The sequence below is a fragment of the Hypomesus nipponensis genome, chromosome 2 (assembly GCF_054491055.1).
Source record: "Hypomesus nipponensis isolate SF chromosome 2, ASM5449105v1, whole genome shotgun sequence".
Lineage (NCBI taxonomy): Eukaryota > Metazoa > Chordata > Actinopteri > Osmeriformes > Osmeridae > Hypomesus > Hypomesus nipponensis.
In genome coordinates, this window is record NC_140362.1 from 1,686,857 (window position 1) to 1,826,886 (window position 140,030).

General features: G+C 52.2%; 6 protein-coding genes across 12 annotated transcripts in view; 1 reads left to right on the forward strand and 5 right to left on the reverse strand.

Annotated features, from left to right (window-relative positions):
* thrap3a (thyroid hormone receptor associated protein 3a) overlaps positions 1-2,703 on the reverse strand; it is a 17,365-nt gene extending 14,662 nt beyond the window's left edge. For all 3 annotated transcript variants that reach the window (XM_084702219.1, XM_084702218.1, XM_084702221.1), the window contains exon 1: positions 2,087-2,703. The gene's annotated coding sequence lies outside the window, so the exon portion shown is untranslated. The remainder of the gene's footprint in view (positions 1-2,086) is intronic.
* A 40,501-nt stretch (positions 2,704-43,204) lies between these two features.
* On the reverse strand, positions 43,205-90,226 carry map7d1a (MAP7 domain containing 1a). 3 transcript variants are annotated; one of them, XM_084702223.1, is made up of 19 exons: positions 89,769-90,226; positions 69,217-69,408; positions 65,252-65,320; positions 64,757-64,777; positions 62,715-62,878; positions 62,359-62,467; positions 59,528-59,632; positions 58,203-58,325; positions 57,975-58,114; positions 57,270-57,400; positions 55,722-56,131; positions 54,573-54,855; positions 53,312-53,492; positions 50,728-50,832; positions 49,777-49,830; positions 49,379-49,433; positions 47,651-47,729; positions 47,062-47,294; positions 43,205-44,738 (listed from the first exon to the last, which is right to left on the reverse strand). In XM_084702223.1, exons 1-19 carry the CDS (start codon positions 89,827-89,829, stop codon positions 44,728-44,730), a joined length of 2,526 nt encoding a protein of 841 aa, XP_084558349.1. In that variant the 5' UTR covers positions 89,830-90,226; the 3' UTR covers positions 43,205-44,727. The 3 variants fall into 3 exon arrangements, with proteins under 3 accessions (XP_084558349.1, XP_084558350.1, XP_084558351.1); XM_084702224.1 differs by lacking the exon at positions 59,528-59,632 and having other exon boundaries at positions 89,769-90,225; XM_084702225.1 differs by lacking the exons at positions 59,528-59,632; positions 64,757-64,777 and having other exon boundaries at positions 89,769-90,225.
* An 11,898-nt stretch (positions 90,227-102,124) lies between these two features.
* LOC146300345 (mitogen-activated protein kinase kinase kinase 5) lies at positions 102,125-122,750 on the reverse strand. 3 transcript variants are annotated; one of them, XM_084702227.1, is made up of 28 exons: positions 122,280-122,750; positions 122,012-122,151; positions 121,403-121,590; positions 121,027-121,195; positions 120,024-120,130; positions 119,584-119,754; positions 118,992-119,104; positions 118,211-118,370; positions 117,892-118,042; positions 117,187-117,291; positions 116,193-116,242; positions 114,992-115,087; positions 114,729-114,813; positions 114,247-114,380; positions 112,682-112,809; positions 110,633-110,769; positions 110,344-110,449; positions 109,971-110,128; positions 108,523-108,724; positions 107,372-107,531; positions 106,695-106,860; positions 106,388-106,573; positions 106,183-106,288; positions 105,868-106,093; positions 104,546-104,658; positions 104,202-104,299; positions 102,629-102,705; positions 102,125-102,428 (listed from the first exon to the last, which is right to left on the reverse strand). In XM_084702227.1, exons 1-28 carry the CDS (start codon positions 122,605-122,607, stop codon positions 102,335-102,337), a joined length of 3,954 nt encoding a protein of 1,317 aa, XP_084558353.1. In that variant the 5' UTR covers positions 122,608-122,750; the 3' UTR covers positions 102,125-102,334. The 3 variants fall into 3 exon arrangements, with proteins under 3 accessions (XP_084558353.1, XP_084558352.1, XP_084558354.1); XM_084702226.1 differs by having other exon boundaries at positions 102,125-102,445; XM_084702228.1 differs by lacking the exons at positions 102,125-102,428; positions 102,629-102,705; positions 104,202-104,299; positions 104,546-104,658 and having other exon boundaries at positions 105,958-106,093; positions 106,384-106,573.
* A 212-nt stretch (positions 122,751-122,962) lies between these two features.
* snip1 (Smad nuclear interacting protein) lies at positions 122,963-125,935 on the reverse strand. Its single transcript, XM_084702230.1, has 4 exons — positions 125,629-125,935; positions 125,159-125,294; positions 124,397-124,962; positions 122,963-123,915 (listed from the first exon to the last, which is right to left on the reverse strand). The coding sequence occupies exons 1-4, from the start codon at positions 125,796-125,798 to the stop codon at positions 123,663-123,665; spliced, it is 1,125 nt and encodes a 374-aa protein (XP_084558356.1). The 5' UTR covers positions 125,799-125,935; the 3' UTR covers positions 122,963-123,662.
* A 180-nt stretch (positions 125,936-126,115) lies between these two features.
* On the forward strand, positions 126,116-129,338 carry dnali1 (dynein, axonemal, light intermediate chain 1). Its single transcript, XM_084702232.1, has 6 exons — positions 126,116-126,351; positions 126,534-126,670; positions 127,688-127,857; positions 128,076-128,254; positions 128,409-128,573; positions 129,255-129,338. The coding sequence occupies exons 1-6, from the start codon at positions 126,271-126,273 to the stop codon at positions 129,288-129,290; spliced, it is 768 nt and encodes a 255-aa protein (XP_084558358.1). The 5' UTR covers positions 126,116-126,270; the 3' UTR covers positions 129,291-129,338.
* Positions 129,339-129,406: 68 nt separating this feature from the next.
* The window catches only part of gnl2 (G protein nucleolar 2), a 15,460-nt gene continuing 4,836 nt past the window's right edge, over positions 129,407-140,030 (reverse strand). The window contains exons 5-16 of the mRNA XM_084702229.1: positions 138,635-138,819; positions 138,413-138,479; positions 137,281-137,439; positions 136,547-136,660; positions 135,065-135,193; positions 132,287-132,391; positions 131,998-132,156; positions 131,808-131,915; positions 130,869-131,404; positions 130,381-130,460; positions 130,068-130,156; positions 129,407-129,921 (exon numbers count right to left, since the gene is read on the reverse strand). Of these exons, the coding sequence (XP_084558355.1) occupies positions 129,778-129,921; positions 130,068-130,156; positions 130,381-130,460; positions 130,869-131,404; positions 131,808-131,915; positions 131,998-132,156; positions 132,287-132,391; positions 135,065-135,193; positions 136,547-136,660; positions 137,281-137,439; positions 138,413-138,479; positions 138,635-138,819 (1,875 nt within the window). The 3' untranslated portion in view covers positions 129,407-129,777. The remainder of the gene's footprint in view (positions 129,922-130,067; positions 130,157-130,380; positions 130,461-130,868; positions 131,405-131,807; positions 131,916-131,997; positions 132,157-132,286; positions 132,392-135,064; positions 135,194-136,546; positions 136,661-137,280; positions 137,440-138,412; positions 138,480-138,634; positions 138,820-140,030) is intronic.

Sequence of the window (140,030 nt, forward strand, 5' to 3'; positions counted from 1 at the left end):
TGGGAAAAATAAAGAAAGGAACTGAAATCCTTTTGGAGAAATGGGATTACAACACTGTAAACTGACTGCCTGAAGCCTTCCAAGTCTGTTCCCCTGACTGGATTACACCAAGAATTGGTCACTTTTAGGACTTCACCTACCATCACCACATCTGCTCAGGGTTTGTTTCCCCAAATTGGTTTCATGAGTCAGAATAATTCTTTCAGAGGCTCTGAAACCAACCTGACAGAAACCAAACATGAGATCAGTTTATACCAGTGAGCAACAGACACAATATGCTGTTCAGACTGGAGATCAACAACCTGTGATGGTTGTTCTTTTCAAGACAAACAGGCATATGGGCATTGTTAACATGGTAGAAATGTTGGTGAATGGTTGTGTGTGTGTGTGTGTGTGCGTGTGTGTGTGTGAGAGTGTTTGTGAGAGTGTTTGTGTGAGTGTGTGAGAGTGTGTGTGAGTGTGTGTGAGTGTGTGTGTGTGTGTGTGTGTGTGTGTGGACTGGGGTCCTGTTCAATGACTCTGAAGTCCAGATTGATAACCATTGCAGCTGTCCCTGGGTCAGTATACTAATCAGAGGGATTTAACATCTAAAACAGGCTGTGAAAAACATGTTGTCTAATCACTCAACTCCCCTGACACATACATGCACTCTTCACTGACACAAGCAGACACACTTCACAGAAACATGCATAAACTTCATACACGCCCTTCACACACACACTCTTCAAAGACACACACACACACACACACACACACACACGCATGATGCCCCTGGGGGAGGTGGCACAGCTGATCTCTTCACCTGCTTGCTTCCCTTTAGGTCAACAGTGATGAGAAACAATGACAGGGGAAACAGGATCCACTGAGCCTGAGTTTACACACACACACACACACACACACACTCACACACGCCACTCAATCAACTGCTCTATCAGTGAGTCTGCAGAGGCAGCTGCTTCGAGACCCACTCAGAACCCCCCCCCCCCCCCCCCCACACACACACACACACACACACACACACACACCACAGGAAAAGCCAGTGCAACTGCCATAGTATCGTCTGTGGTCACCAAAATGGAATCAAACATGTCAGAGTTGTCCTTGGAGACAGTACTTTATGGCTGGCAGAGCCAATGACAAGCAACTGCTGAACTAAGGAGGAATGATGACTGCTTCAGTACAAGACCTGCTTAAGGACAGGTCCTAGAGATTGAAGGATGACTGGTTCAGTACTGGTCCTAGAGAATTACTGGATGACTGGTTCAGTACAGGTCCTAGAGAATGAATGGATGACTGGTTCAGTACTGTTCAGTAACGCCCCCCCCCCCCCCCCCTCCCCCCTCCCCTCGCCCTGGTGACCTGTGGTCCTAGAGAGAATCTCGCGGTGGCATCCTCAAATCGTGCGGACACACTTCTCAACTTTCTGTCAACGCTGCGTTTGTGGGAACTCCACAAGCATCGACGGCTCCTCATCAGTTAAAGGTCCTTTCTATTTTAGTCTGTTGTGAACAGCAAAGCTCTTCTTCTTCCCTTTAGCTCACAGGCAGCATAGCATGCTAGCAGCGACATCTGTGTGACCTGCTCTATGGAGACAGTTACTTCTTACAGTAATGCAATTCTCACATTCTCCTTTTCCTGCCCTTAAAAATTACCACTATCGTAACATTCTCAAATATGCTGCTGCAAACAAATCGAAAGTGGAAGTCCATCGTCATTGCTATACCTTTTATTGGAAGCTCTACCGCGCGCCCAGAGTGCACCCTTCTAATTACCTGCGGGATTCTGTGAGGACAGTTGGTTTACCAGGATGTATCATTAAGTACCAGGATGTTACACTGGCAGTGTGGTTCACCTTAAAGGTGTTTTGTGGCTCGTTTAACTGTCTACATGACTTGCAAAGGTTAAGTGGGGAGTGCCCCCCCCCCCCCCCCCCCTATTCGTACATCCTGTCACTGGCCTGCCTGCGCTGTCTGTCGTGCTCCACGACAATTTTGACAAAACAGTTTATCGACTTGCATATTGTGAGACATAATCGATGCAGGCATTTCATGATGCAAAGCTAAGTGTGGCAGATATATGATCTTACCTCGTTCCAGATTATTGTCGCAATTCTCCTGCGGCTGAGGACGGATCACAGCTTTGGTGACCGCGAGCTCAGTTGCTGGCAGTGTTGCTGACAAAATGCTTTCGGAGAATTGGGAGCAATCCAGGCAAAAAAACAAAATAAAATAACTGTAAGCGATCCCGTCTTTCACTTTTGTTTCGCTGTTTTGTCACAGTGCTAAAGGACACTGCGTACAAGAACAGTGAATTCAATGTGGTTTCATTCGACCAGGTTCTCAAATGCAGCGCGCTACTGTATCCTTCAGCTGTGTGGGTCGCTCTCTCTGATGGGAAGGCTTCACTTTGAACCGAGGGGGTGTGACAAACAGAGCACGTACTGTCCAATTCCGTTCCTCGTTCCTCCCTGGCCCAAACACACCAGCTTTGATCACTGTTTATCAAGGCAATTAACACATGTAGCTAACCCGTTTAGGTTTCGAATGTTTAATTTCTGTCTAATTAGAGGAGTAGGCTTTCGTTACAGGATATCTTAGCCCGGAGACAGTTCAGCCACAACTTCACTGGGGCATGGTGGTCCGCTGGTAAATGTGATGCGGAAAGCAGGCAGAAATACCAATAGCTCTAAGTATGATAAATCGAGTGATACAGTGACACTGGGTCATGGACTGTGGACAAGACCGATCATTTATCAACTGGCAAGCTGCCTGTGAACCAACGTGAACCGACAGCCAACGCGGAATTACGTTGACAGTACCTTGAGCTTTGTATTTGCAAAGCAAATGTTTGTACATCTGCAAGGTTGTATCAGTCAGTAGGAAGAAATAACATCATGACAGAAGACATCCTACAGGCTTAGTCACTGTGGCTGAGATTTATAATCCATTTCGTGAGTCTTAACAGTCGATAATACATTTATAAAATACATTCCCCATGCGAAAGAAGACATGATGAACACGACCAGTAGTGTAGGCCTATACTACTCACGATAAACATCTTAACCTCCAGTCAGAGATAAACATACTTTTGTCTTAAATCATTAATCGTGCAGGTATACAGTTCAGGGTTGACTCAGTGATAACAGCCTGTCAGACATTACCGATTTCCATACAGGTCATCATGTCCATAATTGCAAGGCCGTAGCCATGAAGTAAACATTGGGGGGGAATCTTCTGGGGAGATTTCCTTCTTTTTTACGTTTAGGTATTACATTTTTAAATGATAATTTCGGACAGCGTGCGTGGTTGCCTGTCGTAGCGTAGCACATTTACATTGTATTACTATTTTCATATCAATATATATTTGGGGGGACATTTTGACCAGATTTGAATATTGGATTTGAATATTGAATATATCATGATTACGGCCCTGCAGGATGGTGTGCGAATACCAAATGTTTTGATTAAACGTAACCACATCAAAGGCATTAGGGTTAGGGTTAATCGCTACAGTGAAGGCCAAATATGCGGAAATTAGTTGGCCTATAGCTTTTTTCTGGACCCCTCCAAACTGTCAATAAGAGTATGAAAATGTAAAATATAACATCATTATTCATAGCTTACGTTAAAAGGTTCTCAAAACGCTCATGGCGTAGAGGCAATGTTCGGAACTCAACACAAGAAAGTGTCATACTTTAATGTAAGTCCAGTATTTAGCACTCACAAACGATCTTTCAATCCCAGATGATAAAAAACAGAAAATGCGGGTGAGGTTTTCTCCATGAGTGAAGAAGCACAAGTCACACTAAGCAAAGTTTGTGAGCTGAATGTCCAGTCACTCTACAGAGAAGGCATTGTGCAGTGTGCACTGACATTGTCAAGTATTGGGCAATCTTTACACTTTAATAACATTTACATTTATTCATTTAGCAGACACTTTTATCCAAAGCGACTTCCAAGAGATTTCTTCTTTTGATGGTTGTCAGAAGAAGACCATAGGTGGCGGGTGGGGGTGTAAGGCTGGAGGAGAGACTTGATGTAGCCAACTGCAGTCTGGTTTACCGCTCGGAAGGTCAGTACCAGGGTCTTGAATCTGATACGGGCCGTGATGGGTAGCCAGTGGAGGGAAATGAGGAGCGGAGTAACGTGGGAGCGTCTGGGTAGGTTGTAGACCAGGCAAGCCGCTGTGTTCTGAATCCTCTGAAGAGGGCGGGTTGCGTATGCTGGGAGACCGGTGAGCAGCCAGTTGCAGTAGTCCAACTTGGCGAGGACCAGTGCTTGGACTAGCAGCTGGGTGGAGTGCTCAGACAGGTATCTCCTGATCTTCCAGATGTTGTAGAGGGTGAATCTACACGACCGGGAGACCGCAGCAATGTGGGCTGTGAGGGAGAGCTCGTCATCCATGGTAACCCCAAGGTTCCTGGCAGAGGATGAAGGGGTCACCGTCGCAGATCCCAGGGTGATTGAGAGATAGTGGGAAATGGAGCCGGGGTGATGAGGAGTTCTGTTTTGATGAGGTTCAGCTGGAGGTGGTGCTCGGTCATCCAGGCGGAGATGTCTGCGAGGCAGGCCTCAATCCTAGCTGAGATCCCCGGATTGGTCGGGGGGAACGACAGGTACAGCTGGGTGTCGTCAGCGTAGCAGTGGTAGAAGAAAGCCTACCACTTAACATAATGCAAATAACACTTTGCATTGTGTCGAAAAATATATGAATATAATCCAAATGTATTAAGCTTTTTATTTAATGCAGTTGAATTAGAATTAAGTAAACTATTTTTCCTTTTGGGATACCACCCCATCAACTCATCCTAAGCCGTCAATCAAAGGGTTTTAAACTGACTCCAAATAATCAAATTCAAGGCACCACAATCAGATACCTTCCAACTTTTGTACCTTCTTTCTCCTGTTATGTTAAACTGATACCCTGAAACTATCCCAAACACTCGGTCACCAGCCGCATGTTGGATTGTGTAAACTAGACAGTGTCTTTGCAGCAGTAACCTGGCAGTATATTTGCCCCAGTCCCAACCCCTCTTGACCTTTGCCCCCTGCCCCCTGCCCCCCTGCCCCCCTGCCCCCTATCCAGAACCTCAACTGTCACCTATGGGGGAGTGTGACCCACCGAGGGTTGAGACAGCAGGAGGGGATATTTTGGGCGACCCACTGACACCACTTTCTCCATCTGTGCCTCTCAGCCCCCCGCCTCTCTCCACAGCCCCCCACCCCCCCACAAACACAGCTCCCCACATGCTGCCCCCCACATGCTGCCCCCCCACATGCTTTCCACCTGTTGTGTCTGTCTGGTGGGTGAGTGACAGGTCAGGACAGTCAGGTCTACCAGGGCTCTCTGGCTTCTGTCAGCATCACACTGGGGCCCACTAGCAACATTAGCATCCCATGCTAACTCAGCTCAACTGGTCTCATACAGTTTATTTTTGAGTAACACCCATTGACAAGGAATAGGGACATGGAGAGGTTTCTCATTTTTGAATATTTTTTTTATTTTTTATTATTGCACCTTCTAGAATGAGTTCTGGGTCGGTGGAGATTAATGATTGGCCAAATTGTCTATTGTGCAACCAAAGTCAATGTTTAGATGGAAAAGAGTGTTTGCCTTGCAGAAGCAGTGTTACTGAGCAGGACATGACCACACTTCAGACTGTCTTCTTTGAGGACGTTTGAACTTTTTCGATTTACATATGTATAAAGGTAACAACCCAGTTTGAATTCAAGCAAAAGGTTCTCTGTAAAGCACAGGGATGACAACTTAGACACTATTCACATGTTACAGGTGTTGTGTTGTTCAGTGAGATCCTGTTACATGAACATCTCACACTGTTTTTTCAAGTCAAAATCCTGTTTAAAAGCGACACATTGGCCAGTTTGTGCCCGGTAACTGCTGTGTGTGCATATAGGATGTGAGCTAGCGCCCAGTCCCACGCCAAGTCCCAAATGCAGCCTCTTCTCACTTTCCCTCCACAAGCACCTGTTCGTCCCCACAAAGCCCTCAGGTTCAGTTACAGGCCTTTTTATGTGTGCTAGCTCGGCAGCTAACCAGGAAAAGGTCAGATTTAAACGAGAGCCAGGATCCTTGATTGGATCGTTGGGATTTAAACCTTTGCTTTTAAAGACGTATCGTTTCACCTGGGAGGGTGAATCTTTGACCTTCTCATCGCAGGTCACAGAAACACCTTGAGTCTGGATCTGTCACCCTCAAGAGTGACACTGATCATAAACATGCTTTCAGGGGCTTTATTGGCATTGTGATACGCATATTTGTTTGTCAAGTGTAGATAGTCGTAATTCAAATTCCGGGCTTAGCATTGCTAACTCTATGAGAAATTATTCTGAGAATATAAATGCCAGTTGTTAATCCTTCAAATCTGATACGAACATCAGATACTGTCGGTGTTTATGCTATTCAAATCTCTTGGTGGAACTACAAAATTGCTGCTTTTAATTTGATCCTTTTAAAGACAACAGTATGTGGTGTGTAAATAGAAACCTCACCGACCGTCAGGGTTCTAGGTACGAACACCTGACGCTGGTCCGAGCCAAACACGACATCTTCCTTGTGTTCGAGAGAGCCGTGTCACAGGCCGGCGAAGATGGCAGCGCTGGCAGCTGCCCTGACGGTCTGCAGGGGCCTTCCTCAGCTGTCCCAAACCTATTATCACCTTCTAGAAGTTTCCACCGGACCCGGACCTCCTCACGTCCCTCAGAGCCAGACCTGGACTCAGCAGTCACTGAGAGCAGGGCGGGAACCCAAGAAGGCCTCGCTGGACCGAGGTGTTTCGGGGGTAATTACACAGCGCCTGTCCAAAGTTTGGAAACACCTGGTCTTCAAGTGTTTTTCAGAAACACATGCATGTTTCTACGGTTTGTATGACAACAAACCAGGTAATACAACAGTATATTATATTTCTTTGACTGAAATATACAGATATTGGTACAATATCATATAATTTTCCTCAAACTGTAACCATAGGCATATTTGGAGAACATGCCATCTCATTATATACATGTAGGTTAAATGACCTACAGTCTGTGACTCAGTGACTGATTGAGTGATTACATTCATGCATTAAAAACAATGAAAAACAGGTGGCGCATGTGTCTCTCAAAAATGCTAAATGCTAGGTGTTTCCAAATTGGTGACAGGCCCTGTAATCCCCAGTCCTGCTTGATGAATCAGGAGGTGGAGAAAACAAACACAAACAGGGTGTGTGCCGTCCCACACAGCAGCAGAGAGAGAAGGCCGTTTAGAGCAAAGTCCTTGAGCTGGGCAGTGGGTGGTGTCAGGGTTGGGTGACGTTCAGGAGCTGGCTGCTGGAGACCAGACTCCCATGACTGAACTGTTTCGTTTTCCCATTTGGAGCATCTGGGTTTAGTTAAGCAGCGTTCCAGCAGAGCGGTGAGACCCTGTGGTTGGTCTTCTCTCTCAAACAGGCTCAGATGAGAGTGCTGACTCATCACAATGTCATTCAGGTGGCTGCTTGTGTACTGCTGTGGTAAACTATTCTATACTCCTTTTACTGACTTGAAGCCATGACATTGAAACACAATAATTTTATCAACAATAACACCATAAAGTGCTTGTGACAATCTACAGATAAATTGATCACCCAATTATTGTAAAATGAACAGGGAGACTGGAGTGAGGTCTAACCTGCCATCAACCACCTAGTCCTAGATGAAGACTTAGTGCGTGGCTGTTGAACTGGTGAACATACTGTGGCGTATGTGCGGCCAGGGTCTCGGTAAGGGTCGGGCGCTATGCCACATCAGCGTTGTGTCCAGGGATACTGCAGGACAAACAAAAGATTTGCCCCAGGTGAGAGAAGTTGTGCAGCTGAAAAAGGAAGTTATTGTAGTTTTGACAATATTAACATTCAACATTTTTACTATTGCTACAATAAGCCAGGGCTACAAAAACAAGTGTGGCCCACCTAAAGAGAAAAATATTTGTACTAGTTTTGACACTAGCCTGTTTTGAGGAAAAATTAATGGGACAAGACCCAGCTTGTTGACAGAGATGGGAAGTTATGTAATTTGGTGTTGTGCTTAAGTCGATTTTTCTGGTATCATACTTTTACTTTATTGTCTATTTTTCCAACAACATTTTACTTTCATTCTTTAAAATATTGACACAAATACTTTCAACTTCTTACATTTTCAAAACAGGCTCGTTACTTTAGTTTTAATCTGAATTTGGTGGCATGATCAATAGTCATCGCGCACCTTTTTTCATTTCCTGGCTATCATCCACAGAAAACGTAAGCTAGTCTATGAAGCTACCATGGAGCAAGGCAGAAGGCAACAAGAAGAATGGCTAACTTTATGGATGAGACAGAGGGAGTTAGCGATGTGCACATGACTGAGAATAGTGACACTCCTGATCACCCATGACTCATGACGGAGATGTTTGAAATTGTTGGTGTCAAAAAGGATTCCTGGCAAATGCGCTGCATGTCTATAGTGTCATTTTGTATTCATGTGTTAATATGATGTGAGGTCCGGTCCCAGTGTGACACTAAAACAGGTAGTAGTGAGGGCTACTTTTTACTGAAGTATGTCAGAGCCCACACTTCTTTACTTAAATGAAAAAGTGTAGTCAGTACTTCAACCTTTACCAGAGTGTTTTTAAACATGAGTATCTGTACTTCTACTTGAGTGAAGGATGTGTGTACTTTTGCCATCTCTGCTTGTTGAGTAGGCTGGTTCTGGAAAACTATAATTTAGAAAATGACTTCATGTTATTAGCATGAGCTTGGTGTATAATGACTGGTGCTTCTGTTGTGTGTTATGAATGGATGAGGGTGTTTAGAAGGCTGTGGCGGGTTGAGCAGACAGTAAACAGGGAGGAATAAATGTTTTCTGAACCTTTCCTTTCACGCTGGAAGCACGTGTTGGAGCAAAAACACAGGAGAGAAAAAGAAAAGAACTCAGAGAAATGTTGGCCCAAACATTTGGATGCGATGGTGCGTTTCACACTTGCTTGTCAAATCAAATATGAGACACACACACATACACGCCAGGATAGAGTTATCACCATAACAACCACAGGACAGATATGATAGTTATCTTGACAACGTGAATTGTTCTTATAATTACAGCAGCTTCTGTCTGCATATAGTTCCTCACCCCTCTTGACAGAGCAGACACTATCCCAGCATGTTGGTGTAACATCTCAGGGTTGTTGTGTTTGTCACAACTCCAAGAGATACTTTAGAGATCAAGCTGCTTACTGTGGTACTCTCTCTCTGTCTCTGTCTCTGTCTCTCTCTCTCTCTCTCTCTCTCTCTCTCTCTCTCTCTCTGTCTCTCTCTCTCTGTCTCTCTCTCTCTCTCTCTCTCTCTCTCTCTCTCTCTCTCTCTCTCTCTCTGTCTCTCTCTCTCTCTCTCTCTCTCTGTCTCTCTCTCTCTCTCTCTCTCTCTCTCTCTCTCTCTCTCTCTCTCTCTCTCTCTCTCTCTCTCTCTCTCTGTCTCTCTCTCTCTCTCTCTCTGTCTCTCTCTCTCTCTCTCTCTCTCTCTCTCTCTCTCTCTCTCTCTCTCTCTCTCTCTCTCTGTCTCTCTCTCTCTCTCTCTCTCTCTGTCTCTCTCTCTCTCTCTCTCTCTCTCTCTCTCTCTCTCTGTCTCTCTCTCTCTCTCTCTCTGTCTCTCTCTCTCTCTCTCTCTCTCTCTCTCTCTCTCTCTCTCTGTCTCTCTCTCTCTCTCTCTCTCTCTGTCTCTCTCTCTCTCTCTCTCTCTCTCTCTCTCTCTCTGTCTCTCTCTCTCTCTCTCTCTGTCTCTCTCTCTCTCTCTCTCTCTCTGTCTCTCTCTCTCTCTCTCTCTCTCTCTCTCTCTCTCTCTCTCTCTCTCTCTCTCTCTGTCTCTCTCTCTCTCTCTCTCTCTCTCTCTCTCTCTCTCTCTCTCTCTCTCTCTCTCTCTCTCTGTCTCTCTCTCTCTGTCTCTCTCTGTCTCTCTCTGTCTCTCTCTCTGTCTCTCTCTCTCTCTCTCTCTCTCTCTCTCTCTCTCTCTCTCTCTCTCTGTATCTCTCTGTCTCTCTCTCTCTCTCTCTGTCTCTCTCTCTCTCTCTGTATCTCTCTCTCTCTCTCTCTTTCTCTGCACCTGGTCTATCCACCAGTGCAGGCCTTGTCCTCATCTAAGTTTGGTTCTTTCTGTAATCCTCTACTTAGTGGTCCCTGCCAGCTCCCCAGACCTAAATAGACCCTCCCCCCTTACTGACCCCTCTACTACACCCCCCCTTCTCCCCTAAGACGCACCCCTTCCCTCTTCCCCCTCCATGATCCCCCTCAAACACACCTTGCCAGTCTCGTAAAAGAGGAGCCGGGCTTGTGTGCTGCTCACTGGCATGGCAACTGGCTGGAGGGACTCAAGAGCAGTCTGCTCGTCAAGGATGGAGGGAGAGGTGGGTTGAGGAGGTGGGGGAGGGGGGAGGGGAGGAGGGGGGGAGGGGAGGAGGGGAGGAGGGGAGGAGGGGAAGGGGGTGAGGAGGGGAGGAGGAGGGGGGAGGTGGGGTGAGGAGGGGGAGGGAGAGGTGGGGTGAGGTGGGGAGGAGGAGGGGGGAGGGGAAGGTGGGGTGAGGTGAGGAGGGGGGGGGAGGTGGAAAGGGGTGAGGAGGGGAGGGCAGGTCTGGAGAGGAGCCCAAGGTTACCAGGGATGGGGTCTGATGAATCGGTACCTAGAGGGATGGCCTGAGTCTAAATGTGTTTGGACATAACATCTACATGAACCCCACTCTGTGAGTGTGTGTGTGTGTGTGTGTGGAGGTCAGCTGGGGGCCTTGACTTGATTAGATTTATGTCGCTTGAGGCTTTGTTTGAATCGTAATTCATTTCAACAGGAAGAAGAAACAGCTGGCAGAAGCATTCACTCCAACGATCAGGAAACGATCCCTAACCCAGACGATCCCTAACCCAGACGATCCCTAACCCAGACCATCTTTAACCCAGACCATCCCTAACCTAGACCATCCCTAACCCAGACCATCCCTAACCCAGACCATCCCTAACCCAGACCATCCTTAACCCAGACCATCCCTAACCCAGACCATCCCTAACCCAGACCATCCCTAACCCAGACGATCCCTAACCCAGACCATCCCTAACCCAGACCATCCCTAACCCAGACCATCCCTAACCCAGACCATCCCTAACCCAGACCATCCTTAACCCAGACCATCCCTAACCCAGACCATCCCTAACCCAGACCATCCCTAACCCAGACCATCCCTAACCCAGACCATCCCTAACCCAGACGATCCCTAACCCAGACGATCCCTAACCCAGACCATCCCTAACCCAGACCATCCCTAACCCAGACGATCCCTAACCCAGACCATCCCTAACCCAGACCATCCCTAACCCAGACGATCCCTAACCCAGACCATCCCTAACCCAGACCATCCCTAACCCAGACGATCCCTAACCCAGACCATCCTTAACCCAGACCATCCCTAACCCAGACCATCCCTAACCCAGACCATCCCTAACCCAGACCATCCCTAACCCAGACCATCCCTAACCCAGACCATCCCTAACCCAGACCATCCCTAACCCAGACGATCCCTAACCCAGACCATCCTTAACCCAGACCATCCCTAACCCAGACCATCCCTAACCCAGACGATCCCTAACCCAGACCATCCCTAACCCAGACCATCCCTAACCCAGACCATCCCTAACCCAGACCATCCCTAACCCAGACGATCCCTAACCCAGACCATCCCTAACCCAGACGATCCCTAACCCAGACGATCCCTAACCCAGACCATCCCTAACCCAGACCATCCCTAACCCAGACGATCCCTAACCCAGACCATCCTTAACCCAGACCATCCCTAACCCAGACCATCCCTAACCCAGACCATCCCTAACCCAGACCATCCCTAACCCAGACCATCCCTAACCCAGACCATCCCTAACCCAGACGATCCCTAACCCAGACCATCCCTAACCCAGACCATCCCTAACCCAGACCATCCCTAACCCAGACGATCCTTAACCCAGACGATCCCTAACCCAGACCATCCCTAACCCAGACCATCCCTAACCCAGACCATCCCTAACCCAGACCATCCCTAACCCAGACCATCCCTAACCCAGACCATCCCTAACCCAGACCATCCCTAACCCAGACCATCCCTAACCCAGACCATCCCTAACCCAGACCATCCTTAACCCAGACGATCCCTAACCCAGACGATCCTTAACCCAGACCATCCCTAACCCAGACCATCCCTAACCCAGACCATCCCTAACCCAGACCATCCCTAACCTAGACCATCCCTAACCCTGCTCCGCAGGGTTCCCAGAGCGCCTGGACACTCTGCACCTCTCCCCCAGCACTTGACAAGATGAAGAGTAAATGTAAAACAAGAAAAGATTTTGGTCGTCTGCCGTTGCTATGGCGTTGTTACACCCAGACAGGGTGGAGGGGGACTGAGGGTCAGACAGAGAATGGAATGTACATCTTCAGGTTCCCTAGGCGACCATACAGGAAATGAGTACATGTGTACGGCTCTACAACCTGAGCTCTATAACCAGGCCTGCACAGATTACATAGATATCTACATCTCTATAACCAGGCCTGCAGAGATTACACAGATATCTACATCTCTATAACCTGGCCTGCATAGATTACACAGATATCTAGATCTCTATAACCAGGCCTGCAGAGATTACACAGATATCTACATCTCTATAACCTGGCCTGCATAGATTACACAGATGTCTACATCTCTATAACCTGGCACATACAGATTACACTTATATCTACAGCAGAGGAGAAGGAAGGAAGAACAAGTGAAGCCCAGCCACTCTGTATGAAACTGGGACAGCAGCAAGTGGAATGGGAGAGGTGGACTGTTCCACTGGGAGGACTGCTCCTTCAGCAGCACACTGGTCACACTGCAGCTGCACAGCCAGCACTCTCCCCTGGGAGAGGGGGTGTGTGTGTCTGTCTGTCTGTCTGTCTGTCTGTGTCTCTGTCTGTCTGTGTGTGTCTGTCTGTGTGTGTGTGTGTGTCTGTCTGTCTGTCTGTCTGTGTCTGTCTGTCTGTGTGTGTGTGTCTGTCTGTCTGTGTGTGTGTGTCTGTCTGTGTGTGTCTGTCTGTCTGTCTGTGTCTCTGTCTGTCTGTGTGTGTCTGTCTGTGTGTGTCTGTCTGTCTGTGTGTGTCTGTCTGTGTGTGTCTGTGTGTGTGTGCCAGGGCTGGTCTTCTGGGGAGAGGAGCACTAAAAGAGGCACGTTCCTGTCATGGAGCTGTGGAGAGGCTGGGAGAGAATCTGGTGGAGAGAGGCTGGGAAAGAGGCTGGTGGAGAGAGGCTGGTGGAGAGAGGCTGGTGGAGAGAGGCTGGTGGAGAGGCTGGTGGAGAGAGGCTGGTGGAGAGAGGCAGGTGGAGAGAGGCTGGTGGAGAGGCTGGTGGAGAGAGGCTGGTGGAGAGAGGCTGGTGGAGAGGCTGGTGGAGAGAGGCTGGTGGAGAGAGGCTGGTGGAGAGAGGCTGGTGGAGAGGCTGGTGGAGAGGCTGATGGAGAGGCTGGTGGAGAGAGGCTGGTGGAGAGAGGCTGGTGGAGAGGCTGGTGGAGAGGCTGATGGAGAGGCTGGGATAGAGGCTACTTGCTCGGTTCCTCAACCGTGCAGGTGAGGCCAGAGTAAACTCTCAGTGCCTCAGCTGTGTGTGTGTTATTGAGTGTGTGTTTTGTGTGTGTATGGGGGGGTGTTAATGTGTGTGTGTGTGTGTTACGGTGGAGAACATTGTAAAGTGCAGCTGTACTTGAGATCCCAGGAGAAGAATCAGGAGAGAGAGAGGAGGAGGAGAGAGCGACGAGGAGGAGAGAGAGAGAGCGAGAGCGACAGAGAGAGAGAGAGAGAGAGAGAGAGAGAGAGAGAGAGAGAGAGAGAGAGAGAGAGAGAGAGAGAGACAGAGAGAGAGAGAGAGAGAGAGAGAGAGAGAGAGAGAGAGAGAGAGAGAGAAAGAAAGAGAGAGAGAGAGAGAGAGGAGGAGCTAGAAAGATGCCCAGAGATGCTCTGAGAGGGACCAGCTGAGAGCAGGACTGGACCAGCTGAACACCCTGCCTGGATATGAGAGCAGGGCTGGACCAGCTGAACACCCTGCCTGGATATGAGAGCAGGGTGACAGTTTGCGATCTGTTACCTCAATAAAGAAACATCCAAGCCGCATCTTTGGCCTGACACAGTTAACACGTCTCTCTCTCTGGAGGTGAAATGAAACTAACACGTTTCCAGTGCCCCCCCCCCCCCCACACACACACACATAAACACACTCAGACTAATAGGCACACACACACACAGTAATAGACACATACACACTCATACATGCACACACTAACAGGCACACACACAAGGACCCCAACACAGGTGCACGCCAACATGCCTTCAACCTCTCCCCCCTCACCCCCTCCCCTCGCCTGCGAGCCCCTCTCCCCCTCACCCCCTCCCCTGCCAGCCCCTCTCCCCCCTCACCCCCTCCCCTGCCAGCCCCTCTCCCCCCTCACCCCCTCCCCTCCCCTGCCAGCCCCTCTCCCCCCTCACCCCCTCCCCTCCCCTGCCAGCCCCTCTCCCCCCTCACCCCCTCCCCTCCCCTGCCAGCCCCTCTCCCCCCTCACCCCCTCCCCTGCCAGCCCGTCTCCCCCCTCACCCCCTCCCCTGCCAGCCCCTCTCCCCCCTCACCCCCTCCCCTGCCAGCTCCTCTCCCCCCTCACCCCCTCCCCTACCAGCCCCTCTCCCCCCTCACCCCCTCCCCTGCCAGCCCCTCTCCTCCGCTCTGTCAGTCAACATTACAGGCTGTTAACAGCCTCCATGCAGCCAGTGTTCCAGGAGCTGACTTTAGAGCACAGCCCCAGGAGTCATCCGCCTTGAAACCTGCTAGCGCTGGTATCATAAACCTGCTAGCGCTGGTATCATAAACCTGCTTAAAATCATTAACCTGCTAGCATTAACATCAAAACTTGCTAGCGTTAGTAACATAAACCTGCTAGCGTTAGTACCATAAAACTGCTAGTGTTAAGTACCATAAACCTGCTGGCGTTAGTATCACAAACTTGCTAGCATTGGTATCATAAGCCTAGCCTTAGCATTGTGAACCTGCTAGCTTTAGCATCATAAACTGTGCAGGTGGCCTCCCCAGTCACACGGCCTAGGAGCCAATCAGCTTCGCCTGACACGTCTTCCCCCAGAGAATCTTCCAGAAGAACAATTGGGCGGGAAACGAGAAGCTTGAGGATGTTATGCAATCGCACAGGGGACGTGTGTCTTCAAATAGCTTTGAGGTTTCCTCTGGTCCCTGTGTGGTGTGCTGCCTCTGGGAGCACCTCGGACCTGACTGACATACGGCTCCTTACACAGAACCATCTGGGAAGTCGTCCTAGGAAACTGTTTGGAAAAGGGCTGGGACTTTCCAAAAAATGCTTGAAAGATATTTGGTTGAACCATCTGTCTATCACGGTCTATCACAGGCTAACTTCAGCTACCCCCGTAGCTGCCAGTAGCTCCTCAGAGGACGCTGGGTCCCACTGTGGGTCAGACGGATGAGTTGGACCATGGCAGGATGGATTCTCGTGCCGTCCCGATCTCGCTGATCCAGCTGTATTGCAAGGTGTTCTGGGACTGTTGAACAACCGACATCATCTGGCGTCCCGGTAGCTCACAGGACAAGCCCAGGCCCTCTGCTGCACGTCTTCCCCTCTCTACCTGTCACGCATCACTAAAAACCTGTCCAGTCACAAATGAAAGACACGTTGCCAAAATATCTCAAACTAAAAACACAGCATCATGATCACATGCAGACACACTGGGCTTTTCCCCTCGTATAAACAGTGGAGGGGGGAGGGGGGAGGGGGGAGGGGGGAGGGGGGAGGGGGGAGGGGGGAGGGGGGAGGATAAATCATGTGTATTTGTTGGTCTTTCCCCTCTCCTTATTACAGGGTTGTGTTTTTAAGGCAGTCTCCTCTGCTGTAACTTGATCTGAACCATCTATGGCCGTCGTGGTTTGAGGGGGCCCAGGGTCAGGGCCCCCAGCCAGAGGTCTGTCCTCGACCCAGGCCCTGTTCCAGTATCCTGAGCCCTGTCCTCGACCCAGGCCCTGTTCCAGTACCCTAAACCCTGTCTTAGAATCTAACCCTGTCCTGTGTAATCCTACCCTACAGTCTGCCCAGTCAGCTCTCTGTCCTCCATCCTGGAGTTTAGGAAGATGAAGAGTTTAGAGGGGTTTAAGGAGCTTTCCTTCGCTAGTCTGGAGTGGATCAGAGAACTGAAGGTGACAACAAAGCCAAGCGGTCGACTTTTTGACTTTCTCCGGTTTCATTATTTACAACATTGTTTTTGTTTGAGTTTCACTCAGACACCCTTTTGGTGGACGTGCAGATCGAAAATCCTACTTACTTACTTGCAATTTTAACAGTTGAACTCGACCTTTCGACAAGACTACAACGCTGGACTGCAAAACACAACAACAAGTTCTTGTTGTGGGGAATCTTTGTCTGATTAAAATTATAGATCCCTTCTGGTAGCTCTCATCGGTCCTCTGCTGCTCTAACTACACCAACACACTAGACCTTTCACATCAAAGCTCACAAACAAACTAAAAAAGGAAACATATGCCAAATAACAAAAAAACAAAAAAACATCACTAGCACACATGTTTTTTACAACCAAGGGCACAAGATGGCACAGAATCATCTATGTGCCAACAAGAATGAAAACTCGCTTTTAAGATGGCAAAAACATTTCCTGAGTGTCTGTCCTCTTGCTGAAGTCCGTAGTGTTTTGGTGAAATGAAAACCTCCCTCTCTTCAGGATCAGAGAGGAATGCATCCTGGGACCACAGAGTGAGTCATGTTTGGTTGGCACCAACCCCCCAGAGCCATTTTCGACAGAAAGGCGGAGCTACGTCTTGGATTAGGGGGTGGTGGCATGCTTCAAGCCTGGTCTCACCACTTACGGTTGTGCGGAGAAATGCTGGAACTCTGGCTTCGGTCCATCAGGCCATATTCCTGAGCTCCAGGGTGTGGCTCAGACCATTCCTAGGACGGCTGTCAAGCAGTGAGGATCCGTTTGGGTTGTGGTCTGGTCACATGCTTGTGGCCAGAACATTATGGGTTTGAGGGCCCTGTGGCGTCTGGGATTTGTAGTTTCCTGGACCTTTAGAATGTGGAGAGTGGACCATCAACTGACTGTAGCTAAACTCCAATCAGGACTGAGTAGCTCAGAACAACAGAGTGTACAGTATGTTGCTTGTCTTCCCAGGATGGAAGATTGGTGAATGTGACCACAACCTCAATGATGGGGCTGGAGGGCTGGAGGGCTGGAGAGGTGGAGGGGGGGCAGGCTGGAGAGGTGGAGAGGTGGAGAGGTGGAAGGGTGGAGAGGTGGAAGGCTGGAGGGGGGGCAGGCTGGAGAGGTGGAAGGCTGGAGGGGGGGCAGGCTGGAGAGGTGGAAGGCTGGAGGGGGGGGCAGGCTGGAGAGGGGGCAGGCTGGAGAGGTGGAGAGGTGGAAGGGTGGAGAGGTGGAAGGCTGGAGGGGGGGCAGGCTGGAGAGGTGGAAGGCTGGAGGGGGGGCAGGCTGGAGAGGTGGAAGGCTGGAGGGGGGCAGGCTGGAGAGGTGGAGAGGTGGAAGGGTGGAGAGGTGGAAGGCTGGAGGGGGGCAGGCTGGAGAGGTGGAGAGGTGGAGAGGTGGAGGGGTGGAGAGGTGGAGGGGTGGAAGGCTGGAGGGGTGGAGAGGTGGAGATGCGGAAGGGTGGAGAGGTGGAGAGGTGGAGGGGTGGAAGGGTGGAGAGGTGGAAGGGTGGAGAGGTGGAGGGGTGGAAGGCTGGAGGGGTGGCAGGCTGGAGAGATGGAGAGGTGGAAGGCTGGAGGGGTGGAGGGGTGGAGAGGTGGAGGGGTGGAGAGGTGGAGGGCTGGAGGGGTGGAGGGGTGGAGAGGTGGAGGGGTGGAGAGGTGGAGGGGTGGAGGGGTGGAAGGCTGGAGGGCTGGAGGGGTGGAGGGCTGGAGGGGTGGAGGGCTGGAGGGGTGGAGAGGTGATAGGGTGGTTGCGTTTCTGGTGCTTCTCTAGTACAGGAACGGTGAGAAAGGAAAGGTCGTTCCAGGCTGCAGCTCTCAGGGAAACATTTTCATGGCTGCTAATTATCCTCGGCCCATTGCACCCAACTCATTAGTATGCTTTGGAGTGGCTGTTCCGTTTGGCTTGGCCAGGGTCTGTGTTGAACATGGCTGGGAGGCTGGGACAAACTGAGACCTGGAGATAGAGCACACACTTTCCACCCCCAGACACCTCAGAGCCCACCACTCGCTGGGACAAAGTAGGCATTTCAAAACACGCGTCAACTTGGAAGCCACGCAAGAGCAGTCTCTGACCCTTTGTGTTACTGCCGTGTGAGCCGCTGCGGCAGGGAAAACACGGGCTCCGGCAGGAAGCTCTTCTTTGGAGGTGTGTGCAGCTCACGGAAATGTGTAAATAAACATCTTGACGCCTCCATGTCAGCAACAGCTAGTTGATGGTTGACTGTGCGGTCCTCCTAAAGTCCTGATGTCAGCAATAGAAGCGTCACCATGGAGACGTTAGATTCGGCTGACTGCTGCTGTTGTTGTTGTTTTTGTCGCCGTGTTGAGTGTTTTGCTCCAGGAGTGAGACATGCTCCACAGAAACAACGTGACAACTGCCATCATTCTCTCTCTCTCTCCCCCTCTCGCTCTCTCTCTTTCCCTCCCTCCCTCTCTCCCTTTATCTCTCTCTTTCCTTCACTCTCTCCCTCTCTCTCTCTGTCTCCCTCTCTCTCTCTCCAAGATGGGGCTTACCTCTCTCAGCAGAAAAAGCAATCTGTTTTTGATCTGGGTCAACAAACCTGATGAATGTGCATTGTTGTGAGGCGCTGGTGTGATCTGGTTTGACTGAGGAAGCAGAAGAATGCAGCCAGACTGATCCTATTTCATTTCGGAGGCATTAGACGTAAACCGGGATGTCCATCTGCACCACATGAAGGCCAAGCTAACTGATCATCTTCATTTCATTTAGCAGAGGCTCTTATCCAAAGGGATGAGGGGGGCTGGGGATTCGAACCTGTGACCTGTTGAACTGCAGTCAAATCACCACTGTGTTATCCACCCCCCCTTCTTCTAAATTCCAAGGTGTGGGTTAGAATCGTCCAAGTATGGATCTGAATGTAATCTGGAAATACACCATTTTGAAAATGAAAGACGTAAGTCGAAGGTTCAGTACAGTTTCATCGACCTTCAACCTCAGATCACGTTGTAACTCTGGTTTTAAGATTTCAGGATTCTGTGTTTACAACACTGTCATGGACATGCATCAGCCCGGTTCAGCGGAGATGACAGGAAAGCTGCGGTTAGCAGAGACAAGAAGACCAACAACAGCATTAATTAATCCCACATGAAGAAGCGTGTCAGAGAGGAATCTCTGGAGTCATGCCCAGGTTGACACGCTAATCAAAAAACAGCCAATCAGAGAAGTGTTTGATTGTTTTGATTTTGTCAATTGTTTATGGATCAGGATTTTGATTGATTTGAACTTGTTGCATGAATTAATAATCTTCATTTGTATTATTAGTAAAGTATTAAGTAGTAGAGCTTTAGATCTGCAGTCTTCTACTGCAGGAACAGAAGCAACCATTCATCAGTCTGGAGGTTCTCCACTATTCTGGTGTTGAATACTGTAACGGCTTTGGTCTGTCAGTGTTCTGGTGTTGAATACTGTAACGGCTTTGGTCTGTCAGTGTTCTGGTGTTGAATACTGTAACGGCTTTGGTCTGTCAGTGTTCTGGTGTTGAATACTGTAACGGCTTTGGTCTGTCAGTGTTCTGGTGTTGAATACTGTAACGGCTTTGGTCTGTCAGTGTTCTGGTGTTGAATACTGTAACGGCTTTGGTCTGTCAGTGTTCTGGTGTTGAATACTGTAACGGCTTTGGTCTGTCAGTGTTCTGGTGTTGAATACTGTAACGGCTTTGGTCTGTCAGTGTTCTGGTGTTGAATACTGTAACGGCTTTGGTCTGTCAGTGTTCTGGTGTTGAATACTGTAACGACTTTGGTCTGTCAGTGTCCAGCCCTCCTAGCGTCAGATCCACTTCCCTCCCAGGTGACTGCAGCTGGTCTCTCCCTGGAGAACAGCAGAACAGCAGACTGCCCACGTCTCTCTCACTTGGCAACAGTCTCCCAGGCCTCAGAGCAGCTGTTCTATAGCTGGCATGTCCTGCCAGGAGCCCAGTACTGCTGAAGACCATCAGATTCAGGTCTGCTTCACCCTGCATGACCACCCTCTGCAGGGTCATGTCAATCACATGACTACCCTCTGCAGGGTCATATCAATCACATGACCACCCTCTGCAGGGTCATATCAATCACATGACCACCCTCTGCAGGGTCATGTCAATCACATGACCACCCTCTGCAGGGTCATGTCAATCACATGACTACCCTCTGCAGGGTCATATCAATCACATGACCACCCTCTGCAGGGTCATATCAATCACATGACCACCCTCTGCAGGGTCATATCAATCACATGACCACCCTCTGCAGGGTCATATCAATCACATGACTACCCTCTGCAGGGTCATATCAATCACATGACCACCCTCTGCAGGGTCATATCAATCACATGACTACCCTCTGCAGGGTCATATCAATCACATGACCACCCTCTGCAGGGTCATATCAATCACATGACCACCCTCTGCAGGGTCATGTCAATCACACGGCCTAGCCCCGCCCCCCCCAAAACACTCCTGAAAACAACCTCCCCCGTCTCCTCACACACACACACACACACACACACACAGTGTTCCAGTATGTTCCAGTATGTTCCAGTATGTTCCAGTATGTTCCAGTTCCTCGCCCTGTAGGAACCTGCATCGCTCTCTGCTTTGGTGATCTATTCTCCCCTTCCTGGAGAACGTCCCAGAACGTCCTGGAGAACGTCCCAGAACGTCCCAGAACGTCCTAGAAGCCAGGGATCATCATCTGTCTTCCATTCACACACACATTTGGTTACTTAACTGAAGATAATCATTTCCCACAGGCATGGACTTTGAGAATTGAGCCCATACTAAAAGACTAATACTGTGCCTATTCTCATCAAGCTCTCTGTTATTACACAAATACTGGACATACACACATGTACACACAGGTACACACACAATATTGCTCACTCACACACGTGTACACACACACACAGTCTCTCTTACGCAAATACACACATTTACACACACATTTACACACACATACACACACACACACTCTCTCTCTCTCTCTCTCTCTCTCTCTCTCTCTCTTTCACACACACACAGTAAAGACAGTCCTCCTTCATCATGAGGGTTCGAGGCGATTAGCACCTCGTTTGGCAGTGGGAGGGAGGGGGAGAGAAGGAAGGAGGAGAGGAGGCAGGGGGAGAGAAGAAAGGAGGAGAGGAGGCAGGGGGAGAGAAGAAAGGAGAGGAGAGAGGGAGGGAGAGTGATTTAAAGGTGAGGACTATAGATTTTTCCCTCTCTCCTCTCCCCTCCCCCTCTCTCCCCCTCTCTCATCCTCCTCCATTAAAGAACTGTGTCGCCTCCGTTTCCAAAAAGCAACAAGCAGTGAGGCCCTGTCGGGCGGCTGCTTCTGTGAGACTAAAACATAACATAGACCACCCCTCTCCCCCTCTCCCGCTCTCCTCTTCTCCCCCTCTCCCGCTCTCCCCCTCTCCTCTTCTCCCCCTCTCCCGCTCTCCCCCTCTCCTGCTCTCCTCTTCTCCCCCTCTCCTGCTCTCCTCTTCTCCCCCTCTCCTGCTCTCCCGCTCTCCCCCTCTCCCCCTCTCCTGCTCTCCCCCTCTCCCGCTCTCCCCCTCTCCTGCTCTCCCCCTCTCCCCCTCTCCTGCTCTCCCCCTCTCCCCCTCTCCTGCTCTCCTGCTCTCCCCCTCTCCCCCTCTCCCCCTCTCCCGCTCTCCCCCTCTCCCCCTCTCCTGCTCTCCTCTTCTCCCCCTCTCCTGCTCTCCCGCTCTCCCCCTCTCCCCCTCTCCTGCTCTCCCCCTCTCCCGCTCTCCCCCTCTCCTGCTCTCCCCCTCTCCCCCTCTCCTCTTCTCCCCCTCTCCTGCTCTCCTCTTCTCCCCCTCTCCCCCTCTCCTGCTCTCCCCCTCTCCCGCTCTCCCCCTCTCCTGCTCTCCCCCTCTCCCCCTCTCCCCCTCTCCTCTTCTCCCCCTCTCCTGCTCTCCTCTTCTCCCCCTCTCCCCCTCTCCTGCTCTCCTGCTCTCCTCTTTTCCCCCTCTCCTGCTCTCCCTCTCTCCCCCTCTCCCCCTCTCCTGCTCTCCTGCTCTCCCGCTCTCCTCTTCTCCCCCTCTCCTCTTCTCCCCCTCTCCCCCTCTCCTGCTCTCCCCCTCTCCTCTTCTCCCCCTCTCCTGCTCTCCCCCTCTCCCCCTCTCCTGCTCTCCCCCTCTCCCGCTCTCCCCCTCTCCCGCTCTCCCCCTCTCCCCCTCTCCTCTTCTCCCCCTCTCCTGCTCTCCCCCTCTCCCGCTCTCCCCCTCTCCCGCTCTCCCCCTCTCCCCCTCTCCTCTTCTCCCCCTCTCCTGCTCTCCCCCTCTCCTGCTCTCCCCCTCTCCCGCTCTCCCCCTCTCCCGCTCTCCCCCTCTCCTGCTCTCCCGCTCTCCCCCTCTCCCCCTCTCCTGCTCTCCTGCTCTCCTGCTCTCCCGCTCTCCTCTTCTCCCCCTCTCTTCTCCCCCTCTCCCCCTCTCCTGCTCTCCCCCTCTCCTCTTCTCCCCCTCTCCTGCTCTCCCCCTCTCCCCCTCTCCTGCTCTCCCCCTCTCCCGCTCTCCCCCTCTCCCGCTCTCCCCCTCTCCCCCTCTCCTCTTCTCCCCCTCTCCTGCTCTCCCCCTCTCCCGCTCTCCCCCTCTCCCGCTCTCCCCCTCTCCCCCTCTCCTCTTCTCCCCCTCTCCTGCTCTCCCCCTCTCCTGCTCTCCCCCTCTCCCGCTCTCCCCCTCTCCCGCTCTCCCCCTCTCCCGCTCTCCCGCTCTCCCCCTCTCCCCCTCTCCTGCTCTCCCCCCCTCCTCTTCTCCCCCTCTCCTGCTCTCCCCCTCTCCTGCTCTCCTCTTCTCCCCCTCTCCTCTTCTCCCCCTCTCCTCTTCTCCCCCTCTCCTCTTTCCCCCTCTCCTGCTCTCCCTCTCTCCCTCTCTCCTGCTCTCCCCCTCTCCCGCTCTCCCCCTCTCCCGCTCTCCCCCTCTCCCCCTCTCCTCTTCTCCCCCTCTCCTCTTCTCCCCCTCTCCTCTTCTCCCTCTCTCCTGCTCTCCCGCTCTCCCCCTCTCCTGCTCTCCTGCTCTCCCCCTCTCCTGCTCTCCCCCTCTCCTCTTCTCCCCCTCTCCTCTTCTCCCTCTCTCCTGCTCTCCCGCTCTCCTCTTCTCCCCCTCTCCTCTTCTCCCCCTCTCCTGCTCTCCCCCTCTCCTGCTCTCCCCCTCTCCCGCTCTCCCCCTCTCCCGCTCTCCCCCTCTCCCCCTCTCCTCTTCTCCCCCTCTCCTGCTCTCCCCCTCTCCCGCTCTCCCCCTCTCCCGCTCTCCCCCTCTCCCGCTCTCCCCCTCTCCCCCTCTCCTCTTCTCCCCCTCTCCTGCTCTCCCCCTCTCCCGCTCTCCCCCTCTCCCGCTCTCCCCCTCTCCCCCTCTCCTCTTCTCCCCCTCTCCTGCTCTCCCCCTCTCCTGCTCTCCCTCTCTCCCCCTCTCCTGCTCTCCCCCTCTCCTCTTCTCCCCCTCTCCTGCTCTCCCCCTCTCCTGCTCTCCCTCTCTCCCTCTCTCCTGCTCTCCCCCTCTCCCCCTCTCCTCTTCTCCCCCTCTCCTGCTCTCCCCCTCTCCCGCTCTCCCCCTCTCCCGCTCTCCCCCTCTCCCGCTCTCCCCCTCTCCCGCTCTCCCCCTCTCCCCCTCTCCTCTTCTCCCCCTCTCCTGCTCTCCCCCTCTCCTGCTCTCCCCCTCTCCCGCTCTCCCCCTCTCCCGCTCTCCCCCTCTCCTGCTCTCCCGCTCTCCCCCTCTCCTGCTCTCCCCCCCTCCTCTTCTCCCCCTCTCCTGCTCTCCCCCTCTCCTGCTCTCCTCTTCTCCCCCTCTCCTCTTCTCCCCCTCTCCTCTTCTCCCCCTCTCCTCTTTTCCCCCTCTCCTGCTCTCCCTCTCTCCCTCTCTCCTGCTCTCCCCCTCTCCCGCTCTCCCCCTCTCCCGCTCTCCCCCTCTCCCCCTCTCCTCTTCTCCCCCTCTCCTCTTCTCCCCCTCTCCTCTTCTCCCTCTCTCCTGCTCTCCCGCTCTCCCCCTCTCCTGCTCTCCTGCTCTCCCCCTCTCCTGCTCTCCCCCTCTCCTCTTCTCCCCCTCTCCTCTTCTCCCTCTCTCCTGCTCTCCCGCTCTCCTCTTCTCCCCCTCTCCTCTTCTCCCCCTCTCCTGCTCTCCCCCTCTCCTGCTCTCCCCCTCTCCCGCTCTCCCCCTCTCCCGCTCTCCCCCTCTCCCCCTCTCCTCTTCTCCCCCTCTCCTGCTCTCCCCCTCTCCCGCTCTCCCCCTCTCCCGCTCTCCCCCTCTCCCGCTCTCCCCCTCTCCCCCTCTCCTCTTCTCCTCCTCTCCTGCTCTCCCCCTCTCCCGCTCTCCCCCTCTCCCGCTCTCCCCCTCTCCCCCTCTCCTCTTCTCCCCCTCTCCTGCTCTCCCCCTCTCCTGCTCTCCCTCTCTCCCCCTCTCCTGCTCTCCCCCTCTCCTCTTCTCCCCCTCTCCTGCTCTCCCTCTCTCCCCCTCTCCTGCTCTCCCCCTCTCCTGCTCTCCCTCTCTCCCTCTCTCCTGCTCTCCCCCTCTCCCCCTCTCCCGCTCTCCCCCTCTCCTGCTCTCCCCCTCTCCCCCTCTCCTGCTCTCCCCCTCTCCCCCTCTCCTGCTCTCCCCCTCTCCCCCTCTCCCGCTCTCCCCCTCTCCCCCTCTCCTGATCTCCCCCTCTCCTGCTCTCCCCCTCTCCCGCTCTCCCCCTCTCCCCCTCTCCTCTTCTCCTCCTCTCCTGCTCTCCCCCTCTCCCGCTCTCCCCCTCTCCCGCTCTCCCCCTCTCCTCTTCTCCCCCTCTCCTGCTCTCCCCCTCTCCTGCTCTCCCTCTCTCCCCCTCTCCTGCTCTCCCCCTCTCCTCTTCTCCCCCTCTCCTGCTCTCCCTCTCTCCCCCTCTCCTGCTCTCCCCCTCTCCTGCTCTCCCTCTCTCCCTCTCTCCTGCTCTCCCCCTCTCCCCCTCTCCCGCTCTCCCCCTCTCCTGCTCTCCCCCTCTCCCCCTCTCCTGCTCTCCCCCTCTCCCCCTCTCCTGCTCTCCCCCTCTCCCCCTCTCCCGCTCTCCCCCTCTCCCCCTCTCCTGATCTCCCCCTCTCCTGCTCTCCCCCTCTCCTGCTCTCCCCCTCTCCTCTTCTCCCCCTCTCCTGCTCTCCCCCTCTCCTCTTCTCCCTCTCTCCTGCTCTCCCGCTCTCCTCTTCTCCCCCTCTCCTCTTCTCCCCCTCTCCTGCTCTCCCCCTCTCCCCCTCTCCTGCTCTCCCCCTCTCCTGCTCTCCCCCTCTCCCGCTCTCCCCCTCTCCCGCTCTCCCCCTCTCCTCTTCTCCCCCTCTCCTGCTCTCCCCCTCTCCCGCTCTCCCCCTCTCCCCCTCTCCCCTTCTCCCCCTCTCCTGCTCTCCCCCTCTCCTGCTCTCCCCCTCTCCCGCTCTCCCCCTCTCCCCCTCTCCTCTTCTCCCCCTCTCCTCTTCTCCCCATCTCCCCCTCTCCCCCTCTCCCGCTCTCCCCCTCTCCCCCTCTCCCCCTCTCCCCCTCTCCCCCTCTCCTGCTCTCCCCCTCTCCTGCTCTCCCCCTCTCCCCCTCTCCCGCTCTCCTCTTCTCCCCCTCTCCTGCTCTCCCCCTCTCCTGCTCTCCCCCTCTCCTGCTCTCCCCCTCTCCTCTTCTCCCCCTCTCCTCTTCTCCCTCTCTCCTGCTCTCCCGCTCTCCACTTCTCCCCCTCTCCTCTTCTCCCCCTCTCCTGCTCTCCCCCTCTCCTGCTCTCCCCCTCTCCCGCTCTCCCCCTCTCCCCCTCTCCTCTTCTCCCCCTCTCCTGCTCTCCCCCTCTCCCGCTCTCCCCCTCTCCCGCTCTCCCCCTCTCCCCCTCTCCTCTTCTCCCCCTCTCCTGCTCTCCCCCTCTCCTGCTCTCCCCCTCTCCACTTCTCCCCCTCTCCTCTTCTCCCCCTCTCCTGCTCTCCCCCTCTCCTGCTCTCCCCCTCTCCCGCTCTCCCCCTCTCCCCCTCTCCTCTTCTCCCCCTCTCCTGCTCTCCCCCTCTCCCGCTCTCCCCCTCTCCCGCTCTCCCCCTCTCCCCCTCTCCTCTTCTCCCCCTCTCCTGCTCTCCCCCTCTCCTGCTCTCCCCCTCTCCTGCTCTCCCCCTCTCCCCCTCTCCTGCTCTCCCCCTCTCCCCCTCTCCCGCTCTCCCCCTCTCCCGCTCTCCCGCTCTCCCCCTCTCCTGCTCTCCCCCTCTCCTGCTCTCCCCCTCTCCTCTTCTCCCCCTCTCCCCCTCTCCTGCTCTCCTGCTCTCCTGCTCTCCCCCTCTCCTGCTCTCCTGCTCTCCCCCTCTCCCCCTCTCCCCCTCTCCCGCTCTCCCCCTCTCCTGCTCTCCCCCTCTCCCCCTCTCCTGATCTCCCCCTCTCCTGCTCTCCCCCTCTCCTGCTCTCCCCCTCTCCTCTTCTCCCCCTCTCCTGCTCTCCCCCTCTCCTCTTCTCCCCCTCTCCTGCTCTCCCGCTCTCCCCCTCTCCTGCTCTCCCCCTCTCCTGCTCTCCCCCTCTCCCGCTCTCCCCCTCTCCCGCTCTCCCCCTCTCCTCTTCTCCCCCTCTCCTGCTCTCCCCCTCTCCCGCTCTCCCCCTCTCCCCCTCTCCTCTTCTCCCCCTCTCCTGCTCTCCCCCTCTCCTGCTCTCCCCCTCTCCCGCTCTCCCCCTCTCCCCCTCTCCTCTTCTCCCCCTCTCCTCTTCTCCCCCTCTCCCCCTCTCCCCCTCTCCCGCTCTCCCCCTCTCCCCCTCTCCCCCTCTCCCCCTCTCCTGCTCTCCCCCTCTCCTGCTCTCCCCCTCTCCCCCTCTCCCGCTCTCCTCTTCTCCCCCTCTCCTGCTCTCCCCCTCTCCTGCTCTCCCCCTCTCCTGCTCTCCCCCTCTCCTGCTCTCCCCCTCTCCTCTTCTCCCTCTCTCCTGCTCTACCGCTCTCCACTTCTCCCCCTCTCCTCTTCTCCCCCTCTCCTGCTCTCCCCCTCTCCTGCTCTCCCCCTCTCCCGCTCTCCCCCTCTCCCCCTCTCCTCTTCTCCCCCTCTCCTGCTCTCCCCCTCTCCCGCTCTCCCCCTCTCCCGCTCTCCCCCTCTCCCCCTCTCCTCTTCTCCCCCTCTCCTGCTCTCCCCCTCTCCTGCTCTCCCCCTCTCCTGCTCTCCCCCTCTCCCCCTCTCCTGCTCTCCCCCTCTCCCCCTCTCCCGCTCTCCCCCTCTCCCGCTCTCCCGCTCTCCCCCTCTCCTGCTCTCCCCCTCTCCTGCTCTCCCCCTCTCCTCTTCTCCCCCTCTCCCCCTCTCCTGCTCTCCTGCTCTCCCCCTCTCCTGCTCTCCTGCTCTCCCCCTCTCCCCCTCTCCCCCTCTCCCGCTCTCCCCCTCTCCTGCTCTCCCCCTCTCCTGCTCTCCCCCTCTCCCGCTCTCCCCCTCTCCTGCTCTCCCCCTCTCCTCTTCTCCCCGTCTCCCCCTCTCCTGCTCTCCCCCTCTCCCCCTCTCCCCCTCTCCTGCTCTCCCCCTCTCCCCCTCTCCTGCTCTCCTGCTCTCCCCCTCTCCCCCTCTCCCCCTCTCCTGCTCTCCCCCTCTCCTCTTCTCCCCCTCTCCCCCTCTCCTGCTCTCCCCCTCTCCTCTCCTCCCCCTCTCCCGCTCTCCCCCTCTCCCCCTCTCCTCTTCTCCCCCTCTCCTGCTCTCCCCCTCTCCTGCTCTCCCCCTCTCCCCCTCTCCTGCTCTCCCCCTCTCCTGCTCTCCCCCTCTCCCCCTCTCCCCCTCTCCTCCTCCTCCCCCTCTCCTGCTCTCCCCCTCTCCCTCTCTCCCCCTCTCCTGCTCTCCCCCTCTCCCCCTCTCCTGCTCTCCCCCTCTCCTGCTCTCCCCCTCTCCTCTTCTCCCCCTCTCCCCCTCTCCTGCTCTCCCCCTCTCCCCCTCTCCTGCTCTCCCCCTCTCCTGCTCTCCCCCTCTCCTCTCCTCCCCCTCTCCTGCTCTCCCCCTCTCCCCCTCTCCCCCTCTCCCCCTCTCCTGCTCTCCCCCTCTCCTGCTCTCCCCCTCTCCTGCTCTCCCCCTCTCCTCTCCTCCCCCTCTCCTGCTCTCCCCCTCTCCTCTCCTCCCCCTCTCCTGCTCTCCTCCTCTCCTGCTCTCCCCCTCTCCTGCTCTCCCCCTCTCCTGATCTCCCCCTCTCCTCTCCTCCCCCTCTCCTGCTCTCCCCCTCTCCTGCTCTCCCCCTCTCCTCTCCTCCCCCTCTCCTCTCCTCCCCCTCTCCTGCTCTCCCCCTCTCCTGCTCTCCCCCTCTCCTCTCCTCCCCCTCTCCTGCTCTCCCCCTCTCCTCTCCTCCCCCTCTCCTGCTCTCCCCCTCTCCTCTTCTCCCCCTCTCCCCCTCTCCTCTCCTCCCCCTCTCCCCCTCTCCCCCTCTCCCCTCTCTGTCTGTTTCTCTCTCTCCGTACGACACCATCTCCCAGCTGCTGTGTTGGAACGGGGGAAAGAAATAGTTTCCATCATTTCCCCCCGTCTGTCTTGACGTTTGCAAAATGTGAACAAATAGTGATCTCATGTTCATACCCTGTTCTACCCACAGAGTGGTGCCAGGGAAACTCACAGCTCCGAATGGAGGCAGTGTCCTGCTACTGTCCTGCCCTGCAGGAGGCAGGAGGCAGGGTGCAAGAGGCAGGAGGCAGGGTGCAAGAGGCAGGAGGCAGGAGGCAAGAGGCAGGAGGCAGGAGGCAGGAGGCAGGAGGAAGGAGGCAGGAGGCAGGGTGCAAGAGGCAGGAGGCAGGGTGCAAGAGGCAGGAGGCAGGAGGCAAGAGGCAGGAGGCAGGAGGCAGGAGGCAGGAGGAAGGAGGCAGGAGGCAGGGTGCAAGAGGCAGGAGGCAGGGTGCAAGAGGCAGGAGGCAGGAGGCAAGAGGCAGGAGGCAGGAGGCAGGAGGCAGGAGGAAGGAGGCAGGAGGCAGGAGGAAGGAGGCAAGAGGCAGGGTGCAAGAGGCAGGGTTCAGGATGCAGAACCCCCCCCCCCTGTCTGCTGTGGGTGTGGACCCATTGGAATGCTCTCCCCTGCATGCGTATGCACTCCAGACGGACCTTGTATAGCCCTGCACCCGTACACCCACCAGTACACACACCAGTACACACCAGTACACACCAGTACACACACCAGTACACGGCGCATTAACACATTATCAAATCAGGAATCAACGTTTAAAGCAGCAGACAGTAAGCCAGAGCATCTCTCCTCAGAGCGTCTCTCCTCAGAGCCCAGAGCGTCTCTCCTCAGAGCGTCTCTCCTCAGAGCGTCTCTCCTCAGAGCGTCTCTCCTCAGAGCCCAGAGCGTCTCTCCCCAGAGCGTCTCTCCTCAGAGTGTCTCTCCTCAGAGCCCAGAGCGTCTCTCCCCAGAGCGTCTCTCCTCAGAGCGTCTCTCCTCAGAGCGTCTCTCCCTAGAGCGTCTCTCCTCAGAGCGTCTCTCCCCAGAGCGTCTCTCCTCAGAGCCCAGAGCGTCTCTCCTCAGAGCGTCTCTCCCCAGAGCGTCTCTCCTCAGAGCGTCTCTCCTCAGAGCGTCTCTCCCCAGAGCGTCTCTCCTCAGAGCGTCTCTCCTCAGAGCGTCTCTCCTCAGAGCGTCTCTCCCCAGAGCGTCTCTCCCCAGAGCGTCTCTCCTCAGAGCGTCTCTCCCCAGAGCGTCTCTCCTCAGAGCGTCTCTCCTCAGAGTGTCTCTCCCCAGAGCGTCTCTCCTCAAAGGCCCAGAGCGTCTCTCCTCAGAGGCCACGTACCCTGTTTGCTGAGTCATGTTCTCAGACCATTGGAAGCCATCACCTCGGCAACCTGAAAGCCATGACAACAGGCAACGCAGCGAGACTCTAGGCTCCATCTGGTCTTGACTTCTCTCCCTGGGTCCTTGTGAAAGACAGCTTTCTCAAGCTTCACATCCCCGGTCCTACAAACTTGCCTCTTTTGGAATATTCTTTTGCGCAAGATGACTGGCCTGCAGTTTAACGGTCTTTGTGTGTGGAGCCACTTGGCAGGACGCTGTCCTCTTGTGTTCTGGAGCTAGAGCTGCCCTCTCATTCTCAAGCCTTCACACTGGTCTACTCAGGAGTGTGTGTGTGTGTGTGTGTGTGTGTGTGTGTGTGTGTGTGTGTGTTAATGCGTGCAGGGTTGTGTGTGCGTCTGTGTATGCATGTATGGAGGTTGTGTGGGTGTATGTGTGTGTGTGCAGATGTGTCTGTGAATGTGTGTGTGCAGATGTATATGTTAATGTGTGTGTGTGTGTGTGTGTGTGTGTGGAGTCATGAGTAAGGAGTCCTGGGAACTGCCACTCCCCACAGAAGCAGGCTTGTTGTTGCTCTGTCTCCAGATGAGGACCACATGTCACCCAGTTTCAATTCCGGTTTTTCCTTTTCCACTTTTAGAATCCTTTTTTCTTCTTCATTTGTGCAGGAAAGACAGAACCGGAGAACAGTTGTCCTTTGTGCTGAGGTGGCCACGCCCACTCATGTAAACACAGTCTCATTAGGCTCACACTTGGAGGCTGGCTTGTGCTGCAGGGTTACTGGGGTCAGGTAGGAGGAAGCCGGGGGAGGTAGAGGGAGGTAGGGGAGGTAGGGGGAGGTAAAAGGAGGCCGGGGGAGGTAGAGAGAGGTATGAGGAGGCCGGACTCCTCCAGTCTGACTCCTCCAGCCTGACTCCTCCAGTCTGACTCCTCCAGCCTGACTCCTCCAGTCTGACTCCTCCAGCCTGACTCCTCCAGTCTGACTCCTCCAGCCTGACTCCTCCAGTCTGACTCCTCCAGCCTGACTCCTCCAGTCTGACTCTTCCAGCCTGACTCCTCCAGTCTGACTCCTCCAGTCTGACTCCTCCAGTATGACTCCTCCAGTATGACTCTTCCAGTCTGACTCCTCCTGTCTGACTCCTCCAGTATGACTCTTCCAGTCTGACTCCTCCAGTCTGACTCCTCCTGGCTCTTGTCTGCTCTCCAGCCCCCCCTGACAAACACCCCCTTTAATCACACAACAGGCACAGGCCAAGGGCCACAAGTAAAAGTGTGTGAGTATGTGTGTTTGTGTGTGTGTAAGCATGTGTGCATTTGCGCATGTGTGTGTGCAGTATGTGTGTATATTTCTGTGCCTGTGCACATATCTGTGCATGTGTGAGTGTGTGTGTAAATGTGTGCAGATGTATAAGTGTGTGGATGTGTAATTTTGTGTGTGTGTAAGTGTGCGTATGTGTGTAAGTGTGTGTGTGTGTTCTCTGTGGTTCAGTGCTGAGGACTGGATCTTGCGAGCTTGGCAGAGGGCAGGCTGCTGGAGGGAACGTGACTTTTCCTGATTCCCTCCAAACCCAGAACGTTCCTGCCAGCAGTACCAGCAGCCTGTCCAAAGCCAGCCACACAGCCCCAGCCCTGCCTCATCCCTGCCCCAGACCTGCCTCATCCCTGCCCTGCCTCAGCCCTGCCTCATCCCTGCCTCAGCCCTGCCTCAGCCCTGCCTCATCCCTGCCTCAGTCCTGCCTCATCCCTGCCCTGCCTCAGCCTTGCCTCATCCCTGCCTCAGTCCTGCCTCAGCCCTGCCTCAGTCCTGCCTCATCCCTGCCCTGCCTCAGCCCTGCCTCAGTCCTGCCTCATCCCTGCCTCATCCCTGCCTCAGTCCTGCCTCATCCCTGCCTCAGTCCTGCCTCAGCCCTGCCTCAGTCCTGCCTCAGCCCTGCCTCAGTCCTGCCTCATCCCTGCCCTGCCTCAGCCCTGCCTCAGTCCTGCCTCATCCCTGCCCTGCCTCAGTCCTGCCTCAGCCCTGCCTCATCCCTGCCTCAGTCCTGCCTCAGTCCTGCCTCAGCCCTGCCTCAGCCCTGCCTCATCCCTGCCTCAGTCCTGCCTCAGCCCTGCCTCATCCCTGCCTCAGTCCTGCCTCAGTCCTGCCTCAGCCCTGCCTCAGCCCTGCCTCATCCCTGCCTCAGTCCTGCCTCAGCCCTGCCTCAGTCCTGCCTCATCCCTGCCCTGCCTCAGCCCTGCCTCGGTCCTACCTCAGCCCTGCCTCAGTCCTGCCTCGGTCCTGCCTCAGCCCTGCCTCAGCCCTGCCTCATCCCTGCCTCAGTCCTGCCTCAGCCCTGCCTCAGTCCTGCCTCATCCCTGCCCTGCCTCAGCCCTGCCTCGGTCCTACCTCAGCCCTGCCTCAGTCCTGCCTCAGCCCTGCCTCAGTCCTGCCTCAGCCCTGCCCTGCCTCAGCCACATGGCCCCAGCCCTGCCAGTTAGCAGGTATTTACTGGACTGGCAGCTGAAATTCAGCTGACACACAAGACGGTGCCTCCAAACCCACACTGCTGCTGCAGAGCTGTGAGGAAGCCTTCCTCTGGGGGGGGGGTGCTGCTGCAGAGCTGTGAGGAAGCCTTCCTCTGGGGGGGGGTGGGGGGGGGGGGTGTGCTGCTGCAGAGGCAGAGCTGTGAGGAAGCCTTCCTCTGGGGGTGATGTGTGTGTGTGTGGTGTGTGTGTGTGGTGTGGTGTGTGTGGTGTGTGTGTGTGTGTGTGAGTGTGAGTTTGTGAGTGGTGTGTGTGTGTGGTGTGTGAGATGTATGTATGATGTGTGTGATGTATGTGTGTAGTCATCCACATGTGATATATGTTGTCCATCTGTGTTAATATAAAGCAAAGGTCCTAACTTATCATCATTACGATCGTTTATAAAAGAAGTTCACTCACACAGACAAGGTGGGCCCAGCTTCGCTGCAGTGGTCCCAGGTTCAAATCCCCCTGTACATCAGGGTAAAAGCATGCACTGCTTGAGCACTATACATTGAACAGATGATTTAAACCTTGCCCAGTGGCAGAGACAGCGGTTTGAGATGTGGATTTGGTTACAGACTGACTCACCATGAGAAAGACTCTTTGGAACATTTTTCATGGTAGTGTGTGGTGGAGACAGACTGAGGTGAGGAGACAGAGACCTCTCTCCTCCTCCTCTCTCCTCCTCTCTCCTCTCTCTTCTCTCCTCTCTCATCCTCCTCTCTCCTCCTCCTCTCTCCTCTCTCCTCTCTCCTCTCTCATCCTCTCTCCTCCTCCTCTTTCCTCTCCTCCCCTCCTATCAAGCAGTGCACAGTCAGTCAGTGAACAAGTTTAAGAAAGCTTTATTGTTTGCGACCGCAAGGAGACAAAACAGCCATTGTGCTACAAAGTTTGTCTGCTGGCATGTTGTGCTAGCAACCTATTTAAACAGAACCGCTCTTGACAGTCATTGGCTTAAACAAAGGCATGCAAATGGACCATGGCTCTTCTTTCATTGGCTCCCTTGCATAGACCTTGTGTGTCTGCGTGCGTGCATGTTCGAGGGTGTGCGTGTTTACAACATCAACCCTGGTTGAAACACAACAGCAGAATCTCCGGTCCTGATGTCATAAAAACTTCTCCACATAGGCTAGGTGTCAAGCTAACCAGACCTTGTGTTTCCATCTAGCCCTTGTCAAACTGTATCTCTTTGAAACAAACAAACCCCCAACATCTTGGAGTCTTAGTCAGTAACAAATGCTCATCCATCCCACAGGCTAATAATAAAAGCCTAGAGTTTGTTTAGGGGGGTTCTCTTATCTACTGGCAAAGAATGCTAAGCACCAGTATTATTCAGTATAAAACATTACATTCTTAAATATCTCCGACACCCCTCCCCTCTTTCCTCTCCTCTCCTCTCTCCTCTCTCCCCTCTCTCTCAGCTCGGTGTCTCTCTCCCCTCTCTTTCCTCTCCTCCAGGGACAGCTCTGTGTCTCTCTCCCCTCTCTCTCCCCTCTCTCTCAGCTCGGTGTCTCTCTCCCCTCTCTTTCCTCTCCTCCAGGGACAGCTCTGTGTCTCTCTCCCCTCTCTCTCCCCTCTCTCTCAGCTCGGTGTCTCTCTCCCCTCTCTTTCCTCTCCTCCAGGGACAGCTCTGTGTCTCTCTCCCTCTCTCTCCCCTCTCTCTCAGCTCGGTGTCTCTCTCCCCTCTCTTTCCTCTCCTCCAGGGACAGCTCTGTGTCTCTCTCCCTCTCTCTCCCCTCTCTCTCAGCTCGGTGTCTCTCTCCCCTCTCTTTCCTCTCCTCCAAGGACAGCTCTGTGACTCTCTCCCTCTCTCTCCCTCTCTCTCAGCTCTGTGTCTCTCTCCTCTCTCTTTCCTCTCCTCCAGGGACAGCTCTGTGACTCTCTACCCTCTCTCTGCCCTCTCTCTCAGCTCTGTGTCGGCTTGCAGATGTGCGGCGGTACGGGCCACGTCTCAGCATCTCCACGGAGACCAGACGTGCAGCCTCGCCCGGCGAGCCAGACAGGAAGGAGAGAAAAGAGACGAGGACAGGAAGGACTGAAAAGAGATGGATGTCTGTCTCATGCTCGGGCTCCAACCATCTGGGCCTGACCCAGAGAAAGAGAGGAGAGAGAGACAGGGAGAGAGAGATAAGAGGTAGAGCGAGAGGAGAGAGAGAGATAAGAGGTAGACAGAGAGGAGAGAGAGATAAGAGGTAGAGCGAGAGGAGAGAGAGAGATAAGAGGTAGAGAGAGAGGAGAGAGAGAGATAAGAGGTAGACAGAGAGGAGAGAGAGATAAGAGGTAGAGCGAGATAAGAGGTAGAGCGAGATAAGAGGTAGACAGAGAGGAGAGAGAGAGATAAGAGGTAGAGCGAGATAAGAGGTAGAGAGAGAGGAGAGAGAGATAAGAGGTAGACAGAGAGGAGAGAGAGATAAGTTGTTCTTGAATGGTGTTGTTGATGTATGGTTGTCTGTTGTTCTGCCTCTTGCTTTGGCAATACGGTTGTAATGACTGTAATGCTAATAAAGCTAAATTGAATTGAATTGATAAGAGGTAGAGAGAGAGGAAAGAGAGAGACAAGAGGTAGAGAGAGGAGAGAGAGGAGGTAACTGAGACTGACGTCGCTCAAGGAACTGTTACTCGGCGCTCCGGTTGTTCGCTGGTCAACAGCTCATATCACGCAAACTGAGGCCTAACAGCAGGAACAGGGGTTCCACTCCCTCTCTGACCATGTCCTGCCAGTCCTCCCCTCTCTGACCATGTCCTGCCAGTCCTCCCCTCTCTGACCATGTCCTGCCAGTCCTCCCCTCTCTGACCATGTCCTGCCAGTCCTCCCCTCTCTGACCATGTCCTGCCAGTCCTCCCCTCTCTGACCATGTCCTGCCAGTCCTCCCCTCTCTGACCATGTCCTGCCAGTCCTCCCCTCTCTGACCATGTCCTGCCAGTCCTCCCCTCTCTGACCATGTCCTGCCAGTCCTCCCCTCTCTGACCATGTCCTGCCAGTCCTCCCCTCTCTCTCCTCCATTTCTTGTCATTCTTCTTTCCCTGTTCCAACACACCTGATTCAAATGCATGTTCGTTACCAGGCTTCTACAGAGCTAGATAACGACCCTTTTATTGAAATCAGGTGTGTTGGAGCAGGGAAACATCTAAAACAAGCAGGACAGGGGGTCCCTGAGGACAGGGTTGAGAACCACTGGTCTATCTCAATAAAGAAGAAGGGTTGCACAGAAATAACCGTCTCTATTCTGCCGGTCCCTGCAGACTGCAGTTCCCTCCTCAGGGCCCTTGGCAGACAGAGAGAGCAGTGCTTGACAGAAGAGGTGCAGCAGAATGTTTGCAGGGAGAAAGGAAGTGTATTTATCCTGCACAGATTTTGTTTTAAATACATGTCATCAGGTAAATCACTTACCCTCCTCTTCCTCCCCCAACCTCGCCCTCGCCCTCGCCCTCACCCCCCCTTCTCCTCACCCCCCTCACCCTCACCCCTTCTTCAGAGTCTCTCTTCCTGACGCAGGAGACTGGAAAGTCACGGGTGGAATCAGACATGAGAGGAATGCTGGAGGTGGCCCTCCAGGAGCTGGGAAGCTGATAGCAGACACAGCATGGCTGATAGCAGACACAGCATGGTGGATAGCAGACACAGCATGGTGGATAGCAGACACAGCATGGTTGATAGCAGACACAGCATGGTGGATAGCAGACACAGCATGGCTGATAGCAGACACAGCATGGTGGATAGCAGACACAGCATGGTTGATAGCAGACACAGCATGGTGGATATCAGACACAGCATGGCTGATAGCAGACACAGCATGGTGGATAGCAGACACAGCATGGTGGATAGCAGACACAGCATGGTTGATAGCAGACACAGCATGGTGGATATCAGACACAGCATGGCTGATAGCAGACACAGCATGGTGGATAGCAGACACAGCATGGTGGATAGCAGACACAGCATGGCTGATAGCAGACACAGCATGGTGGATATCAGACACAGCATGGTGGATAGCAGACACAGCATGGTGGATAGCAGACACAGCATGGTTTATAGCCTCCAGGGTCACTGGGTCTGATAGGGATTCTTCAAAGATGTGCCGAAGTCCTTTCAAGTCATACAAACACACACTCACATAAACAGACACACACTTGCACATACACAGAGAGGGAGGGAGAGGGAGAGGGAGAGGGAGAGGGAGAGGGAGAGGAGAGGGAGAGGGAGAGGGAGAGGGAGAGGGGGAGGGGGAGGGGGAGGGGGAGAGAGATAGAGAGAGGGAGAGGGAGAGGGAGAGGGAGAGGGAGAGGGAGAGGGAGAGGGAGAGGGAGAGGGAGAGGGAGAGGGAGAGGGAGAGGGAGGGTGTGTAGGAGGACCACCCAGGGAGTGGTCGACCACCCAGCACACACCAGGACATCCTCAGTAACAGTCATTTCAATTCATCTTCATGATCCAGTTCGTCCCCCCTCCTCTGGCTGGTTCTGCCTGGGCTCCACCAGGCTGTGGACCAGAGGTGTCTGTGTCTGTGTGTGTGTCTGTGTGGACCATATGTGTGTGTGTGTGTGTGTGTGTGTGTGTGCGTGTGTGTGTGGACCAGAGGTATGTGTGTCTGTGTGTTATGCAAGGGGTTTACTCCTTCGTACCCTGAAAGGGTTTCACTTTCAGGTCTGCCTCTGCTACTTCCACCCTCTCCCTTCTCCCTCCCCCCTCCTCTCCCCCTCCCCCCTGCTCTCCAGGGTCCCATAGCGGCTGTTCTCATGTGTCACACACAAACACTCACTCACTTCTAGACAGCTCTCCCCCTCTTACACACTCAGTAGCCTACCTCCTCACTCTTAAACACACACACACACACACACACAGCAGTAATAACACGCTGTGTGTGTGAGAAGAGAGAGGGGGCGTGGAGGAGGTTCCTGTATTTTCTGGGTAAATACAGAAGGATTTAGTGTTCCAGAAACCTGAACTAGACCACGGCAGCCACACAAGGTCTCATGAAGATTCTGTCATGATGCAGTTGTGAGGAGCTGTACATATTCTGATGATGGTGATGCCCTCACGGGTGAACACGCACAGACACAAACAGCCTTACCATAGAAACCAGTACCATGGAAACCAGTACCATGGAAACCAGTACCATTGAGACCAGCACCATTGAGACCAGTACCATGGAGACCAGTACCATGGAAACCAGTACCATTGAGACCAGCACCATTGAGACCAGTACCATGGAGACCAGTACCATGGAAACCAGTACCATTGAGACCAGCACCATTGAGACCATCACCAGACATCCCGAGTCTCCAGGAAGTTCCGGGAGTCTCGCGCATTTAAATAGCGGCTCCCTGACGCCCGCAAATGCTATACAATCTCCCGATAAATCGGGGATTTTGTATTTCAAGCGAGCGAGACACTGTGAGATGATAATTTCTGTTAGAGACAGGTGCATATCGCGCGTCATGAGAGCGTTTCGGGGGGAGGGGGAGGGGTGTACGTACTGGTTGAGGGGGACTTCATGCGTCCCGGGAGGGAGGGAGGGGGGAGGAGCGGCCTCCCGGAAATGAGTCTCTGCAGGTTGGGATGTCTGCACACCCAGACATCTCTGTAGGCCTGCAGGTTGGGATGTCTGCACACCCAGACATCTCTGTAGGCCTGCAGGTTGGGATGTCTGCACACCCAGACATCTCTGTAGGCCTGCAGGTTGGGATGTCTGCACACCCAGACATCTCTGTAGGCCTGCAGGTTGGGATGTCTGCACACCCAGACATCTCTGTAGGCCTGCAGGTTGGGATGTCTGCACACCCAGACATCTCTGTAGGCCTGCAGGTTGGGATGTCTGCACACCCAGACATCTCTGTAGGCCTGCAGGTTGGGATGTCTGCACACCCAGACATCTCTGTAGGCCTGCAGGTTGGGATGTCTGCACACCCAGACATCTCTGTAGGCCTGCAGGTTGGGATGTCTGCACACCCAGACATCTCTGTAGGCCTGCAGGTTGGGATGTCTGCACACCCAGACATCTCTGTAGGCCTGCAGGTTGGGATGTCTGCACACCCAGACATCTCTGTAGGCCTGCAGGTTGGGATGTCTGCACACCCAGACATCTCTGTGTGTGGACGGCCAGCGATGTGGTCAAACATGCTGTCTGACCCTGATGAAGACGCAGTCTGAGGCAGCTCTGGACTCTCATTGAGCCGTTTTCTGTTTGATTTGTAATAAACTGTCTAACTTGACACCATCATGCGTGTGTGTATATATAGAGCTTGTGAGGGCCAGAGACGTTGCCATAATGACCCTTCGTTTAACCCTCTCTCTTGGTGTTCAGCCATGCGACGAGCGATGCTTTCATCCCCCAAAGACACCTGGTCCCACTCGACCCCAGACGGCTTCTCTCCACCCAGGCACCTTCAGCCTGCTCCCCCACCAGCCGCCAGCCCATCGCCATGCCGACCCGGGTGGCCAGGGATGGGGGAGGAGGAGGAGGAGGGGGGGGGGGGGGCCTGATCAAAAGGTGGCCCACACAAAGGCCCGCATGAAATTCAAGCGGAAAGCTTGTGGTGATGATGTGGCTTCTGCCCACGTCAGGACCAGCTGCTGTCCCAGGACACCAGCCCCCCCAGGGGATCCGAGGAGACCTGAACACCACTTCACAGGCCAGCTCTGTGGGGGTGGGGGGCCCCGGGGGGTCCAGGGGGGTGTGGAGGGGTCCGGGTGCCTGTCAGAAGCCCCCCCTCTCTCTGATGGGAGCCGTGCGAGGCAGCTCTGCCTGGACAGCACAACCAGGGATCAAGGAAGGGACTTATTTCGAGAGGCAGCCATCCCCCTGCATGAGACCCAGCTGCTGCCCTACAGATAACAGGCTGTGTGTGTGAGTCTGTGTGTGTGTTGTGTTTATGTTGTGTGTGTGTCTCTCGCTCTCTGATGGTGTGTGAGAAATGAGCGTGGGCTGCTGGTGTTGTCTCTGTAGCCTGAGTGCCTGACCCCTCAGCGACCCCGGCGCCTCATTAAGACAAGCTGGCAGACCATACCTCAGCTTTCCTGCAGCGTTTACAAGCTCCGCAGGGTCCCACTGCAAGGTCACACCACAGGGTCACGCCGCAACAACAGCCCAGGCTAGAGGCCCTGTGGCTGGCTGGGCGAGTGGAGGAGAGGCCCTCAGGCCTGGACCCCAACCACAACATCAGGGTGCTAACCCTGGTCTCACCAGAACAACACACACACACAGATACAGGACAGTCCTCTCTTACACAAACACACACACACACAAGATGGCCGGCGGGGTCCCACAGTGTGTGTGTGTGTGTGTGTGTGTGTGTGAGGACGGGTCCTGTAGAGGACAAGCCTCTAAGAATAGGACAGTAACACATCTCTCATCAGCTCACAAGATAATGGACCCCAACACACACACACACACACACACAGACACACACACACACACACAGACACATACAGACACACACACACACACACACAGACACACAGACACATACAGTCATACAGATACACACACTTACACACACACTGACAGACCCCCCCAGACCTCTCCTCTCAGGGCATATGTTCTCTGGAGGCTGAGACTCATCAGGGTAACGTGAACACGGGGGGAGGGGGGGGCATGCCACAGAGCAGCTATTCCAGGACTGTGTGAGTGGCAGCTCTAACTCTGACAGACAGGACCTTTGTCCCGTTCCCAGTCTGTCAGAGCCTCGTAAATCCCCCCCCCCTCTCCCCCCCGTCCCCCCTCCATCTCACCCTTCATTCCCTCCGAATTAATTCTACACCTTGGCTGAGATTGGAGCTATAACTCACTGCCCCCCTGACAGCACCCTCCTATAAATAGGGTCTCTCAGGGATCATGAAGACCTGTCACACACAGAGAGAGACCCTGGGTACTGTCCGGACCCTGTCACACAGAGAGAGAGACCCTGGGTACTGTCCAGACCCTGTCACACACAGAGAGACCCTGGGTACTGTCCGGACCCTGTCACACAGAGAGAGAGACCCTGGGTACTGTCCGGACCCTGTCACACAGAGAGAGAGACCCTGGGTACTGTCCGGACCCTGTCACACAGAGAGAGAGACCCTGGGTACTGTCCAGACCCTGTCACACAGAGAGAGACCCTGGGTACTGTCCGGACCCTGTCACACAGAGAGAGAGACCCTGGGTACTGTCCGGACCCTGTCACACAGAGAGAGAGACCCTGGGTACTGTCCGGACCCTGTCACACAGAGAGAGAGACCCTGGGTACTGTCCGGACCCTGTCACACAGAGAGAGAGACCCTGGGTACTGTCCGGACCCTGTCACACAGAGAGAGAGACCCTGGGTACTGTCCAGACCCTGTCACACAGAGAGAGACCCTGGGTACTGTCCGGACCCTGTCACACAGAGAGAGAGACCCTGGGTACTGTCCGGACCCTGTCACACAGAGAGAGAGACCCTGGGTACTGTCCGGACCCTGTCACACAGAGAGAGAGACCCTGGGTACTGTCCGGACCCTGTCACACACAGAGAGACTCTGGGTACTGTCCAGACCCTGTCACACACAGAGAGACCCTGGGTACTGTCCGGACCCTGTCACACAGAGAGAGAGACCCTGGGTACTGTCCGGACCCTGTCACACACAGAGAGACCCTGGGTACTGTCCGGACCCTGTCACACAGAGAGAGAGACCCTGGGTACTGTCCGGACCCTGTCACACACAGAGAGAGACCCTGGGTACTGTCTGGACCCTGTCACACAGAGAGAGAGACCCTGGGTACTGTCCGGACCCTGTCACACAGAGAGAGAGACCCTGGGTACTGTCCGGACCCTGTCACACAGAGAGAGAGACCCTGGGTGCTGTCCGGACCCTGTCACACAGAGAGAGAGACCCTGGGTACTGTCCAGACCCTGTCACACAGAGAGAGACCCTGGGTACTGTCCAGACCCTGTCACACACAGAGAGACCCTGGGTACTGTCCGGACCCTGTCACACACAGAGAGAGACCCTGGGTACTGTCCGGACCCTGTCACACAGAGAGAGAGACCCTGGGTGCTGTCCGGACCCTGTCACACAGAGAGAGAGACCCTGGGTACTGTCCAGACCCTGTCACACACAGAGAGAGACCCTGGGTACTGTCCAGACCCTGTCACACAGCACACACACCTCCTCCCGATCACCACTAGCACTATTCTATACACTTATTTTTATGAGACCTTCTGGATGAGTCGGGGTTTATCTGTGTGACAAACAACATCTCTTTCCCTCAGGCGGTTTGAGAGGAGCCCACAGAGAGGAAATGGGATCCGTTCAAACGCGTCAGTGTTGCTTGGCTGTCCCCTGCTGGTGAGAATGAGGTTGAACACGTTTTCATAGAGTGTTCTAATGTGAGCATCTACGCTGGTTAGATACGGTAGTAAACCTGATGGATCAAGTTTAAACTGTTTTTAGGTCATGAGCTCGTGAAATAGAGAAGCGAGCGCCCCTGTAGAGACGGGACAGGAACAGGGTCTCTGCCCACTACTACTACTGCTGCTGCTGCTCTGAAGGGCAAAGTGGAGACTGGAAGAAGGAAAAAAAACATGGCATGCTCTCAAAATACCAAATATTTAGTTTTCAGGCTGTGCCAACATTTAAATGTTCTGGAAACACAGCAGTCCGCTCCGGGGGCTATAGGGAGAGGCAGGAGGGGGGCAGGCAGGGGGGCAGGAGGGGGGCAGGTAAAGGGGCGGGTAGAGGGGCAGCTAGGTTGCAAGGTAGTGGGGTAGTTAGGGGGGCAGGCAGTGGGGTAATTAGAGGGGTAGTTAGGTGGAAAGGCAGGGGGGCATGTAGAGGCCCAGCAGCAGAGGTCCTGTTAGAGGACGGTTCCACATGAGGAGCACTGTGACGTTTGGGTTCACAGCAGGAACATAAATCCTGCTGCTAATAGAGTCCAGCTGCCTCGCATGGTCGACATGGAAACCCTCCATGCCCCTACCCCCCTCTCCTACCCCCACCCCCCACCCCCCATCCACTCCACTCCACCCCTACCCTACCCCCTATCCTGGCCTCAACCCCCTCCCACCATTGAGATATGAAGAGGAGATGAGAGGTCAGGGGGGCGAGGCCCCCTGCTGAGTTCTGGATGAGGGACCAGATGAACGTGGACAGCTGGGACATCGCTCACTCAGGAAGACCGGACCAGGACCAGGGCAGATCAGACCAGGACCGGGGCAGATCAGACCAGACCAGGACCAGGGCAGATCAGACCAGGACCGGGGCAGATCAGACCGGACCAGGACCAGGGCAGATCAGACCGGACCAGGACCAGGGCAGATCAGACCGGACCAGGACCAGGGCAGATCAGACCAGGGCAGATCAGACCAGGACCGGGGCAGATCAGACTGGACCAGGACCAGGGCAGATCAGACCAGACCAGGACCAGGGCAGATCAGACCAGACCAGGGCAGATCAGACCAGGACCGGGGCAGATCAGACCGGATCAGGACCAGGGCAGATCAGACCGGACCAGGGCAGATCAGACCAGACCAGGGCAGATCAGACCAGGACCGGGGCATCGCTCACTCACACCTCAGGAAGACCGGACCAGGAACAGGAACCAGGACCAGGGAAGACCAGACCAGGAGTTCTGCTGTCGTGAGTTTGCAGCACATTTCTGATTTGCTATTTGTCCAGTGGTCATGTTTAACAGACCTGGATGGTGTTTCACCACTCTCTCTTTACACCACCTCTCAAACTAACACACACACACACATAGTGACAACAGCTAGACCATCTGGACATCACATTGTGTCTTTATTAAGACTCAAGATACTCCCTCCAACCTTCAACACACATCAAAATATATTTATAGCATATACACACACCAGCATTGCAAATACATTTGAGACTGAGGAATCTGACAATGCAAGTGACAGCATATAGAATCATGCTCGCTCTGGTTTAGAAAACAAAAACTAACTAAAAAACTAAAAAAGCCACGACAGCTTCTTTAGAACTGAAGATGGAAGCCTCTGGAACATTCTAGAACCCAGAGTTTGACTTGGAATGACTCTATGATGTCATAGATCTACATTTCTCAAACATTCTTTTTTTATTTATTTTTTGTGAACGCACCAAATACTTTTCCAAGGTCATTTTAAAGAGCATACCCCTGATGTATGGTTTCTACTTGGCATGTGTTTAAAGGCCTGGATAGAGTGACGTAGACATTGGGCTCTCTTTAGACAACTCAATTCAACAGACCGCTTTCTCCTTTAACACTCAAGTATCAATTACATTATTCACATCAAAACTGTTTCCAGTCAGTACATTTCTCCTCAAGTTAAATAACGACACAAAAAGAAAACAAAAAAAATCACTCACTTTTTTTCCTCCGACTCCCAAATCATTATAAGAACATTTACAAACGTATTTGTATCGTCCTGTGGGCAGCTATACTTTGTTCTAGCACAGATGAAAGTGAGCAGTCTTAAGGTGCATGGTTGAACACGACTGGCGCTAGGATGGTGTTGCAGGTTAACACTGACACGCCGTGCTGAGAGGCTGCTATGCATGGGAGTTGCCTGTGGCTGTTTGAGTCTTGTAGCAGATGGCAGCGTTAGGTTCTGTGTTGGTTTTCAACACCGGCCCTTTTCTCCGGGGAATGTCCGTCTGTGTGGCCTACAGAGCAGCCAGCGATCAGTTTGGCACAAGTCGTTGGGCTGTGTGTCTCTACTGGACTGGAGGGGGGGTCACCTGGAGAGGGGGGTCGCCTGGACTGGAAGGGGGGTCACCTGAAAAGGGGGTCTCTGATGGAAGGGGGGTCACCTAGAGGGGGGTCTTTGTTGGGGGGGGTCTCCTGGATGGGGCGGTCTCTGCTGGAGGAGGCAGGGCTTGTTCTGGGAGTGGAGAGAAGGAGGGGCTTGTTCTGGGGGTGGAGAGGGGGCGGGGCTTGTTCTGGGGGTGGAGAGAAGGAGGGGCTTGTTCTGGGGGTGGAGAGGGGGCGGGGCTTGTTCTGGGAGTGGAGAGAAGGAGGGGCTTGTTCTGGGGGTGGAGAGAAGGAGGGGCTTGTTCTGGGGGTGGAGAGGGGGCGGGGCTTGTTCTGGGGGTGGAGAGGAGATGGGGCTTGTTCTGGGGGTGGAGAGGAGATGGGGCTTGTTCTGGGGGTGGAGAGAAGGAGGGGCTTGTTCTGGGGGTGGAGAGGGGGCGGGGCTTGTTCTGGGGGTGGAGAGGAGATGGGGCTTGTTCTGGGGGTGGAGAGGAGATGGGGCTTGTTCTGGGGGTGGAGAGGAGGAGGGGCTGGTTCCTACCAGGTACCTCAGAGAACCTCTGGAAGAGAAGAAGAGAGATGTGACACACAAGACAGACGTCAACTTTCCCACACGTCAGTGTGACAACAGAACAGCTAACATGGCCTCCCTCCTTACAGCCTGCTATAGAACAGCTAACATGGCCTCCCTCCTTACAGCCTGCTACAGAACAGCTAACATGGCCTCCCTCCTTACAGCCTGCTATAGAACAGCTAACATGGCCTCCCTCCTTACAGCCTGCTATAGAACAGCTAACATGGCCTCCCTCCTTACAGCCTGCTATAGAACAGCTAACATGGCCTCCCTCCTTACAGCCTGCTATAGAACAGCTAACATGGCCTCCCTCCTTACAGCCTGCTATAGAACAGCTAACATGGCCTCCCTCCTTACAGCCTGCTATAGAACAGCTAACATGGCCTCCCTCCTTACAGCCTGCTATAGAACAGCTAACATGGCCTCCCTCCTTACAGCCTGCTATAGAACAGCTAACATGGCCTCCCTCCTTACAGCCTGCTATAGAACAGCTAACATGGCCTCCCTCCTTACAGCCTGCTATAGAACAGCTAACATGGCCTCCCTCCTTACAGCCTGCTACAGAACATCCGGGGTCACCCTCGTTGACCCCAGACATGACCTGGCCAGTTAACCCCTGACCCCAGACTAAAGACACGCATGCAGGGCTGTGACCTCGTAAGACTTTACAGTGTTGTTTCCACAGGGCTTCACGGACTTCCTGGTTCGTGTCCTGGCTTCCTGTTGAAGCAGGAAGAAGAGGAGGCCTGGTTCTGGACATGCTGGTTCTGAACATGCTGGTTCTGAACATGCTGGTTCTGGACATGCTGGTTCTGTAGAGCTGCACCAGTAGCAGGCTGTCAGAGACACCTGTCACCCCACCAGGCAGAGACAGCCCTCAGACAGAGACACGCTCAGACAGAGACACGCTCAGACAGAGACAGCCCTCAGACAGAGACAGCCCTCAGACAGAGACACGCTCAGACAGAGACACGCTCAGACAGAGACAGCCCTCAGACAGAGACAGCCCTCAGACAGAGACACGCTCAGACAGAGACACGCTCAGACAGAGACAGCCCTCAGACAGAGACAGCCCTCAGACAGACACGCTCAGACAGAGACACGCTCAGACAGAGACACGCTCAGACAGCCCCATGATCACATTAGCCCTGACGGAATGCCCCGCAGATAAAACCAGCTCATCTATGGAATTACATCGTAACGTCTCAGAACATCAATCTACCGAGTTCCAGAACGTGCCTGGGAGACACCCTGGGAACAAACTTAGAGAGAGAGCGAGAGAGAGAGGGAGAGAGAGAGAGAGAGAGAAGAGAGAGAGAGAGAGAGAGAGAGAGAGAGAGAAGAGAGAAAAACAGAGGGAGAGAGAGGGAAGGAGAGAGAGGGAAGGAGAGAGAGGGAAGGAGAGAGAGGTCATGTAGAGTGAGTTTTGGGGTGTGAGAGCGTGGAGGGAACATTAGGTCTGATGAAAACGACGTTTGTAGCCTCAGCAGGCCCGTCTGGAGTGGTGGGGCGCGGATGTTTGCTTTGGGAATGAGTTATGACTGAGGGGGCTGTCTGCAGGCTGGCAGGTGGGGGCGGGGGGGGTCAGTAATGCTGATGATGTGGTGGGGGGGGGGGGGGGGGCGTAGCTGGGACTGGATCAGTTCCCTTGGCAGCCAGTGTCCTGTGGAGAGGGGCTCCGTCAGCACCCCTCCAGGAATTCGACACTGGGCACGGGGGCAGGGAAACTGAGACGCAGTTGAAGCTGGGGGTACTAAGATACCCCTCTGCAGCCCCCCTCCAGAGCCCCCAAACCCCCCCCATCTTCTCCCCCCACTGTCAGACCTCAAGAAAGCTGAAGAGCTCCCCTTGCCAACACACATCCCTTCTTCCTCTCTCTCCTTCCCCCTCCTTCTCCTCCATCCATCCCTCCCTCCCTCCCCTCCTCCTCTCTCTTCTCTCAACCCTCCATCCTTCGCTCCCTCTCCTCCTCCTCCCTCTCCATAGGGGGACTCACGCATTCCGGGGTGAGAAGCACCACCCCAGATACCAGTAAAACTGTCCGCGTGGCCGTGCCTCTAAGCCAAGGGCAGCAGCCCAAACCTCAGAGGACAGGAGAGGACAGGAGAGGACAGGAGGGGGGCTGCAGAAGACAGGAGAGGACAGGAGAGGACAGGAGAGGACAGGAGAGGACAGGAGAGGACAGGAGAGGACAGGAGAGGGGGTTCAAGACAGTTGAGGAGTTCGAGGTTTGGTGTTGCCTTCAGAGTTGTATGTCTGAAAATCAACCATGCGCAAGATGATGGGTCCTTGCTGCTGTATGGACCCACCTGCTACATGCTGGGGCTTCATGGGGCCTTTCTTCAGGAAGGGCTCTTCATTCTCGAAGGCCAGGATTGGTTCTGTGGGGATGTCACTAGGCAACTTGTCCCTCCCTCCGTTTGTGCTGTTGTCATGATTGGCTAGCTGGATGATGTCTTCAAAGTGGGCAGAGTCTCCCTTTGTGGAGAGGCCATTCTCGTGTCTGATTGGCTGCAAACCGTTGACCACACGCACTGAAGGGCTGAGGTAGGGAGGAAGAGAGGGAGAGGGAGAAAGGGAGGAAGAAAAAAGAGGAACATGGTTATGGTAACAAATCTGGTTAAAAATAAAATCTATAAAAAGAGGAATCTGGTCAATCATTCACTGAGTTCCTGATTGTCTTTTAGCAGACAGAAACAGGGGAGGGCAGGTAGGTGAGAGAGGGGAGCGTACCTGTCTCTGTGGATGCTCTGGCCAGGTAGGAAAAAGAGAGAGAGAGAGAGATAGAGAGATAGAGAGTGATAGAGAGATAGAGAGATAGAGAGAGAGAGAGAGAGAGAGAGAGAGAGAGAGAGAGAGAGAGAGAGAGAGAGAGAGAGAGAGAGAGAGAGAGCATACCTCTCTCTGTGGACGCTCTGCTCCTGGGAGGTCTTGTAGTCCAGACTGATCTCAGAGTTGGGTTGGTAGTCTGCAGAGGCTGAACAATAGAAAACAGACAGCTCTTAATCGACTGCAGATACGCACACACGTGCATGCATACACACACATTTACATGAATGCACACACTTACACACACACACATCCTTGCACACACACACTTACACACACATACACATATCCTTGCACACACACACTTACACACATCCTTGTACACACACACTGCACAGCCAGCAGTAGCTTCTTGAAGCACATCCAGCCCTCAGAATGGGGAGAACATCTAAGCTTGATTTATGATCGTATCCTGAGGCATCCTCAGCGGTGAGTCTCTGCCAGACCTCAGTGCCTGGATCTGGGTCTTAGTATCTGGGCCTAGGTCTGGGTCTTAGTATCTGGGCCTAGGTCTTAGTATCTGCATGGGTCTAGGTCTAGGTGCATGGGTCTGGGTGCATGGGTCTGGGTCTGGGTCTAGGTGCATGGGTCTGGGTGCATGGGTCTGGGTCTAGGTGCATGGGTCTAGGTGCATGGGTCTGGGTCTAGGTGCATGGGTCTGGGTCTGGGTGCATGGGTCTGGGTCTGGGTCTAGGTGCATGGGTCTGGGTCTAGGTGCATGGGTCTAGGTGCATGGGTCTGGGTCTGGGTCTGGGTGCATGGGTCTGGGTCTAGGTGCATGGGTCTGGGTCTGGGTGCATGGGTCTGGGTCTGGGTCTAGGTGCATGGGTCTGGGTCTAGGTGCATGGGTCTGGGTGCATGGGTCTGGGTCTAGGTGCATGGGTCTGGGTGCATGGGTCTGGGTGCATGGGTCTGGGTCTGGGTCTAGGTGCATGGGTCTGGGTCTAGGTGCATGGGTCTGGGTGCATGGGTCTGGGTCTAGGTGCATGGGTCTGGGTGCATGGGTCTGGGTGCATGGGTCTGGGTCTGGGTGCATGGGTCTGGGTCTGGGTCTAGGTGCATGGGTCTGGGTCTAGGTGCATGGGTCTGGGTGCATGGGTCTGGGTCTAGGTGCATGGGTCTGGGTGCATGGGTCTGGGTGCATGGGTCTGGGTCTGGGTCTAGGTGCATGGGTCTGGGTCTAGGTGCATGGGTCTGGGTGCATGGGTCTGGGTCTAGGTGCATGGGTCTGGGTGCATGGGTCTGGGTGCATGGGTCTGGGTCTGGGTCTAGGTGCATGGGTCTGGGTCTAGGTGCATGGGTCTGGGTGCATGGGTCTGGGTGCATGGGTCTGGGTCATAGGAAACATACTGAGGTTTATGCAACTCAGACAAGAATGTCATCTCTCCAGGCATGTTGGTAGAGGAGGAAGAGTGTTTGTGTAACACAAGAAGAAGCAGGTTTGGTGGAGCAGGGCATCGATTACTGAGACACTCTGCACAACATGAGGCTCAAATACTGGTCATATATGTGTGTATATATATATATATATATATATATATATATATATATATATATATATATATATATATATATATATATATATATATATATATATATATATATATATATATTTAATTACCATCTATTGACAGGACTATCATTTGATTGTGAAACACAGCCTGTTTCACGGCCCACAGACATTCCCACTCACTTTCCTGATATCCCTTTAATGACAGATCAATAACGACTATTAAAGAGATAATGCTCTCCTGGGTCCAGGAGGTGTGGCTTCACCAACACTTCCAGGCTGCTCACCTCTGCTCTCAGCCTCACTGGCGTTCACCTGGGCTGGAGGGGGCCTGGTCTCTTTCTGGGGACAAACATGAACACACCTGGGGGTCAGGGGGAACTCTGAAGGGACAGGGGAAGTGATGTCACAGACGAGAGGATAGGGAAATTATGTCACAGTAGAGAGGATTGGAAAGTGATGTCACAGTGGAGAGGATCGGGAAGCAATGTTAGAGTGGAGAGGATAGAGAAGTGATGTCACAGTGGAGAGGATAGGGAAGTGATGTCACAGTGGAGAGGATAGGGAAGTGATGTCACAGTGGAGAGGATCGGGAAGCAATGTTAGAGTGGAGAGGATAGAGAAGTGATGTCACAGTGGAGAGGATAGGGAAGTGATGTCACAGTGGGGGGAACAATGACGTTACCTTGTCTCCTGCTGCGTCTGACTTGCGTGTCCTCTTCATGATCTCATCCAGACGCTGGGGACGCAGAACAGTCAGACCAGAGAAGAGTCAGACCAGAGAACAGTCAGACCAGAGAACAGTCAGACCAGAGAACAGTCAGACCAGAGAACAGTCAGACCAGAGAACAGTCAGACCAGAGAACAGTCAGACCAGAGAAGAGTCAGACCAGAGAACAGTCAGACCAGAGAACAGTCAGACCAGAGAACAGTCAGACCAGAGAACAGTCAGACCAGAGAACAGTCAGACCAGAGAAGAGTCAGACCAGAGAACAGTCAGACCAGAGAAGAGTCAGACCAGAGAACAGGTCAGGTTAGAGAACATACAGAAAGATAGAAAGAAAGGAGAGATTGAGATAGACAGCAAGGGGGGAGAAAGAGGGGGAGAATAGACAGAGAGAGAAAGAGACAGACAGGCAGGCAGACAGACAGACGAGGAAGAGTAGGAGAGACAGAGAGAGAGAGAGAGAGAGAGAGAGAGAGAGACAGATTTGACAGAGAGAGGGAGAGAGAGAGAGAGAGAGGGAGAGAGAGAGACAGATTTGACAGAGAGAGAGAGAGAGACAAGACACAGGAAAACAGGGAGAGAGAGATAGAGAAAGGGATAGAGATTAAGAGAGAGGAAGAGGTGTGTGTGTGTGTGTGTGTGGTAGAGGGAGCACGCCAAGACAAACCAGCAATAAGCTCAGCCCCCTTTCACAGTGTGTATGTGTGTGTGTATATACATACAGTTTATAGTCTGCCCCAGAACCACTGTACTAACTATGAAATCAGAACAATGAGCAAGCCTCAGCAATGAGCCAAAAACATCACAGCTCTCTGGCCTGAAAGCAGGATCTGGCTGCAGGCATGTCCACATAAGGCCTGCTGATCCCCACAGCCACAACTGGGAGAGGATGGAGCGAGCAGCTTTTACCTTCTTCCTCTCCAGTCTCTCCTGCTCCTCCTTCTGGAAATGCTTCTCTCTTTCCAGACGTTGTTTCTCTGCCTCCTCCCTGGCCTTGCTCTCTGCCTCCTCTCTCTGGAACAAACAAACAGCACGTGACACACGGAACAACAACAACACGTTTTATAAGATGGATAAGTGTGTTAGTTGTGTTGGCCATTCTGGGAGTATGCTGTAATTAGAGTCTGTTCTGGGTTTGTCTAAATCCCCACAGACCTAAACACAGCCAAACACCAGTTTGCTGACAGAGGTTGTGGACACACCAAGCGGGGGGGTCAGCCTTTCTTCAGTTGTTTTCAATGCTAAACACCAACAGCTCTGTCTGATGAAGACCAAAGAAGTTTGTACGGTGCGCATGTGTAAAAACAGAACATACATTTTCAAGTACCGGTAATTCGTCTTGATGCTCTGAACACAGCAAGCAACATGTTCGAGAGAAGTGTCACGAAAACGAAAAAAAAAAAAAGCAACCGCCTTTGAAAAAAAAAAAACAAGCACAGATGAGATTGTTGTGAGCTATAGCTGGCAGCTTTACAGACAGAGCTATAGCTGCCAGTCCCGGCTAAAAAAGCGCAGTGCTTCTCTTCGCACTTCTTTCACAGCAAGGGCGTGGCGGTATACTGTTCAACAAAACACTACTGTCTTGTTAAAGTAACTAATTGCCTATTACCCCTCATCAGTAACCCCATAACATAAAAACTTGGCACAGGGGTGTTATAGCTGCTGGGGTGTTATAGTAGGCAAGTTTTACGAAGCTAGCAATTTTAGCTTCTATTCCAAACGATTCAAACCATAATATCCCTCCCTTCAAAGCCACTCATACAAAACACATGAACACGCTCGCTGACGTCTACCGGGAGGCTAGTCTAGCTAGTCCACGAGAGAGCTTTTGATTCACCATTTACCCCATGTCGCATTCACATGTAAGAACACACAGAACAGTATCATAGTGAACATAAAGATGGCTAACGTTAGTACTCACTACTTTCAAACAAGCATGTTAGTATTGGGAAAATGTATCATAGTTTTAACCTATTGCTGTGACCTATCAGCAGCTGGCTGTGGTAATGTTAGCGAGGTACAGTAAGTTACCGGTCAAGTGCACGGGCAGAGTGCGTGCAAGTAGGTGGGTAGACAAACACCATCCAATCCTTAGTCTTGGAATGGTCTTAATGATTTGTTGTGTTTATTAAAGTCCTGCCACGACCACAGATGTTGTTTTCATTTCATATAACCCTCGAACCTTTAGATGTTTTGGTTTCTATCAAGGTGTGAAGTTTATTTGGGAAAAATATGACAAAAGGTGCTTCTCAACAACATTGCCTACACCATCTTTAAACCACAAATACGACCTACACGGACAGTCCACTAGAGGACAGCAGAGAGGCAGCAGAAACAGCTGCATGAGTGATAAGTTATCAGCTTGCTGTGAGTCGATGATTACAGAGTCCACAAACATTTCTCTGAATCACTGCGTTCTGTAATCACTTCCTGGTGGAGGGGATCAAAGCACTCTAGTGCTCCTGAGCAGCAGGAGCAGGGCAGGAAGCAGGCCGGCCGGACGCTCAGTGTGACTCAGTGCTGTGCATGGTGCTGAGCATGGTGCTGTGCATGGTGCTGTGCATGGTGCTGTGCATGGTGCTGAGCATGGTGCTGAGCATGGTGCTGAGCATGGTGCTGAGCATGGTGCTGAGCATGGTGCTGAGCATGGTGCTGAGCATGGTGCTGAGCATGGTGCTGTGCATGGTGCTGAGCATGGTGCTGAGCATGGTGCTGTGCATGGTGCTGAGCATGGTGCTGAGCATGGTGCTGTGCATGGTGCTGTGCATGGTGCTGTGCATGGTGCTGTGCATGGTGCTGAGCATGGTGCTGAGCATGGTGCTGTGCATGGTGCTGTGCATGGTGCTGAGCATGGTGCTGAGCATGGTGCTGTGCATGGTGCTGAGCATGGTGCTGAGCATGGTGCTGAGCATGGTGCTGTGCATGGTGCTGTGCATGGTGCTGAGCATGGTGCTGAGCATGGTGCTGTGCATGGTGCTGTGCATGGTGCTGAGCATGGTGCTGAGCATGGTGCTGAGCATGGTGCTGTGCATGGTGCTGTGCATGGTGCTGAGCATGGTGCTGTGCATGGTGCTGAGCATGGTGCTGTGCATGGTGCTGTGCATGGTGCTGAGCATGGTGCTGAGCATGGTGCTGTGCATGGTGCTGAGCATGGTGCTGTGCATGGTGCTGTGCATGGTGCTGAGCATGGCTGTAACATTCAGACACGTTTTGAGATCAAGTCAGAAGTCTGGCTAGTCAGGGCCCTGATGGGTTCTGTGTGTGAGTGAGTGAGTGAGTGTGTGAGTGTGTGTGTGTGTGTATTGTTTGTGTCTGTGTGTGAAAATATCATGATATTGTTGTGTTGCTTACATACCGGCAAGTTGAATTAGTCAGACATTCCCCTTAAAAATGCTTCTTTACATAGAACTACAATATCTGTGAGCACACATCACAGTGCCACATTCACAGAGCGCTCCTTGCCTGCTGGGAGTTGTAGTCTTTGTGTGTCTACCTGTTTCTGCAGACGTATGTTCTCCTCCTGCTCGACCCTGGCTCTCTCCTGTGCCTCCTTCTCCTCCTGCAGGAGGCGTTCCTGGTCCCTGGCTCGCTGCTCCTCCGCCATCACCTGCGCCTCCTCCTCCCTGCACCTCCTCTCCTCCGCCTCGCGCGCCCTCCGCTCCTCCTTCAGGACCCTGGAGACAGGACAGGTGTTAGGACCCTGGAGACAGGACAGGCATTAGGACCCTGGAGACAGGACAGGTCTTAGGACCCTGGAGACAGGACAGGCGTTCAGAAAGGACACCTGCAACCCTTGAACAGGCCCCTCCGCAACTCTGACTCTGAAATACTGTCAGAACTAACATTTGTATGAAGGTGTCTGTTGAATGAATGAAATGTAAACTGGGGGCGTAACATGACCCGCAGAGATCAAAGTTGACATTTTGAACACTCACTGATTCCCAGTGACAGGAGGGAAATGGAGAGGGGCTAGCCGTGACTAGCTTCCTGCCAGCAGCTGCTCTCATATAAATATGCAGGCACACGGCCAGGGGGATGGTGAGAATGGCGAGGGTGGCACAATGGCCGTGTCGCTCTCCTGACGCTGTCCTCAGGAAATAACCCCGACTGGAAACGAGGACCGGCGCTGCTGGACACATGTCAACAGGCTGGCGCCTCGAGAGGCGACTCTGTCTCACACACGCACACGCGCACGCACACACACACACGAACGAACACACACACACAGGCCCGCCAATAGGAGGGGACAAACGGATCTGTGGTCCCGGGCTCAGGGTGGGGGGGGGGGGATCCGGCCGCGACGGACGTGAGATCTGGGCGCAGGGGGTGCTGTCTAAGATTCTGGTCCCGGGCCCAGGCAAGACTGTCAGCTGGCCTGCTAGTACACACACACACACACACACACTCATGCTCACACACACCACATACACACACACACATATCTGAGGGCAGGGGGGGAGGGGGGAGGTTTCAGGATGAACTGAGGGCCACAGCTGGGTGTTTTGGGGGGCAGGGGAAACCCCCCCTCTTTCTGTCTCTCTTCAAGGAGTGTATGAAAGGCTGGTGTTTACTCCCTTCCTCCCCCCTCCCTCCCTGAATCTCTCCCTCCTTTCCTTCCCCCCTCCATATTCCCTCCCTTTATCCCTCTATCCATCCTCCTGGTTACCTCTCTCTCTCCTCCGAGTTACCTTTCTCTCTCTCTTCCTGGTTACCTCTCTCTCCTCCTGGTTACCCCTATCCCTCCTCCTGGTTACCTCTCTCTCTCCTCCTGCTCACGTCGCTCCTGCTCCTCCCTCTCTCTCTGCTCGCGCGCCTGTCGTCTCTTCTCTGTCAGGAGGCGGCCTGCCTCCTCTGGGTTGTTGGTCCCGGCCATGGGCTTGGCTGATTGGCTGGCGGCCGGGGAGGGGGCCGGGACACTGGCAGCTGATTGGGTCTGCTCCGGAACCGAGGGTGAGGCAGGCGTCGTGATTGGTGCTCTCACATTAGGGGGTGTGGCCGGGGTGGAAGATACCATGACGGAGGGGACCACCGGCGAGCCTGTGGGAGGTCAAGAGGTCACAGGTTCAAATCTACCACTACTAGATGTGTGCTTTACTATGACACACATCTATGGATAGTCTCACAGCCCATTCATCCAGCTCACAAAAAAGAGTTTAAACAATCCTGCTTTTCAGTTGGTCACCCAACCAATCACCAACCCACACACACACACAGTCTCTGTCTCTCTCTCTCTCTCTCACTCCCTCTCTTTTTCTCTCTCTCTGTGTCTCTGTCTCACACACACACACACACACACACACACACAGGGGAACTTAGTTCTGACCTGACTTTTAGTCATTACACACAGGACATTCTGAAATAGTCCCACCATGCTCTTTGTTTTAAACCCTGGTGAAGACGGTGTGTTCTTGTGGAATATTTGATCATGTTTACTGATCAGTTTCTGGGCCAGCTGTGTCATGTGATTTTCCCTTCAGCGATAAAAAGTATATCTCATCTAACTGGGAGTGTGGATGTGTGTTCTGGCCCCGTGCCTGGGAACACACCACACACACACACACCACACACACACACACCACACACACACACACCACACACACACATCAGAGTATAAATATCCTGCCGTTTCCATGGTGAGGTAGGAGGCGATATTATACCAACCACAACTTTATGTGTAACCATAACAGTTTGTGGTCAGAATCTTTAAATGGTTATGAAACCATGACAACAGAGGATGTCAGAAGGTACACACACACTCACTCTCTCACACACACACACACACACACACACACGCACACACGCACACACTCTCACACACACACACACACACACGGTCTGAATGAAGCCCAGTCTAAATGTGTCATCTGAACACCCGGCGGTCTCCGTCTGGTCTCCCTACTCACCTCTGCGGTCCTCTGGGGTGGCCGGCCTGCGAGGGCTGTCCCTGGCTCTCTCCAGGCCAGCGGGGGAGGAGGTGCGTGGGGGTCCCTTGGCTCTCTCCAGGGGGGCGGGGGACGAGGTGCGAGGGGGTCCCTTGGCTCTCTCCAGGGGGGCGGGGGACGAGGTGCGAGGGGGTCCCTTGGCTCTCTCCAGGGGGGCGGGGGACGAGGTGCGAGGGGGTCCCTTGGCTCTCTCCAGGGGGGCGGGGGAGGAGGTCCGGGGGGTAAGCCTGGCGGGGGTTCTGGCTCTCTTTGGCCGGGCTTTGGGGGTGGAGGGGCTGGGCCTAGCCGGGGAGGGCCGGGGGCCGGGGGAGGAGTGTCGCCCGCGTGGGGTGGGGGGGGACCCCACATGCTGCCTGGATAAGGGACTGGGGCTGGAGAGGGAGGGAGGGAGGGATGGGAGACATCACGTTAGGCCTCTCAAACACACATCCCTCAGGTTAGCATCGCAGTGAGTTCCACACACCTGATCACACACTCAGGTTATTCAGTTAGAATAATAACACCATGCTGCAACTCTGGAAAAGGAATGCTTTCACTGAGTCCACCAGTGGAACACAGTGATGCTGTTACAGCTAAACCACCATCTATGTAATGAGACAAAAACATTATGGGATGGTCTCTGCGGTTATTTCTCTATGGAGACAGCAGGATTATGGGATGGGCTCCATTTTACCGGAGTAGCCCTCTGGCTCTCTGCTCTCTTCTCCTCCCTCTCCACTATCTCCCCTCTCTCCACTTTCTCCTTCTCCACTGTTCTCTCCTCTCCTCACTCATCACTCTCCAGTCTCTCTCCTTTCCTCCCCTCACTTACCTCTCTCTCCTCAAAACAATACCTCCCCTATCTGCTGTCACCCGCTCTCCTTCCCTGTCTCCCCTGGGGGTCTGTGTGGTCTAGGTGGTGGTCTGGGTGGTGGTCTGGGTGGTGGTCTAGGTGGTGGTCTAGGTGGTGGTCTGGGTGGTCAGGGTGATGGTCAGGGTGGTGGTCAGGGTGGTCAGGGTGGTCTGGGTGGTGGTCAGGGTGGTGGTCTGGGTGGGGGTCTGGGTGGGGGTCAGGGTGGTGTCCTGGGTGGGGGTCAGGGTGGTGGTCAGGGTGGGGGTCAGGGTGGGGGTCAGGGTGGTCAGGGTGCGCAGGGTGGTGGTCAGGGTGGTGGTCAGAGTGGTGGTCAGGGTGGTCAGGGTGGGGGTCAGGGTGGGGGTCAGGGTGGTCAGGGTGGTCAGGGTGGTGGTCAGGGTGGTGGTCAGGGTGGGGGTCAGGGTGGTGGTCTGGGTGGACAGGGTGGTGGTCAGGGTGGTCTGGGTGGTGGTCAGGGTGGTGGTCTGGGTGGTGTCCAGGGTGGGGGTCAGGGTGGTGGTCAGGGTGATGGTCAGGGTGGTGGTCTGGGTGGGGGTCTAGGTGGTCAGGGTGGTGTCCTGGGTGGGGGTCTAGGTGGTGGTCTGGGTGGTGGTCAGGGTGGTGGTCAGGGTGGTGGTCAGGGTGGTCAGGGTGGTCAGGGTGGGGGTCTTCTATACCTGGGGTCTGCCCTGTTTCTCATGCAGGGTAAGGACTGTCTCTTCTTCAGCCCTTTCTCCTTGGCCAGAGCAATCTTCTCCTTCTCGTTCTCTCTCTCCTTATCTTTCTTTTCTTTCTTCTTTCTGTCCATCTGTAGAGGAAGGGGGCGTCGTCAGGAGAAATGAACACAACAAGAAAGTCTAACCCTCTTTCACACGTGGGTGCTGCTGTGTGGTGATTGGCTGTCATACGATGTTGTGTTTAAGATATGACAATGGTCTTTTTAGTTGCGCAGTACTAGGTAATAGTTAGTTGATATTTTATTGTTTAACTGTAGTTGTAATATTATTGTTGTTGCATTGTGCCTGGTAGCTGAGATACTCTACACAGTGCCTGGGAAATACAGACCTTGAACTGAGTCTTAAAACTACAAACTTCTGATCTTTGTGTATGGGGCTTTGGATAACAGGGTCTTCTAAATGAATATGCATGTCATGTTAATGTCATTCTCAAATTCAAACTCAAATCAACTGACATTTAAAACCAATGTGTCGTGTTGTCAAGTGCTTCACAGGGGCCTTCAAACATGTCTTGAATACATATTCAAATATATAAATGCACATAAATATGTATGTAACCTAAAATAGAAATATGTATGATACATCAAATAGAAAAAAGTCATATGTATATTAGTATACAAATCTAGAGTAAGCTGGAAGGCGTACAGGCGTAGAGTCACGTCTGCGCTGAGTGATGTCGGGCGTGCTGGACGTGACGTGCCAGCGCTCGGAGCAGCGGTGGTGAGGCCGGTGAGCACACAGGGTCAGGGGGCTGGCGGAGGAGGAGCGCGGGCACAGAGGAGATTCTGGGGGGGGGAGAGGGACCAGGAAGAGAGGGGTGAGAGAGCGCTCCAGGGAGAGTCCACAGAGAGAGACCTCTAGGAGAGCACTCACGTCCGTCGCGGCCGGATCCCAGCACGCTGGCGGCGCTGCGGCTGCGGGCCAGGAAGGAGAGGGTGGGGGTCATCAGCCGGTCCACCATACTGCTCTCCCACGGGCTGAGCTGGATGCTACGGGCTGCAGCGAGGGACAAACACAGCAGGTCAACATTGCCTTGCAGACAGTGACACCAGCCGCTCATTAGACCTGGACTAATGAGGAGGGGAAGAACTGCACAGTCACTATGCGCTTTACCAGCACGGTGCCATCATGTTATAGTTTAGAATAAGTAGGACTGAGAGAGAGAGAGAGAGAGAGAGAGAGAGAGAGACAGAGAGAGAGAGAGAGAGAGAGAGAGAGAGAGAGAGAGAGAGAGAGAGAGAGAGAGAGAGAGAAAGAGAGAGAGAGAGAGAGAGAGAGAAAAACAATAAAGAGGAGAGGATTGTTAAGAGTCAGCAGTGCATCTTTCTGAACATCTCCTGTTCTGCCGGGGAGTTTCAGAATGCATGAGCTCTCTGAGAGTGCTGACTCATCCCGCCTCCCTGCCTACCTGTGCTCTGCCTCACAGCTCCTCTGCTCTACAGCACATCCTGACCTACTTACACACCTGCTCCGGAACATTCTATATATATTCTAGACACTGGAATTGATTTGACTTCTGCATTTGATTCTGCTTATGACAAGATGCACTTCTGATTCTCGATTTTCTCCTGTTCTTTCTACATGCTGTATCTGTATGTTGCTTTGGATAAAAGCGTCCACAATAAAGAATACAATCTCAAGTAAAAATGTAATGGGTGTGATTAAATGTGTTTGATTATCTCTGGGCTTCTTTAAAGGCACAAGCTAGAACATCACGTCCCATTAACCATGACAACAGTTTCCCCCCCAAACTCTGAATCATTCCAACGTTGCACGACACAGACAAGGCACGTCACGATGCAGGACCAACAACCACACACACTGACGTGGAAACCAAAAACACCAAAGGAACAAAATGACCATTGACACCAGATGATGAACCCAAAGACAGGGAACAGATGCAGTATGACAACAGAGAACATGAACATACTCATACTCCCAGGATGCAACAGAAGGTCAAAGGAGAACCAAACCAGAACCCAGGAAGCTGAAGGACGACCGGAGGTGGATTTGGAGGGAAATGATTGGACCGGCCGTCAGACAGACGGTGACAGAAACCATTTTGGGTGGAGACAAAAAATCATAACTAAATCATAAGAGGCGAGGATAGGGAGGTCGGCATGGCGACGGCGGCAGGTGGATGAACGGACGGTGAACGGGTGGAGGGGGGGGGGGGGGGTCGGGGGGGGAGGTCTTACTTCTGCTGGGAGAGTTCCAGAGGGTGGCTGAGGACTTGGAGAGGCGCTTGTTAAGGACTGAGTCCACGTGTTTGGTCAGGTTGACCGCCGACACGGAGCACCTGCCTGCGAACCCAAGAGAGCCACGCACAGAGGGTCACACTGGCCTCACAGGTCAAAGGTCAGAACAACATCAGCTGTCCTGCCAGCTGCGTCGTTAGGAGGTGTCATCCAACAAAAAGAACATGTCTGGGTGTTGGCCAGGTGGTTCAGGAACTCGCAAACCAACCAGCTTCTAACCAAGCCAGCGACGTCACACACACACACCTTCAAACAGCGACGTCACACACACACACACCTTCAAACAGCTCCGACACACCCTTCAAACAGCAGCACCTAGTATTGCTTACTGGCTCATGCAGTATTCATATTTAGCTTGATGTTGTGAACAAAATAAACAGAATGACTTCTCCCGTAGTTTCTACCATTTTTGTGGGAAGTTTTACTTCTTTTTTGAGGGTTTAGGTTGGTTATAGATGCTGATCTGGTTGTAAAAGGGTTGTACAATTACAATCTGATTGGATTTGTATTCATTTACAGACCAGCGGGCTATAACAGTGCGTGTCCACTGCAGCGACGCGATGCGAGCGACAACATGTTTTCCATTCATTTTCTATGTAGTCAGGCGAATCGCTTGCGTGGTGCATTGTGGGTAGCGACGCGACGCGATTCAAGCGATTCGAGTTGAGATTTTCTCAACTTTATGCTAATGAGGAGCGATTTTCGCTAGCGATGGCCAATCGGAGTGTTTTTTTGTTTCTCGTAACGTAGAAACCATGGTAAACATTTCTAGCTTTCTAGGTTTCAAACTGGAGGAGAAACTAATCGTTTGTGTGGCTGCTTACTCAGTCCTGTACGATACATATCTGTATTCGTACAGAGATGTTAATACAAAAAAACGATGCATGGCGCAAGGTTTGCCGAAGTTGTGGGTGGCTTGTACTTTCAAATTCAGTTTAGTCACATTACGTAACTTCGTTCGTTCTGTCCTAACTAGTTAGCTAGCCGGGCTGAAACTCCCTATCGTATCGGCAGATTAGCAGAGATTGAGGAATATAGTAAAACGTTTTTTTACTAATGTCAACGTGTATGTCTACAGTATTAAACCGTTTTATATTTTGTAAACAAGTTGTATTTTGATCGATGTTGCAACTACGTAAACCCAAGTCTGCACACTTGGCCATGACAACTACAACAGTGACTTTAGAGAACTACATTCTACATTTATCTGTTTGAAACGCCCCCGAGCGTGGTGAACTGTGGGAAGGCAAGCGATGGCAAGCGATTCGCGTCGCTGCAGTGGACACGCACTGTAAGAGGAGCATGGAAAAATAATCAATGTCAGCCGAGCGCTAATGACGATTCTTGTCTGGTTAGCGATCAAAGCTACCTTTCACATGGCAGCGGTAAGCGTAAATTAAATCACAGGCAGGATCAATACAGCAGGCTCAGAGTTAATGACCCACAGTGTTTCCAGGAGCCTAACAGCACACAGACAAACACACACACACACATGGACACACACACACAGACACACACACGGACACACACTACCGACTGGTCGCATGGCTCCGGGAATGTCTGTGATCCGGGCTAGTTAGCTAGCTGAGCGAGAGGGAGCTAGTTAGCTAGCTGAGCGAGAGCGAGAGCGAGCTAGTTAGCGAGTTAGCTCTCTAAGCATCTCAGCTGCAGCGTTGGTCCCCAGGTATAAAAAATCGTCACTTTTTATTGTCTTCAAGAAAATGATTGATCGAAGGAAAATTGTATATAATGCGTAGAACGGCTGTAGAATTGAAGAGATAGAATTTGATCCTAGTGGAGTTTCTCCTGAGGAAGGAAGATATCCAGCCATTCCAAATGCCATGTTAATGTTTGTGTGTGCAGTATCGGTGAGTGTGTGTGCATGTGCACAGTATCTATGTGTGTGTGTGTGTGTGTGTGTCAGAGGGGTTTCACCAGAGATAACCCAGAGTGCTGAGTGTGTGAGGAACACCTGAGCTGAGGAGAGGGCTGCAATCACAGAGCAGCTCCAGGTGTGTCGCTCTGTCTGGACTCTTCTGGTCCTGCTGATCTGGACCCAGGCTCTGCTGTGTGTGGTTCTGCTGTGTGTGGTTCTGCTGAGTGTGGTTCTGCTGAGTGTGGTTCTGCTGTGTGTGTTTCAGGTGTGTGTGGACCAGGTGTGTGTGATTCTGGTGTGTGTGTGGACCGGGTGAGTGTGGTTCAGGTGTGTGTGAACCAGGTGTGTGTGATTCTGGTGTGTGTGTGGACCAGGTGAGTGTGGTTCAGGTGTGTGTGAACCAGGTGTGTGTGGACCAGGTTCAGGTGTGTGTGGACCAGGTGTGTGTGATTCTGGTGTGTGTGTGGACCGGGTGTGTGTGGTTCAGGTGTGTGTGTGGACCGGGTGTGTGTGGTTCAGGTGTGTGTGGACCAGGTGTGTGTGATTCTGGTGTGTGTGTGGACCGGGTGAGTGTGGTTCAGGTGTGTGTGAACCAGGTGTGTGTGATTCTGGTGTGTGTGTGGACCAGGTGAGTGTGGTTCAGGTGTGTGTGAACCAGGTGTGTGTGGACCAGGTTCAGGTGTGTGTGGACCAGGTGTGTGTGATTCTGGTGTGTGTGTGGACCGGGTGTGTGTGGTTCAGGTGTGTGTGTGGACCGGGTGTGTGTGGTTCAGGTGTGTGTGGACCAGGTGTGTGTGGACTGGGTGAGTGTGGTTCAGGTGTGTGTGGACTGGGTGAGTGTGGTTCAGGTGGGTGTGGACCAGGTGAGTGTGGACCAGGTTCAGGTGTGACTCACTCTCTTTCTGGCTGGGGCTGTGCAGCCCTCCGGCCCAGGAGCTCCTCTGCTGACGGATCTCTGCCCAGGTCTTCTTACTGGACCTCTGGAGGGCCGCAGCATAGCGCTCCTGCACACGCACACACACACACACACACACCAAGGTGAAGGAAGAAGATGTTAGCAGATGCCTCTCCTCCAGGGCCTCCCTCCCTCCCTCCTCAACCTCCCTCCCTCCTCACCCTCCCTCCCTCCTCATCCCTTCCTTCCTCCCTCCTCACCCTCCCTCCTCATCACTTCCTTCCTCCCTCCTCAACCTCCCTCCCTCCTCATCCCTCCCTTCCTCCCTCCCTCCTCACCCTCGCTCCCTCCCCCACCTTGTTCTTCTCCAGCTTCTGCCTCTGCCTCTCCTCCAGGGCGGCTCTGCGTCGCTCTGTCTTCAGCCTCTGCTCCTCCAGCCTGCGGCGGCGCTCCAGGATCTGCTGCTCCCTCAGCTGCCGGGCCCGCTCCTCCTTCTCCAGCCACTGGCTCTTCTTAGCAGCTGGGAGGAGGAGGGGAGGAGGGGGAGGAGGGGGAGGGAGGTGAGAGTACTGGGTTACAGTGTGTAACAGGTTATATATTGTCCTGGGTTAAACTGTATCTTATGTTTTTGGGGCGTGATATCTCATCATACAGCCGTGGCCAAAAGTATTGGGAGCGATACACATTTTGTGTTTGCAAAGCTTGCTGGCCCTAAAATGGGCATAAAATGACTGCTAACATGATTTCAGTAAGTCATATCATCAGCACAGGGGAAAGTGTGAACTAGTAGGTGAAATCACTCTATCATTCTGATCGGAGCAGATCGACTGCTGTAAAAGAGGGGACTATTTGCATATATTGAATATTTCCGCCCCCAAAAAGCTTAAAAACATTAAATGTGCCTTATTGTAATCCAGTATTCTATATAAACATGTGAAAACCGTTTCCACAAAACTGAACCAGCAAACTTTGCAAAACACATTTGTCATTGCCAAAACTTATGGCCTTGACTGTACACAGACAGTCTTCAGTTCCTGCTTCCAAACCTTCAGTGTTTGATCACATCCTGAGTAAGAAGCCCTAGAAGCCTTCTAAGATGAGCTCTTATCTGCGGCCAGAAAGCCTCTCCATTGTTAACCCTGCTGGGATCTCAAAGGCGTTAGCTAAAAGGTTACACACACACACACGCATGCCTCTTTCCAGCGCGGCAGCAGAGAGGGAATATCCTGTTACCCTGAGACACGCAGAAATCGAATTAGCGGAGTTTCCACAAGGTGCGATTCTGCAGGGTGAGACTGGAACCTCTGGTCTCTCTGTTTCTGCAGCTCTCTAATCCCATCACGCCTCCCCACAGCTTCACAATCACACAGCGGCTTTGATCTGCTGAACCTCCATCACTGGGCTCCCACACATTCAGAGAGGGTGTAAAGGGGAGATTATACCAGCTCTAAGGCACCGTTTCTCATTTCTAAGCCTCTATCTTTGTCATTTGGACAGTGTGTGTGTGTGTGTGTGTGTGTGTGAGCAGGGGGTAGCTCTAACAAAAGCCAGCTCTAGTAAGCTCCAGATGCAACAGAAGCTACTGGTTCCTTGTGGTTCTGTCAGGTAGCAGAGCAGAGATGAGACCAGGTCCAGGGGGAATCGACACAGCATCTGGTCTGGCTTAGCTTGGATCATTTACTGGGTCATTAAGGAAGTCTGTCTCCCAGCCTACATGGAGTATTCATGTCCTTGAACAGAGTCCAGACACCCCAGCCTCTCAAAACAAGCCTCTCTCTTCACTTCTGAAACAGCAGAAGTGGCAACGCTCATTTCCTGCCGGGGTCTCTGCATATTCTCATTTGATTGAGTTGAAATTGTCTGTGTGTCTCTCCGGACCTCAGCATGTCCCCTCTGAGAGAACACAGTGAGGTTATCTTAGGACAACAGGCATGTCGTGGCCAGAGGTCATTATGATTCTCAAGTTCAAAAGTTCAAACTGAGGCAAGGCGGTATAATTCATCTATGGAAACCTGCAATCTGAGCTGACTGCCGACACACCAGCATAAAACAGAGCAGCAGCAACAACAACCAGTTGTCTTGAACACAGTTCTCATTTAGAACTCGGGGGAGAGAGGGAGGGGGAGAGATGGAAGAAAACACAGAGAGATAAGGTGGGAAAGAGTTAGAGGAAGAGAGAAAGGGAGGGAGGAAAGGAAGCAGTGAAAGAAAAAGAAAGAGAGGAAGAGAGAGACAATCTCAACATCTAAATCAGAGCCTGGACATTAAAACACCAAAACAGACCATCAGACAGGGGGGGGGGAGGGGTGTGTGACCCCCACAACACCAGCACTCGGAAACACAAACACCCACGGTCACCATCACCACTGTCACCATGGAGACGCAGGGCGTGGCTTACCTTGCTGTAGGCCGCATTCGTCTGAGGGAGGAAGGCGAGAGAGAAGACAAGAGCAAACGTCAATCATGCAAAGCAGCGTGCCGTTAGCGTGTCGCTAGCATGTCGCCACAGTCAGGGACCGAGGTGTGAAGCTATGGACACTGCGGCAGCCATTTTGGCTCCCAGCAGAAACGACGCCATGACAGTGATGTTGGGGTTGTCACAAGACACAAAGCGACAGTGTTACCCAGGCATGGGCTTCTCTGCTCGTGTGCTGAGCATGCATTGTGGAATAAGACTTTTACTCATGTTGGACGTCTTTGCTAAAAAATCTGGCAAGGTTTCCAGCTCCAGACTGAGATTTGGTGCCAGGCCCACATGCAGGGTGTTTCCTGGTTGTTCCAGAGGAGCTACGTGTGCAGTCCACATGCAGCTGAACTAGAGGACAGTCACAGAACAACAACACTGGCCCTCGTCCACCAGGGGGCGCTCCTGGGTTTCTCCCTGCACACTTACCCAGATATCTGGCCTTCTCCTCCCTCCGCTCCTTGGCAAGCTTCTGCCTGTCCTCTGATCTGACGCCATCTGGGAGGGCAGAGGGGGGGGGGGAGACAGACAGGGAGAGGGAGAGGAGTGAAAGACAGAGAGGGGGGAGAGAGAGAGAAGGGAGAGAGAAGGAGAGAGGAAATGGGTGTGAATGAGGGAAATCATTGTACACAGATCCTGCTTCAGTCCATGTTCAGAGTGATTCACTGTAGGAAATCTGTGAGAATTTGCCTCTAAAATAGCCTCTAATACAACCTCTAATTCAGTCTCCTGTCAGCCTCTGAAATGGCCTCTAAGACAGCCTCTAATACAGCCTCTAATTTGGCTTCTGCTGTCGTATCATTGGGCCTGGAAGCATCACACCTCACTTCCTGTTCCATGAGTCAGAGTGCAGAGGGACACTCCCTGATGGGATAAGAGGTCGGTTGGTCAGTCACACCTGTTCCCGTGACAACGGCAAATAATTAAACAGACCGTTGTCTTCAGACATGCATCTACCCGACATGATGTTTACAAAACCAGAGGCTGCGATTGACTCAAGTCAGTAACTGGAATTAGAAAAAGTGTATCTTCAGAAGTCAGCACAGTAACAATCAGGATGTGCTCAGACAGCTGGAGCTGAGGGGTACCAGTCTCCTCACTGCTGTGTGGTTTCTTCAGACAGAACTCAACATCCAGAGGTCTAGCCGTTACCGCAGCCTTTCTCAACTCTGGTCCTGCATGTTCTAGATGTTTCCCTGCTCCAACACACCTGATTCAAAGGAATGGGTCATTGACATCCAGAACATGCAGGGAAGGGGGGCACGAGGACCAGGGATGGAAACCACTGCTCTAGACCGTGACATCACAACTTGGTGTTGCATATCTAGGCCAGGAAAACAAGATGTTAAAATCCCAACTCTTCTCTCCTGGTTAAATAAAGTCGACATGAAAAATTCATGTTCCTCCAGCTGTGTACTGAATACGAATGAGCTTGCATGTATGAGAGTTACATAACTAGACGACTGTTTACATATTTTCCCGCCCTCGTAACCTCTCTGGAAATTGGAAATTGGTGCTGCATTCCCCAAACACCTCTCCCAAACACCAGCACCCAAACACCTCTCCCAAACACCAGCACCCAGACCCAGGACCAGGCCCAGACCCTGTGGACAAGCTACGCTAACAAGCTAACAGCACTACATTCTCTGACTTATAGACATCACCGCTTCTGGGTGGAATACAAAGCAGGACTGATATTATCACATAATAATATCTTCCCTCGACAGCTTCAACACGGATTAAGTCTACACCTGAAGAATCAACCAGAACTCCAAAGACTGAAAAGGCAGTGATATAAATAACACATGAAGCAGATGTTCCTTGTTCTATATAGGCACCGTGTTCCGTATATGGGTCACATGTGAGTGAGTGTGTGTAGCAAGGCTTTGTGACACATCGCTCTCCTGAAGACACACAGAGAGCATATGTTACTGGGTCTCTGTCAGCAGCTAGGAAGAGATGGACCCAACTGGACCCCAGCGCTCCAACTGGCCTGTGACCCACTTTAACACACGCTATTTATAGTGGGAGAGATCAAGTGCAGCTCGTGGGCGTGTGAGTGTTGGGGTGTGTGACTGTGTGCACGTATGTGTGTGTTGGGGTGTGTGCATTTGTGTGTCTGGGTTTGTGGGTGTGTGCGGGGGTGTGTATGTGTGTGGGGGTGTGTATGTGTGTGGGGGTGTGTGGGGGTGTGTATGTGTGTGGGGGTGTGTATGGGTGTGGGGGTGTGTATGTGTGTGGGGGTGTGGGGGTGTGTATGGGTGTGGGGGTGTGGGTGTGTTTGGGTTTGTGGGTGTGTGTGGGGGTGTGTATGTGTGTGAGGGTGTGTATGTGTGTGGGGGTGTGGGTGTGTGTGTGGGGGTGTGTGAGGGTGTGCCAGTGCGGGCTCGCTCACAACCATGGAGATGATGAGTCACACTCCACACACACATGGCAGGTCAGGCTGACCCAGAAACCTCAGCCCAGAACACAGACCTCAGACCAAGTCTTGGCTCTTCCAATGTGAACAGGGTGATATTCGCTCTGCAGATCAACAACATGTGACGCCACAGAGAAAACGATTCAAATCCAACTGTATTTGTACACACTGTTATTCCCTCCACGTGCACCCCGGGCTCTCTGTCTTGGGTCGGTTTGTTTGGAGCTCCTGGGGTCTAGGTCTTCATCCCACCTGCTCAGGTCTCTACACCTGGGTCTCTACACTGTAGTGTAGGTGTAGTGGTCTCTACACTGTAGTGTAGGTGTAGTGGTCTCTACACCTGGGTCTCTACACTGTAGTGTAGGTGTAGTGGTCTCTACACTGTAGTGTAGGTGTAGTGGTCTCTACACTGTAGTGTAGGTGTAGTGGTCTCTACACCTGAGCACTGCCTGTCAGGAAGTGGGTCAGGTACCTCAGAATCTGACCACCAGTTCGACGGAACATCAACTTCACGAAAAAAAAAAACTAATGTGTGTCTCAAACATGATTAAAACAAGCTTTGTTATCTGACAGCCGTGGCTTATCTGGCCTCCTAACTATGAAGCATTCTATTTATCAAGCGCTTCTTGGTTTAGCTCATTCACCTCCCGCTCTAGGGGTAAAGCGACCATGACGATGAAAGCCACAAAGAGTAAAAGGGGGAAATGAAACTTATGCCAACAACACAACCTTCAGGCGTGTGTCTCAGCGCTAGCTTGTGCTAGCCAGAGCCTCAGGACAAGCAGGGGCATTGTGGAAAGGACATTTCCCCACCGCAGGGTCAAGCTGAAAGCAGTCTCTGGCACTGCCCCTCTGATATATGATGCCAGCTTCCTTCAGTCCACCTTCCATCGCCGGCCAGAGCTGATTATGAGCCCAGGCTGGAGAGGTTGTTAGCGATTAGTGTTAGCTATCCTCTTAGCAGACACAGCTAACACACCCACTCTACAGCAATGTTCCCACCAAAATGTGGATTTTGGCAGCATTAGGAACCCAAAGATATGCAGTTCCTTCTTGATGGGGTGTGTCCTGACCTGTCTTGACCTGTCCTGACCGAGACGAGAGATGTGCAGCCACTCTGTTCCTGGACTGAACCAAGCTCTGTCAGACTGAGTCTGTGTCAGACTGAGGCTGTGTCAGACTGAGGCTGTGTCAGACTGAGTCTGTCAGACTGAGTCTGTGTCAGACTGAGTCTGTGTCAGACTGAGGCTGTGTCAAACTGAGGCTGTCAGACTGAGTCTGTCAGACTGAGGCTGTGTCAGACTGAGGCTGTGTCAGACTGAGGCTGTGTCAGACTGAGGCTGTGTCAGACTGAGGCTGTGTCAGACTGAGTCTGTGTCAGACTGAGTCTGTGTCAGACTGAGGCTGTGTCAGACTGAGGCTGTCAGACTGAGTCTGTGTCAGACTGAGGCTGTGTCAAACTGAGGCTGTCAGACTGAGGCTGTGTCAGACTGAGGCTGTGTCAAACTGAGGCTGTGTCAGACTGAGTCTGTGTCAGACTGAGGCTGTGTCAGACTGAGGCTGTCAGACTGAGTCTGTGTCAGACTGAGGCTGTGTCAAACTGAGGCTGTGTCAGACTGAGTCTGTGTCAGACTGAGGCTGTCAGACTGAGTCTGTGTCAGACTGAGGCTGTCAGACTGAGGCTGTGTCAAACTGAGGCTGTGTCAGACTGAGGGCAGTGGGAGTCGGCTGGACAGAAACATCTCTCTTTCTCAACAGGCTGGGTGATTTCACATAAGCACTGAGGTAATTGCCCAATTATCACTTCATGCTTAAGAACAGTTAGCCTAATTAGGATCACTTTAGCTCTCAGATCCCAGAACTGGAGTACATTACACCCATATCCTTGCTGTGCTCACACACACAGTAAAACAACACCCAACGCTGTTCACTGCTGCAACAACTGTGTCAGCCTTCCAAGCTGTTTCCATCTTACCCTTCCTGTGCAGGGGGCCGGGAGATGCAGGAGACTTGGGGGTGAGGTCAGCTTTGGTGGGGGTCCTCGCTGTCCCGTCCGTGTCGTTCTTGAGGGGGGAGTCGGTCCTCTGGCCGGGGGCGGTGCCCAAGGGGGGGCTGACCTCCTGGGTGGCTTGCATGGCGGGAGGCGTGTCCAGAGGAGGAGGTGGAGCTGTGGAGACAGCGGAGAGGGGGAGTCAGAACCCAAGAACCACACAGCTTAAAACCAGGAACCACAAAGCTTAGAACCTGGAGGCTAGACTGGTTTGTCTTCATTCCACAGAGCAGGAAACACAGTGTTCTAGCTGGGGAGGAGAGACGACCAGCCAGCCTCGCTCCAGGAGCCACAACAAGGTTCTTCAATCTACTCTCACATTAAATAAGATCTTTGAAACTGGAGTTGAACAGCTTTTGCATTTTCACATATTTATTGACAACTTTAATATACCGTATGCATGTAAGAACTTTATACTTTATAATATTTTTTTGCTTGGGTCTTCCCTATGCAGGAAAGATTTCCGGGTCAGATTTCCACATCCCAGTGGAAACCCTCACAGCCTGTCCGGGTGTCTCTGTCCATCCAGAACCATCCTCGAGGCCCACCTCACAACCATCCTCCAGGCCCACCTCACAACCATCCTCCAGGCCCACCTCAACCATCCTCCAGGGCCACCTCACAACCATCCTCTAGGCCCACCTCACAACCATCCTCCAGGCCCACCTCAACCATCCTCCAGGGCCACCTCACAACCATCCTCCAGGCCCACCTCACAACCATCCTCCAGGCCCACCTCACAACCATCCTCCAGGCCCACCTCAACCATCCTCCAGGCCCACCTAAACCATCCTCCAGGCCCACCTCAACCATCCTCCAGGCCCACCTCACAACCATCCTCCAGGCCCACCTCAACCATCCTCCAGGCCCACCTCAACCATCCTCCAGGCCCACCTCACAACCATCCTCCAGGCCCACTTCAACCATCCTCCAGGCCCACCTCAACCATCCTCCAGGCCCACCTCACAACCATCCTCCAGGCCCACCTCAACCATCCTCCAGGCCCACCTCAACCATCCTCCAGGCCCACCTCAACCATCCTCCAGGCCCACTTCAACCATCCTCCAGGCCCACCTCAACCATCCTCCAGGCCCACCTCAACCATCCTCCAGACCCACCTCACAACCATCCTCCAGGCCCACCTCAACCATCCTCCAGGCCCACCTCACAACCATCCTCCAGGCCCACCTCACAACCATCCTCCAGGCCCATCTCACAACCATCCTCCAGGCCCATCTCACAACATTCAGCCGCCACAACAAACACCCCAGTTTATCCTGACTGATCTCCGGTGGGCAGATCTATATTCCATTAGAATCAACTGTAGAATCTATATGACTACAACATGACTCAGCTTCCTGAAGCAGGAAAATCAACGTTTCTTTGAAGTCGCTAAGCTTTTACATTAGACCACCAGCGATGCCTTTCTGCATCCTTGTAGAAGCCCTTTAGACCGTGGTAATGTAGTGGGTCCAGTTAGCTGGATAGTCCCCTGCCATCACCCCTGCCTCCAGTAGCATCTCTAGACTGTGATTGGTCGAGCTCGGGGCCTGAGTGAAGCGACAGTTTCCTGGCAGAGCGGGACTCTGCAGCTGCCTCTCTCTCAGCCCCTCCATGATACAAGAGAAACCAATTGATTTAAAGAATGGAGAAGTGGAGGAGTGGAGGAGTGGAGAGGTGGAGGGGTGAAGGGATGGAGGAGAGGAAGGGTGGAGGGGTGGAGGATGGAGGGATGGAAGATGGAGGGAGGAGGTATGGAGAGGTGGAGGATGGAAGGGGAAGCAGTGCCACGGACACCACATTCTCATCAGGATCCCAGACAGCGTCCTCTTAAACTAACCTGACGGAGGTGGTGTGTGTGTGGGGGGAAAACAAGCAACAGAGAGATATAGAGAGAGACATGCAGACAGAGAGAGATGCAGACAGAGAGAGATGCAGACAGAGAGAGATGCAGACAGAGAGCGATGCAGACAGAGAGATATATAGAGAGAGATGCAGACAGAGAGAGATGCAGACAGAGAGAGATGCAGACAGAGAGAGAGGCAGACAGAGAGAGATGCAGACAGAGAGAGATGCAGACAGAGAGAGATGCAGACAGAGAGAGGCGGGGGTATAGACTCCGGGGCTGAGAAGAGAGAGTTTATGAAAGAGCATCGCCAGAGAGAGAGAGGCACTCTGTCCCAGAGAGAGCAGCCGTTGTCAAGACCCCTGCATGGCAACGGGACAGCTGCCAGAAACACTGCACTGGGAGAGATGAGGGAGGGGAGGAGGAACAGAAACACTGCACTGGGAGAGATGAGGGAGGGGAGGGGGAACAGAAACACTGCACTGGGAGAGATGAGGGAGGGGAGGGGGAACAGAAACACTGCACTGGGAGAGATGAGGGAGGGGAGGGGGAACAGAAACACTGCACTGGGAGAGATGAGGGAGGGGAGGGGGAACAGAAACACTGCACTGGGAGAGATGAGGGAGGGGAGGGGGAACAGAAACACTGCACTGGGAGAGATGAGGGAGGGGAGGGGGGACAGAAACACTGCACTGGGAGAGATGAGGGAGGCAGGGAGGGGGAAATGAGGAGGGAGGCAGGGAGAGGGAAAGTTGGATAGGAATGGAAAAAGGAGATAGGGAAGGAAGGGTGGGGAGCAAGTGCATGATTGTGGTTTGGACACCATGATGCTCATTTATAAATGGAACATGAACTGCAGTGTTATGATGCAGAATTCATTTCAATGCTTTCCCTGTTAGGACGGTGTTTATAAACACAGCCAGGCTTGTGAGGGCTTGTTCCAAAACAATGGGCTCATTCTCATCCAGCCCTGAGTGGGATGATGAAAGGGATGACGAGTGGGATGATGTCTCCTGCTACATCCACCTAAGCTGTGTTCTCAGGCTCCACGTCACAGGCTCTCACTAGAGGGGGCTGTGATGTCATCAACATGGGACGCTGTCAGACAGCTGTGATGTCATCAACATGGGACACTGAGCAGTGTGGAGCAACATCAACACCCATAATACCTTTTAGTATCCAAGTCCAGCAGGATGCCCTACCTGGTAGCATTAGACAGCGTGTGACAAGCAGGCTGTTCTGACCCACAATCCTCTGTGGAAGAGGCCAGAGAAACAGAGGCTTGATTCCAGACCAGCGTTGGGGGTAACACGTTATATAATATAACGCGTTACATTATATTGTTACTTAAGTGAGTAACAAAGTAATATAATGCGTTACTTTTTGACATTGAGTAATATTATTACAGTTAAGTAACTTGCATAACTAGTCCAAGTTACTGCATTAATTCAACAAATGACTTAAATAGCCTTATAAATACAGATTGTTGCCTAAACACTCCCTGGGTAGCCTGGCTGCCAGCCCAACTTCTCCCGCCCACAAAAAAATGTGTTCGGTAAGTTGGGTCTGGAGGGTCTCGTATTGGGGGACAACTCAAAAACCCAGAATCGGGACGGACCAATGAAATTGCCAGGGCGGGCTTTATACGATGATGGACAGATGATCAACAGTAACGTAATCAACAACGTCACGAAAGAGCCCTTGGGTTGAATTCGTTTTCAACAAAAAACATAATACGTTGCTCTGATTGGTTGTAAGTCTATCCAATTGAGCGTAGAGGCATTTGTTTTACGAGTTCGGTTGAAACACGCTCCGTACTCAAAGCCCAACGGAAAGTTTTCAGACTCATATTCTGACTAGAATTATGAGTATGACAACATCAGGCTACTCCCTGGGCGCAGTAGCCTGACAGTTTGCCTCTGATTCACGGTGCAGGCAAACACAACAGCAATCATGGCCGTTGAACGTGTTACGTTTTTGGCGTGGAAATATTCACACTATTTTGCTTTCATTGAAGATACTGGAAGAAACATTCAAGTTACATGCAAACTGTGCCCCAACAAAATATTATCTACTGCCAAAAACAGCACTTCAAACTTCTCGAAAGTGTCCACACAGAAACGAAGCTGGGAGCTAGCGAAATCCACTTTAAACCATAAGAGAGATGGTGACCCGGTTCCACAACTCGCTACTAAAAGTATTGGTAAAAGCAGAGTGTGAATTAGGATGACAATCGGGGGGTCAACTTATTCTCCAGGTCGTAAAGTAATATTTACGATTACAGGTAAGCACAAAATATAAATGTATCGACCCCCCCCCGACCTGTTGTGTTTACCTATTTTGGGGGGTTCCAAGTCTTAAAATCCCCCCGGAATTCACACACTGAGTAAAAGTGATATAATAAGTAATATAATAAGTAATAATATTATTTTGTACAGAAAGTAATGATGTAACTTAATCACACTACTTTTACTGAACAGTTATAAGCAATAACTAATATATTACTTTGAGTAACTTCCCCCAACACTGTTCCGGACTGATACGAACCTGCCTGCAACAGTTCAAGCCACGGTTCCATGACTCAGTAGTCTGTCTGAGTTCAGTGCAGACTGCATGCAACAGTACATACTGTTACTCGACACACCCACACACCACGCACACACAACACAAGCACACACACACACACGCGAGCCACAAGAGAATAGAAGAGGATCTGCAGACTTCAGATGATGAATATTCCACAACGCTGCAGAGCAGAGAGGGAGAGAGAGGGGGGGAGAGAGAAAGAGAGAGAGGTAGAGACAGGGAGAGAGAGGGAGAGAGAGAGGGAGAGAGAAAGAGAGAGAGGTAGAGACAGGGAGAGAGGGAGAGAGAAAGAGAGAGAGGTAGAGACAGAGAGAGAGAGGGAGAGAAAGGAGGGGAGAGAGAAAGAGAGAGAGGTAGAGACAGGAGGAGAGGGAGAGAGAGGGGGGAGAGAGCAGGGAGGATAGTGATTCAGGCCTGGCTGTCTGCACCAGTAGACTAGCTCATACACACACTAGCTCATACACACACTAGCTGGTACACGTGTGTGAATGTGTGAGTATTTGTGTTTGCATGTGTGAGTGTGTGGGGGGGGGGGGATATTGACTCTAACAATCAGTGCATCCAGCATCAGAAACCCCAGGCTAGTAACCTTGACAGCAACCCAGACTGGCACACACACACACACACAGTGTGCTTGTAGACATGCTAATGTGATATCTGCACTAATGTGTTTCCTAGATTCTAACATCTGTCGAGTCATCGTTTAAACGCGGTCACCCCGGAATGGCAAAGACAGACATGTTGACTTGTAAACAATTACTTCAGTTAGCATGTTCTTGACTAACCCCTGAACACAAAGAATCAGATTTAGTCAAAGCTAACAGGAGCTAGCAGTCCGTGGTTCAGAGTCAGGCTAACAGGAGCTAGCAGTCCGTGGTTCAGAGTCAGGCTAACAGGAGCTAGCAGTCCGTTGTTCAGAGTCAGGCTAACAGGAGCTAGCAGTCCGTTGTTCAGAGTCAGGCTAACAGGAGCTAGCAGTCTGTGGTTCAGAGTCAGGCTAACAGGAGCTAGCAGTCCATGGTTCAGAGTCAGGCTAACAGGAGCTAGCAGTCCGTGGTTGACCTGATCAGACCCAGCACTGCTGTCAGGGCTGGGCTCTGATTCTCCCATGATGCACCTCTTCTCCAGAGACACACTTTATCAGCCCCCCCCTCACTACCTCTCCAGGCTGTGGACATCAACCTCCACCTTCCAGACCTGTGCCCCACTACCACCATCACACACACACACACACACACACACACACACACACACACACACACACACGCTGAACAAGGAAGATCACTTTGGCACTGTTTAGTCAGAAGGTTTGGAGACATCAAGGCACTCATAGCTGTTGTAGCACACACACTCATTCAAACACACACACACACACACTCACTCTTCTCTGTGTATCCCCTAGCTGAAGCCGAAAGCTGGATCCCAGGGCTCTTCAGTAGTCCCACCCCCTGCGTGCAGAGCACCAGCTGGAAACAGACCAGCAGCTTGACAAGCAGCAGGTCACTACCATCTCACGCGTCACTTCCTGTCAGCAGCACCTTCTGCACAGTCACTTCCTGTCTGCAGGTGGCAGCATCCAATGGAAACGCCCAGCTGGTCTGCCACTTCCTGCTAGGACTGTTCTCAGTCCTGTGGACCAGAGCGACATATGGAGCACAAACACTTCTGTGTTACAATGTGTTCTGTTGGCAGATACGTTTACCACACAACTATAATATTAGGACATGATTTCACGCAACATGAGGTATTTTTTCCAGCGCTGTTTAAGGATCGCTGCTGTTTGTGATGTGATGCTGGGCGATGAGTCACACAAACACAGCGTCTAAAACAAACAGTCTGACTTCACGGCAGAGATGCTCCTCTGCGCAGCAGTTGTGAAAGACTCCAGATTACAAACAATCCACACACAGTCTGTTGTGAAACACTGTTAGGAAAATTCAATTGGAAAACAATAGTCCCTCTGACACAGTAATTGACCGATAAATAAAGCTCGATAACGCCCTGAAATGTTGGCAAAGAGAACAGAGAGGCTCTTAGTGTGTCTTGGAGAGAGAGAGAGACAGAGACAGAGAGACGGAGGGAGAGACAGAGAGAGAGACGGAGGGAGAGACGGAGGGAGAGGGGGGAGGGAGGGGGAGAGAGAGAGAAAGGGGGAGTGTGTCTGGTCTGGGACACCCTGCTACTCTGGTCTATCTGAGGGTAACAGGGAGGAGGGGCATGGTGTAACAGGGAGGAGGGGCATGGTGTAACAGGGAGGAGGGGCATGGTGTAACAGGGAGGAGGGGCATGGTGTAACAGGGAGGAGGGGCATGGTGTCACAGGGAGGAGGGGCATGGTGTCACAGGGAGGAGGGGCATGGTGTAACAGGGAGGAGGGGCATGGTGTCACAGGGAGGAGGGGCATGGTGTAACAGGGAGGAGGGGCATGGTGTCACAGGGAGGAGGGGCATGGTGTCACAGGGAGGAGGGGCATGGTGTAACAGGGAGGAGGGGCATGGTGTCACAGGGAGGAGGGGCATGGTGTCACAGGGAGGAGGGGCATGGTGTAACAGGGAGGAGGGGCATGGTGTAACAGGGAGGAGGGGCATGGTGTAACAGGGAGGAGGGGCATGGTGTAACAGGGAGGAGGGGCATGGTGTAACTCCCTGTTACACCATGGGCATGGAGGGGCATGGTGTAACAGGGAGGAGGGGCATGGTGTCACAGGGAGGAGGGGCATGGTGTAACAGGGAGGAGGAGGCGCAAGGAGACTGGCAAGGCAAGATTTTCCAAACAAAAAGGCTTTAATGGGGAACTGGGATAGACAGGAAACTCACAACATGCTACAACGGACAAAGACTGAACAAATAACAAGGACTTAAATATCAAACCAAACACATGTGAACAACTCTAACAAGACCACGGACAGACAACAATCAACAGAACACAGGTGAAACCATAAACACAGAACACAGGGGCACACTAGGCCAGGCAAACAGATGTGGGCATGACACATGGACTTCCAACTCTGTATGTGTATGAGTGTGCGTGTGGCTGTGTTTGTTTGAGTATGTGTGTGTGTGTGCCACACCGCTCTTCTCCACTTGTGTGTCCTCCTCCAGATCATGTGATCACATGTCATCACAAAGATCAGACAAACAGCGGTGATGTCATATCCTGAACATGTTCTAAACTAACCCAACCAGGTGTGTGTGTGTGTGAGTAGGCTTGCGCAACAGCAGCTGGAATCCAGCTAACTAGGAAACCAGGAGGATTCACAGAGCATGACTACGGGTGTGTTGAGCAGGTAGATCACATGACCTCGATCACGAGGTGGACCAATCAGATCTCTCAGTGTGGTATATGCTGCTCAGACAGGTGAAGACACCTGCCAACACCACATTCAATCATTCAGCTCGCACAGTTAGCCAAAGAGATGGAGGAATAGTGCCTATAAGAAGATACTGCAGACACACCACACACAGGCCTGATGCAGGGCTGGGATGTTAGGAAGCTAGGAGAGACGACAGAGAGAGAACCTTCTGGAATATCAAGAGCTGCTGATGCCAGGACACAATAACAGACCTGCTAAATAGGAGCCCAGGCCTTCCTAGGCATAGAACGGGCTCAAACAAAGTTAACAAAATACTGAGCTCTGAGTAAACAGGGTGGAAACATGTCGCCATGCTCCTGTTAGAACCAAGCTGGAAAACAGGATGACATAACACTGCACCAGGGAGACCTTTCAGCTAGAACAGGGGGACCTCAGAGGGAGAACAGATATGAGAACTGGGGACAGAGAAGTAATGAATGACCTCATCATTGCCCCCCTTGCCCCTCCCCCTTGATCCCCTCTCCCCCCGGAAGAGGGTGTGTGTGTGTGTGTGTGTGTGTGTGTATGAGAGAGGGAGGGGTCCTACAGAGGCCCAGGCACACTGAAAGCCCAGTGTAAACAACCACCACTGGCCCCACACCAGTTCTCTCTCTTTGTGTGTGTGCGTGTAAGCACGCTGCTGGGGTTCAAAAGTACAACTGTGAGATCATGTCCATCAAATGCCGTTGTCCCACTGTGTGTTCAGATGTTCCCCAGTAGGAAAGGCAGGTGTCCTCGTCAGACCTGTTCTGACTGAGCTCTGATTTGTCAGGGGCCTGTTCCATGAAGCCAGTTTACAGAGTAAGCCAGGCTTATATCAGGGAAGTAACTCATACAAGCCTGGCTTATTCAGTAAGCTTGATGGAACAGGCCCCTGACAGAGCTTCTGTACATACCACAGAGCTCAGTCACGATCTTCATCTGGATCTGTGTCTTCTGTAGAACACAGCACTGGGCTGCTCAGTCTCCACCAGCACAGAGAACACCTCATCTATCCGCTGCCTCGCTTTGACCTGCTCCTAACCCTGGGGGTGGGAGTGTGCAGGTCTGTGTGCGTGTGCGTGTGGAGATGTGTGCTTGTGTTTGTGCGGTGTGTGTGTGGTGTGTGTGTAGGTACGTGTGTGTGTGGTGTGTGTGTGTGTAGGTATGTGTGTGTGTGGTGTGTGTGTGTGTGTGTAGGTATGTGTGTGTGTGGTGTGTGTGTGTGTAGGTATGTGTGTGTGTGGTGTGTGTGTGTGTAGGTATGTGTGTGTGTGTGTGGTGTGTGTGTAGGTATGTGTGTGTGTGGTGTGTGTGTGTGTAGGTATGTGTGTGTGTGTGGTGTGTGTGTAGGTATGTGTGTGTGTGGTGTGTGTGTGTGTAGGTATGTGTGTGTGTGTGGTGTGTGTGTAGGTATGTGTGTGTGTGGTGTGTGTGTAGGTATGTGTGTGTGTGGTGTGTGTGTAGGTATGTGTGTGTGTGGTGTGTGAGTGTTTGTGACAAAGCCAGAGTGGTGTCCTGGCTCAGCTGAACGGATGAGTTAGTTATCTCTGTGCTGGCAGCCCCCCCACACACACACACGTACAAAAACACACATGCACACATACAAGCATGAAGGCCCATACACACACACGCGTTCAAAGACAGCACACACGTGCAAACACAGCTTTGTGGAGATACTGAGTGACACACTAGCCTGCCACACACGTTGTCAACATTGTTGTGTCATCGCAGGGTTTCCTGCAGCACTTGGCAGCTAAGGCAGCCGCCTAAGTAACAAACGCCTGCCGTGTGTCGCAAACCCCCCCCCCCCCAGTCTGACAGCAAGCCCCACCCTACCACCTTAACTAACACATTTTCTGTGAGAACCCATGCATGGGGAGCTTGTTGTTCAGAGGGGCTGGGTGTGTCAGGGTGCTCTGAGGGAGCGAGGAGGTCCAGCTGGTTACTCAAACACAGTCTTTCTCACAGTCACTACCTCAGGAACACACACACCGATTCCAGCACTGATCTTCTAAACACAAAACATACAATTAAGGATCCCACAGTCCTTATTAGTGAGGCTCTGAGGCTTAACAGTCCCGGCCAGATCTGTAATTTAGGCTCCACAAGAGAGCAACCAGCCACAGGGCTGTGTCCTCTCAGTGAGAGGAGAGACCAGCACTCTGCTAGAGGAGAAGAGAGACCAGCACTCTGCTAGAGGAGAGACTGATGAAACAAATGTTTTGTACAAAACAGCACTGGAACTCAGCAGGGTTGATGCAAAGTGTTTTATTGGTTCTCAGGTAACAAAGATTGCCAATAGAACGTGAGCGTGATCCCGGGATCAGACTGAAGTTTTCTCTGGACAATTTAACTTATATAGTCTTTCTTCCCATTGTATGTTAATATGGTACGATATTTGTTTGTTACATAGACATTAGGTAATCTTACAAAGCGGATCCCTTGTCTCAGGGGATTTAAAACAGGTACTTTCCTACATAGACACTTCTTCCAATTAGGTTCTTTCTGACCTTGAACAGCCAGCTGCATTAGGCTTCTGGACGTAAGGCCACAAATATGTCTCATAAGTTACAGCTCTGCATCCTGGTCCTTTATGAAAGCATACACATGCTCCTCTCCCCCACTCATCCTTTAATTATTTAAACCTTATATTTTGGGCTCCATGTCTCCTACTATTGTTTAGGGATAACAATAATCAGCCAACAGCTTTACATCTGGTTTCCACAAATATAGCATGTACTACAAAGGTGATTACAAGTTTCATTGAACCCATAATCATTACCCATCTTCATAATTACAACAGTATGGTGTTTTTTTCCACAACAAGACCAGCACTTTGCTAGAGGGGAGGAGAGACCAGCACTCTGCTAGAGGAGAGGAGAGACCAGCACTCTGCTAGAGGAGAGGAGAGACCAGCACTCTGCTAGAGGAGAGGAGAGACCAGCACTCTGCTAGAGGGGGGGAGAGACCAGCACTCTGCTAGAGGGGGGGAGAAACCAGCACTCTGCTAGAGGAGAGGAGAGACCAGCACTCTGCTAGAGGAGAGACCAGCACTCTGCTAGAGGAGAGGAGAGACCAGCACTCTGCTAGAGGGGGGGAGAGACCAGCACTCTGCTAGAGGAGAGACCAGCACTCTGCTAGAGGGGGGGAGAGACCAGCACTCTGCTAGAGGGGGGGAGAGACCAGCACTCTGCTAGAGGAGGGGAGAGACCAGCACTCTGCTAGAGGGGGGGAGAGACCAGCACTCTGCTAGAGGGGGGAGAGACCAGCACTCTGCTAGAGGGGGGGAGAGACCAGCACTCTGCTAGAGGGGGGGAGAGACCAGCACTCTGCTAGAGGAGAGACCAGCACTCTGCTAGAGGGGGGGAGAGACCAGCACTCTGCTAGAGGGGGGGAGAGACCAGCACTCTGCTAGAGGGGGGGAGAGACCAGCACTCTGCTAGAGGAGAGACCAGCACTCTGCTAGAGGAGAGACCAGCACTCTGCTAGAGGAGAGGAGAGACCAGCACTCTGCTAGAGGGGGGAGAGACCAGCACTCTGCTAGAGGGGGGAGAGACCAGCACTCTGCTAGAGGAGAGACCAGCACTCTGCTAGAGGGGGGAGAGACCAGCACTCTGCTAGAGGAGAGACCAGCACTCTGCTAGAGGAGAGACCAGCACTATGCTAGAGGGGGGAGAGACCTGCACTCTGCTAGAGGAGAGACCAGCACTCAGCTAGAGGAGAGGAGAGACCAGCACTCTGCTAGAGGAGAGGAGAGACCAGCACTCTGCTAGAGGAGAGACCAGCACTCTGCTAGAGGAGAGGAGAGACCAGCACTCTACTAAAGGGGAGGAGAGACCAGCACTCTGCTAGAGGAGAGGAGAGACCAGCACTCTGCTAGAGGGGGGGAGAGACCAGCACTCTGCTAGAGGAGAGACCAGCACTCTGCTAGAGGAGAGACCAGCACTCTGCTAGAGGAGAGACCAGCACTCTGCTAGAGGAGAGGAGAGACCAGCACTCTACTAAAGGGGAGGAGAGACCAGCACTCTGCTAGATGAGAGGAGAGACCAGCACTCTGCTAGAGTAGAGGAGAGACCAGCACTCTGCTAGAGGAGAGACCAGCACTCTGCTATAGTAGAGACCAGCACTCTGCTAGAGGAGAGGAGAGACCAGCACTCTGCTAGAGGAGAGGAGAGACCAGCACTCTGCTAGAGGAGAGACCAGCACTCTGCTAGAGGAGAGGAGAGACCAGCACTCTGCTAGAGGAGAGACCAGCATTCTCCTAGAGGAGAGGAGAGACCAGCACTCTGCTAGAGGAGAGACCAGCATTCTGCTAGAGGAGAGGAGAGACCAGCACTCTCCTAGAGGAGAGACCAGCACTCTGCTAGAGGAGAGGAGAAACCAGCACTCTGCTAAAGGGGAGTAGAGACCAGCACTCTGCTAGAGGAGAGGAGAGACCAGGACTCTGCTAGAGGAGGGGAGAGACCAGCACTCTGCTAGAGGAGAGGAGAGACCAGGACTCTGCTAGAGGAGGGGAGAGACCAGCACTCTCCTAGAGGAGAGACCAGCACTCTGCTAGAGGAGGGGAGAGACCAGCACTCTGCTAGAGGAGAGACCAGCACTCTGCTAGAGGAGGGGAGAGACCAGCACTCTGCTAGAGGAGAGACCAGCACTCTGCTAGAGGGGGGGAGAGACCAGCACTCTCCTAGAGGAGAGACCAGCACTCTGCTAGAGGAGAGACCAGCACTCTGCTAGAGGAGGGGAGAGACCAGCACTCTGCTAGAGGAGAGACCAGCACTCTGCTAGAGGAGGGGAGAGACCAGCACTCTGCTAGAGGAGAGGAGAGACCAGGACTCTGCTAGAGGAGAGGAGAGACCAGGACTCTGCTAGAGGAGAGACCAGCACTCTGCTAGAGGAGCCCTCATACAGGCTGTGAATCAGATTAGATTGTCACTATATCGACATTGGGCATATACAGGCATTGGTACACCTACACATTCCATCTCCAGGAGCTTTTATAACATCCCACTCTGAATGCCCCCCAGAGGCCATGACAGCTGCCTGTCCTGGCCAGGCTGTCCACAAGGTCTTGGAGTGTGTCTGTGGGAATATGTCCCCTTCAGCCACAGGATCATTGTGGGGTTTGGGTGATTCCAGCTGGCCTGCAGATGGTGTTAGAACTGACCCCACGTGTTTTATGGTGTTTAGGTCATAGGTCAGTCAAGTCTGCCACACCAAACTCAACAAACAAGGTTCCTCTACAGACCTCACTTGGTTCATTGGGTTCAAATCCAGTCTCACCGTGAAAGAGTCTCGGTGTGTTCAGTGACCCTGTGGACTTGACAAGATGGCCGACTGCTCCACAGTCTCTCTGCTGTGAGGGGGTGTCAGGGGGCGTGGCCATGACGCCCCTGGACCTTGGCCTTTACATTTATGCATTTCTAGCAGAGCCAGTCCAGACTAATATTAGCTTGGATCTTTCTCACGACAGACAGCAGGCTGTCTGGGTTATTCTGGGATGTGTGGAGGTGGCAGGCCGTTGCTATGGCATCGTGTCACCTGACCTCCCTCTCCTAGTCCTGTGTGTGTGTCTGTGTGTTAGTACATCAAAGCGGGGTACAGCAGTACAGTCTCAGGAATCCCCTGCAGGGGAAGGGAGAAAGAGGGAGAGAAAGGGGGAGAGAGAGGGCGAGGGAAAGGGGGAGAAAGAGGGGGAGAGAGAGAGGGAGAGAAAGAGGGGGAGAGAAAGGGGAAGAGAGAGGGGGAGAGAAAGGGGGAGAAAGGGGGAGAAAAGGGGAGAGAGAAAGGGAGAGGGGGGAGAGAAAGGGGGAGAGAGGGGGGGAGAGAGGGGGGAGAGAGAAGGGGGGAGAGCAAGGGGGAGAAAGGGGAGAGAGAGGGGGAGAGAAGGGGGAGAGAGAAAGGGGGAGAGCAAGGGGGAGAAAGGGGGGGAGAGAAAGAGGGAGAGAGGGAGAGGCGGAATGGCTTCCAGGGTCCTTGTGTCTGGAGAGAGGTCAGCATGCTTGTCACCACTTCCTCCACTAAAGAAGCCTGGTAAATGTTGACGTTTACACCATAATACATGTGTTACAGAGTGTGGTTGTCATGTGTTACAGAGCGTGGTTGTCATGTGTTACAGAGTGTGGTCGTCATGTGTTACAGAGTGTAGTTGTCATGTGGGAGTGTCTGCAGTGAGGCGTTGCAGGAGCAGGTGTGGTCCACCTCCATCGTGTTTCAACAGGCTCCGCTCGAAAACACAGACCTGGCAGAACACAAAGGCCCTCAAACGCCACCGAAATAACACCCAACTTCTCTGCCCGGTACAATCTCCACTGAGAGCTACAGCCAAACCCAGAGACCCTGTCCTGAGGGAACATGAGGAGAGCTTCTGTGGATGTGTCAACTTATCTGCTGCTGTCTCAACCACCCTGACAAACTCTGACGACGGTAGATAGGCCAGGGGGAGCAGCATGAATATGAAAGGGGCACAGAGCTGTGGAGCTTCAGAGAGAATTAGCAACAGAAGAACAAGCTCCTAAAGCAAGGAAACCTAAATTACGTCCAACAATGCCTGTCAGCCTCACCAGGGAGCCTCATGTGGAGGAGAGCCACTTCAACTGAAGAACAGAGCGCTTGGCTACAGCCAACACTAACAACAGTGTTTAGAGAGATTGTGCTCGGGTCAACCTCTCTCTTTCTATCTCTCTGACTCTCTCTCTCTCTCTCAATCTCTCTCTCACTTTGACTCTCCCTGACTCTCTCTCCTTAAATGTCCTCTTTCAAACCATCCCCCCTACTCTCTCTCGTATCTCCCTCCCTCCCTCTGTCCTACATCCCTCCCTCTTCCCCATCTCTCTCTCTCCCCTTCACAGTTATGTAAAAGCTACACCTCTTCTGTTGTGAGGGAAATACGCCACCATGAAGACAATGCCTAGAGTTTCAAACACGCACAGCCCCCATACCCCCCCACACACCCATCCAGGGGCCCCTCTTCACCAGAGAGTGAAACCCCCTTCCATTGTTATCCTTGAGAGAGTCTCTCCAGCAGACCTGCTTGTTGTTAAAAGAGCAGACTTCAAACGGCCCAGCTGCCGGAGCTTCCGTCAGTTCTGTCCCCTCCTCAGCCCTGTAACCTGCCTGGACACATTCCTGCCTCCACCAACAAGGAAATTACATGAACTGCTGAGTGAGGGTGTTGGTCCTATTCAGTAAAGAGCCTCTCTCCCCTCCTGACTCCCCCTCTCCTAACTCCCTCTCTCCCCTCCTAACTCCCTCTCTCCCCTCCTGACTCCCTCTCTCCCCTCCTAACTCCCTCTCTCCCCTCCTGACTCCCTCTCTCCCCTCCTGACTCCCTCTCTCCCCTCCTGACTCCCTCTCTCCCCTCCTAACTCCCTCTCTCCCCTCCTGACTCCCTCTCTCCCCTCCTGACTCCCTCTCTCCCCTCCTGACTCCCTCTCTCCCCTCCTGACTCCCTCTCTCCCCCTCTCTACCCTCCTAACTCCCCCTCTCCTAACTCCCCCTCTCCCCTCTCGCCTGGCTCATGAGCCCTCCATCACAGTCATCGTCCTGACAGGAAGACGTGTTCCTCCATCCTCTCTGCTCCATCCTCCCCACTCTGCTTTCTCAGCCTGGGGTGGGGGGGAGCTCTGCAGTTGGCCTAATCCTTGCGTATTCCTCCAAAACTGTAAAACAGATTATTTTTATATTGGGAAACCGGCACTTGGTTGGTAACATAATCTTCGGTTGCAACTGTACATGTGGAATTAACCAGATTATTCCCAGTGGAGCCTTCTGTCTGATTGGACATCTTTGTCCACTGTATCAGGATGAGATTAGAAAAACAAAGGCCGGAAAATTATCAATGAGATTATGTAACACAAACTCCCCCCCTTTCTCAAAGAAAGAGAGACAATTGGCAGCATTTCTTCATGTGGCTTCACAAGCTGACTGGAGTCTTCAGAGGTTAATGAATCATTTTGGTGCTGCTAGCTTGTCCGCTCACACCAACACATTTCTGCTCCAGTTTATATGTAGAAACCAGCAGGGTGCTACAACAACCACTATAGGAGTTAGCAGTACTAGGGTACTGTGTAGTATGCAGACTAGGGTACTGTGTAGTATGCAGACTAGGGTACTGTGTAGTATGCAGACTAGAGTACTGTGTAGTATGCAGACTAGAGTACTGTGTAGTATGCAGACTAGAGTACTGTGTAGTATGCAGACTAGAGTACTGTGTAGTATGCAGACTAGGGTACTGTGTAGTATGCAGACTAGGGTACTGTGTAGTATGCAGACTAGAGTACTGTGTAGTATGCAGACTAGAGTACTGTGTAGTATGCAGACTAGAGTACTGTGTAGTATGCAGACTAGAGTACTGTGTAGTATGCAGACTAGAGTACTGTGTAGTATGCAGACTAGAGTATTGTGTAGTATGCAGACTAGAGTACTGTGTAGTATGCAGACTAGAGTACTGTGTAGTATGCAGACTAGGGTACTGTGTAGTATGCAGACTAGAGTACTGTGTAGTATGCAGACTAGAGTACTGTGTGGTATGCAGACTAGGGTACTGTGTAGTATGCAGACTAGAGTACTGTGTGGTATGCAGACTAGGGTACTGTGTAGTATGCAGACTAGAGTACTGTGTAGTATGCAGACTAGGGTACTGTGTAGTATGCAGACTAGAGTACTGTGTGGTACCAGGACACTGCCTCTTCTGATGTTGATACTGTTTAGGTATGCGTCTGACATTTTAACATCATTGCACGTGCAAATCACATTCAGTATTTGAACCGTTTGCCTCCAGCAACATGCCCAGGTGATGACGTGTGACATTGAGGCTGATCAATGAGAACTCCCCGACCACAAGGTTGACATCTCCACAGCCCAGCAGAGCACAATCACTATACAGATACCGCGTCTGCCCAATGCACACGTCCAAACATCCCTTCTCTTCATCCGGTCGGCTTAGACGCTCGTTCCAAACGCCTGGGACGTAGAAGGTGGACGTGTTCAGCAGGACAGAGCCAAGCCTCGCCAGGAATGAGAGAGGCCGAGAGGAATGAGAGAGGCCGGGAGGAACAAGAGAGGCCGGGAGGATCGAGAGAGGCCGGGAGGAACAAGAGAGGCCGGGAGGATTGAGAGAGGCCGGGAGGAACAAGAGAGGCTGGGAGGAATGAGAGAGGCCGGGAGGAACAAGAGAGGCCGGGAGGAACAAGAGAGGCCGGGAGGAACAAGAGAGGCCGGGAGGAACGAGAGAGGCCGGGAGGAATGAGAGAGGCCGGGAGGAACAAGAGAGGCCGGGAGGAATGAGAGAGGCTGGGAGGAACAAGAGAGGCTAGGAGGAATGAGAGAGGCCGGGAGGAATGAGAGAGGCCGGGAGGAACAAGAGAGGCCGGGAGGAACAAGAGAGGCCGGGAGGAACAAGAGAGGCCGGGAGGAACAAGAGAGGCCGGGAGGAACAAGAGAGGCCGGGAGGAACGAGAGAGACCGGGAGGATCGAGACAGGCCGGGAAGAACAAGAGAGGCCGGGAGGATCGAGAGAGGCCGGGAGGAACAAGAGAGGCCGGGAGAAATGAGAGAGGCCGGGAGGAATGAGAGAGGCCGGGAGGAACGAGAGAGGCCGGGAGGAACAAGAGAGGCCGGGAAGAACAAGAGAGGCTGGGAGGAACGAGAGAGACCGGGAGGAACAAGAGAGGCCGGGAAGAACAAGAGAGGCTGGGAGGAACGAAAGAGACCGGGAGGATCGAGAGAGGCCGGGAGGAACAAGAGAGGCCGGGAGGAATGAGAGAGGCCGGGAGGATCGAGAGAGGCCGGGAGGAATGAGAGAGGCCGGGAGGAATGAGAGAGGCTGGGAGGAATGAGAGAGGCCGGGAGGAACAAGTGAGGCCGGGAGGAATGAGAGAGGCTGGGAGGAACAAGAGAGGCCAGGAGGACGGCAGGCCCGAAGACAGAAGGGATTAGAAGATGTCCTTCAGAAGTCCTGACCCAGCAGGGCTCCTGCCTGCCTGAAAGGACCCCCTGCTGGTCAGATATCACTCCTCGGGTTCTCTGATGGATTATATTTCTGCCTTTCTTATTTTTACAGTGAGAAGGGCAGGAAGCGTAGGGAAGAGAGAGAGAGTAAGGCAATGCAGCAACCAGCCGGGGCCGGATTTGAACCCAGGCCGCTGTGGTAAGGCCTCAGCTCCGGTGCACTAACCTGGCTAGTGTTCTCTGGTTCTGACCCCAGACTGGGTTCTAGGAAGAGTGAAGAGTTCCTTTCAGAACCAGAACCAAACTTTAAAGCTAGAGAACAACTCTTGACTTGTATCGACAACAGGCTGTCCTGTGAAGATGTGTGAAGGAAGGGTGTACACCACAACCCTCCAATCCTCATCACCACCCAACTTCTGGGTGAACACCATCTCCACCTCCTTGGACAACCCTTCCCCCCCAGTGACCCATCAGATACAGTAGCATCTTTGTTAGGGAATGGAAGACACACACACACACACACACACAACACCAAGCCTAATCCTCCACCCCCCCTCCACCCCCCTAAAACCACACCAGTCAGTCAGGCTTGACAAATATGCAGCTCGACATGCCTGAGGTATGTGACAGAGAACTGGGTCCATCAGTCAGCGAGATCTCCATGAGCCCTCTCATTGTGCAGTCTGCAGCTCTGGTTCTCATGAATCACAAGCCAGATATCAGATCCAGCTTCTGGTTCTTCCAGCCCAGGGTGGAGGAGGTGAGTTGTGTGACAACAGTAGGGCCGCATCTGACAGCTTCAGCAGAGCAGACTGCTCCCTCCAACAACAACCATTACTTCACAAACGACGGCTGATGGGTCGGCTTACTGCCTGTTTCCTGTATGAAGATACTTGAATTACCCTGGACACTTCCCTGTGCAGCCTGACTCTGAGTGTGTTCATTCAGCAGGCACTTCCATCCAGACCGACGTACAGGGGGGGATTTTAACCTACAATTTGATCTGTCGACAAAAGCTCTCCCAGTAAGCTGCCCCCTTCCCCGGGGAACCTACTGAGCCTGAGAGTGTGTGGAGCACGGCTGTCATCCATGAAGCTCTTTCAGGAGCCTGGTCCAGAAATACACCACCAGCAGCCTGGTCCAGATAGACCACCAGCAGCCTGCTCCAGAGGTACACCACCAGCAGCCTGGTCCAGAGATAGACCACCAGCAGCCTGCTCCAGAGATACACCACCAGCAGCCTGGTCCAGAGATAGACCACCAGCAGCCTGGTCCAGAGATAGACCACCAGCAGCCTGGTCCAGATAGACCACCAGCAGCCTGCTCCAGAGATACACCACCAGCAGCCTGCTCCAGATAGACCACCAGCAGCCTGCTCCAGAGATACACCACCAGCAGCCTGGTCCAGAGATAGACCACCAGCAGCCTGCTCCAGAGATACACCACCAGCAGCCTGCTCCAGAGATACACCACCAGCAGCCTGGTCCAGAGATACACCACCAGCAGCCTGCTCCAGATAGACTACCAGCAGCCTGGTCCAGAGGGGTGAGGAGAAGGTCTGGTCAGGGTTCCCACCAGCAGGGTGTGGCCCAGTGCCTCCTGTCTGGGTCTGGGCCAAAACAACCCAGCAGCCTGACCCACACACATACTCTCTCATATGCACACACACACACACACACTCATACTCTCTCATATGCACACACACACACACACATCCTCTCAAACACACACATATCTACTCTCTCACACGCATTCTCTTTGTCTCCCTCTTACACACACACTCTCTCTCACACACCTCCAACCCAGCAGGTCCCAAACAGACACATTTAACCACCTCTCTCTCCCAGTGCCCCCCACCCCCACATTCCTGCAGCTCCCACACAGCAGGATGGAAGATCACGCTACTTTGAGCCCCACAGGGAACCACGGTAACAACCACCCCACGGGGGTCAGAGGTCACTGGTGGAGGCTGCAGCACCATGCCGACCCCCCCCCCCCTCACGCGGGAAGGAGAGGTGTGAGGACTTGCACTACACTGCCTGACGTACGATGTCACGTCCGGTTGATTGGTGTCTCCGTGCGGCGATCGGGGGAGCGCATGCCTGACTAGTGACCGCATAACGTAAACACGCGGGGAAGGTGGGGGAGGGGGGGGGGCGCAATGACCTCATCAAGAGAGCGGTCTGTGTTATCATCATGTTCACACTCGGGTGCACGCTGCCGCCATGGAAGGTGAACGCGGTGAGCGCGCACTGTTTAGAACATATGCGGTGTGAATTACAAGACGCCGGGGATCGTACAGAACAGTATCATTTAAACGACATCAAGCACGTCTCCTTTGTTGTCAAAGGGATTAGAATTAGCAGAACACCAGTATAATGTCTGATCTTTCTAAACGAGTTCCTGTAAGCTATGCTGCCCTACATTAATGTAAAGCTGTTGGTGGATTTAAGCCTGTGTGCAGAGGGTTACTTGTAATAAATTGGACATCTGCGTGATAGCCGAGGCAGGTTCTAGAATTAATGGCATTCAGGCTGAGAAGACACATTTGACTAAGATTTATATTTTTGAATTCCTCAACACTCTCCATAGTAAAGTCAGTGTATCACTGTCGGTAATGGTTCACTGAAGAATGGAGATGTGAGAGACAGCAGAGACGTGTCTGAAATCTGAATCAAGAACAGTCGGAACGCTGCCTATATAGCTCCACCAACAACCTTATCGTGAAAAATGTCTATCTTACAAAAAATACGAAAGAACTTACATGTTGCTCCTGGCAGTGCGTGTCCCTCCAATTCGGTATCCTGGCTTTCCATTTTGCTCATTCAATCAAGCGCTTTTTCTGGTCTCCCTTTCACACTGTCTTTTCATTCCTCAGGCGGTACGGAGGAAAAAAACTTGGTTGAGTCACTCCCGGTGCTCCGTAGCGCGCTCCCTGTTTCCAAGTGGAAAACACTGGCAACTCCTCCGAGCCGCTACCCCGTCGGTACTTTATAAAATAATGAGTAAATCACGCGGTGAATAGGTGAATCTGTTGTGGGGAAACTCTCGCGGCTACAACACCGGCAAGAGTTCCCACTAGACCGGAGCCGCAGCGTTAGAGGCAGAGTGAGAAAGCGAACCAGGGACCGAGGTACGGGAAGTTAGTCACACAGACACAACAGCTGATCACGGTATGCTCATTGTGCCGAAGGTCCCAGGCTGGCCGGACTGGAATGGTCCATAATCGGAGAGGGGTGCATGAAATGGTACAGATTAAATCTGTCTCCAAACTGTGTTTATATCAACACAAATATCCAACTAAAATACAACGTAAGCGCGTAATAACCATGATTATATTCAACGGACTAGACGCGTTAAAAACTACAAACGTTATCTCCGACGCAAGTGAAGAATTTACCTCGATTCCGAATAGATTTATCCGCTAGAAATGAACAGCTCACTGAATAGTCCATACAGCGGTTTAGTAACTGATAACATGTTTTGTCCACAATATGCAAATGGTTACGTTTTAGTCTATGTATATATAGCCTATAATATGGTTTTATTTGAGTGGGCGGCTTAAGGGACGTCCTCGTATTTCGAGGTGTTGTCACTTCCAGTTTGTGATATAGGCAGCTTCTAGTCAGACCCGCAGAAACTTATCACCGGAAACATACCAGACAATTACTTTTAACGTTAAAACGAGGCGTAGGCCCAAAACGGGACAAAACATGTTTCCGATCGTGCTATCACTAACTCAACATCTCAAACAATACATCTTGGACAAACCACAGAGATTAGCGAGCCCCCCCCCCCCCCCCCCCTCTCTTAGAAGCCCCCCCAACCCCCTCCGAGACACGGATCTCTTAAACTTTCACCCCTGGACAAGGCATCAGACTCGTGTAATGAGATGTTGGTAGAGTGTTTAAAAGATGCAGATGGAGGCGGATCTAGTCCTTTGGGATCAGGAGTGAGCTGGAGCCGGTGTCTGATTGGGTGGAGAGGGAACAGGGCAGCACCATCCAGATCCAGCTGTCTGCACTCTCACACACTGAACTAACACACAGATCACTCCCAAACACCATCATGATGCACATTCGTCTACATGCAACAGGTTAGATGGATACAAGCGCACGCTCAATAAATATAATTGCACGTGAATGCTGAGTAATGTTATTAGTATGTTATAGGAAACCAGCTCATTACCCCAGACACAGAGAAGGTAGAAGGAAGAGAGGTCCAGCTCATTACCCCAGACACAGAGAAGGTAGAAGGTAGAGCGGTCCAGCTCATTACCCCAGACACAGAGAAGATAGAAGGTAGAGAGGTCCAGCTCATTACCCCAGACACAGAGAAGATAGAAGGTAGAGAGGTCCAGCTCATTACCCCAGACACAGAGAAGGTTGTGAGGTCCAGCTCATTACCCCAGACACAGAGAAGGTAGAAGGTAGAGAGGTCCAGCTCATTACCCCAGACACAGAGAAGGTTGTGAGGTCCAGCTCATTACCCCAGACACAGAGAAGGTTGTGAGGTCCAGCTCATTACCCCAGACACAGAGAAGATAGAGAGGTCCAGCTTCTAGAGATCTTCCCTCTTGTCCTGAAAGACACTCCCTCACCACCTGTGGATCTCAAACAGCATCTGCTGGGGGGGGGGGGGGGTTAGGGGGAGGAGTTGGGGGAGGAGGGGTGATGTGGCACGCTTGAGGGGGTCAGGCTCCTTTGTGCAGCTGTTGAGCCACGCTAACACAAACCCCCAAGAGCCACCTGCCACTGCAACTGGAGCTGGGGGGTTAGAAGCTGGGGGTCTGGGGGTCTGGGGGGCTGTGGGGCTGTGGGGCTGTGGGGCTGTGGGGCTGAGGGGCTGGGGGGCTGGGGGGCTGGGGGGCTGTGGGGCTGGGGGGCTGAGGGGCTGAGGGGCTGTGGGGCTGAGGCTCTCACTCTCAAGGAGTGTGTGTGTGTGTGTTTGTGTGTGTATGTGTGTGTGTGTGTGCAGGGTTGGTAGATTACAAGAACTGCAGCTGACACCTCTTAAGGACAGGACAGAAGAAGAAAAAGAAGAAAAGAGTCAGAGAGGCTGGAGAGAGGCTAGAGAGAGGCTGGAGGGAGGCTGGAGGGAGGCTGGAGGGAGGCTGGAGAGAGGCTGGAGGGAGGCTGGAGGGAGGCTGGAGAGAGGCTGGAGAGAGGCTGGAGGGAGGCTGGAGAGAGGCTGTAGAGAGGCTGGAGAGAGGCTGGAGGGAGGCTGGAGAGAGGCTGGAGAGAAAGGTAAGGTATAAGATTGTTCTTGTGATTTCATCTCTGTCACAGGTCCTTAGATTCAAATAAACGTGATCTGGTATCTAGAGTCACAACTGATGCCCTTCAGCCAATCTCATCCAGTTCAAGCTTTCTCTCTCCTACCACTGATGGAACTGAAGTTAAATGTTCTTTCAGAGGGTTCGATGTCTAATTTTAGGAAGACAAAAAAGGAGTTAAGAATTAATAACCCCATCTTCAGGAATGATTCATCCCAGAAAGAGCTGGCGGCTTGTGAATATTTAAATGTCCATGTCTTGTTCACTCATAACTGAATGGTCCTTTTCAGAATAGGGACATGTCTGTCTGTTATCCAATCCTACCTCTTCTCACTCCTGCCCCCATGCTCACTCCATACTCACATCCTCTTTATACAACTACACGCCTCCCCCCTCCCACGCTCCCCTGCCCTTAGACTTCAACTGACACCTGCATCTTAGAGTGCTGACTTTGAAGTCTGGATATCTGTTTTAACATCCATTTGCAAATTTTTTTTTAAATGTGTGGTCTTGATGCACAACTGTGTTCAGCTTGTGGCAGTGAGGTCTCCCCAGCCCCCAGCCCCCAGGCCCCCTGCCCCCTGCCCCCTGCACCAGCACCAGCCCCAGCCCCCTACACCAGGCCCAGCCCCAGCCCCCTGCACCAGCCCAAGCCCCAGCCCCAGCCCCAGCCCCAGCCCCAGCCCCCTGCCCCCAGCCCCCTGCCCCAGCCCCCTGCACCAGCCCCAGCCCCCTGCATCAGCCCCTGCCCCCTGCACCAGCCCCCTGCACCAGCCCCAGCCCCAGCCCTCAGCCCCCAGCCCCAGCCCCCTGCCCCAGCCCTCAGCCCCCAGCCCCCTGCACCAGCCCCAGCCCCCAGCCCCCAGCCCCCAGCCCCCAGCCCCCAGCCCCCAGCCCCAGCCCCAGCCCCCTGCCCCTGCCCCTTGCCCCAGCCCCAGCCCCCTGCATCAGCCCCAGCCCCCTGCATCAGCCCCTGCCCCCTGCACCAGCCCCCTGCACCAGCCCCAGCCCCAGCCCCCTGCCCCAGCCCTCAGCCCCCAGCCCCCTGCACCAGCCCCAGCCCCCAGCCCCCTGCCCCAGCCCCCTGCCCCAGCCCCCAGCCCCCTGCACCAGCCCCAGCCCCCTGCCCCAGCCCCCAGCCCTCAGCCCCTGCCCCAGCCCCCTGAACCAGCCCCAGCCCCCTGCACCAGCCCCCTGCCCTAGCCCTCAGCCCCCTGCCCCAGCCCCAGCCCCCTGCATCAGCCCCAGCCCCCTGCATCAGCCCCAGCCCCAGCCCCCTGCATCAGCCCCAGCCCCAGCCCCCTGCATCAGCCCCAGCCCCAGCCCCAGCCCCAGCCCCAGCCCCCTGCCCTCAGCCCCCAGCCCCCTGCCCCAGCCCCAGCCCCCAGCCCCCTGCCCCCTGCCCCAGCCCCCTATTTATTATTCTGCACCAACCTACCTACTTGGTAATAAACCGCTTTCTGATTGATGAGACATGGGATATCTGACCACTAAGACACCTTCTCTCTTGTAGCCTGATAGAGAAGCACCACAAAACTCACCAGCCCCCTGCACCAGCCCCAGCCCCCAGCCCCAGCCCCCTGCCCCAGCCCTCAGCCCCCAGCCCCCTGCACCAGCCCCAGCCCCCAGCCCCCTGCCCCAGCCCCCTGCCCCAGCCCCAGCCCCCTGCCCCAGCCCCCTGCACCAGCCCCAGCCCCAGCCCCCTGCCCCAGCCCCCAGCCCTCAGCCCCCGCCCCAGCCCCCTGAACCAGCCCCAGCCCCCTGCTCCAGCCCCCTGCCCCAGCCCTCAGCCCCCTGCCCCAGCCCCAGCCCCCTGCATCAGCCCCAGCCCCCTGCATCAGCCCCAGCCCCCTGCATCAGCCCCAGCCCCAGCCCCCTGCATCAGCCCCAGCCCCAGCCCCAGCCCCAGCCCCCTGCCCTCAGCCCCCAGCCCCCTGCCCCAGCCCCAGCCCCCAGCCCCCTGCCCCAGCCCCCTATTTATTATTCTGCACCAACCTACCTACTTGGTAATAAACCGCTTTCTGATTGATGAGACATGGGATATCTGACCACTAAGACACCTTCTCTCTTGTAGCCTGATAGAGAAGCACCACAAAACTCATTCGTCCTCTGCTGAAACACACACACACACACACACATTTACATTGTCATTTAGCAGACGCTCTTATCCAGAGTGAATTACAGTAAGTACAGGGACATTCCCCTGAGGCAAGTAGGTTCAACGTCATTTGAACCGGCAACCTTCGGATTGGTAGCCCGATTCCCTAACCGCTCAGCCATCTGACCCCCACACTCAAAGGGCTGTGTCTCTGAGCAGGGCTGTGTCTCTGAGCAGGCCTGTGTCTCTGAGCAGGCCTGTGTCTCTGAGCAGGCCTGTGTCTCTGAGCAGGGCTGTGTCACTGAGCAGGGCTGTGTCTCTGAGCAGGGCTGTGTCTCTGAGCAGGGCTGTGTCTCTGAGCAGGCCTGTGTCTCTGAGCAGGGCTGTGTCTCTGAGCAGGGCTGTGTCTCTGAGCAGGGCTGTGTCTCTGAGCAGGGCTGTGTCAGTGAGCTCTCTGCGTATGATCTCAGCGGGAGATGCAAGTCCTCCTGTATCAGAGCAGCAGCAACATGTCATGACAACAGCAGTGTGATAAGAGCACAAAAAACAGTGAGACAGTGTCCAGCTCTGACCTCCACCCAGGAACACACCAAAGGGGCTCTGTAGGAGAAGTAAACCGACACACCCTAACAGAGCTGACATCCAGCTACGAGGAATGATGTGGACCGGGCATGAGTCCACTGAATGATAACATCATAACACTGAATGATAACAGTGATAACATTTACATTTAGTCATTTGGCAGACACTCTTATCCAGAGCGACCGGTCCACATCATTCCTCGTAGCTGGATGTCAGTTAGGGTGTGTCGGTTTACTTCTCTCGCAGAGCCCCTTTGGTAAGTACAGGGACATTCCCCGAGGCAAGTAGGTGAAGGGCCTTGCCCAAGGACACAACGTAATTTGGCTCGGCCAGGAATCAAACTGGCGACCTTCAGATTACTAGCCCAATTCCCTAACCGCTCGGCCACCTGACTCCTACCTAACACTGATTGATATTATAATAACACTTAATGATGATGAGTCTGCTGGACTGCTCAGAGGAGGTCAGAGGAGGTCAGAGGAGGTCAGCGGAGGTCAGCGGCTGTGAGTGGCCAGGGTCACCCTCTCCCCTTCAGGAAGCACAATAGCAAGAATGTCCAGAATGTTCCTGGAGAGCGGAGGGAGTCTTCAGTGACACAGAGGCTCCACACACTTTATCATCATGACGGTAACTTTTACAGATATTCTGCTGTGATGTTGTGAGGCACAGCCAAGGAAAGGGGAGGAGACAGGAAGTACTAGGGGAAGGAGACAGGAAGTACTAGAGGAAGGAGACAGGAAGTACTAGGGGAAGGAGACAGGAAGTACTAGAGGAAGGAGACAGGAAGTAGTAGGGGGATGAGACAGGAAGTACTAGAAGAAGGAGACAGGAAGTAGTAGGGGGATGAGACAGGAAGTAGTAGGGGAAGGAGACAGGAAGTACTAGAGGAAGGAGACAGGAAGTACTAGAGGAAGGAGACAGGAAGTACTAGAGGAAGGAGACAGGAAGTACTAGAGGAAGGAGACAGGAAGTAGTAGGGGGATGAGACAGGACGTACTAGAGGAAGGAGACAGGAAGTACTAGAGGAAGGAGACAGGAAGTACTAGAGGAAGGAGACAGGAAGTACTAGAGGAAGGAGACAGGAAGTAGTAGGGGGATGAGACAGGACGTATTAGAGGAAGGAGACAGGAAGTACTAGAGGAAGGAGACAGGAAGTACTAGAGGAAGGAGACAGGAAGTACTAGGGGAAGGAGACAGGAAGTACTAGAGGAAGGAGACAGGAAGTACTAGGGGGATGAGACAGGAAGTACTAGAGGAAGGAGACAGGAAGTACTAGGGGAAGGAGACAGGAAGTACTAGAGGGATGAGACAGGAAGTACTAGAGGAAGTATACAGGAAGTACTAGAGGGATGAGACAGGAAGTACTAGAGGAAGTAGACAGGAAGTAGTAGGGGAAGGAGACAGGAAGTACTAGAGGAAAGAGACAGGAAGTAGTAGGGGAAGGAGACAGGAAGTACTAGGGGGATGAGACAGGAAGTACTAGGGGGATGGGACAGGAAGTACCAGAGGAAAGAGACAGGAAGTACTAGGGGAAGGAGACAGGAAGTACTAGGGGGATAAGACAGAAAGTAGTAGGGGGATGGGGTCATGGTGGGGTAGCCATGTTTGTCTTGGATTAAGACTATTATTCTATCAAGTTAGGACGTGTAAATGTCGGGAATATGATTTATCACAAAAATACCAAAGGCCATTGGACAGGGAGTCGGAATGGCCTTTGACTCGTAGCAAAGTGTCAGTCTATTGTACCAGGCTTTGCCAACAGGATGCACTGAGCAAACAGTCAGATAAAGAGAGAGAGTGAATCAGAGAGGGAAGATAGAGAATGAAAGAGTTAGTGAGAGCGAGCAGGGGGGATGGAAAGAGAACCAAACAGAGAAAGAGAGAATTCGTGAGACTGCTGTTTTACACGAGGAGAGGCACACATGCTCAACAACAAACTGCCTGGCAGATGATGATGTAATTACACAACAAACGTGCTGTCTACACACACAACACACACACACACACACGGCTGTCTACAGGCAACAGGGTTCTCCCACAGCACGTGGACCTGGCTCTCTCTATCATGCTTGCCCCAGGGTCACACACACACGTACACACACACACATAGCTTCTGCTCCAGCGCATTCCCTGTTTGTGAGTGCAACGCTTCATTTCACCTCCCCCCTCCCTCTCTTCCTCCCCCAACCACCACCCTCCCCCTTTTCCTCCCCCTATCACCACCCTCCTTCTCTCCCCCTACCACTACCCTCCCTCTCTCCCTCCCCCTACCTCTCCCTCCCTCCACCCTCCCCCTTTTCCTCCCCCTATCACCACCCTCCTTCTCTCCCCCTACCACTACCCTCCCTCTCTCCCTCCCCCTACCTCCCCCTCCCTCTCTCCCTTCCCCTTCCTCCCCCTCCCTCTCTTCCTTCCCTTTCCTCCCCCCTCCCTCTCTTCCTTCCCCTACCACCACCCTCCCTCTCTCCCTTTCCCTTCCTCCCCCCTCCCTCTCCCTACCACCACCCTCCCTCTCTCCCTCCCCTTCCTCCCCCCTCCCTCTCCCTACCACCCCCCATCCTCTCTACAGTCCAAGCCCCTCTTTCTCTCCCCCTACCCCCCCCCCCTCTCCAGTTCTCTCCCCCCTCTGGCCTTTCATTACCATAACAAACCATGCAGGGAGAGGAAGTACCAGAAAGCAGAGGGGGGAGGGAGGGAAGAGGGAGAGATGGATGGAGACACTCCCAGGTCTGAGGCAGGTCTGTGAGGCAGGGCCCCAGGTCTGTGAGGCAAGTCTGTGAGGCAGGTTCCCAGGTCTGTGAGGCAGGTCTGTGAGGCAGGTTCCCAGGTCTGTGAGGCAGGTCTGTGAGGCAGGTTCCCAAGTCTGTGAGGCAGGTCTGTGAGGCAGGTTCCCAGGTCTGTGAGGCAGGTACCCCACCCCCACCCCACCAGAGCCCACAGTGGTTCGGTCCACACTAATGGAGTCGAGAGAGAGAAGAGTGGTTCGATCCACATGGTGGGGGTGGATAGAAGGGTGGTTCGGTCACAGTATGGGGTGGATGGAGAGATGGGTGGGCTCAAGCAGCTGGAAGGCTTGGCATGCTGAGAACAGTAATCCCTGAGGAGCTAAGCCTCCCGGGGTGACCAGCCCCTCAACGCCCCCCAACTCTGATCCTTATTATGCACCTATCAGTGAATTAGCCCCGCTTCACAACAAATGAGGAAGACACAGGAAGAGGAGGGGGAAGAGGAGGAGGGGAGAGGAGGAAGGGAAAGGAGTGGAGGAAGAGTTGGGAGTAGGAGGAAGAGGGGGAAACTTAGGAAGAGAAGGAACAGGAGATGGTGGAGGAGGGGAGAGGAGGAAGAGGAAGGTAAAGTGTAGCGAAAGGAGGAGACTAGTGGAAGTGGAAGTATTTCTTCGATTAAACGCTGCAGCGTTTATTACACAATGTTCATTTTTGGTGCAGCGTTTATTCGAGGGCGGCGTTTAACTAGTAAGAGAGATTTAGTGAACTGTAGCTGCAGCGCGCCGATAGACAAACAGAATACACAAGGAGGTCAAACACAAAGCCAAGTGTAAAATTGAAGCTGCGCCTTTAGTCGAGGGTACAAGTGCGAACCATTCACAACACTTTTACGAAGACCCCACTTACAATGCTTCGTTGCTGGCATTGTGACAAATGACTCACGCAGCCAATTAGACTGTCGTGTCATTAGTATTTCAAACTCTATTAAAATGCAAGGTTTCAATTACTACCGGTGACCTCCTTGTCTATTCTTCGAAATTCAGTTTTGGTGCGGCGTTTAATCGAGGGCAGCATTTATTTGAGGGTTTAATCGAAGAAATACGGTATACATAGTACATACAGGGGCGCCGCCAGGAATTTTTGGCCCCATGGAAAAAAATAATAAAAATAAATTCATTTCTATTTGTTTTTCGAGTTGTTGGGGCCCCTGTCAGTCAGGGGCCCTTGGAATTGTCCTAACTTTCCCCCCTACTGTGCCAGCCACCTTGCGGATAGGAACATAGTGTGTTATTTGAAGATGAATGTGAAGTGAACAGTGAAGACTGTTAAGTAGACTTCTGAAGGCAACATCTCATTCTGTCAATGAACGCTCTGTACAACGCTGCCTTCTCTCACTGCATCAAAGCAGTTAAATAAAGTAAAACAGAACTTTAATTTATCCCTCGAGGGCCAATTTGTTGTGTAACAGTAAAAACAAGACAAACTAAGAGAACACGCAATCAATACTTTACAGTATTGATTAGTACTTCACAGCAAACAACAGAGTCAAATCAGTCTACTATCAACCAAGACATGGAAGAGAAGACACATTTAATCCCAACTAAATGATCTCTGAAAACAGTTGAATCCTGTTAGTTGGACGGACCAAGCCTCTTACAGTGGAGACCCTCAGAGTTGTTTTCAGTCAGAGTTAATGAGAGGCGACTCCTGCAGCCTGCGACAGCTGCCAGCGAGACCACACCTCTAAACAACTAATTCAGAGGTGAGACTGTGCTTGTGGTGATACTGTTTGGAGACGCATTCATCCAAGCGACAGAAGACTTTGAGATGTGGTCACTTTCCACTCTGTCGGGTAAATACAGACTATTCCTTAACTCTGACCACCGAGAGACTCTGCATCTGATGATTGATACTGTTCTGATACGTGCTGCTGGACTGTCTACAGGCACTGTAGTGCATGCAGAAACAGGTATGTCGCTACAGATAAAAAAAACATCTAAATTAATCAAATGTAATCAGATGGAATTTTTGATCACTGTGTTACGATGATCAAAACAGGAGGTGAAAACCTATACTCAGACTCTGGATTAAGTCGGGGTGGCGATGAGGAGCTGAGATTAAAGATCTCTGATGAAAGCAGACTCATCACTCTTTTCCCTGACACCAACCAAGGACGACAGAACAAATACTTCAGTCGATTTACTGCTCCTCCACAGTACCATTCACTAAGCTTTCTGGGTAAGTGGCTGGGTAGCTAGCGGTCACTTGAAAGGAAGGCCCAGTGTGTGTGTGTGTCTGGATGGGGGGGGGGGGGGGTTGTAGATATGACACATTTGTCACTCACATACATAGATATTACATATTGGTGTGTACCTGTCTAGCTCTTAAGGTTATAATGGAAGCTACTGTTGAGAAGGAGATGAAGGCTTTAGGGTTTGATTAAATGGAAGGACATATTTAGACGGGGGGGAAGAGAGAGGGAGAGCCAAAGAGGGAGAGAAAGAGAGAAAGAGACTGAGGGGAAAAGAGACAGAGAGAGAGAGTAGGGCTGTCAGATTTTCCATTCTCTCACTGGCTGAATGTGAAATGTAAAGCGATGGGCTGCCAGAAAGGCCCAGCCTAGTGAACAGATGATCCACAGACCAGAGCAGGACTCCAAACTCAGACACATCATACAGGCTGCTCCAACACCACATCACAGCTCCTAACCACAGTGACCCTGAAACATCTCGATGTGCGTTCTCTGAAGATAAACGTGTTTCTGCTGAATCAGTTCAAGCAAACATCATCCAGGCAGTGACCCCAGTCTTTAGAGGTTATTGACATGATTGTTTGTCTGCAGGCCACAGAAGCCAGACCGATCTGAACCAGCATCAGAGAACCGGACGTGCCGACCCAGAACACGAGGAGGAGGCCCTGCCAAGGCATTACATTGATACATTTAGCAGTCGCTTTGATCCAAACCGACTTCCAAAAGAGAGCTTTACAAAAGTGCATAGGTGACTGATCATAACAACGAGATGCCCCTAACAATGCAGGTAGCCCAAAACATGAAGCATACACTCTGAAAACTAAATAAGTCCCAAAGGGAAGAACAAGGCACGCAGAGCCAGGACGCCTGTAGCTGAAGCTATCTGAACCAGCCGCAAACCTTCATACAACAATCATAATAATAAGGTTAACATTTTGAACGGACAGAGGTGGGGGGGGAATTGACCTGTGTCTTCTTGATCTGCAATCAAATGCTCAAACTACTGAGCAACACACACAATACTGTAGATGAAAGGTGATGATGGTTCCAGATTAGAAGGATCAGCAGAACGACCATGTTTGAAGATGTCAGGCAGGCCTGCTGTGACCCAGCCCACAGCCAGCCCAGACCGTTCTTCTTCTCCTGGAGGGAACAGCACCAGGCTGGGGTTCACACACACACACACACACACACACACACACACCCTGCTGGTCACACGTGGAACTGCAATTTATTTACCTCAGAAGGCAAGCTGGAAAACTCAACAGAAGAAACTGATGTGTCAAAAGACAAACTTAACTCAGAGAGCCAAGCCTGTTCCCATAGTGAGGTCCAATCCTCCATGATGCTAAGCTAGATGACTCATACCAAGAGTGTTTATGTCACTGACTTCATTCGTTCACATAACTCATGTGGGGCCTCTAAGGATGCTGGGTAATAATGACACACTGGAAAAAATGGAGAGAACCACACAGACACACAGGAAGAGAGACAGAGAGAGAGAGAGAAGGGAGGGGGGAGAAGAGAGAGAGAGACACCAGTGTAGCAGTTCCCATAATCCTGAATGAGCAGGATGACAGGACTAACCAGGCAGCCGTCTCCTAGGTGATCAACAGTAGAAACACAGTCGGGGCAGAATGAGAGGAATTCAGACAGAACAGCACAGCCTCCAGCAGGCCACACTCGCACACTGACGCAATCCCTCCCTCCACCCCCCTTCTCTCCGTCTCTCTCCCTCCCTATCTCCCTTCTTTTCATTCTCCCTCCCCCTCTCTCTCTCTTTCCCTCTCCTCTCTCTGTCTCTTTCTCTCCCTCCCCCTCTCTTTCCCTCCCTCTCCTCTCTCTCCACTTTAGAATATCACGCCACATTCTATCAAACAATTTTTTTCCGTTCTTTTTCTTTTTTCTTGGACAGTGAATGACTCTCCGAGGAGTACATCAGACAGAGCCTCCTTCTGAACGTCAGGGGTCAGAGGTCAGCCACACGCAACTTTAGTACCATTTGTTTTTTAAGACTTAATGTTATTAGGTTAGCTATGTCTCTGTTTCCTGAAACGTCCACTTTCACCTTGAGCATGTAAAAATCAGAGAGTACTGCTTAGCTTAGATAGACACTGTCTGTTAGTAGAGCATTGTTGTGCTATGCTGCACTCATCTTACAGCTGTAAAGTGAACAAAACACATTCAATCAATGAAGTAACTGTCTTGTTTATTTACATAATAATAGTAAATATATACAAATGGTAGTTTCAGTATAAAATTGCATCAGTATAGACAAGTTAAATATCTAAACTCTGAATATGTCATGAGCAACAACAGTGATATTTTTCTCTCCTGAATTGTAAAGTTGTGATCTTAGTACATTCATAGGCCTATCTTACTTATTTAATGTGACCAATCAGTGGACACTGTTCTCAGGAAGTGGGCTGAGCTGGGCTTTGGACCTCCTCTTGGCAGTGATGGCAGCCCAGATACGGCACAACATCCCTCCTCTGGAAACAACACAGACCTGTCACAACACAAACAGCACCTTGGCAACACACACTCACACACGCTCACTCACTCATATAAATATACACATACCTAAACACACACAGTCACCTTCGAACCTGCCCCCCCCCTCATTAGCGCTCCTGTAGCGACTTCCTGTTAGTGTTCCGTGTGAGCGTGGTGATGGGTGGGGGCGTCTCACCTGATCCCACAGTACACCAGGTCGTCTCTGGAGGCCGTCAGCAGGAGACAGTCCAGGCTGAACCTGTGGGAGAGCAGCTGGAGAGACAAGCACAGTGTCACCACCAGCACAGTGTCACCACCAGCACAGTGTCACCACCAGCACAGTGTCACCACCAGCACAGTGTCACCACAAGCACAGTGTCACCACCAGCACAGTGTCACCACCAGCACAGTGTCACCACAAGCACAGTGTCACCACCAGCACAGTGTCACCACCAGCACCAGCACAGCCTCACCACTAGGCATTCTTTATCCAAAGAGGCATACAGGGGGGATTTGATCTGCAGTTCAATGCTCCACCACTTAGCTACACCTTGTGTGAGTTATCAGTGTGTTATCAGGGTGCAGTGTGTTATCATTGTGTTATCAGGATGCTATCAGTGTGTTGTCAAGGTGCAGTGTGTTATCATTGTGTTATCAGGGTGCTATCAGTGTGATGTCAGGGTGCAGTGTGTTATCATTGTGTTATCAGGATGCTATCAGTGTGCTATCAGTGTGTTGTCAGGGTGCAGTGTGTTATCAGTGTGTTATCAGTGTGATGTCAGGGTGCAGTGTGTTATCATTGTGTTATCAGGATGCTATCAGTGTGCTATCAGTGTGTTGTCAAGGTGCAGTGTGTTATCATTGTGTTATCAGTGTGCTATCAGTGTGATGTCAGGGTGCAGTGTGTTATCATTGTGTTATCAGGATGCTATCAGTGTGCTATCAGTGTGTTGTCAGGGTGCAGTGTGTTATCAGTGTGTTATCAGGATGCTATCAGTGTGTTATCAGTGTGATGTCAGGGTGCAGTGTGTTATCATTGTGTTATCAGGATGCTATCAGTGTGCTATCAGTGTGTTGTCAGGGTGCAGTGTGTTATCAGTGTGTTATCAGTGTGCCATCAGTGTGTTGTCAGGGTGCAGTGTGTTATCGGTGTGTTATCAGTGTGCCATCAGTGTGCCATCAGTGTGTTGTCAGGGTGCAGTGTGCTATCAGTGTGCTATCAGTGTGCCATCAGTGTGCCATCAGTGTGCCATCAGTGTGCCATCAGTGTGCTGTCAGGGTGCAGTGTGTTATCAGTGTGCTATCAGTGTGCTATCAGTGTGCTATCAGTGTGCTATCAGTGTGCTATCAGGGTGCCATCAGGGTGCCATCAGGGTGCCATCAGGGTGCCATCAGGGTGCCATCAGGGTGCCATCAGGGTGCCATCAGGGTGCCATCAGTGTGTTGTCAGGGTGCAGTGTGCTATCAGTGTGCTATCAGTGTGCTATCAGTGTGCTATCAGTGTGCTATCAGTGTGCTATCAGTGTGTTGTCAGGGTGTTATCAGGGTGCTATCAGTGTGCTATCAGTGTGTTGTCAGGGTGTTATCAGGGTGCTATCAGTGTGCTATCAGTGTGTTGTCAGGGTGTTATCAGGGTGCTATCAGTGTGCTATCAGTGTGTTGTCAGGGTGCAATGTGTTATCAATGTGTTATCAGTTTGTTATCGGGGTGCTATCAGTGTGTTGTCAGGGTGCAGTGTGTTATCAGTGTGTCATCGGTGTGTCCCCCACCTTGTCTATGGTGTCCTGGTCCACAGGAACAGCCCTCAGCCAGACGACCATGCCCTGGTCGACATCCTTGGCAGCACTCTGTGGCCCAGCACGTCTCTCTACAGGAAACACAAGATCCAAAGGTGTTAGGATACATAAATAAAATGTCCAGAGGTGGCAGCAAACCACATCATTCTCATTACATGGTCCATGAACGCTCTATAGACACGGCCCAAAATATGAATCTCCCTGCATCCTCCTAAATAAACATCTGAAGGTGGGCTCAGCCACAGAAAGCCTGGCCCAGCGATGATGTACTGTGCACAGAGTGAGATTGGAGGGCGTGGAGGTGAGGCGATACAGACCTGGGGGGTCCGCAGCCTGCCTGAGATGGTCGATCTCTTCCTGCTTCCTGTGGACAGACATCCTGACCAGATCCTGGTACTCTCTCTCTTTCAGCTCCAGCTGAGCCAGCAGTCTGGAACGCAAACCCACACTATCACTACCCCCATCACCCCATCACTACATCACTACCCCCATCACCTCATCACTACCCCCATCACCCCATCACCACCCCCATCACCCCATCACTACCCCATTCACCCCATCACTACCCCCATCACTACCCCCATCACCCCATCACTACCCCATTCACCCCATCACCACCCCCATCACCCCATCACTACCCCATTCACCCCATCACTACCCCCATCACCTCATCACTACCCCATTCACCCCATCACCACCCCCATCACCCCATCACCCCATCACTACCTCCATCACCCCATCACTACCCCCATCACCCCATCACCACCCCCATCACCCCATCACTACCCCATTCACCCCATCACTACCCCCATCACTACCCCCATCACCCCATCACTACCCCATTCACCCCATCACTACCCCCATCACCTCATCACCACCCCCATCACCCCATCACCCCATCACTACCCCCATCACCCCATCACTACATCACTACCCCCATTCACTCCATCACTACCCCCATCACTACATCACTACACCCATCATCACTACCCCCCATCACTACCCCCATCACCCCATCACTACCCCCATCACCCCATCACTAAATCACTACCCCCATCACTAAATCACTACCCCCATCACCCCATCACTACCCCCATCACTAAATCACTACCCCCATCATCACTACCCCCATCACCACATCACTACCCCCATCACCCCATCACTACCCCCATCACCTCATCACGACCCCATTCACCCCATCACTACCCCCATCACCCCATCACTACCCCCATCACTAAATCACTACCCCCATCACCCCATCACTACCCCCATCACCCCATCACTACCCCCATCACCTCATCACGACCCCATTCACCCCATCACTACCCCCATCACCCCATCACTACCCCCATCACTAAATCACTACCCCCATCACCCCATCACCACCCCCATCACCTCATCACGACCCCATTCACCCCATCAGTAAAAGGGACCTTACAAATACAGTTTTTAATTATTGGTTGTCGGTAAGAACTTCATGATAGGCCAATGGGTTTGTTAAATGTTGAAGTAGGCCTTTGTACAGGATGTTAGCTAATGCTAGTGTTTACTATGATCTAAAAACGGTTAAGATTCCTAACTATTGAACGAACTAGGAATCAATGAGCAAATGAGCAGACAAGAAAACAAACAGTGGCACCTTCTGGTCTCCAGTCGTAGGTTTCTCAGCTCCTGACTGAGGGGGCAGGAGCTGCTGAGGGCGAGGGCGGTAGGCGAGTCGAGGCTGTCCGTGACGTCCCCTGGGGCCTCTGGCGCCCCCGGCAGGGCTGGAGGAAACACTTCAGGAGGCTCAGGATCACCTGCATGCTCCCTGTCAGAGCAGCTGTCCTCCGTCTCAAAGGACGACTGAAGCTGGAGCCTGAGCGCTGGAAATCACGGAGGAGTGAGGAAGAGATGAAGAGAGAGAGACACAGTGGGTCTCACCTGAGACAGACAGACAGACAGACAGAGTTACCTGGCAGCAGCACCGTGATGGCGTCGCGTACTGCCTGTCTCAGGAGGTTATCCAGAGCAAACATCCAGTGAGGCTTCACCTGCTGCTGCCTCAGAACCTTCTTCACCTACACACACACAAACACAGGTTGGTTTTGCTATCCTAGGTGAGGGTTACTACACATTTCACACAGTATGATGGACTTCATACATTATCACAGACCTACCGCGTCCTGGAAGCTGAACAGCACCGCCTGCAGGCTGTTGAGGGGTACTGCGGCGGCCAGCAGCGAGGCGCGCAGCTTCAGGAGATTGCTGGTCAGCAACTTCCTGTCCGGAGAGCGGATGTTCTCCCTCAGGCAGCCAATCAGATCGCAGATGTGTTCCCCAGTGACACACGCCCCCTCTGTGTTCTGAGAAAAGCGAGGTCCGAGGAAGGAATGCACACACACACATATACACACAGTCAGACACACACACACAGACACAGACAGTCACACACACCACATTCAGAGTGTGGCGTCCCAGCCCTACCGCAGGTACTGTGTCCTGGATGTTGGCGAGGACGAGGCTGATGTCGTCTGTCAGGACCCTGTGCAGGGTGGCCCTCCTCTCGCTGTTCTTCCTCAGCAGGAACAGGCCCAGGTTCTCTCCCGTGGCCGAGGGGCTGCCCAGATCCCCCACAGGCTCCTCCGGAACCCTGGCCACCAGGGGGCGCCACACACGTCAACAAACCACCTCAGGGGCGAGCCTCGTAGGCCAAGGCCCTACTGCAGGGGCTCGGGTTCGATTCCAGCCTGGGCCATTGCCTACATATCCTTCCCCCTCTCTCGCCCCCCCCTCTCCCTGTCCCTGTAATACTGTCGCTGCCTCTCAACAAAGAAGAGACGTCCAACATAAGACCCCCACCCACAGATTCCATTTGAACAGAAACAGGACTTGCTTGTTCAAAATAATAGTAATAATAATAGCACTAATGCCTTCCAGCCTACTTATACTGGTCCCCTCACTGTGGGCAATCTCAGGGTGCTAGGTCGTTAAACAAAATCAAGCTATAAATAAATAGCAAAAACTAGATTGATTAAAACCCATTTAAGAGTGCATACATTAGTACAAAGTGCTATTAAAGATAAGGCATCTTAAACTTCCACAGCAGTGCTGGATATCACAACGTAGCGTGCGGTACGAGAAGCCTGTCACTCATGACTCACGGCAGGAAGCAGCTGCTGGTAGGCGGGCTCTCGGCGATGTCACTTCCCCTGAGGCCGGACTTCGACCTGCGCAGGTCCAGGGAGCAGGAGAGGTCGACCATGTCAGAGGTCGTGTCCTCCACCAACACCGTGACAGGCACAGACATGCTGCGCTGGTATTCTGCATCACATCACTTCACAGGTCAGACATGCTGCGCTGGTATTCTGCATCACATCACTTCACAGGTCAGACATGCTGCGCTGGTATTCTGCATCATATCACTTCACAGGTCAGACATGCTGCGCTGGTATTCTGCATCACATCACTTCACAGGTCAGGTGTGTGTGTGTGTGTCTGTCTAAAAGTTCAGAGGCAGCAGCAGGTGAAGCCTCTGGATGTTTGCTCTGGATAACCTCCTGAGACAGGCAGTACAGGGGATCCTGACCCGCAGAGAGGGGGACCTGACCGAGAGAGAGGGGGTCCTGACCTGCAGAGAGGGGGATCTGACCCTCAGAGAGGGGGATCTGACCCGCAGAGAGGGGGATCTGACCCGCAGAGAGGGGGATCTGACCCTCAGAGAGGGGGATCTGACCCGCAGAGAGGGGGATCTGACCCGCAGAGAGGGGGATCTGACCCTCAGAGAGGGGGATCTGACCCGCAGAGAGGGGGATCTGACCCGCAGAGAGGGGGATCTGACCCTCAGAGAGGGGGATCTGACCCGCAGAGAGGGGGATCTGACCTGCAGAGAGGGGGATCTGACCTGCATAGAGGGGGATCTGACCCTCAGAGAGGGGGTCCTGACCTGCAGAGAGGGATCTGACCTGCAGAGAGAGGATCCTGACCTGCAGAGAGGGGGATCTGACCTGCAGAGAGGGGGATCTGACCCTCAGAGAGGGGATCCTGACCTGCAGAGTGGGATCTGACCCTAAGAGAGGGGTCCTGACCTGCAGAGGGGGGTCCTGACCTGCAGAGGGGGGTCCTGACCTGCAGAGAGGGGGTCCTGACCTGCAGAGAGGGGGATCTGACCTGCAGAGAGAGGATCCTGACCTGCAGAGGGGGGTCCTGACCTGCAGAGAGGGGGTCCTGACCTGCAGAGAGGGGGTCCTGACCTGCAGAGGGGGGGTCCTGACCTGCAGAGAGGGGATCTGACATGCAGAGAGGGGGTCCTGACCTGCAGAGGGGGGGTCCTGGGTCTGGGGCTCCGGCCGGGGCCGGGTCCTCTTCCTGGGGCTGGTTCTCAGGAACCCGTCCCTCAGGAGCAGGGAGGCCGTGGCCCTGCCGTCCGGGTCAGGGTTGAAGCAGCTCATCAGGAAGCGCTTCGCCTCGTCAGACATGCAGGCAGGAAACTCTGGGTGGATCTTGAACATGCCCACCTGCAGATCACATGACCTTCCCTCGTCAAGCTAGTGGAGGTGTCAGCATTCAGGATCAGACAGTTCTTCTGTAGCTGCACCCAGCTACCTTTCCTACCTTACTGTTTAGCATGCCAGACAAAGTATGCACTCTATAAGGGCAGCTGAGAAGTAAAACATTTGGTTCTGGTGGCAGGCAGCTGTTTTGTTACTGTTCTGAACAGAACTGTACTGATTAGCAGATGTGGGTGAAACTGAGGTTTCTGCGCTGAACTTTCACACTGTGCTGTGGTGATGTGCTACATAGGTGAGGAAGAGCAGGCTTCCTGTGAGTCACCAACTTCCTGTTATGGTGCTCAGGTGTCCATGCAGACGCCCCGCACTGCTGTAGCTGTCTGCTCTACAGACCAAGCCTGGGTGTTCCATAGCAACAGCCTGGGTGTTCCATAGCAACAACCTGGGTGTTCCATAACAACACCCTGAGTGTTCCATAGCAACAGCCTGAGTGTTCCATAGCAACAGCCTGAGTGTTCCATAGCAACAGCCTGGGTGTTCCATAGCAACAGCCTGAGTGTTCCATAGCAACAGCCTGAGTGTTCCATAGCAACAGCCTGGGTGTTCCATAGCAACAGCCTGAGTGTTCCATAACAACTAACCCCATTTACCCCAGGTCCTAGCACCTTCAACATGTCCTGCTGGAGATGAGAATGTAGTAATTATAATAATAATGGTACCGTATTTTTCGGAAATAAAGCCACGGGTGATACCCCGATTTTACATTGTTCTTGTGGTGGTGCAGTTAATATCTCGATGTGGCTTATAGCATGTTTTTATAACAAAACAACAGTAGAAACACTTTTTTGTGAACTCGTTAAGGAGTAGTGTCGCACATGTGATTGTTTGAATGCGGGTCTCACAGCGTCCGGGAGTCGCTATTGAGATGAGGGAGACTTCCGGAACTTCCTGGATACTCGGGATGTCTGGTGATGCTTGGTAACATTGTTCCCGTATCAAGTGCGGCATATATTGCCATGCGGTTTATACTCAGATTTACAAACACAAAGGTCCTATTCTGGTGGGGTGCGGTTTATAGAAAATGCGGCCTATTTTCCGAAATATACGGTAATGATAATCATAATGTACACTTTTATCCACAGACGTGCAGTCCAGGCGGTATTTGAACCTGCGGCCTCTTGCATCTGCAGTCAAATGAATGCTCTAAGCAGTAAGCTATAGATAAGAACAGGCTGAGGTGAGGGTGTGTTGCCTTGAACATGGCCGCCTGGGGGCTTCCCAGCTCATGGAAGGGGGGCTTGCCCGTGGCCATCTCTATGACCGTGCAGCCCAGGGACCAGATGTCAGCCGGCTTGCCGTAGCCCCGGGGCCCCTGGTCTATGATCTCTGGGGCCATGTACTGCAGAGTACCTGGAACACAGCACAGCCTACAGTGAGCCCTCATGCTCCAGAGCACATGCGACACACACACACACGATGGTATTCTTTATACATGACCACACACTTCATGCATTACAATACATACAAAACATACTCTTCATACACACATTTATATGTAGTTGTATGCTACACACTTCATACATTACCACGTATTACAGGTAGGTCCTCCCTCCCTCCCATCTCACCAGTGAAGGTCTCTGTACAGGGGTTGATTCCAGCCAAGCGTTTAGATGTTCCGAAATCAGAGATCTTCAGCACGCCACTGTAAGTGTTGATCAGCACATTATCCCCCTAGTGGACAACGCAGGAACTACCATGGTCATTACATCTTTTCAGCTTCCAGGCACGGCTAACAAAAATAATACTTTGTGTGCAACACTAACATCTCAATTACAATACTGTATATTGCATTGCAGCAAAATCAACATCATGCAACATGAAACTATTCAGTGGCTGCAGTCTCTTCCGGCCCACCTTGATGTCCCTGTGGACGATCTGGTTGTCGTGGAGATATCGGAGTCCCTCCAGGATCTGTTTGGTGTAGAAGGTGATGGTCGCCTCGTTGTCCTTCAGGGGCCCCCACTTGGAGCGCAGCAGCGACGACAGGCTGCCTGACGGGGGCGGAGGAACACAGGGCTTCACCTTCTAGAAGAGCTAGATCTACGATGCGCTGCTGGGACCAAATCCATCTGTCCTTCACATGTCCCCTTTTCCAGTCTGTAACTATCTCGATAAAGGGAACATGGCTAGTTAGTTTTTCAGGATGTTGCTTTAACCCTTGTGTTCTCCTCGGGTCATTCTGACCCATCAGTCATTGTGACCCACCTTCGTTTGCGACAACTTTACCGCATACAAAAACAAACTGAAGCATTTTGTTTTAACCGTTGGGCTGTCTCAGACCCCCCACATTGCGAAGGTTAGAAGAAAATTATTTGTATTTGCTTTTGTATTGAGTAAAATTGGGTAAATACAACGACGGTTCGTTATGAACCTTTTGGTCATGTGACCCGAAGGCAGCACGAGGGTTAAGGGTTATATGGACACCAGCCACAAGGGGCAACACTCTCCACATGGATCGCAGTGTCTCCACAGGATGGTGAAATCCTGGCTGTTCACTCCCCAGCATGCCCTGACTTCCTGTCACACTTCCTGCCTGCTGGGACACTCAGACGGCAAGTTCCTGGAACCCAGAATGGATGTGTGTCGTAACTGGTCTGTCTGGAACCCTCCACAGAAGTATGAATCTACCACACCACTGAGGTGAGAGACATGCCCTACTAATTACAACTGAAGCCACGCCCAAATCCTCATTACTCAGTTCCTCAGAATGATCTCCAAGGATGACATCATGTCACGCCACACACAGCTGGTGTGGACATGGCCAGTGAGAGATGATTCTGGAATGACTGTATGAAATAAACAAGTAAGGGGTTGAGGCAGAAACAGACAGCTAGAACTAGACACTAGAGAGACAGACAGCTAGAACTAGACACTAGAGAGACAGACAGCTAGAACTAGACACTAGAGAGACAGACAGCTAGAACTAGACACTAGAGAGACAGACAGCTAGAACTAGACACTAGAGAGACAGACAGCTAGAACTAGACACTAGAGAGACAGACAGCTAGAACTAGACACTAGAGAGACAGACAGCTAGAACTAGACACTAGAGAGACAGACAGCTAGAACTAGACACTAGAGAGACAGACAGCTAGAACTAGACACTAGAGAGACAAACAGCTAGAACTAGACACTAGAGAGACAGACAGCTAGAACTAGACACTAGAGAGACAGACAGCTAGAACTAGACACTAGAGAGACAGACAGCTAGAACTAGACACTAGAGAGACAGACAGCTAGAACTAGACACTAGAGAGACAGACAGCTAGAACTAGACACTAGAGAGACAGACAGCTAGAACTAGACACTAGAGAGACAGACAGCTAGAACTAGACACTAGAGAGACAGACAGCTAGAACTAGACACTAGAGAGACAGACAGCTAGAACTAGACACTAGAGAGACAGACAGCTAGAACTAGACACTAGAGAGACAGACAGCTAGAACTAGACACTAGAGAGACAGACAGCTAGAACTAGACACTAGAGAGACAGACAGCTAGAACTAGACACTAGAGAGACAGACAGAACTAGACACTAGAGAGACAGACAGCTAGAACTAGGCACTAGAGAGACAGACAGCTAGAACTAGACACTAGAGAGACAGACAGCTAGAACTAGACACTAGAGAGACAGACAGCTAGAACTAGACACTAGAGAGACAGACAGCTAGAACTAGACACTAGAGAGACAGACAGCTAGAACTAGACACTAGAGAGACAGACAGCTAGAACTAGACACTAGAGAGACAGACAGCTAGAACTAGACACTAGAGAGACAGACAGCTAGAACTAGACACTAGAGAGACAGACAGCTAGAACTAGACACTAGAGAGACAGACCCAGAAGAGAGGGTGTACCTCCAGGGTTAGGGTAAGACAGACAGACCCAGAAGAGGGGTTGTACCTCCAGGAACTTCCTCCATGAAGATCTTGATGAAGTGGTCCTGGCTGACTGAGCCCAGGTACTGCACGATGTTCCTGTGTTTCAGACGCTTGTGCAGGGCGATCTCTTCATGGAGGGGCTGAGAGTACCTGGACACACACACACACACACACACACACACACACACACACACACACACACACACACACACACACACACACACACACACACACACACACACACACACACACACACACACACACACACACACACACACACACACCTTAGGACCCTTGTTTAATCTCATTTAGACACCAGCGCATTTTGTATGATTACAGAGATGAACAAAAACGCAGTTGTTAGCACTAGCTTAGCCATGTCAAGAGAAGGCTCAAGACGCACTTGTTCCGGGAGTACAATGGTACTTAGGAAAGTTTGCTGAACCCAATGCTAGTTTCCTCAAGGATCACAATGACTCTTGCTTAGAGATTTGTTGCTCTTGTTGGTTAGTGGAAACTGATTTCAACTGTTGTATTTGCTGCAAAATATTCTATTTTAGTTCATCTTATTTTTACTGTTGCTTGCTTTTTCTACAGGTACACTTGCACTTAGAAATTCATGTTGTTTAATTGTAACTTGCTTAACTACATGCTCTTATGTTTTTTCCCTTTGGCACTTATTTTTTGGTTGTTCACAATGTGTGCTTCTTGTTTTGGCTACCCACAATGCTTTGGGGCTATCTTGTTGTTATTATCAGTGATCTATGCACTTTGTATAGCTCTCTCTTGGAAGTCGCTTTGGATAAAATTGAATACATGTTCATGAATAAATGTAAATGTCACCGCCCTTTTGTTTGTCTAATGTAAAACAGACAATGCAAACTAGGACGCTAATAAACATAGCTAGTTAGCTAGCTAGCTGCATGTAACTTCCAGCTTTGTCAACAACCACACAGAGGGGCGAGGTCATGAGGTCACGACCAGCAGAGTGGGAGGGTGTTGAACCGCTGAATGCTACATTAGTTGGAAAACAGAAGGATTCTGTTCCAGTAATACTGAAGCAGCTGTCACATGGGAGAGACCGAGCCCGTTCTGTGGCCTGTAGAGGGTGAGCTTCATAATATCCCCTTCCTGCTTGTCAGGCTTGGGGCCACTAGCCCCTCTGAGAGATCAGCTATGAAGCTCAGAGACTGTAGGTCGAGGCCTGGTAAACATGGGAGGGTACACACACACACACACACACACACACACAGTCTGTGGGGAAAACTGTTCTGGGGTGGAGCTGCACAGGGAGATGGCTGCCAAATAGTTTCTAGAAATATCTATTAGTGCTCCTGGGAAAACGTGTTCTCCAATCACAGGGCTGCTGTTTAGTTTACTACAGTAGACTATTATAGCCCTTCAGATAATAATCATGTGATCATTTAGCAGACGCCTTTATCCAAAGCACTAGCCAGAAGGGGGATTTGAACCTGGGACCTCTTGATCTGCAGTCAAATGCTCTAACCTCAAGCTACACCCATCCCCTGGTCCCTGGGATGAGGATGATGGAGTGAGAAGCGAGGAGAGAGTGTGTGTGTTCCTTACGTGCTGTCTCTCTCTGGTATCTCCTTGATGGCGATGCGTACTTGGTTGCTCAGGTCTCTCCCAGCGTACACCACTCCGTACGTGCCTTTACCCAGAACCACCTTGTCTCCGCTGGGGCTGGTCTCGTAGATGAACTACCGGAGAGAGACCACCCGCTCTGATCACAAGTGTGCATGGAACAGTGTGTGTGTGCATAGGAGTGTGTGTTGTATGTGCAGTCGGTCGCGGGATAGAATGTAGATGTGTGTGCAGTACGTGCGTGCGTGTGTGTGTGTTACTGGGAATAGATGTGGAATTTCACAGGCTACCATAACCAAATATGTGGAAAGGGAGCTGAAAAAGAGATGTCTTCCAAGACACCACTGACACACACACACAGTGTGGCAGAGGGGGAGGCAAGAAGGGAGAGTAGCTAAGGGAGGAGAGAGGGAGAGAATGGGAGGGAGAGAGAGGAAAAGGGAGAGGGGGAGGGTATATCTAACCTCCAGTACTCCTGCAGTCAGAGAGCTGGGATCCTCTTGAGTAGCTTCTGTCTGTCTCAGGAGAGAGTTCACCAGCTCACAGAACCTGCCAGAACACAGGGAGTTACGAATGCCCTGGGGCGCACACACACACACACACACACACACACACACACACACACACACACACACACACACACACACACACACACACACACACACACACACACACACACACACACACACACACACACACACACACACACACACACACTGAGCCTCACCCTTTACAGTGGAGCTCGCTGGGAAAGCACAGCTGGAAGTCGTCAGAGTTGTAGAGGACGTACAGGAAGCAGCTCCGCTCGTCAAACTTGGACACGCTGAGGATGACATCATCACCATCATCATCACCATGGACATACTACTCTATGTTCATAGAGGGATGGTTCTGCTGCACGCTAATGTGACTGAGTTAAACTGGTTCACTAGGTCCTCAGTATAAACACTGGCTTTTCAATGTAGCTGGTGGAAGTGGTGTTTAGAACAGGGCGGTCCACCTGCCTACACCTGCTACATTCATTCAGGAAGGATGTCATCATCATCATCATCATCAACATGGAAAACACCGCTGCAAGACTGTACATGCAAAGTACAGTCAATACAATTAACCATTAAGAAGTAACTGAAACATTTGGGGAGTCACGATTTTGGAAGAGCTTTAAAGGAAGGGAAACCTCCCCCCTAACGCCGACTCTGCCCATGCACAACCATGTGACTTGTGATGTGGGAGGACAGCAAACAGGAGAGGTTTGGCAGAGGATGTTTACACAAAATTCAGGAACAAATTAATCCTTACAAATGCTTTACACCTTGGAGGAAGTCATTCTAAGATTTTGGGGCATTTAAATATCTAAAGGAACATCCATATCAACGACAACACTGCTCGGCCATGGGGTACGCCTTGGAGGTATGTTCTTAAACACACCACAACATCTGACCATGTCACATCAGGGCCAAAGCTGCACAGAGATACAGCTGGAAGTGGCGTCTGGAGAACCATCCACTCCAGTACAAACAAAGTTTCCCCTGTCAGCCAAGTCAAAAAAAAACTATGTTTACATGCAGAATCATGGAATCATGGAATATTCCTGGAAACAAGTATCCTCACAAGAGTCTTTCCTCCTTAAGAGGGTTGGAGACAGAAGACGTCAATAACATGTGTTGTAATGGAGGAGAATGGGGGGTAGCATGTCAAACACAAACTGAACAGAAAAAATAACTTATTTAGCCAAAGGGGCGACTAACCGAGCAAGCAAAACAAGTGTCAAGTACACTGGGAAATGGATCCTCTGCTTCAAAAGTAACACAGATAAACACACACACACACGTCCTGTGAAACAGCAGAGTTTAAGCAGTGTGTGAGAGAGGGTCCATGTGCTGTGCTGTGATTGGTCCATGTGCTGTGCTGTGATTGGACACACATACCTCACACCCCGGATGGCAGCAGCTGGGAAGGTCCACTGGTGTAGGCCTTTCTGAGGAGACACAGGGCACGCCATCAGCGCACACACACACAGATACACACACACAGATACAGCGCACACACACACAGATACAGATACAGTACACACGCACAGATACAGCACACACACACAGATACAGTGTACACACACACACAGATACAGCGCACACACAGATACAGTGTACACACACACACACACACAGATACAGCGCACACACACACACAGATACAGCGCACACACACACACACAGATACAGTGAACACACACACGTGTCTGTATTTGGTTTAGATGAGACCTAGTGGAGCAGACTAGCTGAGGTGTGGATGAAAACCCAGCACACCATCTCTGGTTAAACATTCACTGGCTTTAAGAGCGGCTCCCAGGTGGCTGCTGGAGCGAGCCATCACAGCAGTCTGGCCTCACAGCAGTGCCCTGCTACGTTACAGTTATCCTCCTGGTGAGGAGCGGGGGGAGTGGAAGGGAGGTGGGCGAGGCAGGTAGGAGATGGGTGAGGGGGTGGGAGGTGTGTAAGGAGGTGGGTGAGGCAGGTAGGAGGTGGGTGAGGGGGTGGGAGGTGTGTAAGGAGGTGGGTGAGGCAGGTAGGAGGTGGGTGAGGGGGTGGGAGGTGTGTAAGGAGGTGGGTGAGGCAGGTAGGAGATGGGTGAGGGGGTGGGAGGTGTGTAAGGAGGTGGGTGAGGCAGGTAGGAGATGGGTGAGGGGGTGGGAGGTGTGTAAGGAGGTGGGTGAGGCAGGTAGGAGATGGGTGAGGGGGTGGGAGGTGGGCGAGGCAGGTAGGAGATGGGTGAGGGGGTGGGAGGTGGGCGAGGCAGGTAGGAGATGGGTGAGGGGGTGGGAGGTGGGTGAGGGGGTGGGAGGTGGGTGAGGGGGTGGGCGAGGCAGGTAGGAGATGGGTGAGGGGGTGGGAGGTGTGTAAGGAGGTGGGCACCTCAGGTTACCTTGGGTGGGGTGACGTGTTTAAGCTGCACGGTGCAGCTGTCGTCCTCCTCGCTCACGCACACGATGCTGGGCTGCAGCAGCTTGCTAGGCTCCATGACCAGCACCTCAAACAGCAACACAACACATTTACACTGGAGACAACGGACTACATTACCCAGCATTCAGTAACACAGCAGACAGCTGACTACATTACACAGCATTCCCTTACACTGAAAATAATAAACGACATCACCTAGCATTCAATTCTAACAGGGCTAGCTGACTAAATGACAGAGCATCCAGGTACACTGTAGCTAGCTCTCGACAACAACAATCATATTCTGGTGTGCTGTCTAGCCCCGTCCATTAGAGACCAGGAGGATATGGGAGTTGTAGTCTTACATTGGAGACCAGGAGGATATGGGAGCTGTAGTCTTACATTAGAGACCAGGAGGATATGGGAGTTGTAGTCTTACATTAGAGACCAGGAGGATATGAGAGTTGTAGTCTTACATTAGAGACCAGGAGGATATGGGAGTTGTAGTCTTACATTAGAGACCAGGAGGATATGGGAGTTGTAGTTTTAGAGACCAGGAGGATATGGGAGTTGTAGTCTTATATTAGAGACCAGAAGGATATGGGAGTTGTAGTCTTGCATTAGAGACCAGGAGGATATGAGAGTTGTAGTTTTAGAGACCAGGAGGATATGGGAGTTGTAGTCTTACAGGGCAGCGTCCGGTGGACTCGGAGGGCTTGCAGGCCTGCAGCAGCAGCTCCATCCAGAAGTCCATGGTGTCCTGGTGAGGAGAGCGCACCTCCGGGGGCTTGGAGAACTGACGGTACAACACATAGGTCTCCATGATGGAGCCCACGTACCTGCAGACAGGACCACATGTGAGCCTCCTGCCTGGGACACACAGGACTGCTGTGTCCCAGAGGGGCTCTGGAGGGGGGGGAGACCTTCATACAGGGCTCTCTGTGGGGCGTAGATGGGGGTTCAGCAGGAGGAGGGAGGAGGAGGAAGGGGTGGAGGAGAGGTCTCACCACATTGGGGCCTTGAGGCGGTAGAGTTTCTCTGAGGCCTGGATGACCTTGCGGGGCTCGTTGGCCAGGATGCTGGCCCCCAGGTAGAAGCCCACATCCCAGTAGTCCTGCATCTTCTCCAGGGAGCCCTTCCTCCCCAGCAGGGTGCTCAGGGTCACGCCTGGACACACACACACACGCAGGAAGACACACACACAAGCAGGAAGACACACACAAACACACACGCAGACAAACACACACACAGGCAGACACACACACACACACACACACACACAGGAAGACACACACACAAGCAGACAAACACACACAAGCAGACACACACACAAGCAGACACACGCATGCAAGGTTTATTTAGCCGTTTAAAAATGAATGAGATTGACTATGTATAGCTGTTTTAATAATTTATGAGTAATGTCTTATAAAGGATTAACTTTTCAGTACTAACTAATGCATTAAGCAGTAGAGGAATTATAAAGTGTTGTCTAGTGTAGTAACGGATCTTATGGTTTTAGGGCATTAAATAATCATGACCTTGGAAACAGACAAGACTAAACCACCAATGTATCCATGTACACAAGTGTGTATGAAGACATTATAGAATGGTACAAGTAGCTAAGCGGCTTGCTCAACTAGTAGGTTGACAAGAAGAGATTCATAAAATCCTTCCTGTAGTTCTTTTTGGTGATAGTATTTAACCCTAGTACTAACGCTAGCTCCTCGCAGTCCTGTTGACATGAGCACAAACAGGGATAAACACAGGAGGTACTGTAACTCAACACACCTATTTTTCGCAGCTCAATTGAGGTGTCAAATTCATGCCCTGCAGCCATGAGCAGGACCACGTTGTTGATTCCAGAGTGGAGGCTGGGCTCGCTCTCAAACGCCTTGCCGTACCTGCAAGCCCAGGCGTGTTGGAGCGCATTAGCATGTTAGAGGATGGACCACACCTCACTCCTCCCTGAACACCATCAGCTGATCTCCAGCTGATTTGAAATGTTATGATGTGAATGATAGTTGTACGTGCCTTTGGTTAAATGCTTCTGCTGAATGAATACAATATAAACATGTATGGGTGTAACAGGAACAGAGATAGTTAGGGAGGTCAGCAGAGAGGGGGTGGTGCTGGAGTAGGGAGGCCCAGAGAGAGAGGGGTGGTGCTGGGGTAGGGAGGCCCAGAGACAGGGGGTGGTACTGGGGTAGGGAGGCCCAGAGACAGGGGGTGGTGCTGGGGTAGGGAGGCCCAGAGACAGGGGGTGGTGCTGGGGTAGGGAGGCCCAGAGACAGGGGGTGGTGCTGGGGTAGGGAGGCCCAGAGACAGGGGGTGGTGCTGGGGTAGGGAGGCCCAGAGACAGGGGGTGGTACTGGGGTCTCACCAGTAGCTGGCCTGGTCTCTGCTGCTCTGCTCTGTGAACCCGGAGCTCAGGAACATGTCCTTGTAGATGCGGCCACACAGACAGTACACGTCCGACGCCACCTTTCCCTCAGACTCCACGAGGGGCAGGATCACAGACAAGGCCAGGGCACGATCTCCTGGACGATTCCTCCTGGTCATCACAAACACGAGGAGGGGAGGGGGAAGGGAGAGGAGAGGAGGGGAGAGGAGTGGAGGGGAAGAGGAGAGGAGGGGGGGCAGGGCGAGGTTAGAACAAAAATCTCCTAGCTGTGGACTAGGAACACTGTGGACCAGGAACAGTGTTCCACAGAAATCCTCTCTTTCCCCTGACAAGGGTACTTAGTTTCAGCTGATAGCCTTCTCTGAACATCAGGGTAAATAAGGGTGTAACTACTCAAACAGGTGCTACAAGACAAGTACCTGTTTAGTGCAAATATGTAATGGAATTTGATGTTCTGTTGGGCTGTGACCAGGCACATGGGTAGGTCAGTCAAGGTCTCCACCAGCTTGATTATAGCATCGTAGTCCTGCAGAGACAAACCAGTCTGCATCACAGTACTTCACATTATTCACGGCTTTAATCCTTATCAAATAGTGTACTCCACGTGAAGACAAAATCTACAGGGAAGAAAAATGAATTCTCACTACTACTGCTGCAGATGAATGTTTGTAGTAAAGATCTTGTTTCCATTGCAGAGAAGAATAGAGACATGTTGGTTTACTGATGCAGTGTTTGTTTAACATAGTTATCTTAGCTGTTCATTTACTTTAGTGTTGACAGACTACGGACATTCATTTTTCAACAAAGGTCAAGAGTGGGCATCATGATGTTAACCATCCCGCACACCCTAACACACACACACACACACACACACACACACACACACACACACACACACACACACACACACACACACACACGCAAAACACAGTCACCACCAGTCACCACCAGTCACCAAGACTTTGCCCTTCATTTATCTGCATGTGTGTAGGTCAGTAGGGCCTACCTGCATGTCTGTAGGTCAATAGGTCCTACCTGTATGTCTGTAGGGCCTACCTGCATGTCTGTAGGTCAATAGGTCCTACCTGTATGTATGTAGGGCCTACCTGCATGTCTGTAGGTCAATAGGTCCTACCTGTATGTCTGTAGGGCCTACCTGTATGTGTGTAGGTCAGTAGGGCCTACCTGCATGTATGTAGGTCAATAGGTCCTACCTGTATGTCTGTAGGGCCTACCTGCATGTCTGTAGGTCAATAGGTCCTACCTGTATGTCTGTAGGGCCTACCTGCATGTCTGTAGGTCAATAGGTCCTACCTGTATGTCTGTAGGGCCTACCTGTATGTGTGTAGGTCAGTAGGGCCTACCTGCATGTCTGTAGGTCAGTAGGGCCTACCTGCATGTCTGTAGGTCAGTAGGGCCTACCTGTATGTCCCTGTAGGACAGCAGCAGGTTCATGACGATATCTGGGCTGAGCAGCTCCACCGTGTCCAGTCGGGCCTGGATGCGGCCCAGCTCCTGACTCAGGTCCTGACCGCTGAAACGCTCACGGGCCGTCCGGATCTCACGGCGGATGGACTCGCGGAAATACTCGCTGTGAGGAGAGCACAGTCAGATCAGGATAAGGGGGGGGGGCAGTGCCCCTGTAACAAATGTTTGAATAAGGCTCAATACTTCTGAACATGGTATTTTGCCTGTTAACGCCTGCAATGAAGAAAACTAACAATAATGTGAAATGTAACTAACTGCCCCCCCCCCCCCCCCCTTTACGTTTCTCTGACAGACGTCTAGCAGGTCTGACCTGGAGTGAATGTGCACGTTGTCCAGCAGGTGAACTAGCCGTTCCACCAGCGGGGTGAGCAGAGGCTCGAGCATGAAGCTGGGCTGCATCAGGTCGTTAATGCCCTTCATTAGGCTCGGGTCGCAGGCCAACACCTTGCCCTGAGGAGTCACGATGTACGGGATGAAGGTGTAGCTTCCACACTGTTCCTGGGGAGAGACCGAGGTTTGGTCTTTAGAGAAAGTTTTGCAAAGTTCACAAAATAACTATCAACGTGCTGGCTTGCAACGTCCGCACCATTTGCCGCTTTCTGATTAGTTAGATGTTTGGCACAAGACTATAGCCTACTTAGACTTGACTGTGTCCTATCAGATTTCAGTTTGCATACATCAGATAATATACCGTACTGGAACATATAGGGATGCCCGGACTTTCTACCCGAGGGATTCTAAACCGTGTCGAATGTCATTGTAACATACTGTAGCTTGCTGATCTAGAAAATGGCAATGCCCGCTTTCAATAACAGTGCGTTATGAATAATTTGACCGTTTCCACAGCTGATCATCTGTAAACCAGATTGTAGCCTAATTATGCGGCTAGAACACAGGGACTGCACTTGCTGTAGCCTACCTTGAGGGCTTGTAGGTCACTCTCCTGCTTGTAGAAGTACAAAATGATGTTGTTGGTCATGCTGAAACTCTCTCTCACACCCAGGTGGTAAAACAGCGACGGCTGGCAGAAGGTGTCACTCATCTCCACGACAGCAACATCTACTGGGGGAAAAGTCCAACACATACCTTTACATGTTTCTGACAAATGTTTTTCACACAAACTTTCTCAAACCGCCAAAATATGTTTGCTTTTGTCGCTTTTGAGTAGGCAACATGCCTGCACTTGCCTGCGTTGTAGAAGCTATCCAGAATGTCCGTCGTTCCGAGCGAGATTCTTTCGAACGGAATGGATTGAAACACCGCATGTGTATCCGCGCAAGCTTCCTTGAGACATTTTAATGACAAGTTCTCTTCTGCTTGAGGCACCGATGCATCTTCTGTCACTATGTACGCCACGGCGACAGCCCTATTGCGACTCCGGGGTGAAATCACGTTTTTGTTGGTGCTGCTAATGTCCAACGCCAGTGGATCCTGCCATAGAGTTCCTGACACCCAAACGGGATCTTTCCTCTTCACCTCGTGCAGGCTCATTCGCCGGCGTTCGGTTGTATACATGTTGTCGGTACTGCAAGCAGTCAGACGCGCTCATTCATGCTGCTGGACCCTTTTCTGTGTTAATAGCAGAAGTGATCCTGTAATTCCCCAGGTGTGCCTTGCCAAGCCTCTCCTCTCCGGTGACATTCCCGTAACCCCTCCCATTTCCACGAGCCTTCCTAAAAGTAAAACTTGAACTTCGGGCTGGTTTTTATGGCTCTTCTGCGACATCTGCTGTCAAACAAGGTTGCTTAATTTTTATGTATTTTTTAAACACACAAAACAAAAAAGTAGAACTTACTATCACCTCATCGAAATTAACCTCATCGAAACTTTGAATAAATCGGCACAGGAAACGCAGTACAGAAGAAAGAAACAACTTTTTTTTCAGACTTTATTTACAATACAAAACATCTCAACAGAACTATGCATATGGATGTGAAGACGAAACGAAAGCTGGAAAAAAAGAATCTTGGTTGGAATACTTGTGCAATGCGGTACACTGCGCGTGAGGACTTTACAGGCACTCCGCACAGCTAGCACAAATGCACAAAACAAAGGCAGTGACATAACTCTTGAAAGTTGCAATGATTCTGCACAAACACACAAATGAATCCATAGTTCACATTCAGTGCATCCTGTGCAGTTACAGTTAAGTCCCGGACATAAGTAGGCTAATCTCCAGCAATATTCTTTGTATCCAATGTTCTAATCCAAAAATAGATATTTTTGTAAAGTAATTCCCATGGGCATGAAGCACTTTAGTTGGCCGTTACATGAGCACTGTCAGAGATTGTAGAAATGTGACCATCCTACTGTCCTTGTCTATCGACCTGAGAATAAGGAGTCTCTACCTTCAGACCTCTGGGCCAATGGCAGGTAAATGCAGTGTGTTTTACAACAGTACACTATACAATGCAAACAGACCTTCCAACTTCTGGTTAGTCCCATTCACCCTGAACGGTGCCTAACCCCAAAGAACAGCGTCAGTTCATGTCGTTGATCCACTCCTGGTTTGGGAGGCAGGCTGCAGGTGGACCACCTCCTCTACCCAGAATGCCTCCTGGTGGGCGAGGTCACTCGTCCAGTCCGTCGTCGTCCTCCTCCTGCTTGGCGTCCACCTCGGCCGTGTCCGACGTCTCGTGCAGGATGACGTACTCGCGGCTGCTGAAGCCGAACTTGAGCACGTCCTTCTCCTTGAGCTCGTAGTAGCGCTGGGCCTCAATGCGCTGGTTGTTCAGGTAGGTGCCGTTGCCGGAGCCCAAGTCGATGATGTAGGGCTTCACCCTCCGGCCTGAGGTGCCGTCCGAGCGCGTGAACTCCACCAGCCTGTGGACGCGGGGAACTACGTTACTAAGAAGGCAACACTACAACACAGCAGAATTACCTTATCCAAAAAGCAACCTTAAAACGAGCCAGCAGAACATTGTTACCCAGAGGGCAACCTCCAAACAAGGCAATGGAACTACATTACCCAGAATGCAACCTAAAAATAAAAACACTTGGAACCACAACAGACACGGCAACATTACTACAACACATCAGAACTAACTACATTACACCAAAGGCAACTTTAAAACACATTATCAAGCAAGCACTGTTCCAAAATAACTTAATTAATCAAGGAACCAATTAAATTAACAAGGCACCAGAACTAAAGTACCAAAAAAAACAGCCTCAACACAACACACTAGAACTACATTACCCAGAAAGCAACACCAACAAACTGAAAATCTAATGTCTAAGCTTGTGTCAAACCTCCAGAGAGGTTCTAGAAGGGACCAAGTGGAAAGAGGAGGACTGTTCTCACCTGTACTGAAAGACAGCGTGCTGCTTAGAGCAGGAGGGGTGGTCGATGGGGATGTCGGCAATCTTCCTCTGCCTGCCCAGCAGGTAGGCACTCTGCCTGTGGATGTACATCACTGGGAGCGGCTCGTCGTTCTTGAAGGGGTACAGTCTCCACCGGCGCTTGGGGATGCGAGCCTCTGGGGGCTCGTTGTACTTGATCACCACCCCTCTGAAGGTGTTGGTATCTTCCGTCAAGGCCCCTGACAGTCCAAAGTTGGGCTTTTCCTTGTCCACGGGAGGGGAGGCGCTGCCCTCCCTCTCCTGTGGTTGACCGAAGGCTTGCTCCTCTCCGCCCTCCTCAAACCTCTGCCGGTTCTCTCTGCGTCTGTCGTCATGCTGCTGTCGATCTGCCTGCTGGTGCTGGAATGCCTGCTCGTCTCTCTCCCGGGGTCTCTCTCCTCCCCGCTCCCTCGGCCGCTCCCTCTCCTGGGATCGGGAGTCCGTCTCCCACCGGCTCCTCCGCTCCTGAGGAGGCTCGTTGCGCTCGCGTCTCCTGCGGTCGTCAGCGCCTCGGTGCTCCTCTCGTTCCTGTGGAGACGGAAAATGAAGCCAGAAGGCTGGATTAGCTCCGACTGTAATGTGACATAGCACTGGGGAGTAGGCTAACTTTTTAAAAGTCGGGTTGCTAGTAGAATGACCAGTGTGAATACTACTCATCAACTGAAAAAATAAATTAAATTATACATTTGGTCATATCCAACTGCATATAATGGGTCAGAATTACCCGCTTTATCTTGGCGTTATCACCTCCACGGGGAGGGCTTCCACTCCTCTTATTTCTGGGTGATCTGCTGTTTCGTCTCCCCGAAGCCCTGTCCCTTGAACCTGGCGAGCGGTCCCCTGTCCTGGCCGGCGGCGACCTAAGCATGAGTAAAACAATAATAAACTGTACAATTAGAACCAAATTGTCCAGATTTTAATTCAAAATTGGCATCACTCTCACGTATCTCTACCTGTGTTATAGCAAATCACAACGAATGTGGTAGGTAACGTTCTGATTCCAGGAGCTTACGCTTATGCTAACGCGTAATGGCTAGCTACTAGTCGGGAAGAATATGGCTAGTGCTAGCTCTACTAGCCTAGCTATCTTTAGTGAGCGACTTGGTTCTGAATTGACGACTAATACGTTTAGGTTATATATGTAGCTAGCTCAGAAATACAGTTAGCTGGCTACAGTGTTGAATTGTTGAATACCTGCTAGTTCGTCTCCTTTGCGGCGGCGGACTGGAGCTACGGTCGTTGGATCCGGACCTGGAGCGGCGTGATCGGTGTGGCCTAGGAGGACTGACTTTTTCTTGTTTGATTTTTACTTTTGACTCGCGCACCGGGGATTCTACCCTTCTATGCCGTCTCTCCTTGTCCATCAGGAAATGTGTATATTGTTGACTCAGTAAATGTAGTTCAAAACAAACATATAAATGGGGGAAAAACTCAAATTCAAAAGCGTTGAAAGTTCTGTTGTTGTGCAATGGATGAGTTGCACTTCCGGTACGCTTGGTGAAAAGAATGTCGCATAAACTCCATAACTATAGTTCCGCTACGATGTTGGATCCTAACCTGTCATTATTGAAGCTGTACCCACAAGTTTAGTGAGCGTGAAATTGGTTGAGTAAAGAAAAATTGTTCAATAATTTTACAGTTTAGAGTAAAAATGACTAAATGTAAAACAAGTTTTAGCAGGTACCATCCAGCAGGAAGAGCATGGGCATTACGTCCCCATAGTAACAGTAAACAATGAGTTGAGACTTCATTCACGCCTCACAAACATTTCTCGCAACTTTTAACACTAGTTGCAACAAATTAAGTTGTAAAAGTAGCGGTGGTGCGTATTACAATATGATTCCCCCGGCCGATTCCCTGCTGAAATATGATAATCCAGTTTTAGTGAGCAAAAATACAGAAAAGAAGTCTCCAAAGGTAGGTTACAGTAGCCTTTTTTATCTTTTGTTTATGTGAGAATTCTTCCAAGTGATGACTGCGCAACAGCTAACTGTACTAACTGCTAGCTTGCTTAACAACTACTTTATATTTATTTCAACCATAGCTTAGTATCAAAAGTTTGAATGTTCTCACAAGTCTAATGTACGCATTCAATTCAGGCACGACCATTGAAAGTGAGCCCCCAGCAACCTCCTCTAACAGGTCCTGTTCCAGCTCCACCCAAACCAAAAACCCCATCCGCAGACGGCAACAAGCAGCAAACGGAGGAGATTCTCAATGGCATTCTTCCTCCAAGGTACTGTCCGTGTAACATTCTCTGTGCATTTAAAGGTTATTTGTCACCATCGTTAAAACACATATCTTGAAACAGTCACCCATTTTCTAAAAACTGAAACAAAACCAAATCTTCAAACTCAAAATCTGTGCTCAAAATCAAACAATGCTTTCAGATCATAAACACAGCAAATCAATATATATATATATATATATATATATATATATATATATATATATATATATATATATATATATATATATATATATATATATATATATATATATATATATAACACTATGGAGCAGTCATTAGACACAGCACAAAAAAATTGAGAACACAGCATCCAGGGTATGTAGTTACATGTAAAGAAAAATGTGTTTACACAGTAAATGCATTTAGCCACAAATACAATCTTACAGTAACCATCACATCTTAGTACTGTCAACAAAGAACAAAGAAAAAACGTGTTGAAAACCCTCTGGTGTGCTGCATCCAGCCTTGAAAAAACTCCACACCGACCTATGTCACCACAGGCCATTTCCATTGCTTGTAGGAGATTTACCCGGGTACAGGATGTGGGTTTTGGTCATAGACCTTCAACCACCACACAGAGGAAAAACTCTTCAATTGGGTTGAGAAAAGGGCTGTATGGTGGAAGGCAACTATTTACAGTAAAAATTGCTGGTTGATGTTGAACTATTCTCGTATACACACACCATGGTGAAAGCTGACATTGTCTCAAACCACCATTAGAACCAAATGAGAACCATTTTGAGTCATTGTGTTTTACAGATGACAACTGTGTTGTAGTTGTGTTTACTATCTGTGCCTCTGTTTACCATTTTGCAGCACAAGTGCATCACAGTGCAAAATGGTTTTAGTGAATGAGAATGTGTTTAGAGTTTTGCCAAAAGAGTGTCTTGATTCGACAAATGTGTTTAGGCCACTGAACATTTGATTCAGGGAATGATGAGGTTTAGTGTTTTAGCAATTGTGAAACACTGCAAGTTAAAACACACACTTCCTCCATGACAGAGAATGGATGGAGACGAACCAGCTGTGGGTGCAGCAGGTGTCCAGCACACCGTGCACCCGCATGGACGTGGTGCACCTGCAGGAGCAGCTGGACCTTAAGCTGCAGCAGAGACAGGCCAGGGAGACCGGCATCTGCCCCGTCCGAAGGGAACTCTACTCTCAGTGCTTTGGTGAGGACAGGGGAGTACGACTCGTCATAAGTAAGGCAACATGGAATTGTTGTTCAGTATATTAAACAGGCGCATCCACAGTCATAAAAAAAAAGTGGTCCCACCCACAATTTGAAACCTAACCTACGCCCCTGGGTAAGAACAAGGTCTGATCATTGTCTGATAATTGAGACAACGGCTGCAGCTGTTAATGGTATCCTATCGTTTGACGTGTTCAGATGAGTTGATCAGACAGGTGACCATAAACTGTGCTGAGAGAGGCCTGCTGCTGTTGAGGGTGCGAGATGAGATCAGGATGACCATCGCTGCCTACCAGACGCTGTACGAGAGCAGCGTGGCCTTCGGGATGAGGAAGGCCCTGCAGGCAGAGCAGGGCAAGTCTGACATGGAGAAAAGGGTGAGTTCCTGGGATACAGACGAGGTTTTTCAAAAACATATCAAATTAGGGGTGTAGTACTAGTCAATAACCCACAGAGGGCGCCATCTTCCAGCTCTTAAACAGTTTGCTCTGCAGCCTCAGTAAGTTTCTCGACGCATTTCTTTCCTCGTAGATTTCAGACTTGGAGGATGAGAAGCGAGACCTGGAGAGGCAGGTGAACGAGCAGAAGGACAAGTGTGACGCCATCGAGAAGAGAGAGAAGGAGAGGCGACAGGTGGAGGAGAAGAAACACACAGAGGAGATCCAGTTCCTGAAACGCACCAACCAGCAGCTCAAGGTCAGAGGGTCCACAACCCCAGGAGCTTGAATCTCCCCGCTACCAGCATGTCCAGACAAATGAAAAAGAACTTAAGACACATAAAAGGGGGTTTAGGTTGGTTGAGGGTTTAGGTTGGTTGAGGTGCAGTTCTATGGGCGTATGTGAAGCCCTCTGTGACATGCTTGCGTGTAAAAAGGGCTATACATTTGATTTGATAAAACCTTGTCATATCTGCCCCAAGTGCACACCAAACAGCTGTCTGAGATTGAAAGGGACTGAATTCCTTCCCAAGAGTTCAGATGTTGTTCCTCCTCTGAAGGGCTAACTGGTTCAGATGTTGTTCCTCCTCTGAAGGGCTAACTGGTTCAGATGTTGTTCCTCCTCTGAAGGGCTAACTGGTTCAGATGTTGTTCCACCTCTGAAGGGCTAACTGGTTCAGATGTTGTTCCTCCTCTGAAGGGCTAACTGGTTCAGATGTTGTTCCTCCTCTGAAGGGCTAACTGATTCAGATGTTGTTCCTCCTCTGAAGGGCTAACTGGTTCAGATGTTGTTCCTCCTCTGAAGGGCTAACTGATTCAGATGTTGTTCCTCCTCTGAAGGGCTAACTGGTTCAGATGTTGTTCCTCCTCTGAAGGGCTAACTGGTTCAGATGTTGTTCCTCCTCTGAAGGGCTAACTGGTTCATCCTCTGTGTTCACAGGCCCAGCTGGAGGGGATCATTGCACCCAAGAAGTGACATCATCATCCCAGGACCTCTGTTTTAATACAGCATTATGTCACTGCAGTCTCGTCTCCATTACGTTCCCTTCCCCACAGAGCACAAATAGGAAAAAATAACCCAGATTGCATTGATGTTATTAAAGTCCATTTTATTGAGCCATCTTATAAAAGGCACAACATGTACAGTGGAAATAAATACACATTTTGTGACTCTTGAATTTCAAGATGCATTACATGTGCACTCGTCAAATGAAAAGAACTGGAGCCTTTGCGTAGCAAACTCAACCCCCATAGCAGCTGAAATAGAGGGAGAGAACAGAGAGGTGATCTCCATCACTACCAGGAAGAACGCTCGGCCCAGAGGAGAAATTCCTCACTCTGACTTCACGTCCCAGTCTGTCAGCACCCCATTACTTTGTCAAAAAGACAAGACCTTGGACTTGGTGGGGCCGGTAAAAATCAGGATGGATTACAACTGTCCGAGTCTGACGGTGGGCTCCAAGCTAGTGCTTGGATCTCTTGGCCTTCCTGCCCTCTGTGGCCGCTGGCGGCAGCTTTCTGTTCTTGTTCTTGTTTTTGACGTTGTGTGTTTCGTAATAACGCGCCCCCACCTTCTTTGCCTTCTTCGCACGCTCCATCGCTCTCCTCTGTGAGGGGGGGGGACAAACGGTTCAGATCTGGGCTGAGGAATCTCAGAACATGTCCTTCATGCCAGCTGTGTGACAGGCAGACAGACAGACAGACAGACAGGAGCATCATCTGAAACCTAGAGGGGGGGAAGGGGGGACAGTACCTGCTTGGACGTTAGCTTGGTGGGCTGAGAGGGCCGTTTCTGCTCCTCCTCCTCCTCTGCTTTCCTCTTCTTGCTCCTCTGGATCGCAGCTTGAGGAACACAAGACGTGCTGAATGTTAGGGTTGGGTGACAACTTGATTGTGTGTTTTTAAAGTAGTCTGCAGTAAAGTGTAATGCCATCCTCTCAGAAATGCTTTCAACAGGGGCCGGCAGGAAGCCGTCTTGCGTCGGGAGACTTAAAAGCTCAAACTAGCGCAAACGTTTCCACACAGTACAGGCCAGTGAGACCTGACGACTCAGGGAGATGGGTTACCTTTCAGCTGGGCTTGAGCCGTGGCCTCCTGCTTTGCTTTCATGTCAGTGAGCACTGAGTCAGAGAACTCCTTGGACACCCTGCCCAGAGGGAAACAAAACACAGCAGCACACCTGTCACAAGCACGGACACTACCTGGCCAACACAAATGTCTCATTTGGCAAAGTTAACCAGGACAGAAGCTGACAACAACAGCGAAGAAATGCCGGCTGATCACAGATCAGGTATGGCTCAGTGGTTCTGTGTTTGACTGCTGATCAACAGGGCGAAGGTTTAATACCCCTATGTCACAGAGTCTGCTAAATGAAATGACTGCATCCTAAGTGTGAACAGCTGGAGACACCAGATCTGTTTAGCCTCAGTTGAACCAATCATCCGTCTCTCTTTCTCGCTCTCTCTGACTAAGCCCCTGGGAGGGGGTATGATTGATCTGGGCTTATTAGTGAGTGAACGAGGACCCTAAACAGCAGACTAGAAGAAGAGCGGACCTGATGCCTGAGAAGCGCTTAGTCTTGGCCCGATCCAGGAACTGCTTGTACTTGGCGATCTTGTCGTCCAGCTCTCGGATCACCTGCCGTGAACTCTTGTCTGCTTTGGCAGGCTGCTGGCCGGGGACACTGGTGGACGTTTCTGCATGCCCTTCTCCAGGCGCCAGCCCTGCATCCTCCACTTTCCCCTCCTCTTCCTCCCTCTCCTCTTCCTCCTCCTCCTCCTCGGAGCCTGAGAAGTCAGCCAGGTCGAGGTCGTCCGTCTCAACGGGAACCAGGTCTTCCTGGTTGAACTCGGGGACCACGTGGATCTTGCCAAAGTTCTGCCGCACGGAGGACAGGATCTTGTGGAGCTGCTCCTGCTTGCGTCTCTGACGCTGCTGCTGGGCCTGCTGCTCTGATGACGTGGCAGCCGCGCCAACCTGCTCCATCTCCTGCATCTCCTCCTCCTTCACCTCCTCCTCCTCCTTCTTCACCTCCTCCTGCACCTCCTCCTGCTGCGCGCTCGAGGTTACCTTCAGAGGCAGCTCCTTCCCCTGGAACCGCAACAGCAAGACAGAGTCAGGATAACTTCACATAGATACTAGAGAGAATGAGTGTGTGTGTGCGTTTCAGAATGTGTGTGTTTCTGTTTCAGTATGTGTGTGTTTCTCTGTCTCAGTGTGCGTTCAGGGGTCCTGTGTGTGTGTGTTCAGGGGTCCTGTGTGTGTGTGTTCAGGGGTCCTGTGTGTGTGTGTGTGTTCAGGGGTCCTGTGTGTGTGTGTGTGTTCAGGGGTCCTGTGTGTGTGTGTGTGTGTGTTCAGGGGTCCTGTGTGTGTGTTCAGGGGTCCTGTGTGTGTGTGTGTTCAGGGGTCCTGTGTGTGTGTGTTCAGGGGGTCCTGTGTGTGTGTGTTCAGGGGTCCTGTGTGTGTGTGTGTGTTCAGGGGGTCCTTAACCTACCTGAGGTTCTCCCTCTGGTCCAGGAGGCTTCACGAAGAAGGGGATACGTCCCCTCTGCCAGTCATTCAGCACCATCTTAGACACGGTGGGCAGGTCTGGCTCCCCTCCCTGGAACACACCCCACACACACCGCTTACAACATGTAACTGATCAAGAGGTTGCAGGTGGGAGGGGTGGGGAGGGGCCTGACCTTGAGCAGTTTTCCCGTGCGGAAGGCCATCTTCTCCAGGAAGTCCTCCGCAGACGTCCAGGAAGGGATGCGGTAGGTCTTCTGGATGTACTCTGGCTTGGCCCGCTCCAGCACTGCTGCTATGTGTTCCTCTGGGTTCTTGATCTTCTCCACTTGGACCTTCAGAGACGCACAAGGGAATTCATGTCTGGTCTATATACACAAGAGGATTCATGTGGGCAGAGCAGATGAACAGGAAGCAGGGGGGGTGCTGTAGGGGGGGGGGGGTGCTGTAGAGGGGTGGACTCACCACTCCCTTCAGCACGATGTCACTCTCGCTGTCCTCGGAGGGGTAGACCACACCAGGGCAGTCGATCAGGAAGATACGGCGCATCAGCGTGATGTACTGCCACACCTAAGGAGACAGCCAGGTCAGACAGACAGCCAGGTCAGACAGACAGACAGGTCAGACAGACAGACAGCCAGGTCAGACAGCCAGGTCAGTCAGACAGCCAGGTCAGTCAGACAGCCAGGTCAGTCAGACAGCCAGCCAGGTCAGTCAGACAGACAGACAGACAGCCAGCCAGGGCAGACAGACAGACAGACAGACAGACAGAGACAGCCAAGTCAGACAGACAGGTCAGTCAGACAGACAGGTCAGTCAGACAGACAGCCAGGTCAGTCAGACAGCCAGCCAGGGCAGACAGACAGCCAGGGCAGACAGACAGACAGCCAGGTAAGTCAGACAGCCAGGTCAGTCAGACAGACAGCCAGGTCAGTCAGACAGACAGCCAGGTCAGTCAGACAGACAGCCAGGTCAGTCAGACAGACAGCCAGGTCAGTCAGACAGACAGCCAGGTCAGTCAGACAGACAGCCAGGTCAGACAGACAGACAACAGCCGTCCACTTCTAATCACTGATTCTAGGCCTTTAATATGGTTCTGGATAAAGCTCTTGACCTTTAATATGGTTCTGGATAAAGCTCAGCAGTAGCCTTTGATGGCAGATCAAGGTTGCAGGGTCATATCTTCCCCTGTATATTTCTCTGGATAAAAGCTAAATGAATACATTATTATTATTATTATTATTATATCATCGTTATTATAGTGCAACGGTTTAATAGTAAATATTTTTCTTGAGCGATATTTTACTGAGGTGACCAGCTTGAAACAGCTTTTAAACCTAACAACGAACACAAACCGTATTTCTAAGGCATGCTGATGTCTTTAATCATCAAGCTTCAACTTGATTTCTTATTGTTTTGAATTTAGAGCATTCGTTGAGCTTTTTCTGTACGCGTTTCACACATGAAATCAGTCAAACTAAGCACCTTGTGATTTGGTGAGATAAGCCAGAAATGATGAACCAGGGAAGTGAAATCGAATCCAAAATGAACTTCTGGAATGTTTCAGAGGGAAGCTAACCTAACGGAGGACTGTTTTGAATCAGGGTCAAAGCGGTAATCACGTTCCCCTTTCCTCGCCCCTGGAAGACGTTACTCACATTCCTGTACTCTGGACAATGAGGTAGGTTCACACTGTACTTCACACAGATGAACACGCGCGCACACACACACACACGCAGAATCAGAATGGGATTTATTTGCCATGAAAGTTTGCACAGACAAGGAATTTACTTTGGCAGGAAGGTGCATACAATAAACATATAGGAACCACAAATTTAAATAAGTGGACTATCTATACTAAGGGTACATAGGGTACATAAACTAACAGTACTAAGTGGAATTAGAATTAAATAAAATGTACAATAAAATAAAATCTAAGTTGTCATGTTTTGATGTCCTCACAGCAGGCTTACAGCGCTTAAGCTTCTGCCTGTATGCAGGAATCAGGTGAACAATGGCGTGGTCTGAGTGACCCAGTGCTGCTCGGGGAACCACATGGTAGGCTTTACTGATAGTAGAGTAGCAGTGATCCAAAGTGTTCCCTTCTCTGGTAGGGCATTTGATGTCTGTATTTGGGGAGTTCTTGAGTGAGATTGCCTTTGTTAAAGTCGCCTAGCACAATAACCAAGGAATCCGGATTTTCATGCTCCACGCACAATATCTGGTTGGAGAGTAGTATGCACACAAACATACATATATACATACATATGCACACACACATACGCACACACCCAAACGAGCACACACAAACACTTCTTCCCCTCAGAGCCTTGTTTGGTTGTGAAACTGTCAGAAAGCAGCCCTTCTACTGCCCCCAGGTTCTGAAAGATTAACGCACGCTGGCCACACCCACACGATGTGTCGGAGAACGGCGACAAATAAAAGCGTGGTTGTGGAGGCTTCCATCTGGCTGAGAGCAGTCGGGTCCGGTCACCAGGCCTGGGCCCAGACGACCAGGCCGAGTGCGGTCCAACAGGATAAACAGCTCCAGAGAGGAAGTTAGGAAGGAGGCAGATTGTTGTTCTTTCTGCTTCCCGGACTGGTCTAAGGATAGGTGTTCAGAGGCACGGTCCAGGGGGGCCCGGGGGGCCCTCCTGCAGCACAGCCTGCCTGCCCTGGGGGACTACCAAGCATGGGCTTTGGTAATCCTATAACACCAGATAAGATTGGATTTTGAGCTATGAGGATCAGATTTTTCCCTATTAAGACAGAATGTTGAACTAATAATACCTAACAAGCTTGAATATTAACCTATTAAGACCTAATAGGATTGAATATTGACGCGATAAGAACTAATATTATGTTTTTTCAATTCAGGGACTTTGTGCATTGACATTAGTTCACATGGGGAATAGTTCATCAGGTCCTGGCCCCCTGCAGGCCACTCGGGCCCCCTGCGGGCCACTCGGGCCCCCTGCGGGCAACTCGGGCCCCCTGCGGGCAACTCGGGCCCCCTGCGGGCAACTCGGGCCCCCTGCGGGCAACTCGGGCCCCCTGCGGGCAACGCGGGCCCCCTGCGGGCAACTCGGGCCCCCTGCGGGCAACGCGGGCCCCCTGCGGGCAACGCGGGCCCCCTGCGGGCAACTCAGGCCCCCTTCGGGGAACTCGGGCCCCCTGCAGGCAACTAGGGCCCCCTGCAGGCAACTAGGGCCCCCTGCTGGGAGGGGCGGCGTGGGTGGTTACCTTGGTTTCCCCGGCGAGCGGGGCCACGTTGCAGACCTTCTTGGAGCGCAGCGTGTTGATGACGGAGCTCTTCCCCACATTGGGATACCCGATGAAACCCACACTGATCTGCTTCTTGTCTGTGTGGAGCTGAACCACAACCACAACAGGTTATTACCAAGTAAGTTTACACACACAAGGAATTTGCTTTGGTAGGTTGGTGCATAACAATAAACAGACTAAGTAGAAATACAGAGACAGATAAAAGAAGTACTGTACTAAAATGTATAATTATAAAATATGAAAAATTGACAACAAAATACCAACTGTTACTGAAGAAAGGAAAGCTATCAGACACCTGCTTCCTCAGTGTCGCTGCTTTTAGCAACTTTTCACCTTTTTAAGTGACAAAAAATATTCTTGCAACAAATCTGACATTTATTTGGTACATTGGTATCGTATTTGTTGTTAAGCAGCAGTAAAATAATTGCCCGATTTGTGAATTATTTCACATTTGCCTTTCTTGTAGTGTTTTAGCGCTCTCAATGTTTATAGAAGTAAGCTGTTACACATACACAAATGAGAAGTATCTACGCAATACATGACATCAATTTGTAATCTAGCGACTTTTAGCTACTATTTCAGAGCTAAAAGTCTAAGAGCTAGGAGCTTTCTCAGAGCCAAAAGCGACATCTTGTGAGATTCTTGTTTTGGCACCACTGAATAGCACTGCAGCTTTACCGCAGGGAAAACCACAACTCCAATATTGTTACTAACACAAGGTGAACTAAACATTACTCAGGACCTTAGCATCTCCTCCAAAATACATAAATGGATGACGTCTAAAAATAAAAACCTGTGTTTCCTCTGGGGAGCAACAGCATCAAAGTACACATGGAGGCACTCATAACTGGAATTATGAATATGTTCTTATCCATCCTGTTGGTTACAATGGATCTTGAGTCTGAGACATCTAATCTGGTTATCTCTTCTAGGCCTTTCTGTGAGCAGTGGCCAATCCAAGTTATTTTACGAGGGCAGAGTGTACAACAGCTGGAACGCTTACCATTCCAGCAAGCACTTTGAATATTTGAATTTACAGGCTCACCCAGCCGCACAACGAGATGTTTTCAGAGTACCATGAACTGGATTTATGTTACCAAGAGCTATCCTCTCTGAAGCTTCCAAAGCCCTGGTTTACGACCCCCAGAAACACTCCTCAGACACGCGCGCCCCCTCTGCCAAGCCAGGAAGCTGGCAGCAGGGTGCCACACGAACACTGCCACTGCACTTTCACTGACAGCAGGGTAAAGGGTTCAACAAGAAAATAGGTCAAGGGGGCCGGGCCTACAAGTGGATAGGTCAAGAGGGCGGGACCTACAGGCGGCAATGGTCAAAGGGACGGGGTCTGCATGTGGATAGGTCAAAGGAGGCGAGGTCTATCTGCCAATATGGTGAAATAGGGCGTGGCCTACCTGTGTGGTAGAAGGGGGCGGGGCCTACCTTTCCAAACTGCCGGAGCAGCTGGATCAGGGAGCCCTTGCCGAAGGAGTTGGTGAGGCTGGCATGGAACGCCAGCGTGGGGTACTCCTGGGACAGCACAGCTACCCAGCGCTTCTGCGATCACACACACACACAGTACAGCTGAAACACACACAGCTGAAACACACACAGTACAGCTGAAACACACACAGTACAGCTGAAACACACACAGTACAGCTGAAACACACACAGTACAGCTGAAACACACACAGCTGAAACACACACAGCTGAAACACACACAGTACAGCTGAAACACACACAGTACAGCTGAAACACACACAGTACAGCTGAAACACACACAGTACAGCTGAAACACACAGTACAGCTGAAACACACACAGTATAGCTGAAACACACACAGTATAGCTTAAACACTACACAACCTTACTGTAGTATTCATTCATCCATCATCATCAGTTTCTTTAGCAGATGCTTTCACCCAAAGCAATGTATAGGGAGATTCAAACCTGCAACCTCTTGATCTGCAGTCAAAATGTTCAATCATTGAACGGTAGACCGTTCAACTACAGATCGAGAGGTTCCAGGTTAAAATCTCCCGGGTACGTCGCTTTACCATTTAGCGTCTGCTAAATGAATACATCACACTGCATCAGATGTCACAGTAAAGTATGGATGTCTCCAGGTTGCTGACCAGCTTGTGTCAAAGGTCAGGGGTTAAAGGGTAAGGTTTCTTACTGTGACCCAGGCCGGGATGAGGTCACATTTGTTAAGCACGAAGATCAGATGCTTCCAGTGTTTCTCCTTCTTGATGTAGGTCTCGATGCTCTGGGACCGAGTCCCTAGAGGGTCGCGGGCGTCCAGCACCTGGATGACCACGTCAGAGGAGTCGATCACCTGCAGAGGGAAGAAGGACACATGAACCCAGGTCTGGAGCAGAGCCACAACTAGCTGTGAGCTACCTGAGGGGCCCACCTCACCTGGAGCAGAGCCACAACTAGCTGTGAGCTACCTGAGGGGCCCACCTCACCTGGAGCAGAGCCACAACTAGCTGTGAGCTACCTGAGGGGCCCACCTCACCTGGAGCAGAGCCACAACTAGCTGTGAGCTACCTGAGGGGCCCACCTCACCTGGAGCAGAGCCACAACTAGCTGTGAGCTACCTGAGGGGCCCACCTCACCTGGAGCACAGCCACAACTAGCTGTGAGCTACCTGAGGGGCCCACCTCACCTGGAGCAGAGCCACAACTAGCTGTGAGCTACCTGAGGGGCCCATCTCACCTGGAGCAGAGCCACAACTAGCTGTGAGCTACCTGACGGGCCCAACTCACCTGGAGCAGAGCCACAACTAGCTGTGAGCTACCTGAGGGGCCCACCTCACCTGGAGCAGAGCCACAACCAGCTGTGAGCTACCTGAGGGGCCCACCTCGGCTGAAACACACACACAGACTATTCCAATGAACCACTGCCCTACTCCAAAAGGTGAAATGTCCCTGTTGGAGGCACTAACAGACCCTGGTTATGGGTCTGGAAGAAGCATCCTGCATCACACAAACTCCAGCCGGTGAGGATGAACAAACATCCATGTTGAGGAAGTGTTCTGGCTGCAACGTGCCTGGTAGTCAAGATGTGGTTGTACAGTGCCATGTTATTTAGTACTGTGCCATACAGACTGTTCCTTGGCTCTGACCTCTGACCTCCTAAACACTGTTATAACTGCACGGTACTTGATCTGCTGTACGTTCTCCATGCACCATTTGTTGGTGGCTTTGGATAAGCGCGCCTGCTAACTGAACATATTTTTGTGTGAAGGAGCTGCTCCTATACTGGTGAGCCATGCTGACTCGGCGAGGGGTGCAGAGATCCTTTACCTTGTACAGCTCCCCCCAGATCCTCTTGGACTGACCCTTCTTGAATATCTCCTCGCGAACCTCGTCCCTGAAGACACAGACAACACACGTCAAATCACACTCTCTCACACACACAAACACTCACTTTCACCGCTATGAGGTAGAGACACGTGTGTGGACTGTGTGTGTGTGTGTGTGTGTGTGTGTGTGTGTGTGTGCGAGCGCGTCTCTCTGGTGGCTCACCTGACCCCTGTGTCCTCGATGACCAGGTCCCTGTCGTTTTCGGAACTGTAGGTCTGGGCCGAGGCCTGGGCCTTCTCCGCCAGGTCCTTCACATCCCCCACCAGCAGGCTGGGCCTCTTCCGCTGGGCCTTGGGCCCGAACGTGGTCCCGAAGCCCTCCGTGTCCAGGATGTGCACCTTGGCGTTCTGGGCGGGGAGGAAAGAGGGGTATGGAGGAAGTTAGATACGCCTGTTGAGTTGTCTGGATGCTGGTGGAGCTAGCAGGCTGGTGGAGCTAGCAGGCTGGTGGAGCTAGCAGGCTGGTGGAGCTAGCAGGCTGGTGGAGCTAGCAGACTGGTGGAGCTAACAGGCTGGTGGAGCTAACAGGCTGGTGGAGCTAGCAGGCTGGTGGAGCTAACAGGCTGGTGGAGCTAACAGGCTGGTGGAGCTAGCAGGCTGGTGGAGCTAACAGGCTGGTGGAGCTAACAGGCTGGTGGAGCTAACAGGCTGGTGGAGCTAGCAGACTGGTGGAGCTAACAGGCTGGTGGACCTAACAGGCTGGTGGAGCTAACAGGCTAGCAGGCTGGTGGAGCTAACAGGCTGGTGGAGCTAGCAGACTGGTGGAGCTAACAGGCTGGTGGAGCTAACAGGCTGGTGGAGCTAACAGGTTAGTTGAGCTAACATGCCATTAGGCTAGACTTCTCCTCTATGGGCCTAGGTGTTAGAGGATGTGGAGCTAAAAGGCCAGTGAGCTAGCCGGCTAGAAGGCTAGACTTGTCTGTGGCTTTTCTCTGCTTACTGGTGGAAGCTCTGAATGCCCTCCACCATCCAGAGCTTCCACTAGTAAACAGGGAAACGCTAACAATGCACACGCTACCTCAAACATGCTGTTTGGAAGGCCAATCAGCAACCTCAAATATGCTCAGCAGGGCTTGCCAAGCCAAGAGGTGATTGGAGACTCCGATTACTTTGTAACTAATAAGCAGCCACGTTGCAACACACAGCAGGGGAAACGCAAACCAAATCTTGTCAGAAGCAATAACTGGGATTGCTTTGAACATCTATAAAAATGGTGCTCAGGGATCTTTTGTCTTTGGCGAAAACTATGTTCCAATGTCTGTTTCTCAACTTCCTCAGATCGTTTCTAAATATACAAATGTTCAGGACAGCAGCAGAGCTAGTATATCTCCTCAGGATGCAGAGACTGGGGCCTCTCGCTACAGCAGCCATTCATCAACAGCTCAGAGCCTCCTAAAAGCTCTTACACACATATGGAACCATTTAGAAGACAGGTTATAAAAAAAGGAATCAGAGTGAAAACACTCTGAAGGAGAACATGAAGAACTGGCTTAAAGTGTTGTTTAGAGTTAGTCCTGTTATTCTGTTTGTTTGTTTTTTTTGCCATTAAGAGTCGGGGG

What these genes read in the sequence shown, in the direction of transcription:
- map7d1a (XM_084702223.1), bottom strand. Translation starts at nt 89,829, where the DNA reads ATGAGCAAAATGGAAAGCCAGGATACCGAATTGGAGGGACACGCACTG. An exon ending in GGAGAAGGCCAGATATCTGG is followed by an intron (nt 64,778 to 65,251) that starts GTAAGTGTGCAG and finishes TTCCTCCCTCAG; the next exon opens with ACGAATGCGGCCTACAGCAA. An exon ending in GCAGACGTGACTCTACGCCT is followed by an intron (nt 57,401 to 57,974) that starts GTACGCCTTCCA and finishes CTTCCTCTACAG; the next exon opens with ATGGACAGAAAGAAGAAAGA.
- LOC146300345 (XM_084702226.1), bottom strand. Translation starts at nt 122,607, where the DNA reads ATGTATACAACCGAACGCCGGCGAATGAGCCTGCACGAGGTGAAGAGG. An exon ending in GGATAGCTTCTACAACGCAG is followed by an intron (nt 122,152 to 122,279) that starts GCAAGTGCAGGC and finishes TTCCCCCAGTAG; the next exon opens with ATGTTGCTGTCGTGGAGATG. An exon ending in TGACTGCAGGAGTACTGGAG is followed by an intron (nt 114,381 to 114,728) that starts GTTAGATATACC and finishes TCTCTCCGGTAG; the next exon opens with TTCATCTACGAGACCAGCCC.
- snip1 (XM_084702230.1), bottom strand. Translation starts at nt 125,798, where the DNA reads ATGGACAAGGAGAGACGGCATAGAAGGGTAGAATCCCCGGTGCGCGAG. An exon ending in CAAAGGAGACGAACTAGCAG is followed by an intron (nt 125,295 to 125,628) that starts GTATTCAACAAT and finishes ACTCATGCTTAG; the next exon opens with GTCGCCGCCGGCCAGGACAG. An exon ending in CACGCTGTCTTTCAGTACAG is followed by an intron (nt 123,916 to 124,396) that starts GTGAGAACAGTC and finishes CCGCGTCCACAG; the next exon opens with GCTGGTGGAGTTCACGCGCT.
- dnali1 (XM_084702232.1), top strand. Translation starts at nt 126,271, where the DNA reads ATGATTCCCCCGGCCGATTCCCTGCTGAAATATGATAATCCAGTTTTA. An exon ending in CAGAAAAGAAGTCTCCAAAG is followed by an intron (nt 126,352 to 126,533) that starts GTAGGTTACAGT and finishes CATTCAATTCAG; the next exon opens with GCACGACCATTGAAAGTGAG. An exon ending in AGTCTGACATGGAGAAAAGG is followed by an intron (nt 128,255 to 128,408) that starts GTGAGTTCCTGG and finishes CTTTCCTCGTAG; the next exon opens with ATTTCAGACTTGGAGGATGA.